Source organism: Micromys minutus (genome assembly GCF_963924665.1).
Source record: "Micromys minutus genome assembly, chromosome: 21".
Taxonomy (NCBI): Eukaryota; Metazoa; Chordata; class Mammalia; order Rodentia; family Muridae; genus Micromys; species Micromys minutus.
The window spans coordinates 5,278,837-5,409,808 of NC_137956.1; the positions used below are offsets into that span (position 1 = coordinate 5,278,837).

General features: G+C 44.5%; 2 protein-coding genes across 3 annotated transcripts; both read right to left on the reverse strand.

Annotated features, from left to right (window-relative positions):
* Positions 1-11,744: 11,744 nt before the first annotated feature.
* On the reverse strand, positions 11,745-19,079 carry POLR2M (RNA polymerase II subunit M). The gene is made up of 4 exons (XM_080934398.1): positions 18,809-19,079; positions 16,387-17,019; positions 14,599-14,803; positions 11,745-12,884 (listed from the first exon to the last, which is right to left on the reverse strand). Exons 1-4 carry the CDS (start codon positions 18,919-18,921, stop codon positions 12,741-12,743), a joined length of 1,095 nt encoding a protein of 364 aa, XP_080790524.1. The 5' UTR covers positions 18,922-19,079; the 3' UTR covers positions 11,745-12,740.
* Positions 19,080-36,109: 17,030 nt separating this feature from the next.
* On the reverse strand, positions 36,110-121,669 carry MYZAP (myocardial zonula adherens protein). Of its 2 annotated transcripts, XM_080934396.1 has the most exons (13): positions 121,553-121,669; positions 109,668-109,754; positions 94,438-94,593; positions 90,787-90,879; positions 89,408-89,521; positions 86,228-86,380; positions 84,135-84,260; positions 82,276-82,404; positions 80,237-80,316; positions 78,196-78,301; positions 58,887-58,970; positions 49,459-49,559; positions 36,110-37,007 (listed from the first exon to the last, which is right to left on the reverse strand). In XM_080934396.1, the coding sequence occupies exons 1-13, from the start codon at positions 121,625-121,627 to the stop codon at positions 36,911-36,913; spliced, it is 1,401 nt and encodes a 466-aa protein (XP_080790522.1). In that variant the 5' UTR covers positions 121,628-121,669; the 3' UTR covers positions 36,110-36,910. The 2 variants fall into 2 exon arrangements, with proteins under 2 accessions (XP_080790522.1, XP_080790523.1); XM_080934397.1 differs by lacking the exons at positions 36,110-37,007; positions 49,459-49,559; positions 58,887-58,970 and adding an exon at positions 71,366-71,766.
* Positions 121,670-130,972: the final 9,303 nt, after the last annotated feature.

A 130,972-nucleotide genomic window follows, 5' to 3' on the forward strand; every position in this document is an offset into this window, starting at 1 on the left:
TGGAAAGCATTAACAACTACACTTGAGACATTGCTATTAGCGGCTGTACCCGGGATATCATAATTTGGGTCTAGCCCTCTAGTGGTGAAAACTCACAGCCTGGTTCCCATGGTGAAAGAGTTCCCTACAGAATTTTCTGGATGGCCACTGCCCTTCCTGTTCATTGACCGATTGTCAATATAAATTTTACCCAAGAGTCGTGCTCAGGGACGACATACCTTTTATCATTCATAATCTGGCTAGTGCTTCTTTACGAAGATTCTTCTGAAATGAAATGTATAGGCCCAGTCTCAAAGAGACTTCCCTCTTGGTTCTAAATATGTGATGCCAAAAATTATTGTTAAAACAAATGCATTTAAGAACTTCTCAGCAAGCTGTATCTTAGCAGTGTTATTCCTGATAGAGTGAGCATTTTCTAAGGGCCAGAAAGTTATGTTCTTTCTTTCCTTCCTTCCTTCTCTTTTTCTCCCTTTCTTTTTTAAGAATCAGTAGAACACAATAAAAGCAGTGAGCCCAGGGACACACGAGAGCAGCCACCCACGAACTCAGCCCAGGTGTGTATCTTGGGATCCAGAGTAAGAAAGGATCCCAGGGAAGGAATGTGGCAGGGCCTCCTGATGAGAAATCCCATCTGAGACCTCAGAAATCTGGATCCAATTCCAGCCTCCATCTCTAGCTCACCACATAATTAAGGGGGCAACTCTGCTAATCTGTCCTTCACTCTGTCCTCTTTAAAACGATAGGATCTGGCTTCTCCCACCTCTCAGGAATGCTGTGTCAGCAGAGGCTGGAGACGAGAAGTGCCAGTGGCCAAGTATCTGCAGGCAGCTGGGAGCTGTGCCCAGATCCAGCTGCCCTCCCACCCCAGCCTGTCCCACAAATCACTGTGGTCATACAGGGTCTGCGGAGAGAGCTCGAATGAACCGCATTCGACTTCGGCCTTCCCTTCAGATAATGAGGCAAAATAACATTTCTTTGTTGAAGCACATATTTCAACTGTATGAAAATATATTTGTGAAATAAAGCTATGCATTAGGTACACATAGGGAGGGTCTGTTATAGAAACATCTGCCCAAAAAGTTGGGAGATGTGGATTCTGTCCTGGCTCTGGTGGGTAAGTGACCTGGGAAGGTCACTTTCCTTAATTAGCACCTGCTGTTTACTGGAGGCCTAGAGTATTCTGTGCCTCTTGCGATTGTGAATATGTTTACATGCTAGCATGCCTGGTACCTATACAGTAAGTTCTCATATGTGCTAGCTATGCATAATTGACTAATTGAATCGCCTGATGCCTCTGCAGAAGATCTTCTTCCCATTACGTAGATGGAGAAAACTGGGGGGCCAAGGAGTGGCTGTTCTACTGCCCTGCCCAGACCTCTTCCAGAATAAAGAGTTCATCCCCCCACAGCTGCCAGGAAGGCTGCCAGACCAAGACCCTGTCAGCCTTCTTCTGAGACTGCGTCAGTTGAAAAAGGTTGGCTCACTCGAGGTCATGCTTTCTGCCAGGATCATGCTTCCTACGTCGGTGATGGGTCAGGCATGGTAAAAGGGTCTGGCTTCCTGTATTAGTTTCCCAAAGCTGCCATAACAAATTACCACAAACTGGGTGGCTTAAAACAGCAGAAAGGTATTTCCTCAAAGCTATGTGGACCAAGGCCTTAAGTCCAGTTGTTGGCAGGCTGGCTCCTTCCGGAGGCTCTAAATGAATTAGTCCTTGCCTCTCCAAAATTCCTGGGGGTAGCAGGTCACCCTTGACACTCCAGCTGGTAGATGGTTTGTTCTGACTCCTTCTGGCCTTCTGTGTCTCCCTCCCTCCCTCTTTCTTTTTTTTTTTGGGGGGGGGTGTGTGTATGTATCTCCCTCCCTCTTATGTGTATGTGTTCATGTATGTACATGTGTGCACAAGTGTGCATGTGGAGGCCAGAGATCAAATTCAGTATCTTCCTCACTCACTCCCGGCTTTAGAGGCAGTCCCTCCCACTGAAGCTGGAACTCACTTAACAGCTAGATCGGCTGGCCAGTGAGCTCCTGGGACCAATCCTTCTGCCTTTGCCTTTCCAGCTCACGGATTCCAGGTGCACACTGCCACACTGCTTGTGGGTTCTAGGGGTCCAAACTCAAGCCCTCACATTTACACAGCAAGCATTTTATTCACGGGGACACCACCCCAGGTCCCCCGTTAAGACTTACTCTAATCACAGAGTGGTTATATTGAGGGACATTTCATTTAATAATGCTTGCAAAGATGCAGTGTCCTAATGCAGCATTCATAGGTACTGAGGGCTATCACTAGGGCTGATGTTCAGCCCGCTCCACTCCCTACACAGAACCTGAGCTGAGGCCTTTGCACAGACCTCATCACAGCCCTGCGATCTCCCTTCAAGCCTCCCTCCCTTGCATTGTCAGGTCCCCTCCCTAGGGAGCACAAGCATGATGTACACTACACCCACTTCAGGGACTGCAGCATGCATTCCAGTCCCCGGAGCATCAATGCTTGATTCAGATGGGGGCGGGGAGGGGAGAAGGAAGGAGAAGGAAAGAAGAAAGAGAAAGGAAAGAATAAAAGAGAGTGAGGAGAGAGAAACTTTTGGGGAGATGCAGAGAACTTGCCACATAAACATGAGGACCTGAGTTCAATCACCAGCATCCGAGGTCTAGGCATGTGCTTTGCGCCTAGACCCCTGTTCTGGCCAGGAGGACACAGGAGGAGCCTCGATGGATGGCCAGCCTGGCCAATCTGGGATTCACATTTAGCACAAAACCCAATCTTAGTTTTATTCTGTTGCAACAACAAGCAACTCGAGTGCAGGAGGGTTTGTTTTCGTACACAACCCTCCGTTCCAGTCCATCGCTGAGGAAAGCTGGTGATGAACTTAAGGAACACTCAGAGGCTTGCCGGTTCGTGTTGAGCTGGCTCTCTTACTCAGCCCAGGGATGATGCTCACAGTGGACCGAGCCCTTTGACAGCTCCATGCAGTGAAAATTCCTCACTTGAGACTTCTCCTCGGGCTGATAGGTAAAGCTGACCAGGACAATGCTGCCATTACCCTTCTCTGCCTTCCCGTCTCCATTTCTCCTCTTTTCTCCTGTCGCCCTTCCAAAAAACTCGCCAGCTTCTAGTCCCATTTAAGCCCCACTTCCCTCAGGAAGTCACCTGAGGACACCAACATGCACCCAGATGTAGTCAGGTGCCCAGTAGTGGTGGCTGACTGACATGCCACAGAGGGGTGGGTAAGGCACTAGACCAGGAGACACGATTCAAGCTGCTTCTATAGGAGGTGGTGTAAAGCTGGGATTCAAAACACCAAGTCAGGCAGCCAAAGGAATGGGAGCGTATTTATGAATTAAACTAATGTGAAACACATCCTCCAGACTGGAAACTTGTTTTATTAGTAACTGGACTTAGTGCTATGTAAAGAATGTAAACTTTTTGTTTTAATGTGTGGTTTTTAAATTCGAAGAGAGACTTCTGGCATGGTAACTTTTCTGTAATTGTAAAACAAGAAAAAAGTGTTAAATTTATTGTAAGATGGCTCACAATGAGCAAAGACACTGGGCAAAAAGAGTTGATTCTCTCAGACATAGCTGTGTAGCTTTACCAACGCTTCACGTTGCTCTGTATGTTTCCCCATTTTCAGTGTGGAACACACATATGACACACATGTGTTTCCTAATTTCCTAGCAACATCTTCAGACAAAACACACATGCACAAAGCCAGCATCCCCACAGCCCTTCAGGAACACACCTAAGTGCTCAAAATACTGTGTCTTAGTCTTTTGCCTTACTGTGAATTTTTTCCATATGAAGCAGGTGCCCTCCAAAACTCAGCGAACGCTCCCATCCGTTGGTCCAAACGGCTGCTATACACTGTTCTCAAATGGCTGTTTTCATCAGCACAAACGACCATACATAACAACTGGTTCCACTATGACATTTTCATACATGCATATATCGCTTGATCACGTCTGCCCCCATTACCCCTTCTTGCTCACCTCCTACTCCCACAGTGGCAGGCAAAAGGAGCAGGATGCTAAGATCCCATCTCAGGCACAAACAGGAAGCAGAGAGCACACTGGAAGTAGGGAGAGACTATAAACTCTGCAAGCCACCCCACCCAGGAACACACTTCCTCTGAGGTTCTACCACCTAAACTTCCCCGATAGACTCCCTGCCAGGTGTTCAAATACATATAGTCTATGGGGGACATTTGTCATTTAAGTCACCACAGCACCTTGTTGATGGTTACATACTTTAAAAACAGCAGTCTTTCCCTCCCCCAGCAACCATTGTCTATAGATGCTCAGGGAGGGAGGGGTGAGGCACCGTGAGACCTCCTCAATCGTCTTTAACACTAAATTTAAAGCTTTTTTTTTTCTTTTTAAATTGACCGTTTCTGTTTTAAATTTTTGCATTTATTATTCGTCTATTCCTTTGTGTGTCTCTGCGTTCAAGAGTGTGCATACCTGTGTGCACACACACACACGTGGTTCTAGGGCTGGGACTCCAGTCATCGGGCTTGGCAGCAGCTCTACCCACCCCCACCCTCTCCCATCTAGTTTCGTTCAGCGGTCATTTAAAGACATGTTGCTTCATGTGCTATAAGGTAGCTCCAACCTACTTCAGCCAAAATTGTTACCATCTTTACAATAAAGTTTCTCATCTACTTTTTTGCCTTCCAAGTGCTCCAGAAAGACCACACTTTGAAACTGTGTTCTCCCCAAACATGCCCCATATATTAAGATAAGGGGTGGCTGACTTCATCTTACAGACTTCACAATTTCGGGAGCCCACAACTTCTCATTAGATTAAAAGGAAATAGTGGTATTTAAGCCCTGAACCTAACCACCTGGTGCTATTCCAGTGCCTCACTCTCCTTTGCTTTTTTTTTTGTGAACGTTATCTAGGAAGTAATAGATCACAGTTAATTGTCCCGGCTTTTGTGCTGTGCTTTGAGAATGGGGTCTGATTTGCGGCCTGGCTGTAGTTCAGTGTTTCACCCGCCCAGAATCAAAGCTTCCTCACTTTAGTCAGAAACTAAAATAATAGCTCTAAGTTTCTCCTCGCTGTCAGGCCAATACTGAGACCTGTCGTGCTTTCAAAAGTGATTGTTCGTGCTCCCCATAAAAAGCTAGAAATATAACCCCTTTATTGAGCACAGGCACTCGACTTTCCTTGTACAAAGACAAATCTTTTTCTACCTCATTTCTTGTAACATCGCAAACTGTAGCACTAGCCCAAGGGAGGAAAGTGTCTGGTCTGCCTACTTGCCTGAGCAAAGTCCAGGAAGCCCATGGTGTTCCTCATTGCTCTTCTGAAACACTTTGTGTGGTGAATTATTGAGAGGGAAGAGAAAAATATCAGCAGTAGCTAAAACAATCAAAGAATGACTGAAAAGAAAAGATTCTAGAGGGCTGGGGAGACAGCTCCCCTGAGAAAGTGCATGGCAAGCAAGCATGAGACGCCTCCAGGTCCCCAACTTCTATGTAAAAGCCAGGCACAGCAGCACTGAATCAGAGAAAGGAGACCCATGGGCCAGACTGTCTAAAACAGGTGGGAAGTAATTGAGACACTGAACATCAACTAGCATCAACCAGCATGCATGTGTCACACACACACACACACACACACACACACACACACACACACCCCATTCTAAATAGAAAAATCCCCAGAACAAGAATTCTTTTGTAGTGTCACAGACAAGACAAATGAACTTAGGTTATCTGAAGACCTTGCCTTAAGATTCCCTTTGAAAAGTCTGCTGTAGCCTTGATCAGTGGTATTCACCTGCAAGGCTATGCAGCCCAGGCCCCCACATTCATGAGTGCTGGGTTTTCTCGGCAGCCTCTGAGTGGCCTGAACAAATCACCTCACACTCCTCACAGAAAGCAGAGCTAATGCACCAGCTATCACCTGCTTCACGGCTTTGAGTGATCATCCGGCTCCCCAGGGAATGCAGTGCTAATTACAGATGGGCCTGTAAAAATGAAAACTAGTTACCACGGCCTTGTCCGTGATGGCCCTGTCACGTCCCCAACCTTCAGACTTGTTACTTAATTGTAACCCAATTCCCTCAATGTGTACAGCCCTTAAGCCCACTGTAAGCACTTCCCTTACATTTCTAAAGCACCATTTTGATCTCACTTGGCATGTCCTGCCAGTCTTAACCCAAGACTCTCCAACTTGCCACTGCTACTGTTAAGAAATTGGGATCAAAAGAACCTGTGGTGTCTCCTACATAGGTGACAATTGGACTCTTACTAGTTCCAGCCTTCAAAGGAGGTAGACTTTTTCATTCTATAAATTTCTGGTGGTGGTGACACTCGTAAATGTATGTTTGTATGGTACTTATGAACTAAATAGTAGAATAGAGATCAAACTCCTTTACTACCGTGCCCTCAGATCTGTCAATGCATCTCCAACATTTGATATGCAATAGGACACTGTATGCAGAGTGCCAACATCAATGCCTTTTCTTGTCACAGATGTCTGTAGAGTTGGCAATTAATGGTGAGGTTTGTCAAATAGCTCGTCCAAACTTACACGTGTAAAATACACCCCAAATAAATGGATCTACCTAATTTCTATTGATTTTAATATGCAGTTTTGTCTTATTTGTTAATGTTTTCAGTATTTTTTCTTAAGCCACTACTCTGAAGAAATGACTTGTAATCTTGGATTTTGTTTTAATTTAAATGTGTTAATGGAACCCTGCTGTTTATCTTGTGTATAAAATGTTCTAGTACGGTAAAAAAAAAAAAAAAAAAATGAAAACTAGTTCTATTGACAACTATTATCTGAAGATCTGAAGAGGTGACTCTTGGCCCAAGCTTCAGTACTTCCTGCTCTTGACATAACCACTTAAAAATGGAGACTGCTGCAGACTATCTGACTTTTAAAAAGTTTCACCGTCACCTTTTCTTAACCAAAATTACACACCAGTAGATACTAACATGAATGCAGCACTCTGAAATTTCTATCAAGATGACTGAGAATAAAGGACACCCTCAGAAATAATGATGGTTTCAGGAGAGAACATGGTGCCGATCCCATCTACTGAGTCTCAGAACACGCTAGGGAAAAGAAGACAGAATAGGTGACAGGCCAGACACTTTTAAAAAATGAGTTTCTATTCCCAAGTCATTGTTTGTGGAACATGACAAGCTGGTTCCTAAAATTCTGTATTTTTATGAAAATGGGAAGTACATTTAAAAATAACAAATCAGGGGCTGGAGAGGTGGCTCCCTGGTTAAAAGCACTGGCTGCTCAATTCCCTGGTTCAATTCCTAGCACCCAAATGGTAGCTCACAGCCATTCTAACTCCAATTCCAAAGGACCTGATGTCTCTTCTGGCCTCAAGCACCAGGCACATACATGGTACATATATGCATATGCAGGCAGATGACTCAAGCATACAATAAAAACAAAGCTTTTTTTAAAAAAATAGCCAACCAACTTGAAGAACAAGACAGAGGCCTTGCTCCAGCAATTAAGACAATGTTACTAACACAAATAGATTAATGAGAATGAAGATAGACTGACTGCCCGAATGCCAGACATATGCAGCAGAAGCATGCAGGGGAACAGAGGGAGACTGCATTTGGATTACACAATGCGAGGGCAAGTGACTACCTAAGCTCCACTCTCTCCATTCACACAGTAATCACTATATTCCAGGTGAAAAAGACCTAATGTGAGAGGCAAATGTATAAAGCACTCCCTAAACATGACTTTTGAGGTGCTGGAGAGATGGCCTCCGTCGGTCCAGAGCATGCTGCACAAGTGTAGGACCAGAATTCATGCTGACAAGCTGGTTGTACTCCCGTGCATGCTTTTAATTCCAGCAATAAGGAAGTCAGAGACAGGAAGGGTCTACTCAATGCCAACCTAGCTGAAAAACACGAATTCAGGATTCAGGGAGAGACCCTGTACCAAAGGAGTAAGTTGTAGTAGGAGGATATGTGACCCTCACTTCTACACACACACACACACACACACACTCAGACTTATTTCCTCTGGAACTAGTTACAGATGGTTGTTGGTCATCACATGGCCCAACATGTGGAAATTTAAGCAGGTTTGAGTAAGCAGGGCCCTCATAAGCTCATAGACTTGAATGCTTGGTCTCCCGTTGGTGGCATTGTTCGGGGAGTCAGGCATGGCCTTGCTCAAGGAATTATGTTACTGGGACAGGCTTTGGGTGTTCCTAATCTCGTCCCATGTCCAGGTCCCTCTGCTGCATGCTTGCAGTTGATGACATGAGCTCTCAGCATCCTGCTCTGACCACCACACCTGCCCTTGCCGCAATGCTTCCCCACCACGAGGGACTCCTATCTCTGGAATCATAAGCCCCCAAATACATTCTTCTTTAGGCTGCCCTGGTGCTTTATCACAGAAAAGTAACTAGAGGAACCAATGCCTTCTGTGGACAATGTACACACGTGGTGCCAATACACATGCACATGCAGATAGAATGCATAAAACAAAAATAAATTGATAAAAAGACCACAAATTGATAAATTCAGAACAAGAAAAGATTCATTTTAAGAAACCATACATAGTAAAAATAAAAATGTTTAAACTTCCACTGAGTAAAAAAATTGGATTTGCCACCAAGTGTTTATTAGCAACACACCATAAAAAAGATAGAGTATCCCAAATGCAGAGGATATTTATAGCAGATGTTACTAGACAAATATTAAGCTCTTTGATTAAATACCAAAAATTAAAATCCATGCATCGGTGTATGTATGCATCGGTAAGGATACAAAGACATCTAATAAAACACAATTACAAAATGAACAGTATGCAAAATAGACACTTCTGAAAAGAGCTAAGTGTGTGCTGACATCTCAATGCCATTCCTAACTTAGAGGAATGCAAAAGAAAACAGGTGTTGAGATTTGAATCTGAGCTGCCCCTATAGGTCCATGTGTTTGGCACTTGGTCCCAGGCTGGGGCCACTGTCTGGGGAGGGTGTAGCACCTTTGGGGGGGTGAAGCCTTGCTGAAAGAAGTTGACCACTGGGGGGGCCCTGACTCCACTTCTTGCACATAATGACATGTGATTAATGAGCCTCACACTCTAGCTGCCAGGGCCCCTGTCCCCGTGATGGAATGCATCCACTGGAACTGTAAACCAAATAAACCCTTTCTTCCCAAAGCTGCATATCATCGGGGTTTTCTACAACAGCAGACAAGTAAACAGGTACAGCCACAAGGAATAAACAGCCAACAGTCTGGCAATGCCAAATGTAGGCAAATGGAATTCTCCCAAGAGGTTAATAGAGTATAAAATGTTACAGGTGGGTAGACAATGTAACCCAACAAGTCCACTCCTGAATTACATCCTATAAAAATGTGTTCCGAGCCAGGCATGGCGGCACACACCTCTATGGGAAGGCAAAGGCAGGCCTCTCTGAGTTCAAGCCAGGTCCATGTGAGACTGTCTGAAAACAGTGTTCAGACGGACAGAGAGACAGACTATCTGACTGCTCTCACCCCGAACTGAAGCGATGTCAAAAACAGTATAAGACATACTAACAGTGAAAAATGATCAACCACACCACAGGACATGAATTTCCTCAACAATGCTGAGTGAAAGGCACAGGGCACGAGAGAGAATGACTGAATCTTTGTAGGTGTCAACATGGACTTACACAGATGGGAAATAATGAGGAAGGTCTCGGGAGCCATTGCCAGTCAGGAGAGCAGTGACTCCGTTGGGGAGGAGGGTGCCAAGAAGGGAAACACACAAGGATCCGGGGGGGCTAGCAGCAGCTTCTCTGCATCTGCTTTGATCACACAGCTGTTGTGTTATCCATTAAACTGGTCATACTCTATTGCATATTGATAACAGTTAAAGCCATAATGATCAACAGTATGAAACTATGAATGATCCAGAAATAGGCCTAAGACATAAAAGGCACCTTTATAGGACTTTACTATCTCATTAACACAGGTTCACAAAACAAAAACATGGTGGCTTCTGATACTGAGCCAACTGGAAAATATTCAGCAAGAAGTAGCATGCAAGTCTTCCTTCCCTCACCCAGTGTCCCCAGAAGTCTGACATGAAGCACACTTCCCTGTCACCCCAGGGTCGTTCAGACTGAGTTGATGATGGAAACCAACAATTAAAAGTTCTGCATGAAAGGTTAACTATAAGAAAATAAGGGACTGGAGCGATGACTCGGCAGTTAAGATGCCACACCACTTTTGCAAATGACCCGGTTCTGTTCCCGGCATCCACCACTGCCTCTAACTCTAGCTCTAGGGAATCTGACACCCTCATCCGGCTTCCACTGGCACCTGAACTTACACGTACATACTCTAACACACACACACACACACACACACACACACACACACACAAAACTGAAAAAAAGTCTTTAAACACCAAAAAAATAGGGGCAGGGGAGACATTAGAAGATACAAATATCCATTTTGTGGTTAAGAAGTCTGTTCAAAAGGCAGGAAATATCTTTAATCCCAGAACCCAGGAGACAGGCAGATCTCTCTTAAGATTGAGGCCAGCCTGGTCTGTGTAATAAGTTGCAGCTACATGTGAGACCATGGAGGGGGTGAGTAGGGGAAGGGATGATGGTGGGGGAGCAACAACAAAAACCAAGTTTTTAAAAGTATACAAGCAGGCTCCTGGATAAAGGTAGGGACACCTCCTTCATCAGAACTGATAAAGGAAACGGCAAACTCTCCAAAAGATCTCAATGTGGAGACAATGCCAGAAAAAAAGCCCTTCAAAGAGTAGCATCACTAACCTATAAAGCCAATATAAAAATATAGTAAGCCAATATAAAAAAAAAAATCCAACCTTCATTAAGAAACATGTATTTTCAAGGCATTTAAATTTCAGTAATTTGCAAATGTCTTCTGTAACTTCAAATTATTTCTCTCTAGTAGAACTATAAATAGCCTCTGTAGTGAGAAACATACACAAAGCTGCTCAAACACTCTGACTTCTAAACTGCGTCTAACGGGTAAGGCCTATAACCCCTGAAGCAGAAAAGCAAATTCAAAGCTAACCTGGGCATCTCAGTAAGACCTTGTCTCAAAAACCAAGTCAGCTGAGGCTGGTGAAGTAGCTCAGTGGTAGAGCGCTTGCTCAGCCTGTGTTAGGCCCTAGGCTCCACCCGCAGCTCACAGAAAAAAGCACAGATGAAATCGGGCTGAAAACACATTTAAATCAGATGCACAAGCACTGGGAAGGGCTCGATTCCATAGTGGATGCTTCCCGTTGTAGGCACTTTCCATATCTCACCCACTAAGAAAAGGCTGCTGTAAGAACAGTATGGAACCTGTGGTTTTAAACTAACAGATGATTTCAAACAGATGGTTTGATATTCTTTATCTGGAGTGAACTAGTGTTTCTGGAAGGCTGGCAAAGAAGAGATCACACTCAAGCATGAAGTCGAACTGTCCCGTGAGCCAACCACTCAGTCTGTTAATAGTTGAGTGTTTGTACTTTGACTTTTTCTGTAGCCACTTTATATATATTCTGTTTGCTTTATGTTTTGCAAACATTTCCTGTATTAAATGTTTTAAATCTTAACCACAGTATGCTTTTTATGGCTGTTCCATACTTTGTAAACAATTGCATGTCTAGGTGGTGATTATGTAACCCGAGTGGTCATATGAGCAGCATCCTGATGTTCATCACATCTTGCTTATCCCCAGATCTGTTCTAGAAATGAACACTGCTTCTAAAGAAGTGAAACGGAGACAAGTGCCAAGAAGATATCACCATTAGCACGAGGAGCTGCTCTGATTGGTATTTTATTTCTCCTTTACAAGTTCCACATAATAGACAAAGGCTTTTTGAAAACATTGTTATCTTTGCTGAAAACAATCATATAATCATTTTAAACAACACAAATGTGTACAAACATGACTGAGGTTTCTGCAGCCTACAAACAACCTCTTTGGGTTTAAAAAGGAAAAAAGCAATATACTGACAATTCAACTGTAACTCTTAAGAAAAACATTGGTTTTCTTACCAAACATGAGTGTCCTGTACAGGGACCTATCAACCAAGACAGCAATGAGTTCGAGCCGAGGGGAGCCAGGAGCAGCTCCCCACACCAGCTCAGAAGACCCTCCCCGACCCAGCACCTCTTCAAAGTGCTCCTCATCCTCACCATAGGAAGACTGCAGCAGTGCTCCTCATCCTCACCATAGGAAGACTGCAGCCGCCCCAGAGAAGACAGGAGCAGCAGATACACTTGCACTGTCTGAATGTCTTCCGCAGTATTTCACACCCAGCATCTCAGGACCATGTCCACGCAGCATGCACACCATTCTTTACACTGCTCCCTTCAGGAAGGGACCAGGCCTTCCTAAGTCACTTTAGGTGCCTGGGATAACAAAGTGTTTCACCAGAAGGGGTGTAAGCAATGCTATCTGATAAGAGTACGAATAAGGAAAAAGCAGTTATCTTAAAGAAAACGTGTGCTCTACTCACACTAAAATATCAGACCAATGTACAATATACTGCAAAACTGTAACACAATACGGCCAAACACAATGTTCAAATATTAAACTGTTCAAGCATGTGAAGGTCATCTTCTGAAAGACAAACTGGGTTCTTATTTTGTAGCTACCTTTGTGTAACTTTAAAAATGCTGTCCCTCAACAAGGTCTGACACTGGTCTTGATACTTGTTAGGAAGTTGGATGAGAAGGTGAGAACTCAGCAGTAGCTCTTAGGATCTCCCAGCATCATCTTCAGCATTCATCCGAGGACTGGGCATCGTCTTCGTCCCTCACTTCTCGGTATCTCCCTGAAGACTCCCCTTCTGGATTGTAGCTCTGCATTTTAATATTCAGTCTCTCGGCTAGTTTTTGTGCTGCGAGCTTGGCCTGCATCTCCTTTAAAACAAAGAGCAAAGGTCAAGTTACACACCCACGGCTCCCCTTAGTTAGATATGACAGGTCCGAAAGGAACATTGAATCCCAGTCTTTCTAGCAACACAAGAAGTTGACAGCAGTGTCCTGTCAAGACATGGGGCAGTATCTTCAAGAGCTGTCAGACTGCTGCAGTTGCTAGTGGTTCCCATGAGCAAGGAATGCTGCAATCAAAACAGTTCACCTCCACACAAGAAACTGAGAAATCAGCTGGCACTACAGCAAACGTTAACAGACACACTAAGCATAGTGCACAGTGAACAGACGCCTGCCTGTTAGAAATCACCAGTGTGGTGCTGACAACTCCAACTGACAAGACCTTCTTCTCTAGACTAAATCATGTTTTCTAGGTTTGAAGGATATACCTCAATGGCACAAAAAGAGCCCAGACATTAATGCTGCATGCTGACTGCTCCTAGCTAAATAAAGTCTTACAGAAATGAATACTTGAAAAGGTCTAAGTAAAGTCAGATTTGCAGTGGACTTTTCCACATGCAAGACTTTAGACTCCCAACTGCTGGCAGGCTTCCCAGCTCATCTCTCAGTCTCCTTCTCCACCACCCACACTTCAGCAGGTCCTTCCTCTCTGCCCACGGTATTATGGGTAGGCATAGTTGGTATCTACTATTACTATTCTGCCAAGGCAACACATTTCAAACTGAGGGTTTAACCTAAAATTGTTTCAAAAGGTATTAAAACAAAACAAACAAAAAACCCAGAGACAACTCACAGGTCATTCCTCTAGCAGAGCAGTTAGATCTGATGCTAATTCTAATGCACTGGGAGGGAGAAACACATGCAGGCTGAATGCTTAGGAAAAGCAAAGGTAGAGTCTCGGTTAATTTGACTTTAGCAGATGCAGACACCTGACTAAAGTCCAGCTAAGCTGTCCAGGAGAGGGGATGCTGTTTTCCCAGAAACTCAAGTGTTACAATCCAAGCATAACTAATCCTTCAGATTCTCCCAAGGATCCCCACACTTCTCCCATCTTGCTAATCTGAGCACAAACTTCATCATTATTATACACTTTATTATAGACAGTGTCTTACTATCTAACCTTGGCTGGCCTAGAACTTGCTATGTAGACCAAGCTAGCCTCAAACTCAGAGGCTTTTGCCTCCCAACTGTTAGAATTAAAGTGCTAGGACTAAAGGTGTACATCACCACACCTGATCAATATACATTAAAAAAACACACACAGTGAACACAATGCTATATACAACTGATTAAGACCCAAAGTAGGAGGGGCCTTTACTCACAGGAACCATGAATTATGATCTCAAGCTCCTTACCAGCAGCTGGTAACCCACAATGACCTCTTGCCCTTCTGTGTTGGCCCCTGCTCTGTAGGAGATGGAACTGTCTCCTACATCTCAGAGTAGGTCCCTGAGTGAGGTCTCACCAAGGAGCTGCCACATGGGAGAGAAACATGCTGTCCCAAGCAGTAGCAGGCTGATCCCCATCACTCCAATGTCTCCCTGCTCTATTGGTAAATCACTGAGATTTCTCGTAGTTCTGGCAACTTTGTGGCCAAAAACTAGTAGCATTTGTCTAAGAGCTAATAGCCTTAGCCAACCACATCGCTAGAATCTGATCCCTCTATTCAGCCAAAATAAATTTTAACTCCTGAAGCAACAGCCAACACACAGACAAGACCAACCCAAGACTCTAGAATTACCTCATAATTCTGCTTCTGCTCTCTCTGCAGGGCCAGCGACTCTTCTATGGAGAGCAGCTGTGCAGGCAGGTGGTGGAGTGGAAGAAGGCGCGCTGCTGTGACATCATCAAGATGCTGCCTAGCCCTGCGTCGCTGCTCTTCTGAGGAAGCAGGAGACTGACCCCTCTGACAATGACTTGGTGAGTCATTTTGTTGTGTGGGTAACCTGAAAAAGGTAAAGCAGGTTTAATCAGTCCATGCACAAGCTTGAAGTTGGCCTTTAACCCAGGATCCTACTGCTTCTATAAGGTTAACATAAAGCAGGCCACCTGTATTTGCTGCTGACAGTAGATATATATACAGACACAAGCCTGCCTTTCCTTCCTCCTCACACCTTATATTTCATTCACTCAACCTTCCTAATTCTGTGATCCTTTAATACAGTTCCCTGTGTTATGGTAACCCCAACCATAAAATCACTTTCTTTGCTACTTCATAACTGTAACTGCAACAGTTACATGAATCATAATGTACCCAATATGCAAAATATCTGATGTACAACCCCTATAAAAGGGGTTGAGAATCTGTTAGCATACCCTTACCTCACTATGTGCTCAAACCTCCACTCACCCACAAGCCCAATGCACATGTCTCGTGCAGCCTCTCCAGGTCTCTTCTGTGCACAGGCTGCACTTCCTGTCAGACTTACTAATCCCGGTGGACCTCGCTGCTCATCCCTCACCTCCCGTTCCTGACCACATGGCTGTGATTAGGCCACCTTACTCTTTCTGACTGACACTCCTAGAAGTGAGACAGACACCAGAAGATGAGACCCCTTCATCTAGATGCATTCACCAAAGATTTCTTTTCTATTTAAAAGAATTAATGTGCTATGACCTCATTTTCTAAATAGAAGAAACCATTTAAAGTTAAAAACATTAATAATCAGAGGACTGGGTTTAAATCTCTGCAACAACAAACATGATGTGGGTCTTCTGAAGCTTTCCGCTTCCCTAAAAAGGAACACAATGTTCCCTCCTTTCGTCTAATATCACTATGTAAAGATGGGCAGCTACCGAGCACAACTTCCTGGCATAGTTAGCCTAATTGCTACAAATGCAATTCTTTTCTCCTCAAAGAGTTCTAGTTGTTCTGGTGATCTCAGAGACATAGAAAAGCACTCAAAAGCAAGATTCCACATCCCCTTCTCCCCAAATCTATGTTTAGTCATATTTTAAGAAAAGATTATTTAAGATTCCCTTCCCTGAAAACTGCTATAATTTAGTTTAATATTTCTTCCAAGTTTGGAAACCTTGAGTGCTCTAAATTCCAACCTCTTTAAGGAGCAGTCTCTTTACTTCTCTGTGTCCTCAAAGCTCTGTTGCCTACTTGTAATGAGCAGTTTTGTTTTATTTCATCCTACTGAATATAGCCCATTAGCTCCTGCAATTGCTTCTCTTGGCTTACACAGCAATTGAGGGGGAGCTGCACACCAGCAAATGGTACTGAAAAAAGTCATGATACATTTACCCTCCCACTCTGTTTATTATGAAATACAGGCTAAGTATCTTGAAGCACACAACTCCCCATCTGCTATTTAAAACCCTTCCAATGACTAGCCTTCAAAACTAACATATTTTTCCCCCAAAAGCAGTTCTCCATTCCAGCCACACTGATCTACTTTCACATTTTGGTCACTCCTACCTACAAGCTCCTCACATGACATTCCCTCAACTAGTATGATTCATTGAACTCTTTCTCTGAGCTCTACACATGTTCTTAAGACAAGCTTGTTCCTGTGACACTTACACATTGGTCTTAAACTTATGAGAAGGGGGCACTGGGTTCCTGGCTCGCATTTCTAGCACTTTCATGTAATGAGGCTTCTTGGGAGTCTCACTCTGCAGTCCTGCAGAGCTCTCAGTGCTGGTGTTTTCTTCTGAGGGTTCACTCTGGTCTGCAATTGTGATCCTTTGCAACTTATCGATAAACAGACTGTCGACGTTGCTGGAAACCTCTTCCACTTGACTTGAGTGCTGGGGGAGATACTCATTAACTTCAGATGAGGGTGCCTGGGCTCTCCTGTGGGCAGCTGGGCTGGTGTTCACTGTGCAGCCAGCCTCCAAAGTCTCTTCATTGCCTTTGTGAGTGAGATGTGTAGGTCTCTGTGTTTCTGAGGTTGATTTAGATGATTTACTATCTACTGAGGAACATTCAGGAACTAATGAAGAAGTATCAAGCATCAGGTCAGAATTCTGGGCCTTGTCTATGTCGGTATCAACTCTCGTGGTTGCTTTTTGCTTTAGCTTACAGTCTACACTAACAGGACGAAACAGTTCACTTCTCCCTCTAACCTCTTCACGTTCTGAAATGGCAGCTTTCAGTTTGGCAATGGAGTCTGAGATCTTTTTACCTTTGTCGGGCAATTTGCAAATGAATTTTCTATAGGGTGGAAAAAAGAAACCAACATGTACACATTACAGCCATGTTTTAAAACATGAAAACATAGTAATTAAAAGGCAAAATGTAACTAAAGAAAAGCTGGCTTTTAAGTTAAAAAAAAAAAAAACTGATTTCTTTAAACTAGCTTAAAACAAGAACCAAACAGATAAAATCATTCTAACCCTTCTCCCAAGTGAGTGCTTTAAATGGGTAATTATTTCACCAACTCAAACTTCAGAAATAAAAGTTGCTTCTTCCTCATCTGGAATTCTTTAAGCCTTGACGCATCCATGGAAAATTTCACACCTGACCATGAGTAGCAGTCAAATCTCAAGCTATGAAGAACATGGTATAAAATTACCTTCAAGCCATGTGTAAGAAACAAATGAAACTTATATTTAGATTTGGGTCTTAACTCTACACATACGCACATGCCAAGCCTCCTAGAAATATGAAATTCTGGTCTTGAGCATTTAGAAAAACAAATAGATACTTAGCCCATACAATAAGCATATGATAAAAACGAGTGGTTTTTAAACTGTGGTTACTGAACCCTAATGGAGCTGAGGAATGACTCTATTGGGTAAAAGGTTTGCCAGAGATCACATAATGGGTAACATCACTATCTCACAAAGGAAGGGGGACTTACTTATGTGGTTTTGTGTTTGAAAGAATTCTCAGTTGCTTCTGACAAACTGGTAATATTTCTAGACTCAGTATATATAAACAGGAGGACTTTGAGATGCCCAATAATTTTTAAAGAATAAAGGTTAATTCACTGCTAAAATTAACAGCCCATTCTGGAAAAATCAAAACCCTACCTGTATCAAGTAGGAACCCCTCCTTTCCCCCTTCAGTGACAAAAAAAAATCCCTTTCTGGTTCTTTTCCTTGGTTATGTAACAAATGGAGAAGGGGACTAAGCCTTAGGTCCTCTATTCTTCCTGATACATATATTCCCAGGTTTTCAACAGTGTTAATACCTCTCTGCAACTGAGTTCCTCTAGTTTTTCAGCCTTCTCTCTCGAGCTCAGTACCCATTCCTCTGGGTTTTAATTAACTGGCTTTTAATTAACTAAATGCCGACCATTATTCCCCTCAACTAAATAAATCTGAAATAAAAAATTAACCTAAAATCCATTCCTCTCTCCCAATTTTCCTAGTATCCTCTGTTGCTCCCCCAGAAATGTCAACCACCTGTTAACTTCATATATATTTGTCTCCAAATTATTACACCAGTACTTAAGTTCTCCCAATCCCTCGATTGCCTTCATAGTCCATTTTTTCATCCTTCTTGGGAAAAAAAAAAAATCAGTCAAAAAATATCCTTTTGTTGTCTTCTGCCTCATATCTCTTTCAATCCTGTTCCTAAACAAAGCTACCTTTAAGAAATTATCTATCATCTCCCCTGCTACAGACGAGCCAAACTTTCTAGGCCTAATTTATCACTCTTTACAGCTCGCTCTCCCCAATCTCCTATGGTTCGGTAAAGAGTGGGATTTTAGATACAGAAAAGGCAATCAACACATTCTGACCAAGAGGATTTGGTACACGAGTCCTTTAAAATCTACAGTGCGACATGGAATCGAGCAGGCGCAGCATGGAGTAGGGCAGCATGGAGCCATGCCCGCGCATAGGACAGGCCTGGCTGGGAGGCCTGGCCACGCAAGGTCACCTTCGCGCGATAGACCGCGGTGTGGGGCGGGAGACCAGTCCCCGCATCCCGATCCCCGTGAGCCTGTTTCCTGATCCCTATCCCGGGCTACCGCGACCCCCGGACCACCGCTTACTCGTTGCGCAAAAGTCTCTCCTGGCGCCTCAACCTCTCCCGCAGCTCCGCCGAACTCTGCCGCCCCAAGTCCTCGGGAGCTGGGGGCTCGAAGCCGCGGGGCAGCGAGTACATTGCGCACGGGCTGCGGCTGGCGCGGCGGGCAGGGTTCCCCAGCGGGGCCCACGGCAGGCCCAGGCTCCGCGGCCGGCGGCGACTCTGGAGCGCGAGCGGGAGTCGCCATTTTCCCGGAAGAGCACGGCTTCTCCGAGCCGAATGGAGCTTTATTGAGATGCCGGAAACGGACAGGACCAGGAATAGGGGGCGACCGAGGAAGCGCACAGGGGCGGAAGTTACATCAGCACAGAAGCGTCTGGATTTGGCGGGCTTTCTCGGGATCTGTCTTTCGCTTTCCCGGCTTTTTTTTTTTTTACCTGCGCTTTGAGAAAGTATAGGACACTCAAATCAAAGATTTACTGACTCGCTTCTAATAAGTAAAATATGACAAGTAATAGAGTGTCAAATCTAAGATTAAGCAATCAAATTTTTTGGACAAAAATTTTACAGAGATTTCCGAATGAACAATAATCACAGTAAAAATAAATAACAAGGGGTCGTAGAGGTGGTTCCATGGCTAAGAGTGCATACTCCTCTTGCAGAGGACTAGAGTTTGGGTACCAGCGCCCCTGTTGGGTATCTCACAAATGCCCTTAAGCTGCACCTCCAGGGGACCTCACAAACTCTGGCTTCTCCAGACACCTGTGCACAAGCACACACGTGCACATACACACAATTTAAATATAAATCTTCAAAAATTAGAAAATGACCAAAATAACTAACTATAAAGATGCATATTAGAAACACAATCTGTTCAGGTGTGGTGGTGCATGCCGTTAAGTCTGGAAGGCAAAGTCAGGCTGACTCTGAGTTCAAGGCCAGCCTGATCTACATAGCGAGTTCCAGGCCAGTCAAAGCTAGTAAGACTCTGCCTCAAAACAAACAAAACAAGATTTGAATATTTGGACAAATAAAATATCAGGGATTCTTACAGTTTCTTACAGACTGTTAATGAGGAGCAGAGGGTGCAAAATAGTACAACCTTTTTGGAAAATAGTTTGAAAGTTTCTGATTCTGGCTTTGTTAATGTTTAGTGTTACAATATGAGGATATCTGTGCCATTGCCCCTTTTCATTGCTAGGTAGTATTGCATTGTGAGTTGTGTGTTTATGCTGAAGGATATTTGAGTTGTTTTCAGTTATTAATGGTCACAAATCAAGTCACTGTCAACATTTTTAATAGTTTAACATAAACTTTCATTTCTCTTAAAGGCCGTACTACCAAAGGGAACAGAAAGGAAGAACAGCTCCAGTCTGTTGCCTTCTGAAACTTGAAAAGTTCCCCTAATCTCTCAGGGATTTCAACCCAGGTCAAACCAGGGTTTGTAGCTTTAATGCTAAAAATATTCAGGACTAGCAGAGTAGGAATCTAATAAAAAATATTTTCATTTAGGCCTAATTAGGAGTGTTAAGATACAGAGAGGTGCTCAGATGGAACATATGACAAACCCAGATGTGGACATGGGCTTCTCAAGGGGGAGTTACACTCATTGTTTTTATAACACTTATACTTGTGGATTTTGAGGCAATTATCTTTGAAGCATTGCTAAGAAATCTAAGAGGCTACAGCATATAGTTCTGGACTGTTGGATTCCACAAAGTCCATATCAGAAATGAACTCATTCTGGACTATAGAAGAATTTCTGGTGATTAAATAAAGCCAATATTCCTCAAGAACTTTCGAGGTGGGTTTATCATCGCCAGAAGTCTTCCTACAGCTACTCTTCCTACTTATAACCCCCGTGATTTCTCTGCTCCACCCTCCTCTCGTGCTCTCTCACTAGGACCTATGTCTTGCTATTTCTACTATTTTCTTCCCCTCTCCTGCATCCCTACCCCAACCATGTCCAGTCTGTCTTTTCTCTGTGCTCTGGACCCTTCCAGATGCCTCTGGATGGTTTTTCTCTCTTATTCACAACAAAAAACCCAAGCCTAATAACAGAACAGTCATATTGGCTGTTTCTTTACTGAGTTCCCTCACATACACTGACAAGATTATAGCTGATAAGGTAAAAATATAGATCAGAGGAAGGTAAAACACCTTCACTGAAAACAGAGTTAACAGCCTTGTTTGAGATTTTCAGAAAATATCTAGGGAAGGAACAAAGGCTCACTCAGGGTAGAAAGCACCCCGGCCTGTTTGCTGCTATTTTAACGGAAAGTCCACTGTATGAAAGGAATCACTGCCAGCAGCCTTTGAAGCAGATGTGCTAGAGTTCTTGCTTTTCAGCTGGCAAGAGACTTCAAGACTCTGGGGTAAGAGAATCCTTTCCCTTCCTGTGTCCCTATAGTTTCCCCCTCTTTCTAACCTGTCTCATTATAGGGCAAATAGATGTTTAACTTCTTAAGAAGCCATGGCATGAGTGAATGTCTAATTTCTAAGAAGCCACCAAACTGTTTACAAAGTGTCCCGATTGTTTCTCATTCCACAAGCCCCATCTGTGAGCTCCAGTTGTTCCAGCATTTCCTCAGTTTAATTTTTGTTTCATGCTTTAAAATTTTCAGCCACTAGCCCTTTTGCCCAAGTACCCTGGCTTGGACACACTTTAGAAATATTGCAGACTCCACATGAAACATTCTTATGGTATTGTGGTAATTAATATTGCCAACTTAACAGGCTCGACAGAAGCTTCTAAGCATGCTTGTGAGGGAGTTTTTAGATTGGATTAAATAAAATGGAAAGGCCCATTTTAACTGTGGGCAGCACCATTGCATAGGCTGGGGTCTATGGCTAAGAGATTGAGCTAAGCACCAACGGTCATCTCTGCTTCTTGATTGCAATACAATGTAAGTGACCTACCTCCTCATGCTCCTGCTACCATGACTTCACCATGATGTGCTGCATCCTCAAAGTGTGCACCTAAATAAACCTTCCCTTGAATTTGCTGTTGTCAGATACATATACATTTATATATACATATACTATTTTAATATATGGAGAATATTCACTCGAGGAATAGCTGACATGACTCATGAAGACTGGGAGCATGGACTCAGGACTCCCGAAGGTCATTAACAGGCCTGAAGCAAATTCAATTTCCTTTCGTGATTGACTTGACTTCTCCTACCAAAGTTCCCACTGGGAGTAGAACATACTGAATTGCCAAACAAACCAAAACAGCAGCTAGACCTGATGAAAAGCAGAGATGCCACAGTGACTATAGAACAATAAGGCCTGCTCTCCATACACCACTTCAACCAGCCTCCTTTGTAGGTCAGACCCTAAGTTGCCAAGACCTTTCCGACTCCTCTATCTACAGTCCACTCTCGCCCTCTTCCCTGGTGCAGAAAGTAAGGGGAGAGCAGAGTTAGAACTGAAGCATGAAGAAAATGGGGAAGGAAAGAATTGGGAAGGATAAAGGAGGAAACGCACTCAGACCACCCAGGGTCATCTCTAGTGAGAGAGCTAGGAGTGTGTTAAAAGATGACGGCCCAGGTTTCAGGACCAAAGTTAGAAAAGGATGAAGAGTGGGGAGGATATGGCTCATGGAGGTGCAGCGAGGCCTGGAGGCAAGGGGGATGCCTCTGGGGACCCATGTTGGAAATCCCTTTTCCCTGAGGGACCAACCACACTACGGTATAGTAGAGAATAGAGTTTATTCAGGTCATTGGGGAGTTGAGACAGATGTTGGAAATCCCTTTTCCCTGAGGGACCAACCACACTACGGTATAGTAGAGAATAGAGTTTATTCAGGTCATTGGGGAGTTGAGACAGTAGTAGCGGCAGAGAGAGAGAAGAAAAGACAATTAGAGGAGTAGAGGCAGGGCATGAGCACGTGGATCAAGAGTGGGGGAAGGGGGAAGGCAGGGGGGACAGCAAGAGAGAGAGGAGGGGTCAAGCAGCTCCTTTTATAGTGTCAGGTCACTGGGGAGGAGCATACCTGGCTACTGCTGGGTAATTGAGGGGTGGGGTATACCTGGCTGTTGCTAGGTAACTGAGGGGTGGGGTTTACAAAATCCCAACAGGGTGTGTTTGGAGAAATTTGCAGTCTTCAGTAGGAAATCTGCTGGGACAGATACAGACTAGAAACAGAAGGTGAAGTTGAGGAGTTTAGGGGAAATTTTGGGGGCATAGATTTGAAATTTCCTGGACTATGTCCTGATAGTTGGGGGAGGAGAGCTATCCCAGCCTCAGGAAGGTGGGAACCTTATGAGGAACTTATCTGGACCTGCAAGAGGTGGATCCAAATTGACTTCCTGAAGCTTACATATTTTTTTTTTCTTTTAGTTTATAAAAAGAGATGAAGGGGCTGGGGAGATGGCTCACATAGTGGCTCACAACTATCTGTAACGAGATATGATGCCCTCTTCTGGTGTGTCTGAAGACAGCTACAGTATACTTATATATAATAAATAAATCTTTTTTTAAAAAGACATGAAAGTTCTAGATCTTAGCATTTCCACTGTTTGTAATCTGTACTGAAATCCACATTGTAGGAAAGTCAGTAGACTCATGCCTTTGAGTCATAGTAATACCTTGGGGACCTAAAAATGATTCTGGGTTTAAAGTATTAACACTCTTTCCAGAGGGCTGGATATATAGGTTGGGCAGAGATTTAAACACACAATCGTGAAGCACCTTTAAGTATATAGTTAGACAACCAAAGGGATTTAGAATGTCGGGCTTGGGTTATCAGAAAATGTAATCGATGTTAAAACTCTGAACCTTTGAAGTCTTAGTGCAGCAATAGCCTAGAGAGGAATTTTTTTTCTGAAAGATTTAAAACCCATCTTGTGAGTGTTATCTCTTTCAGAGTGATGTTGGTAAGGAACTGTCTTTTTTAGCTGAAGACCTCCTAGCTCTACAAAGAAAGGCTTGATTTTACCTGCAGAATGAACTGAGAAGGAAGGCAGCTGCAGCCTTGGGGAAGGAGCCTGGTACTACTGTTGTTAATCTGACAAGGCTACAGATGGCCGAGCCTGCAATGCCATCATAGGCCTAAGAAGGATAAGTTACAAATCCGAATGGTTTATGTGTCAGCTAAAATGACAGACTTCTAAGTGTACGTGGGTGCTTGGCTACCCTAGGCTCTGGTGCTGTTGATGGCTTTACCGGGCTGCATTACATCTTTAAATGTTGCACAAAACAGCATCAGCCTTCAGCGGCCAGACCCAGAGAGTCTGAGAGATCTTCCTGTGGGGAAGGAATCTAGAAAAACTGACCTCACTTTGACAAGGCAGAATACAACAGTCACCCCATTAGTGTCCAAAGTGGTTAGCGTTACCACAACCCAGGTTAAATCTGTCAGACTACATGGCTGGCAAACTAAACCAGACCGTGAGAGGAGCCATCAACCAAGAAAGGTAGCCTGGACGGAGAGACCAACAGATCCGTGTAGCCAAAATGGCTGAGTCATACAGGGGTCAGGCTGGAGGAAGGGCAAGCAAAAAGCCAGCCCCTGGAAGGGAGGAGTTTAGGCTAGGGGGCAGGGTGCAAGTGTGAGACTTGCTCTGGGTTTGAAATCTAACAAGGGGGAGGGAGGTGGGTCTGGGTGGCCGTTGCTAGGGGTAACTAGGGAAATAAGATGAGTTGAAGAATGGCTGTCAGGTAATTGATAAAATCTCTCTGCCAGCCAGCCATTCCTAGGGATCCATAGAGTGGGGAGGGAAAAAAGAATCTAGAAAAACAAGTTCTTTTTATTCTAGGAATAAATTAGTTTTGGGGAGTTGTTATTGTCTAACTAGAGTGGAGGCGTTTTATAAGACACCATGTCTATAGCTAACAGAACAGGATACAGAAGGGGAGGGAGAGTCGCAGAGCACCGCAAGTCCTTAGGAATCAGTCTTTTCCAGTCCAGCTCTAAAATCTAAACTTCTACAAAATGTCACATTTTCTCCAGCTAATTTCTCGAAGATCTATCTAGGACACAGAGCAGCCATCCCAGGGTTTGAGTTGTAAAGGGCTCCTTACATTAGTTATCCAAACTGTTTGAGATGCAGGACTGAACGCTCAGCCTATCTCCCCTTTTATCAGCAAATAGTAATTTAAAGCCATTTGCTGGGTTATGGTTCCTGGGCGGCAGCCTGCAGTCTATTAAAATTAATCCTGACAGGAGTCCCTCGTAGCTTTCTCCAGGGCCATCCAGCCCCCAGTTTATGGACAAGATGAACAGCACACCTATCCCAGAGGGTCTGGGAGAGGAAGCGCGTAAAAATGGCTGCCTTCGTCTTTGTTTGCTCAGCTGCTTGAACAAACTAGAACTGGGAGGAAATGGGATTAATTAAGGGGCAGTTGCCCATGGGTGGAAAATATAAGGAAAATCTTCAACTAAGTAAGTTTTGATTGTAAAGTCGGAGGAAAGGGCCTTCAGAGTTGGTTAGTACAGACTTGCTCATTCTAGCCCACCAGTGACAGCCTAGGAAGAGACAGCTTGGGGTGAGGAAGAATTGCCAAATGTATGCTTCTTTAAATTTTCATTTAATTTTACTTTAAAATTTTTTTAAAAAATTTTACTTTTTAATGAGAAAGTCTAAAAATGATTCTTAGTTAAGAACATGGCCATTTGTGAATTCTAAATGTTGGTCAGAAGTTTTTTTTTTTTTCTCTGAATAAACTCAAAAGAGAAATGAAAATATCCTTGAACACACCCATGTCCTGATGATCTTTGGTACCGACCCGGTAGGCATTCTAGCTCTGCCCCCTACTTTTACTCCAGTCAGAAAGTCCTAAGAAAGACTTCAAAAGCCTTCTTCTTTTGTCTTACTTTACTTCCTTCCCTTTGACCCACAGGCTGAAATTCCACCAATAAAAAGGCAATTTGGTTAACAAAGGCCTTTAGAGCCTTCTCTTGAGGCTGTGGGTGTCACTCTTCTGCATAGGAGCCTGAATTATTTCCAAGTGGTCTGTTCATAAAAGCTCTGTTAAGGTAACAAGGTTGGGATTCTGTAAACCCCACCCCTCAGTTACCTAGCAACAGCCAGGTATACCCCACCCCTCAATTACCCAGCAGTGGCCAGGTATGCTCCGCCCCGGTGACCTGACACTATAAAAGGAGCTGTTTGACCCCCTCCTCTCTCTTGCTCTTGTGCTCTTGCAGCTTTGTTCTCTCACCTTTACCCCTCCTCTTCCCTTCCCTTCCCCCCTCTCCCTCCATGTACTCATGGCCGGCCTCTACTTGTCTACCCCCCCAACCTCTACCACCCTCTTAACTCTCCCATGACCTGAATAAACTCTATTCTGTACTATACTGTTGTGTGTCTAGTCCCTTAGGGGGAAGGGATTCCCAACATGGACCCCCAAGGCATCTCCCTTGCTCCCAGGCCTCACCGCACCTCCATGGGCCATATGTCCCCGACTCTCTTCATCCTTCCCCTAACAAACATCATACAGTTAAAGGGTGGAATTTAAGAAGAGAGAAAATGGAGAGGATTTTGAGCTCTCTGATGAGGACAAACCAGACACACACACACACACATGGCGGGGGTGGGACAGGTAATGCATCACATCACAACACAGTAGCAAGATGACCCCAGGAGTTCTCACCTTGAGGACTGAGGAGATAGTAGAGACCCAGCTTTGCCCTGGAGTCATTCAGGTGGCTTACTGGAATGCAGGAAGAGCCCTTCTAAGTAAAGGGCTTTACTGAGTGGTTTCTTATCATTGTTGCTGTTTTTCATAAAACATCTACCACATTTTGTATCAGAAGTCTGGCTTTAAAAGGCATTTTAGGGCTAGAGAGGTGGCTGAGAATTTAAAAACACCGCCTGTAACTCCAAAGGACCCAGCTTGCTTTTCAGTGTTCAGAGAACAACCAGCAACCATCTATAACTCCAGTTCCAGGGATCCCAGGCCACCAGGCAAGCATGCACATACATCCATGCATACATACATATATACATGGAGGCAAACCACTCATATACATATAATAAATAAATTCAAAAAGGGTTTAAGTAAAAAAAAAAAAGACTCAAATGAATAACATGGGAGTCAAGGTGCTAATTTGCCAAGTCTCTACGGCAAGAAGTGTCAGCCTTCCTCCTAGCTTCACAGAGAGACTGCTGTACTTATAATATTTGGGTGTGCATGTATGCAAATGCATGTGTCAGGGTGCCTGAGGAACCCAGGAGAGGGTGTTGCAGCCCCTGAAGCCAGAGTTACAAGTGTTGGTATGCCACTGGCCTGCAACGCAGTCAGCACACATTACCAACCACATCACCGCCTTCCCTGCTCATCTCTGTTACTCTGTGGTTGGAGATCAGAGGCTAGTGGAATAATGATCCTGCTGATCCACAACCATCCTCTCATCAGACCTGTCTGGTCACCCTCACATGGAAAGAAAAGCTCTGAACCGTGCCAACCCCAGGTTGAAAAAAACGAGGAGGAGCGTGGGATGCCTGTGAAGTGAGTTGTTCAGGAAAAGAAAGAAAAAGAAGAAGAAAAAAAAAAAAAAACAGAAAACAAACAACAATCCACCAAATGGAAGAGAAAAGGTAATCCAGATAGGAGACAGAAGGCAGTCCTGAGAAAGTTACTCAATGACAGGTTGAGTAAAATAAAGTCTATCTCAAGAATCTTTCATTTGTGCTGGAGAGATGGCTCAGCAGTTAAGAGCACTAACTGTTCTTCCAGAGGTCCTGAGTTCAATCCCAGAAACCACATGGTGGCTCACAACCATCTGTAATGAGATCTGATGCCCTCTTCTGGTGTGTCCGAAAACAGCTACAGTGTACTTATATATAATAAATAAATACATTTTTAAAGGCACTTGACTATAAGGCTGGTGGCCTGAGTTTAATCTCTGGGACCCACACATAGGTAGAATGAGAGAACCGATCCTACAGAGAGGAGAGACTATAACAGGGCAAAAACAACCTCCAACTAGGACTTCAGGGGAAAGGGTCTGCATTTTACTTGGTGTTGATTAAGTTCATGAATTACACTCAGTCTAAGTTTCTTCCCCTTTATAGGAGGGTGTGGAGCCATCTTCCAACAGGCTTCTCACTGCTCAGACATACACTTCCAAGATGGCTAACACTACAATACATTCTTTGGCAATCTGCATTTATTTAAGCCCATCAACGTTGAGAAGAAATACTTGGTGTTTTAAAACCAGGAAGCAGGTATCTCCTCTCCTCTAAATAAACACTCCCCCGGTGCTGATGAAGTTCCAGGTTTATCAGCTTTGTCATATGCCCATGGCCGTCCATGTCTTACGGGACTGGATAATGTTTTCCATCACCTAGAAGTCTTGAGTGTAACTTAATTTTCATATCTGGTGGATGACAGCTTTGAGTAGTTTAAGATTATTTATAGGGTTGAAAATTCTAAATTTGTCAAAATGTCAGACAACAAGCAAATTATAATAAATGCCGTGAGAGAGACGACACATTGAATGGCTGGAGAGAAAGGCCCGTTTGAAGGACTAAACAGTCTCTTGATGAGGAAGGAAACAGTTAACAGGAGCCAAGGGTTGCATACTGTGGTTCTCTGGACACATTAAGTCTCCAGATGAAAGCACGGTGCTGTATAGTTAAAAGCTGGAGGGATTGCTCAGTCCTTACTGACTGTGTTCTGCTGGAAAGGAAAAGTACCAGCTCAGGATCCACGGGACCAAGTTCTCAGCACAAAAGAGATTATTTACCCTAGAGGGGCAGAGGCCCGGGAATGGGAGACAAAGACAAGATATAGAGGATGAGGGAGAAGGGAACAGGGGAGAGAGAAAAGAGGTATTTGTCTCTGGAGGACAGAGTTCTGCCTCTGAGTACGTAGGAAAATGGCCGTTTATAAAGGTGCAATAGGAAACTGTGGGTTAGAATGAGGTATTTAATTTTTTTAAAGCATCTTATTGATTCTTTGTGAATTTTACATTCATGTATCCCAGTTCTGTTCACCTCCATGTCCTTTCATATCCACCCTCTGCCCTTGCAACCTCCTCCCAAAAATAAAACTTAAAAAAATAAAAATAAAAACAAAAATAAAACCAAGCCAAAACAACAACAAAACATCTCGTCGTGGGAGCTGTCATAGCACCCCAGTAGACCCTTTGTCCACACATCTTTACTTGCAAATGTTCATTGCAATGAATCATTGGTCTGGTTTGAGGCCTCTGACTTCTGCTACACTATCAATATTGGATTGTTACCAGGACTCCTCTTGGCTATCCTGTTGTCACTGAGATCCTACAGTTTTGGATCTGCAGGACCAACCACTTCACGTACTCCAGCAGTTCACAGAGGGTAGATGCTGGGGTGGGCCCATTCAAAGCTCTGGATCTGGGCCTGGGTGGTAGCTGAGTTGGTCAGCCTGCCAGCTCTCCAGTGCCCACACCACCAGGGTGAGTTTTCAGGCACTGCCCCAGCTAGTTCATTCAATGCTGCAGCTGGCAAGGAGGCAGAGCCAGCCCTTGCTCTCTTATGCCCTGGGAACTGGCTATCCCACAGCTGTGCCACTAGGGTCAGCTCTACTGTGCTGCCCAGGTGGGGTGCAGAGTTCACTTTCCCCTGTGCTGCAGCAGGTGAGGGGCAGGGCCAGCTCTCCTGCTCTCATAAGGAGGTGGGGGTGGGGTGGGCACAGCTTTCTTGCCTGCCACAGGTGGTGAGGAGCAAAGAGGGGCATCTCTTTCTCACCCTTAGCACCAGGAGGCAGACAAGGGGCGGGGCAAGCTGTCCTGCACTCATCCTTGGGCCCAGCTCACCTGTGAATCCTTGAATCCTATGGGCATCTACAGTGGGACATATATGAACTATTTCTGAGAGGTTGTAATATCACAGAAACTTCTAAATTTTCAACACAGATATCTCAGCTTTATAAAGGCTTTTGTGTTTTAAGAACTATATCCCTGGGCCAGTAAGAGATCAGCAGATAAAGAGACTTGCCAAACTGAATTCAATCCCAGGACCACACAACTTGGTAGTATAATGACATTCAGAATGTATTAACTTCCCCAGTAATAATGATAAAGTTTTAAGTTTTAAAAGAATCATTGCAATGCCCCATTCTGTGGTGTACATACAACATATGTAATCCCAGCACTCGGACAACAAGGTGGAAGGCAAAGATGGTAGAGGTTCCTGAGCCTTCAGGCTAGCTAGCCCAGACTGATTACCTTAGAGCAGAAACAAGAGAGACCCTGCTTCAACATGGTAGAAGGCAAAAGCTGAAAGCTGTCTTTGACATCCATACCTATGCCATGGCACATGTGATCTCCCACCCTCCCTCCTTCTCTCTCCTGGTTTAGCATATATAGTTTAAGACATAGAGTTTAACATAATACACACACATACATATTTATATATACAGTAAATAAAATGTACTTTATTTACCATATCATACTGAAATCATCACAGTGGTTTTCAATGTACAGGACCAGCCCTCCTCCAGATTATAAGCTTTGTCTCGATTATAATTTGTTTTTAGTAGCACGTGTAGAAACTGAATTTTAATTCCTTTTCTGCCTTACCAAGCCCACTCATAAATACAGTCTCAGGCTTGGGAGGGCAGCACCAGTTTACTTGTCTTATAGTTGGACAACTAAGCTCCTCGTCAAAAGTCCAGTCTCACCATTTCGAACAATTAGCATATTTACAACCAGCTCGATGACCTACTGATACCATTTGTAAAACTTGCTTCAACACTCTACTCAGTAACAAAAGCTATTTTTAAAATTCAAAGGAAGGTAGGAATCTTTATTTCTGTGGAAACAGCACCTTTTTTTTTAAATATAAAGATTTATTTACTTTATTTATATGAGTACACTGTAGCTGTGTTCAGACACACCCAAAGAGAGCACTGGATCCCATTACCGATGGTTGTGAGCAATTGAACTCAGGACCTCTGGAAGAGCGCTCAGTGCTCTTAACTGCTGAACCATCTCTCCAGCCCGGAAACAGTATCTTTATTACCAGTCCTAATACTTTAAATTTCATATAGTGTATTTGGTGAAAAGGAAAAACAGTAACAAGAACACCCCCCCCCCACAAGCTACCTTGAAATAACCCTAATTTTCTTTTTCTCCAGTACTCCAAAAGTTTTAAAAATAGATCTGTGAATACCATAAAGAGCTTTTATTTTAGGGTAGGGCTACAAAATGATCAGCTAAGTTGTTTTCAGTCTGAGTATGTTTCGTTTAGGAGGTGGCAAGTTAAGAGGAAAAGAGAGAATTAAAATATTTGCGAGATGTCATTAATCTCCAGAAAGAGCCCAGGACAGCCGCCCCCACGCCGCCCCCTCCTTAGCTCTCATTTCGGAACTAACCTAGTTTTCTGTTATTTGGCTCTGAAAAGTCTTAAATCTGTAACAAGAGACTGACTTCCTGTTCTCAAGAGTGTGCCTGCCAACAAAAACATTTACAAGAAAAGCCCCAGGGCCAAAAAATTGCCTACTAATTATTTCTCTGCACCCCCCACCCCTAATTCAGGAAGGTGAATGCTGTAAACGCTGTATCTTAAAACTCTGAAGTATGTGTTGAAAATTAAGAGAAAGCCCTCAAGAGCTGTTGGCTGCTTGCTTATATTTTATTGCATTCAAATTACATCAGTTTTATGGCCCTTGGGCACAAATTATGGATATTTTTTATAATATTTTATGCAGAATTCCACAAAGATTATACTTATATAGTTATCAAAATACCCAATAGAAGTTGCATTCCTACTAGTTTCCCAACTGAGGAAGCCAAAGCCTCGATGGCCTGAAGCTGCCCTGAACTCTTGCCAGATGATGGAGTGTGTCCTAGGCTGGACTGACAGGCCTGGGGCTGAGTGTTGTGGTGGTTTTCTAGTGTGAGCCCCAGGCATGTCGGTATCCTGGCAGGCCCCTTATAAGGATGCACAGAATGGGTAATCAGTGTGAGCATGCAGAAGACCTGGAATGGGGACAATTATGAGAAGGATCTGAGAGTAGACACTACCTGACCACGTAGCTTATGACAAAGCTACTGTCATCAGGTGCCAATCCAGGCCAGTGAGCCACAATAACAGGGCCGAGAGCACAGAAATAAGCGCAGGTCTCCAGCCAGCTGAGGTTCGAAGAAGTGTGCAAGAGAAAGGCAATGTCAAGTGAGTCCTGTTCTCAACAGCTGTGCCAGACAATCAGATACCTACATGCAAAAGGAGAGAGGTGGGGGAGGGGGAGGGAGAGAAGAACCAGGATGCAGGAATAAAAGATAAAACAAAACAAAAACAGGCCCTACTTTGAGAACTCTAACATATCACACCCGGTATTAGCTAATTAGATGTCTTGTTCTAATCCCTTCGTTTCTGAGTTTCTGACCTCTCCTTCTAGAAACACAGCAAGGTCTCCTCTTTTCTTCTCTAACAGAATCCACGGGATTAATTCTCCTCTTTGGGTCTGAGGAAAAGAAGGCTATTCACCTGCCTGCTTTTTTGACCACACCCCCTTTCACTAAGGGTTGGGTGTGGCCTGTTCCCTGAAAGTTCATTTGCTGGAATTTCTGGTGCCGAGCACAGTGATGTAGAGAGAGAGCTGGGATACTTGGGAGAGGAAAGCTGGATGGAAGGTGGTTACATCATTGAGAATCCCACCTGTAGAAGTGATTGACACATTCCTGTAGGACCCTTTAGTTCTCAAGAGAGCAGCCATTAATGAGTGGGACTAGTCCTAGAATCTTCCTGACTTCCTGATGTACCTTGTGGCATCTTCCTTTCCCACATGCCTGGCCATGTTGTCATACAGCCATGACAGATTCCAACAATGTGCTGCCTTGATGAGCAGCAAGTAGTGACCTCAGGGGATACTCACTCCTTCTGAGCCCCTGCTTTCCTATCTGCCCAGGAGGCCCTTCTGGGCCCAGGAGAAACACCTCCCACATGCATGTTCTTGAGATCAACCATCGAAGGGCAAAGTCCTGCAGAAGATTTTCTTGCTGTCTTTTAGAAAGACAAGTCTGCCAAAAGAAAGAAACAGTTCACATACTCCATTCCTCATTGCAAATGTCGACAGGGGGCTCAGCAGGTCACACTCATATGATATTGGTGGGTTTCAGTGAACACAAATTTCCACAGAACGAATTAGGCCTTGTACGCGGAAAGATTTAAAGCTTGCTGTCAGGACGGGCAATTCTTCTTTGAGGAATCTAACCTGAGAAAACAATTAGGGGGATGTTCACAGACGTGTGCAGAAGATGAATTGCTTAAGAAAGAGTAAAGACAACCTTTAAAATTCCAGTGTGACAGGAGAGGGTAATTGAATCATGCTGCTTGGAATGAAATAGAATCCAATTAATTATATATATATTTAAAAATGGTTGAGCTGGAGAGAGGGCTCAGCAGTTAAGAGCACTTGCTGCTCAATCATAAGTAGCTGAGTCCAGCACCCACATCAGTCAATTCACAACTAATTCCAGTTCCAAGAAACCAGATGCCCTCTTCTGGTCTGTGCAGGTGCCTGCACACATATATGTGCATATTCTAACATCACACACACACACACACACACACACACCTTTTTTCAAAGATACAATGATCCAAGGGTTAGGGATTCCGCTCAGTTGACAGACTGCTGTATAGCATCCACAATGCCCTGGACTCCATCCCCAGCGCTCCTTAACTGGGCACGGAGGCGCAAACCTGTAGTCCTAGCATGGAGAGGCAGAGGCAGGAGGATCAGAAGTTCAAGCTTATCTCTGGCTACATGAGAGTTTAAGGCCACTTTAGGGTACATGAGACTCGAAAAAGAAAGAAAAGAAATATGTGAAAGGTCTATATTTATGCAAATAAACTTTAACTACAAGAAGCCAAAATGCTTATGAAAAATATACCTGTGGCATCTATTAAATTCATACAGTGTACCAACTGCTATTCTAAGACATGTCCAAGGACTAGCTTAGTTCATCTTCACAATAACTCCACTGGGAAATAATTGCTTCTGCCGTTTTACAGGGGCTCTGGCTGGTCACATGACTTGCATAGGCACACACTTAGGGAGTACACTTACATAATTAGACCCCAGAGTCTATATTCCTAAAAAACCATGTGATTCTACTTAGAAAATGAAACAAGAGAATGTTATATGTGCTAGTGTGTTTTTGAGAAAGCGAGGGAGAACTGAAATGGGAAGTACCATAATAAAGTTCATTCGTTTTTTTGAAGCCCCCATATATACTGCTGTTTATCATTCTGGTGAAGTAAATTTGATACGTGTTGCTATTAGAATCCTGCACCCCGCTCCTACACAATACTCATGCCCTTGGTGGGAACTGTGGGCCCATGAGTGCCACAGTGTATGTGGAGGTCAGCAGAGAGAAGTTTTCTTTCCACTTGGTTTTTGAGGCAGGGTCTCTTCCTCTGCTTGCTGTCTGTCCTGCAAGCTTCCCGACAATTCTTCCGTCTGTCTGCCTCTCTTCTCTCCACACAATAGCTGGAATACAGATACTAGCCACCAGGGAACAGACTTAGGTCGTCAGACTTGCTTAATTACTTAGCAAGTGGCTTCACCAGCCGAACCACTTCACTGGCCCTCCCTAGATGTGATTTTAACCAAAGATCTAAAAGGGTTTTTCTCGGTGTTTTTCAGCTCTGTAACAGTCTTCCTAGGTAGTTTAGTCATCAGAATTTACTGCATGTTGATCTATGAAAAGCATAAAGGCCCTGACAGAATGACCCCTTAAACATGCCTAGGTGTCTGCCTGTCTCTCTGCCAGCTTGCCCACCTATCCTTCTTCTTCATGCTTGTTTGATAAGAGAAAGACACTGGGATATGAAGTTGCTCTCGGTTTCCACTGCCACCTTTGATCTCATTAAAACTTTCTTTAAATCGTTGCTTTTCACCTTTAATCCTCTTCCAGAGCAGTTTCTTCAGGGACACTGGCTTCTAAGGATGAGCTCTCCTCCCTGTGTGTACAGCTTTCCTATCTGCTGTCCTGATGATGTCCTACTCGGGAGAGATTACGTGAGTTCCGGAGAGCAGGGTTCCTACTAGCCCTGAGGCCCACACAGGGCCCAACAATGCTTTACAACAAGCCTTCAGGGTGACAGCAGTTACTGCCCAGGCCTGTGCCAGCCTCTAGCATGTACTGTGTTTCTACTCACATCAGCTTTGCAAGTTGCTGTGACTGTCCATGTTAGAGAAGGAGGCATCCTTCACAGGGCTGTTATGACCCCCAAAAGGTCCGTTAGCCAGAGTTTAAACACAACTTTGCCTACAAAAGTGCACATTTTGGGCAATAGCGAAGTTTTTGCTGTGCAGCTCTGAGGATCTCAGGTGGATCTCCCGGAATCCATGTTAAAACAAAGAAAGAAAGACAGGGGAGGAGAAGAAAGGGAAAGGACAAGAGAAGAAAAGAAAAGAAGGAAAGAAACAGGATGGAGTGGTATGCATTTGTAATCCTGGACTGAGTTGGGTGTGGTAGTGAAGAAAGGACCCCTGGGACTCTCTGGGAGCAAGTCTGGCCTACTAGGCCAGTGAGAGATTCTCCCTCACAAAACAATAAGGAGATGGTACCTGAAGAAGGATGCTTGATACTGTTCTCTGGTTTACGTGTGTACATGCATGCTTACATGCACACACATATGCACATACCAATACACATGTGTACATTACACATGGCACACACATGCACACATGAAACATCCACATACATATACTCACATACATATATGCACATATACACTCACAAACATCTATACATCCATATACATGCACACACACACACACACACACACACACACACACACACACACTTCTTTTTCTCACTTTATTCCTACCCAAGGTAATTTAGTCAATGGAATTACTTTGTTTGGCTGCTTTTTCCAAACTTGATGAAGTAAGGGATGCTTTGAAGGGGAATTTCAAATTATTTATTTTTTGTTCTTACATGTATATGTGTGCACATCAGATCTCCTAAAACTAGAGTTACAGGCAGTTGGAGCTGTCATGTGGATGCAGGGAACAGGATCCAGGTCCCCTTAAGAACAGCAATTGCTTTTAACTGCTGAATAATCGCCCCAGGCCTAGAAGGTTATTTTTGAAAGGAAGATCTAATTCTTTTGTAGTCATGAATATATCTTACTCTTTTCAGAAGGTATGTTAACAAAATGTATTTCAGGACTTGAAAACAAATACAAGCTTACACCTCACCATTCTTTTGAAATGAAAGACCACCAGCATATGACCTTGACACCCAGTCCAGAGCCTGGCCTGCGGAGTGTCTATCCCTTCTACACCGTCATGGGTGAGACAGAAAAGAGACTCTATTAGAACAAAATAGATAGAATTTATTAAATATGTGTTATGTGGGTTTTAATATCAAACACAGAAAAGAGGCTCTATTAGAACAAAATAGATAGAATTTATTAAATATGTGTTATGTGGGTTTTAATATCAAAGTAAGCGTGCGTGAATGGGTTCCTCATCCATTCAATAAAAGTATCAATCGTTACTGAACATGAAATGATTACATGCCACAACATATAAAATTCTTTAAGTGAGAAAGAAAAGAATCACAGCTTGAATAAATATAGTGTTCTCAGCTGGTCCAATCAGGGCATAAGGCACACATTAAAACGAGGGGTTAGTGAATCAGAACATAGCTTATACTGCCACATACACAAATCAATCTCTGAACGTGGCTCCCACAACCAGGCCCACGTTCTCCTCACCGGAGGGGAGAGCACTGCATGCTGGGAATCTTTCCCACCAGGCTCAAGTTTTTCCAGCTGCTCGGGTTACCTGTGCCCAGGCTTCTCCATGTGGGAGAAATCCTGCTGCTAATACTTTATTGGTAAACAAAACCTTTATGCTGTAACAAAAATGACACTTTTAACTAATGCCCTTTTCCCTCCATACCAAACCCGAGCAAAACAGGAAATAGGCGGTGAAACCTGGACTTCGGCATCCACAGAAAACAAACGATGGCTGTGAGTAGCAGGGTCAGGTAGGTATCTGAAATACGGCCTCAGGTGCCAGCGCTTGCTTGCTCTCTCTGCCTCCGCTTGCCTGAGATTCCCATTCTAGGTTACACCATGTCTTCGAGGAAGCAATCGTCACCCTCTCCTGGAAGTCACAGGCTTCCAGGGTCTTTTGGCATCTGCAAGAGGCGAATGTCTCTGAGGGCCTAAGTCAGCGTTTTCTTTGAGGTTAACTCCAGAACTCTTGTGTACGGGGTGTAACTCCTTGAAGGCATCGTGATTTCACGAGTCCTGCCTGTTGGGCTGAGATATGAGGAAAAAAAGGAAAATGAGATAAAAACCCTTCATATGTTTCATGTGGTAAGAACTCAGCACTGAAAACTAAGAACAGGATTATTAGTAATGACGTTGCATATTTCACAGAAACACTATATAAAAGGGATTTGCCATGGACTGAATATTTGTGTCCTTGCAAATTCAGAGCTGAACCCCCCCCACACCCCCCAGAGTGATTGTGTCAGGAAGTGATGAGACAGTGAAGATGGAGCCCTCATGAGTAGGATTGGTCCTTCCACGAAAGCTCAGAGAGCCTCAAGAGAGGAGGGCAGAGGAAGGCAGCTGTCTATGAGCAAGAAAGCAGGTTCTAACCAGATGCTGAATCTGTTGGTACATTGGTCTTGGACTTCTTGGCCTCCAGCATGAGAATAAATTTGTTTGATCTTTAGCTTCTAGTTCATTGTGTCCATATATAACTACATTTCCCAGCCTCCTTTGCAATTAGGTGGGCTAGTTACTGATGGGCAGAAATGACTCATACTGTCTGAAGTTTAAATGTTACAACCATATATATCATCTCATATGTTCACCTTCTCCTCTCTTTTATGTAAGGGCTGGGGTATGGAAGGTAGGTTCAAGAGGACTCCAGAGCCCAAGAAAGTCACTGGTGGCAGAATCCTAGAATCCTGTATGACTGTGTAGAGTAAGGACCAACCCTACCTGCCTTGAACTGTGATATGGACATATGGAGGTGAGCTACTGAGGCTTGAAGGTATTACAGTTACATTTCATCCAACAAAACAGTGATCGGATACACAGGAAACAGAATAGTTTACTTCCTTGCCTAAAACTTCCCATGTCCAGTTATTCACAAAGTGATGTGTGCTGTATCACACGGGCATGAGTGTCAGGAATCTTACACATTGCATGTCTCCCCTAGGAGACAGTTATATAGTAATTTACTTCAAGATTAAAACCTTCCATTTTGGAGGGAAGCTTATTAGACACAGGATGTGAGAAAGGAGGTAAAACCATGGAATGTTTGAAGGAGAGGTGAAACATTCCATCCTGCAAGGTAGCTCCTTAAGTTCAGGAAGTAAAAAACTCAAAGACTTCAGGAAGTCCCTAAAACTGACCAAATCCAATCATTTGTAAAGCATATATAAGCAATAAAGACAGCTGAGAGACACTCACAGATCAGCTAAATTTCCTTACAGAATCAGGAACCAAAGCCAGGAGTGTGTATGCTGCATACCTTTAATCTCAGCCCTCAGAGGTAGAGGCAGCCAGATCTCTCTGAAAGTTCAAGGCCAGCCTAGTCTACATAGCAAGTTCCAGGTCAGCCAGAGCTATACAGCAAGATTCTGTCTCAAGACAAAGTAAAGCAAAAACAAAAAGAAGGGGAGGAGGAGAAAACTAGGGTAATTGCAGGAAAAAGGCTCAGACCAACTGATCTACCTAGAAAGGACACTCTCCAACCCGATGAGCTAACTGTAGGCTGTGTAGTGTGGTCTGCCTTTCTAGCTTTCATGAGCTGTTACCTATGCTGGGGTGGGCTTTTGGCAAATCATTTCTGCTCCTGTAAATAATCTCATTAGAACTCATTGGTTCATTAAGTTGCACTTTGATGGTATCCTTACTTTGGTCTGTCACTGGTCCCCTATCTAGGTAGGTCAACATTTGCTCACACCTCTTCAGGTACAGTGCCCACGATAGAAGTTCAGTATGCCTTTTCCATATATTTCCATTCTCTAGCACACTGAGAACCACTGTTGTCCAGGCTCTGACACACCAGTGGCAGTGTCCCCTATCAGAGTAATTTGCATCTGTGTCCATTGCTAGGTTTGATTTCTCTGAGGGTGAAAGCCATGTCTCACTCATCTTTGTGACATTAGCAACTCACAAACGCTGAGCTTGTAACTTCTAGTCTTCACAATCACGAGGATGGAAGCCAGAGTGAGTTTGAGGAATGGGTGGTTCTCAGTGTCACTGAGCACAGACAGGAATCCCTGAGGTGTGGCACTTCAAAAAGTCCCTGGTGACCTGGATATGCAGGTTAGAGGACTAGCAGGGGCAGAAACCAGATGGCCTTCTGTGTCAGCTCCTATGAAAATTCCATGTAACAGAAATGGTCTCCTGTGACAATATGCTAAAAGCTCATAAAATGCAGAAATATTTATAAAGGTGAACCTTCTGGGTTTCAAAAGCAGGCATTCACATCCCAACCTTTCAGAACTGCAGGGGGTGGGACATTTTATTAAGCTGATCACTAAGATGCATCAGGACTTCAAGAATGTAAGTCATTCCGATCACAGAACTGCAATTGCCTGTTTGCTGAAGTATAACTGGGGTCCTGCTAGCCTTTTATGAATCCACAGAAGAATGGTTTCCCTGGAGGCTGAGAGCACTAACAGAACAAACACAAAGGAAAGAAAACACCAAAGCTTTGGCAAGGGTCGACTTTATATTTTGATCTCTCTACAACGGAAACATGAAAACACAAGCCTTTAAAGCACTTACTGTGCACAGGTACTAATGGTCATGGAGATATCTGCCACCAAATTGCACCTACTAAGATATAATTCAGAGGGTTGGAGAGACGGCTCAGCAGTTAAGAGCACTTGCTGCTCACGCAGAGGACTCAGGCTTAGTTCCCAGCACCTCTATGGTAACTTACAACCACTAACTACAGTTCCAGGGGATCTGGTGCCCTCTTCTGGTCTCCACAGGTACCAGGCATGCATGTGGTGCACACATATGCAGGCAAGACATAAATAAAATAAAATAAAATAAAATAAAAGCTATATCCAAAAAATTAAAGGAGGGTGGGTGGGTGCTGGAGAGATGGCTTCTGGGTTAAGAGCAACAAAAACTATTCCAGAGGTTCTGAGTTCAACTCCCAGCCACCACATGGTGGCTCACAACCATCTATACAGGAACCTGATGTCCTCTTCTGGTGTGTCTAAAGGCAGCTATGATGTACACACATAAAATAAATAAATAAATCTTAAAAAAATTTTTTAAAAAGTAAATCTAAATTTTTGAAAGCGAGATAACTGAGTTTACCGAAAACCAGGATGCTATTCATTAAGGGGCAGAAAAAAGAAGTCTCCTTTCTCTCTCATTTTTATTTTTTATTTATTTTTTCTGTGCTCAGAGGCCAGATGACCTTAAGTGATTCTCAATGACTAATTAATATGTATCATACTTCATATTCATATTCAAACTGATCTCATGTCTAAAATGCAAGCCCCGCCCCTTGCTGTAGGAACGCCAGGAAGCAGAGTGGCAGCTCAGGCGAGCAATCGAGCCCACGAGCAAAGCAATCGTGGCTGGGATATGACTGTCCTGGGTCACAGCAAAATGGAGGAAACACCCAGGTTCTGAGTGTGCAAGGGCATGGGCTGGGGCCCTGTGTTTGTTAGTTGTCTACATGAAATCAAACTTTGGAGGTGTTCTACAGGAATAGCCTCCCAGCCAAACAGCCGCTGCCTTCACAAGTTTAGCTGTGCCCCCTGGCATGGGTGACTACTGTCCTTCCTCATAGGAGGGGAGGGAAGGACCATAGGCTCCTTAACTGATAGTATCCTTGAGGTCTTGGGGTGGGGCTAGGCTTGGAAAAGCTAGGGGAGGGGAGCTCTATTTGTGTGGCTGTTGGGGAAACTATTGCAATTGCTGGGCGATGATTTTCTAGTGTTGTTGGTTGGGCTCACCCATGTTTCTATCAGTAAGCCCCCCATCATGCTCTGTAAGTAAAGCCCTACGGACTCACTGGTGGAGGGAAAAGAACTTTGAATTGTCGATAGAAATTTATGGGTCGGGACTTGTATATGTAACCTAGTACCCCCCAAAGCAGAGAAAATTCCCCAAGCAGATGGACTACCAAATCTTCCTTCCTTCCTTCCTTTATTTAATTTTGATTTTGGTTTTAAAAACAGGTCTCATTATGTTCCCTCACTTCAATCCTCCTGCCTCAGCCTCTCCAGTCAAATTTTCCTTTTCAAGGTGAGGAAATGAAGACTTAAGAATGCAGAATTTTCTCCAGACCACAAAGAAGGCAACTTTCAAGACACAGATCCAGGTCTAACACGCAAGCAGGAATCTTGGCCACTTCCAAGAACTGACACACTTAGCCTGGAAATGGTCTACAGAGGACCAGACAGACACCAGCTGGAGGACTCAGGAGGCCAGAGGCTGTAAGGAAAGGTTCCACCACAGGGAGGGAAGGCAATTACTAGGGACTGGTACAGTCTCTGCAGGTACTCTGAGGAGAATGAGTCACCCTGAGAGAAGATGGAGGGCAGGCTGGGAAGATGAGGGTGCTGGGGGGTACCATCCTATAAAGTGAAAGCAAGCATTGTTCCGCCTGGGAAGAGCACTGGGGAGATTGTACTGCACAAGGATGAATTGAGTGCTTGGTCACAGGCACCATTCTGACTGCTTGACAAATGTGAGCAACAAAGCACAAGCCAGTGTGGCTTCTTCTAAGTCCTCTGCTAGATGAGCAAACCCCAGTATAACACAGGTCAGCTTCCTAAATCCCCACATGCTATAGACCTCTTGTGTATTCATCCAAAGAATACTTACTGACCATCAACTGAATAGCAGATCCTACAGTCTGGATGCTCACTTCCCAAAGAGCTTCAGGAATCAAAGGACTGGGCCCTATTGGGGCACTGCTAAAAGGTGGTGGGAGGGACCCATAGGAGGCATGGCCTCACAGGAAATTCTTAGGTAACGATGAAGGTAGGAGTGGCCTTCAAGGGGGTGTGGAACCCTAGTCTAAGTTATTCTGTTTTTGCTCTTCCTGGATCATGGTGTAGACAGTTTTTGCTCCACCATGCAGTGCCCTCACAGAAAGATCGTGGAATAAACTGAGTCTACACAATACACATTTCTCTTTGTATTTCACCTGGGGTAGTACATTATAGTAGCTATCAGCATCAGACAACTAATATCCTAGACCAGGGAGAGCAACTCTGGATCCCCATGTTCCCGGGCATTCACGATGCTGCCAGGAAAGGGGACAATGTGAGTGGGTACCTTAGAAGACGGGGTTAATGCCATTATGACTAAAGAAGAGGTCGGTGCAATTTTGTGACTTGTGAGTTATACTCTAGGGGCAGCAGCAAGCACCTGACCCCTGCAGGTGTGGGAAGTGAGGGGGAGGCTGGTACACACAAGGGTCACTGTTGTGTTTCAACTCACAGAGCTCTGGTACTCCCTTGGCCCTCCACTTTACACAAGGTCTGAAGCCACTGAGGGTTTAATTGTGGAGGCCCCTGCACACTGAAGCACTGTATATTTGACCAGGCTAACCGCCATTGATAACTGCCTATAAAATTAAGTTGACAAAATCACCTAAGTAAACTCAGACTCATTTATATTGGATATAGACATGTAAAAATGAGTATTAGGGTTTAGTTAATTGTGATTATGGCTAGTTTTAGAAAGTATCTGTGTGTGCTTGTATCTGAGTTTGTACACATGAGTGCAGTACTTGCAGAGGCTGGATGAGGTTGGTGGAGTCCTTAGAGATGGAATCAGAGGTGGTTGTGAGCCACACCCAACATGGGTGCTAGGACCCAGCCCTTACAGGGGCAGTAAGAGCCCTACACTGCTGAGCCATCCCTCCAGCCCCTTTTTCTCGCTGTGTTTTATTAAGTTACCTGCTTGTCTACATTTTTTCATCTAATCCTCACAGCAACACACAGATTCACAACTATCATCCTCTTTCCCATTTTGAGGATGACTGTGTCCAAGTTTCAGAGAGTCATCAATCAACCTGCCCAAGGCTGAGGTCAGCTAGCCGCTGGCAGGACAGGGTACCCAGGTGCCCTAACTGTTCAACTGAGCTACCCTGCTGAGCTCTTTGTGGCCGGAGAAAGAACAGAGACCACTTCTGTGTCATCAAGGCTAAATTCAATACTTCCTGATCAAAAACACTGTAGAGGAGGCTGTATTAAAAAAAAAAAAAAAATTCTCAGCCAGGTATGGTAGCTCACACCCACAGGCCCAGCACTTGGAAGGCAGAGACAGCAGGATCAGGAATCCTCAGCTACACCGTGAGCTCAAGACCAGCATGGGATACATGATCCCCTGTCTTAATGAAACCAATATACAAGTAAAATAAGGAAATAAAGTAAGTAAAATAAAATAAGTAAAAAATTAAACTATAAAGATATTCTGGAAAACCTCAGAGAAGATTGTACTTTTTAGGTCTAAGTTTGAAGTCCACATAAGGATAAGGCTTTTACCAGGACGCACATAACACAGTTTGGTGGCCTTGTGCTTTTTTTCTTCCCTCCCTTGTATGTGTCTAATGTGTATGGGCATGTGGGTGCCAAGGTGCACACATGGAGGTCAGAGGCTCCTTCCACAACGTGGGTCTCAGGGATCAAACTCAGGTCCTTGGTTGTTGGCAAGCAGCTTTACCCACTGAGTCATCTCACCAGCCTAGCCAGCCTCAACTTACGGAGCCATTTCCAGGTACAAATGGCTGTACCCAGCCTCAGAAACATGGTGTCCCCCTGTGTGGAGAGACCACGATTAAACCGCCACTGTGCAGCATCCAGGAGAGACTTGCTGTTTTCTCTGGACCTCAGATTTGCTTCCTTTGAACCTCGGGGATTCATGCAGACGATGGGGTTCTGATCTCTTTGCCCGTAGGCTTCTATTTAAGCCAGACTTACTTAGAATCCAACATTCAAAATTAAGTGCTGGCTTAGTTTAGTTGGAGCTAAGAAGGCTGTGGGGAGTGAAGATGTTCCCCAGCAAGCCCCTCAATAATCCTCCTCCCCCAACATCCCCCACATATTCCCAGCAGCCCCCCACAACAGGGCAAAACCTTTGTAAAACACCAAGTGGAAACCCTGCCTCAGGATAGCTCAGAAGCTTTCCTCACCCCTATGACCTGGGGGTGCTTTTCACATAGTAGGCACTTCATAAATATTTGAGAGGAAACGGGTGAAATATTATTCTGCCCTTTCGGAAATGTGGTTATGTCGTTTTCATTTCCTTTGCTGACTGACCTAAGCAGTTAAACCGCCACAATGGATCCTGAGGGAAACCCAAATGCTACATTTATGGAAAAGCTGCCTTTCGATTCTGACATGCCTTCCAGGTTCACTGTGGCCATAAGTTAAGGGTCTGTCAGCACTTCCATTATGAAAACTGTTTTGTGGTTTCATAACGCAGCCATAAAAGTTTGCCTCCGGCTATCCTTGGGTGTACAAATTGAAAAGCTTGTTTTAAGCCAAAATGTGGGAATCAGAAAACAAACAATTTATTGGTTTCAGACATGGTTTTGTGCCCGTCTTGGCCAAACAAGATTTATGATGTGGGGAAACAGAATGAGCTGCGACACTTGGTTTCTGAAAAGCCTGAGAAAGAGGAAAATGGCCAAATTACTTACATTTCAAATGGGCCCCCAAACACAATCAGTCATTCTTCTGCTTATATTTTCATCAAGTAAATTGTATCCTATGCTTGTGAGATACTGAATCTGCTTTATGTATTCTTATTTTTTTAAGCATTTTCTGTTAATTCTGTTAGAATGGTATAACTGCCTGTTTACCTGGATACCAGAAAACTGGCCAAAAAAGCTCAACAACACTGTTAATGAGTTCTTCTTATGACAGCAAATGGCTAGATTTAATCAATAAGAACCCATCAGTCACAGATTTAAAAGTAGGAAAATGAGGCTTCACTGTACCACATTAGTGATGCTGGAGACTTGATAAAGCCACTGACTTAAGACTGGGAAGCCAAGGCCTCAGCATAGAAAGAACTCTTAGACTCCAGGCTACAGGTGGTTAATAGGACCAGACCCAGGCATTCCTCATCCCAGCTGGGCAATTGGTTGGTCACTTCTTCCCACCAGATGTTTCTATTAAAGGTCCCAGATTCTGACATATTTTCTGGATCACTCTTGCCTAACACAGTGCAACACATGCAAGTGCACATGTCTATAACAAGAGTCCTTTCTTGTTCTCATGATACCAAGGCTTGGCACTTCATGACTTTGATGACCTTAATCACAAACCACAGGCATTAATTATCATATTATTTCACATCCTCTGGGCTGAGCACAATTGAGCACCTAGCCATGGCAAGTTTGTTTCAGTTAGAATCAGGACACTGAATAACGGATTTAACTTTCACTAAGCAGGACACAGACCTCCGAGTGGGGAGAGAAGCTGAACAATGAACGGGTCAGCTTATTAATGAAGCTGGATGATCAATGGTAGGGTTACAGTCTGTCTTAGGGCTATCATTTGCAGTTGACCAAAGCAGGAAAGGGTTTATTTGGTTTACACTTCTATAATACTGTTGATCAACAGAGGAAGTCAGGACAAAAACTCAAACAGGTCAAGAATCTGGAGGAAGGAACTAATGCAGAGACTGTGGAGGAGTGCTGCTTACTGGCTTGCTCTCCATGGCTTGCTTAGCCTACTTTCTTATAGAACCCAGGGCCACAATGAACTGGGCTCCTCCTGTCCCCATCAATCACTAATTAAGAAAATGCCTTACCGGGTTGCATACTGCCAGATCTTCTGAAGGTATTTTCTCAACTGAGGCTCCAGATGATACTAGCTTGTGTCAAGTTGTGTAGGTTGGTGTCAAGGTGATACATGATTGGACTATAGACAGTGGAGCAGGGGCAAAGTTTTGGTAAGGTGGAAGATAAAAAGAAAGCAGGAGATTCAAGATGGAGACAGCAGAGGAAGATGGTTCAGATCAAAGTGAACTAGATCAATTTTATCTTGTCTAGGTGGGCGGTTTATATCTTTATTAATTGGCAGTGAATGTATTGTGGATTGAGAATTTAACATATAAATCTGATTGATAAATTGATTATTGAGTCTTGATTTTATCGGGCTGTGGAGGACAGTGTGTGAAAGCAATGGCTGAGAGGCAGCTGGAACATGCAGTTCCAGCTCTATTGCCAGTGTGATGTGATTGCATGGGACCTGTGGTAGAGAAAGAGACCAGGTGCCCAGCTCCACATTGGAGTGGCTCCCTTGGAGTGAGAGCTCCTGAGGAGTGAGACTCAGTGGGACTGATAGCAACAGAACCTATTTAATATTTACTGCAACAGGTGGCGCCCAACATGGGGCAAGAATCCACTAGAAAGTTAAGATTATTAGCCTGAGAGAGTGTTATTTTCTAAGTAAGAGGGAGCCGGCACCATGTTGAGTCATGTGATATCTCAAGCATAGGAACCTTAAACAAAAGAAACATAGAGGTGGCCTAGGCTTGCAGGCTGTAGGTCCCCTGCTGTGAAAAGTACTGGCAGCTCAGAGAGTTAGAGATTAGAAACTGCTTGATTCTTTAGCAAAAGTTGTTTAGAAAATGATTTAACTTAGGTTTGGTTTATTTGTTTTAAAGATATTATTAACATCTTTTTTTGTTTTTATTGTTAGAAGAAGAGAGTACAAAGCTCACCAGAATCACATGGGGATTTTCACCTGCACTTTGGAACTGAGAAAGAGATAATTAGTCACTTACTCCAAGTAGAGGGTGGAAATATTTGCAAGTTAATAAGGTTACTAAAAATAGAAGTCTGTACACCAGGCAGAGTGAATACAGACATATATTATGGAAGTTGTTAATAAATAAAGATCTGACACTTCAGATTGAGAGCTGGACAGATTGATATATTTTGAATTAAAGTCCTGGTTTGGCAAGTTGCTTACTTGATATTGATACTGAAACTGATAGAAGGTGTTAGTTTGTTTTATGAATTACCCTGCTAAGGCCATGTGGCTTGTCAGATGCTAGCTAGCAAGGGTGTGTGGTTATTTTAAATTTACCACAACAGGAGGTTCATATTCTCTTAATGTGGGCTCCATGGGATCTGAGTTGATTTCTTGACATGACAGATTATTAGAGACCTAAGAATAAGACTATACAGTGTTTTAATTTATTAATTTGTTTTATATTGTTTTAAATTTCAAAATGAGTGTGGTGTTGAGTTTTGTGGTTCTATTATTTCTCTGGGAGAGAATACAGGATACAAGCTTTTCTGGTTGCCGATTAAATGACACACTATTTTGGGAGAAAGGTTTTGTCTTTGTGTTTTAAAAAAGGGTGCTTATGTTCTGGATGCCATCCAAAGTTCTATGGGTCAGACTGGATGGAGGGAGACTGCCTGAAAAACTAGATTCAAGAGGATCACACAAAAATTTATTTTGATACTAAAATGATTCTTTTGAGATTTATATATTGCAGAATGTGTAGCTATGGTGAAGCTTGTCATCAGAATGCTGAACTGGCCTGCTTGGATTCCTGATCTCAGGGACTTTCATCCAGATCCAATCAAGACAGACATCATAGACTACAGTAATAGTCAGTGTGGCCTTCCTTCTTGAGACCTGGCTGGCTTCCTCATCCCTCTTCTAGATAGCTCAATGCCCATATGCAGTTTGAAGAAGCCTATGAAGAGTTGTCAGCTGATTCCCTGGACTTTGGGTGTTGAAAGTGGTTATTCTAAGATTGTCTTTATGAGGAATTTAGAAATGGTCATAATTTAACAGGGAGGAATTAGCCAGACTGATTTGTACAGCCATAATCTCATTTGGTAACTAAGCTAAAGTCATATCTTTATATTGGTATAGAACCTATTAAATTTTAAAGTACAAGGTTTGAAACCAGTGCTTCTATTGATGCTTTTGTAAACTTCTGAGTTGATTAAATATAGGAATTAGGGGTCATATAACAAATTCATGGCTCCTAGTTCACCATTAAGGCATTTAAAAAATATTCTCATCAGAAATAGCTGAGAATAGTTAATAGACAACAGTCCAGATTACCTTATATAGTTAGATGGTTTTCAAAAACAACAGAAATCCACAAATCATGACATTTATTGTTATTTATGTTTTGTTGAGACATATTTGCTTCCAACAGTTCCCCTTTGGTAGATTTAATGAAGATATTGATCATCTCTATCTCCAGGTGAGTTTATACCTTGTGGTTAGACAGCTACTAGGCAGAAACTGCCTATTTCACCTACAGACTAATACTGTCCAGAAAGGGACACGTTATGCAGAATAGTTGACTGATAATTTTTACTGAGCCAGAATTATCAGCCCTTCAAAATTTCTGCATTTCAAAGGTTTGTCAGTGATCTTGGGCCAGAAGGCTGAAGACTTGCTCTATCATGTTGCTAACAGGAGATTGTGCTAGTGGAGATTTGTCTCTACAACCTGTCTCAATTCTGGAAGCCATGTTAGGCTTCCTATGATTATAGATATTTGGCCATTCTCAGATTTCTGATAAAGTTGAAGACTAATTTAGTTCTATAGCCTACCCAAGTTAATTAACTTTGAGAAAACATAGTCATTTAGATGATTTTTCAAATGGTAATAGTTGTACACAACTTACATTTGAGAAAAACTTTTTTTTAAAAGAAAACAGAAAAATAATGTGTAGGTTGGTGTCAAGGCGATACATGATTGGACTATAGAGAGTGGGACAGGGGCAAATTTTGGTAAGGTGGAAGATAAAAAGAAAGCAGGAGATTCAAGATGGAGACGGCAGAGGAGGATAGTTCAGATCACGGTGAACTAGATCAATTTCATCTTGTCTAGGTGGGCGGTTTATATCTTTATTAATTGGCAGTGAATGTATTGTGGATTGAGAATTTAAAATATAAACCTGTTTGATAAGTTATTGATTGTTGAGTCATGATTTTACCAGGCTGTGGAGGACAGTGTGTAAAAGCAATGGCTGAGAGGCAGCTGGAGTGTGCAGTTCCAGCTCTGTTGCCCATGTGATGTGAGAATGCACGGGGCCTATGGAATGAGATGTGTGTGTGTGCTGGGCATGGTAACTAACCGTGTGGTAGAGAAAGAGACCAGGCGCCCAGCTCCACACTGGAATGTAAGAGCTCCCACGGAGTGAGATCCCACGAAACCGGTAGCAATAGAACCTTAGTTAATATTTGCTGCAACAAAGTTGACATAAAACTAGACAACACACAGTCTAAGATCATTATGATGAACCAGATTCAAACCAGACATTTGAACTTACACAGTTATAGTACTAAGGAATGGATGAATTTTGTTCCTCATTTGAATGTTCTGTTTTAAGGTATCCGGCACACCCTCTAGTGTCATTATTAATGTCTTCCTATATCCTATCCCTCCTCCATTCTCTACGGTCAGGTAGGAATACATCTTGTTTCTCTCTGTACCCTGTCTGGCACAGTGTGCTGAATGAATGGATGAATGAATGAATGAATGAATGAATGAGCAAAGACATGCAGCAACTAATATCCATGGCTTGCTCAGTTTCTCCTTCAGTGTCTCTTCCACCCCACACAATTCTTCTGGCCTACTCAGAAGTCACCACTTAGCTTTAGAGCTGCATTTTTCATTGGAAGAATTCAATTCTGTTCATCACAGCCCAGGACAAATATTTTTCTTAAGTCAAAGAAGAATTTATGTCAGACAAACAGGAAATTCCTAAATACCTGGGTAGAAGATCACAGCCCACTCCAATTTCTCTTGTTTCCACTTCAGTCTTGGGCTGGGTTTCTGTCAAATAGTCCAACCTGCTCTGTAGTTCATTATTCTAGAATTGAGAAGGAAGTATATTCAGTAAACCAAGCCTGTAGCACTGACCTCCATCAAAAACTGTTCCTTACAGTGTTGATGTTGAAGAAATACCTCAATTCCATCATTATGCAAAGCTCTCTGTGTGTGCACACACATCCATATCAAGTTGTGCATAAATGAAAATAACATGCTGGTTATGCTATAGCATTATCTGCCTTTTAAATCAACAATTTGTTGTAGGGACAAATGGCTCAGTGTGTAAAGGTGACTGTGGCCAAGGCTACTGACCTGAGTTTGAACGGAGGACTCACATGGTAGAAGGAGAGAACTGACTCCTATAAGTTGTTTTCTGACCTGCATATAAGCTCTGTTGCATGTTTGTGAACATCACACACACACACACAAACACACACCAGTGTGTTATAGATGCCTACCCAAATTGACTAGTTTTCTTTTTGTGTCATCAAACTCTGTTAACTGAATCACAGTATCCAACATATGGATGTATAGTATTTATTTAACCAGTCTTATACGTGGGCAGTTAGATATTTATCACATTTTTGGCATTATAAATAAGGTGCAAGTCAACTTTTAACACTCCCTTACTAAGCTATAAAATGAGTAAGTCTATTAATTTAATTTAGTGGGAAATGCCTCTGTAACTGAATAATTAGTATTTCATAGGTGTGGAAAAATTCAGAATCTCAAACACATAAACTAGAATGAGCTCCTGGGGATTAAAATTAGCATTCTGTATACTTCTCATGATTTTTCTTTAAAAACTGGAGCCAAACATTGCATAAACTAATGATTAGATGCCCAGGAATTGGAAATGTGCCCCATGGGGAAAATTAAGGACAAAGGGGCAAGAAAGCTGAGGATGAGGCTGCTGACTCAACTTATTTCTAGATCCAGGGGTCCAGCACCCTCTTCTGGCCTCCACAGGGTGTTTGATCTCCTGGAGCTGAAGTTATGAACAGCTGTGAACCGTCTGATGTGGGTGCTGGGAACCAACCTGAGTCCACTGCAAGAGTAGCAAGGGTTCTTAACAGCTGAACTGTCTCCCCAGCTCCTTAATCGATTTTCTTTTTAGCAAGTTCTTTTACATATTTTTTTGGTAATGATCGACTCAACTTTAAAACCATAAAGGTCCTATCGATTACCTTGTATGGATTCTCGAAACTTGATGAGTAACACATGTAAGATAAAATTTACTGAATAAATGTATCAATAAATATGAGCTTTAAAAATAAACAGAAAAGAAATCGCAGTATTTGTCTTTTTTTTTTTTTTTCTCCTTTTTTTAGTTTGAGCTGAGCTGAATCATGGGTCCCAACTGAAAGTTTAAAAGTCCTACAGAAGGAGCTGGGAAGTTGGATCACCAGTTAAGAGTATCGTCTGCTCTTATAGAGGACCCAAGTATGTTGGGCAGCTAACTACTGTCTGTAACTCCAAGTCTATGAGATCCAATGCCTTCTGCTGACCTTCAGGGCACTACACCCACATGGTGTCTAGACAGGAATACAGGCAAATTGTTCATACACATAAAAATAAGCAAATCTTAAAACAAAAAGGAAGGGTTAAAACAAGTCCCAGGGAAACTGGGCTATTTGGTTTGAAGGGATGTAGGTTGCCACTCAGTAGCCCCTTCTGAAAGAGCAATGCTAAGGAGCTGTTGTGTAAAACCTCGCTCTGCCTGAGGTTCTGAGACACAGAAATGGTGTAAAGAATGACCATGTGCTCACCGTGCCCTAGCAACCGATGAGCTATGAATGACAGACTGACGGTCCTACTCTGTCACCAATGTCTAGAAAGAAAGAGATGCTGGCTTACTGAGTCAGGGCACACTCTTCTGGACTCTACTAATTATAAGGAAAGAGAAAGGCGAAAGAGGTCTTTCTTGCTAGCAATTCCAGCCCTATGGCCTGTTTCTCCCTAGTGCAAAGACTCTAATCCTGAAGGTCTCATGGACTAACCAGGGTGAAGAAAAATCATTAGGGGGCATAAGAGGTGGAAGTTTGCCTGGATTCACATACAGGGAGGGTGAACAAGTGGCCACAAAATGTTTTGTTTAATTTCACGGGTATTCTGTGTATAATCTCAAATACCCACAGAAGTACAGGAGTTAAAAATTAATATTCATGAAAACTGAATGAGATCAAGTTTAAATAGTATCTTCTGTGTATCAGACAGTGTAGGGGAAGGCAGTGCCAGAGAAAGGACTATGGAATGATGTGCATCCCTGCTGACCTCGGTCTTGCAGATAACTGAGCAGAACCAACAACAATGAGATAACATTACGAAAATATCCATAAAGTATCAGCGTGAACCCAGAAGGGGAAATACCACAGTCAGGAGAGGGAGTGCAGAGGAGAAGACTAGCCATGTTGGACAGCTGCACAACCACTGGCTGGCAATTTCAGCTCCAGGAGAACCGACACCCTCTTTGGGTCAAGAGAGGGAGCCTTAAACCACCAAGACTATGAAATGGAAAGATGAGATCCAGAGTAGGGGTTCCCCAGATTGTGTTTTGGATTCAGTGGAGGTCTTTAGTGGGCCTATGAAGCATGCCCATGAGGGGCGAACTAAAAAAGCGTGAATCTGAGTGGTAAGGAAGGGAACGGAGACAAAGTCATTCGCTGTTAAGGAGAAGGTTCTCCAATGGTTTTTAGATCAATGAGACTGAATCAAAGTCAGTGGTTCTCAACCTTCCTAATGCTGTGACCCTTTATTTAAAGTTCTTCATGTAGTGTTAACTCCCAACCATACAACTATTTTCATTCTTTTTTTATTATTTATTTATGTAAGTACACTGTAGCTGTCTCCAGACACACCAGAAGAGGGCACCAGATCTCAATACAGATGATTGTGAACCACCATGTGGTTGCTAGGATTTAAACTCAGGACCTCTGGAAGAGCAGTCAGTACTTTTAACCACTGAGCCATCTCTCCAGCTCCTGTTGATACTTCATTAACTGTAATTTTACTACTGCTATGAATTGTAATGTAAATATCTGTGTTTTCTGATGGTCTTAGGTAAACCTTGTGGAAAGATCCTGAGGTCGAGACCCACCGGTTGAGAACCTCTGATCTATAGTCTCCACATTAAAGGGTTCACAATGCCTAGTTTAGAATCCAAAGTCACATCGAATGGGAAAAGTCAGCAAGATGTGACCTGTTCTTAGGGGAACTGTGATGGACAGACAACAGTTCCAATGCCACCCAGATGCTAGACTTTGCAGGTGAGAATTTGAATGTTTTTATCATAATTATGATCAAGAGATAATGGAAAAATATGCATACAGGTAATGAACTAGTAAAGAAATAATAAAGAAGAACCATGAAAGATTCAACTGGAAATTTTAGAATAGAGAAACATAACATTTATTATTATTGCTGTTAGTGAAATTAATTATAATATTTATAATATGTATATTGTATGTTACATTACATATTATATTTATATACTATAAAATAACATAATATTGACAATAATTTTAGTGATAATTATTAATAATAATCTTAGGTAGACTTAGGGAAAGCGTAGAGATGGTAAAGGAAGGAATCAATACATCTAAAGGTACATTAATAGAATTATCCAATTAAGAGAAGCTAGGGCTGGGGAGTTGGCTCAGCGGGTGAAGTATTTGCATTACAAGCAAGAAGGCCTGACAATGGTCCCAGAACCCACATGTTAACGGCCAATGCTAGGAGACAGATATGGGAGAAGCTTGGAGCCCCCCAGCCAGCTAATGTTGCTGAATCAGTGAGATCTAGGGTCTCCTGGGTCACTGAAAATCCATGTCTTAAACAAAAGACAACGGGTGAACTGGAGGAAGATGCCTAACACAGGTACATGCATGTACCTGTATGTGAGTGTACATGTGTGTGTGTATGTGTGCGTGCATGTGTGCCAGATGTTAAAGGCCTAACACTACTACCCAAACCACAGAAAAGAAGGTGAGGAAAACAAAGGCAGCAATATCAAAACCCAGCAAGAAGGCTCAAACCTCCAATCCCAGTACCCTGGGGGGCAGAGACAGGGAATCAGTTCAAGACCATCCTCAGCTACACGGAGTTTGAGGCCCTGCCTCAAAAAGAAAAGAGCAGGAAATAACACAATGGCATCCTGTGAAATTAAAGCAGGGTGACTGTAAGATATGTAAACATTTTGTTGATTTTTAAGCTAGGAAGCATTTCTAAGGCACGCAGCTTACCGTGTATTCTCTGTACGCCCGTTTGTAACATCGCTGTACTAAGTTGTAAAGACTAATACATATAAATAAAGTGACCGACCAGCTCCGTCTGTCACCAGGACTCTACTCTGTAGAGGCGTCTGGAACAGGGGTGATGTCTGCTTCTCCTGCTTTTAAACACTACCACCTTGTGTTTGTATGTGTAATGATACCACTGTGTAGACAGAGAGGCTTGTAAGCCTTCTAGGAAGGACGAACTTGGCATGGGCATGAGGGGGAAAGCAACACACACACACACGCATGTGTGCACACACACATACACACACATGGACACGAGCCGCAGTGACCTTCTCTCCCAGCTCCCCTCTGGCTCAGGGAAGTCAGTGGCCAGGAGCTGAATTGGACAGCACATAAGCACACGTCCAGTAAAATGCATGTGGGGAGCATGCTGCAGCCTCAAAGGCAGCCAGGAAACTTCATGAGCGTCCTAGGAGCACCCCACAGACACACAGAGAGGCATGTGCCCTGCACTGTGTATGTTAAGGGCAGGATGGATACAAACCAGACTTTGGATTTGTTTCTTGTCACTCTTAAATATTCCCAGAAGTTCACGACTGTCAGCAAGGAAACAAACAGAATCCAGCCCCAAAGGCTTGGCCATTCACTGAAGACCAGGCTTCTAATTTTACTTTAGGACTTTTAAAAAAAGGTTTCTTTATTTTATGCATGTGAATACACTGCCGCTGTCTTCAGACACACCAGAAGAGGGCACTGGATCTCATTACAGATGGCTGTGAGCACCATGGGATTTGAACTCAGAACCTCAGGAGGAGCAGTCAGTGATCTCTGTGGAGCCATCTCTCCAGCCCATAGGATATTCTTCTAAAGACTTATCCACTTTTGTTTTATGTGTCTGAGTGTTTGCCTGCCTATCTGTGTATTCACTGAGTGTGTGCCTGGTGCCCAAGGAGGCCAGAAGAGGGTGCCAGATGCCCTGGAATTGGAATTATATACTGTTGTATCCACCAGGTAGGCATGGGGAATTGAACCTGTGTCCTCTGCAAGAGCATCTATTACTACAGCCTCATTATTTTGAGAATATTTTCAAAAGTGTTTTTTTTAATTACTTTTCTTTTTGTTTGCGCATGTGTGTGTCCATGTGGTGTGTGTGTGTGTGTGTGTGTGTGTGTGTGTGTGTGCGCTCATGAGCATATATGTATACCTGTGGAATCAGAGGCTATGTTACAGGGTCAGTTTTCTCCTACAGATCAGTGGGCCCCAGAGAAGAACTTTCACCCATTGAGCACTCTTGCTGATGCAGAACATTGAAAACTTTAGATTTTTATTTATGAGCATTGACTATGTCTATATGCATACGTGCACCACCTGGGCATGGGGATGCCTGAGAAGCCAGAAGAGGGCATCAGGTCCCCTGAAGTTGGGGTTACTGGTGGCTGTGAGTCACCTGATATGAGTACTGGAAACTGAACTCCAGTCTTCTGCAAGCACAGCAAGTTCTCTTAACCTCTGAGCCATCTCTTCAGCCCCAGAACACTTTATGTAAGTGTCAGAGACGGGGGATGGAATATCTTCTTCAGAAGATTTGTAAACAAAAAATTGAGAAAAAAGAAAAAGAAAAGAATGAGACAGAGCCAGGCAAAGGGGGGATTTTTGGAAATCCGGTGTGTGTTTTTGAGGTATGTGTGCAAATAAAACATAATAATTTTAAACATCAGTTGAAAGTGAATGATTAGACCAAGAATTAATCGATATTCTCTACTTGAGAGGGAAGGAAGCCCCAGGTCCCCATCCGTGAGCCCAGGACCAGGTACTGAGTAATTTCTGTTCTGAACTGCTTGTCTAATGTCTTCATGTAGTTTATGGGTGGGGGGTGGAACAGCAGGCTTTCAAACATTAAAAATAAAAGCAATCTCAGAGGTTATATGCATCCTCTCCTTCCTCCTGCCTCTTTAAAAGATGGAGTCATTGAGTCTAAGCTGGGAGCAGAATCATCTGCTCAGCATGTACAGATGTATACAGATGTTAACTCTGGTGAGTCAGCTCTGCCATATCACCTCACAGACCCAAGGACACCACTGAACCAAGTAGTGCAGTTAGTTACCTGTAGGAGAGAGAGGTAGAGACAGATCTTCATGAGTTCAAAGCCAGCCTGGTCTACAGAGCTGGTTCCAGGGCAGCCAGGGCCACACAAAGAAACCCTGTCCTGAAAAACAAACAAACAAACAAAAAAAAAAAAAAACCCCCAAAGAAACAAAAACACCACTATCAACAAAAGCCAAACAAAAGAACCAAAGAATAAACAAAAATAAAAATAAAAAAATAAAGAAACAAAACCGAAAAAGGCATTTTGCTATAGCAACAGAAGATTGTTTAAAAGGAGAGGATGAAATAATTAAATGCCTTGTGTTCATGTCATTCGAAGGCAAAATGAATGTACAGTATATAAGGAGCATTGTTAGATGCTGCTATTATATTGGCATCCAAGCTAATTTTATAATAGAAAAGTGGGGCGACTGTAAGATATGTTGTAAGAAATGTAATAGATTTTAATCTAGAATGTTTTTCTAACGGTGTAGCTTATTATGTGTTAATTATATGCCTGTCTAAAATACTTCTGAGAGTCAGCTCACCCAGGACCCCATATCCCCACAGAAGGACAGCTCAGATCATCAGTCACACATCAGTTGGAAAGTGGCGTCAGTTGTCACAAGCACACGGTTAGGAACAGGCCAGAAGTAGTAAAACGTTAGGCATCATGGGGCATGCCATAATCCCAACTCTGGAGATGTAGAGACAGGTGGACCCCTGGAGCTAGCTGGCCAGCCGGTCTAACTTACTGCATTTCATGCTAGTGGGAAATCCTGCCTCAAAAAAAGGCAGGTAGTCCTTCTGAGGAATGACTGTCAAGGTTGCTGTCCTATACTCCCCTTCCCCCTTCACAACCATTGAACTAAACAAAACAGCAGTCTTGGGAAGGTAAAAATAAAAAAAGGCTGTAATGAATTAAATTGTGATATTTGGTATTTTAGAATACTTAAGTATAGCTGCATTAATGTTTCATGTGACTTACATGTTTGTTTGCTATTTAAAGTCAACATAGGACGTGGTCAAGAGCAACTGGCGATATTTGCCCTGAAAAGCTAATCAGACTTATAATCAGTGTTTAAATGCTTAAGAAAGACTAGATTCCTAGGCTTGTTCTGAGGCGAACATGGCTATTACCATAGGACCTTCCTGCACCCTCTGATGCTCAGAGCCTCCTGACATGAATCATCTCCTCAGCCTTGACCAGAAGCTTCCTGTGAGCATCACAGGAAAAGTGATTCTGCCTAGGTGGCTAAATGGATGGAACCCCGGGAACAGACGCAGCCACTTTCTGGTAGGGCTAGAGACTGCTCAGTCTTCTGGAGATAATGTAAGCTAGTTCCATACCATATCTCAGAGACCCCAAGTGCCTCCACCCCTAGTACACACAGGGTTGTGATTTCAGAAGGAAACCTTAAAAACAAATGCTGGAAACCAGGGAGGCAGCATATTCCTGAAACCCTGTAATTAGGCGGTGAAGACAGGTATTCGAGGTCACCCTTGGCTACATAGTGAGTTTGAGGATAACCTGGGTTACTTGAGATACTGTCAAAAAAAAAAAAAAAAAAAAAAAGCTGGTGCTGGGCCCAGTGACCAAGGAGGGGGGAATGAGAGATACTCCAGGACACCAAGACTCATGGGCCTTGAATCTGACACCAGGTCCCTAGAGATCACGAAGGTTCCTGGTTATGGCAGCCCCAGGCAGTCCATTCATCCAGTAAATGATGACCTGGCTTGTCATGCCTGCATGCGTGCAGCAAGGGGGTAGGCTCTGCACTTAGACACCGTCTCTGCCATAGCCTGGGCAAGAAATAATGCTCTTGAAACTCAGGCCCATCTTTAAACAGGGGGTGATGTCATTCATTCTGAAGGGAGCCCTTTCACTAAGCTAAGAGCAGAGCGCTCACTCAGTATACCCTGCATCTCCTTATACTTTCGGTTGTAAGCCTAGCCTTTAATGGCTGATCCATCTCTCCAGCCTGTGCCAGACACTTCCTGTGCACTCTCATGGAGCTACGATTCCTTTATAAAGATAAGGAAGCACTGATCAGCCTGCCGATCAGCCAGTCTAACTGCTGTACCAGGCTGGACTCCATCCCGCTCTGTGCCTGTTATACACAGCACGTGGAAAGGAACGGCCGATGCTCTGCACACAGTAGGTGCTCCGAAGATGACATCCTGCTTTTCCCCTTTTGCCACCATCATGTCCCCGGTGTCTCGTGGGGGAAGGGCTACTCGGAGGGACACTGACAAGGACAGGTGCTTGGCAACCAGCTCTTTATGGAGTCAAAGAAGGCAAAGGCTCAATGCCAAGTTCTTAATAAAGAGCCTACAGGGAAAATGGATTTCAGCTCCTTCTATTAACACCCAACCCCCTCAGATCCTTCTAACTCATGGAACTGCTACAAAACCCCCCAAATGCCTTTCAAAGTGCCAGTGGCAAGATTATAAAGCAACTTCAAGATGCTGGTGAATCCAAGTCACCTCTAAAACAGGAAAAACAAAAAACAAAAAAAATAAAACCAAACCAAACCAACCAAACAAACAAAAAACCCAAAAAAACAAACCTAGGCAGAACAGAGCCCAGTGTTGGATTTGGGGAGTCATATCTCCAAGTGGACTTGGGGTTTTCATGAGCTTGGGTGCCCCTCCCTCTTCTGCCTCTGGTTCTCCATTTTCCTGAGATCACAATCCTTCTGAAGTTCTTAAAGGTGCTGAGTGAACCATGCGAGGGACACTGTGTAGATCATCCATAAAGGCCTGTACACTCGAGAACTTGTGGGTGGCGACAGTGTATTGTGCTTGCTGGGAGAATCCCTAAAGATGCACCAGACCCTTGAAAGCCCCGCTGCCGGCAGCAGACTGGGGCACAGAGGAGAACAACGAGCCGGGGCTCCTTTGCAGAGCTGGCGGCTAACCTTCAATCAATTTTATAAGGCCAGGAAATAGCCATATTTTTAATTAAGTGTCCACAGCAGGGTCAGCAACATAAAATTTAATGGCAGGGAAGACACCAACTTGAAAGAGCCACAGCCTCTTACCTCTCCTTCCAGGAAAGAGATTTTTTCTAAAAGCTGTAGGATCAGGAGCTGCTTCTGCTGGACTTTCTTCTTTAGCGATTCGATCTAGAAAGAGACAGGAGGAAAAGCATCATACAGAACTGTAGTTGTAGGATTGTAAGGTAATTAGAGGGCAGAAATACCTTTGCTGGTTTGCACAGAACCTGTGTGCAGATTTCATTTTTTTAAAGATTTATTTATTTATTTCATGCATATATAATTACACTGTAGCTGCCTTCAGACACACCAGATGAGGGTATTGGATCCTGAGTTGCTGGGATTTGAACTCAGGACCTTGGGAAGAACAGTCAGTGCTCTTAACAGCTGAGCCATCTCTCCAGCCCCAGATTTCTTTTTAATTTAGCATTTTTCTTTTTGAGGTAGAATGGGTCTCCAATTGCTATACTGCTGGACATGACCTTGAACCCCTAGTCTTCTTGCCTCTACCTCCTGGGTGTACCACCACATCTGTTTTATGGGATGCTGGGGACTGAACTCCAGCTTTGCGCATGTCAACTCCACTGATCTACACATATTCTCTGTGTATTGTTTCCTGGATCACCAGCTGGCCTGGGAACCTTTGAGAGCAGCAGATTCTGAGACCCAGAGATGCCCTCTTAGGTTTGTTTAGCCAACCTCTCCCCATGGACTGTGTTGTTTGGACCTTGATAAGAAGGTTATCAAGTTATCAGTTCAGGGAGTATACTTCAAGACAGACTCAAACAAGTCCACAGAGATAAATTATCTATCATGGACTGATGAACCATGGGCACTTCACACATTTAGTTAACCTCTCTTAATATATTTGCATCTGACCAACCAGGTGTCAAAAGTTTGTTCTGGGGGAGGGGAGGAGGATCACTAAGAGTATTCATGGAATTCAGAGGGCTAAGGACTCATGAGGACCACCGTAACCAGGATTGGCTCTATGGCAGATATGGTTTGCACTGCCCACTTTGTAACATCATGTTACACACCCTGGGCTCCTCCTGGCATTTCACTCAGAAACCATGTGTCCTGGGACAGAACAGAGATCATCTATAAGGCAGAACCAGGGTGCTTTGTCCCAGGCCGTGTCTTGAACAAGAGCGAGATCACTATGCAGGTTCAATCAATGGAATGCTACCTTTCCAACATTGTGTATCTGAGCATTCAGACATCCATTTGTAAAAATCTGTCATTGCAAAGTGACAGAATTCCCACGGAAGGGACCGAGTGACACCTGGAAAAGCATGTGCATGTTAATCATTCAATCCAGAAATACTATTTCTAGGCATAGATCCCAAAGATACATTGGACAAAATATAAACTAACTTGGACATATGATTTTTTATTTCTAGAAAACACAAAACCAACTCCACTAAATAAGTGACTAGTTGAACAACCTACACCAGTTAAGGTCTAGGTACCCTTCAAAAATAAAGTTCTCTCACACACTGATATGAGAAACTTTTAAAATTCATTAATTTTATGTTACATGGGTGTTTTGCCTGAAAGACATGTATGTGCACCACACATGTGACCTTTCCAAGGAGGCCAGAAGAGGGCGTCAGATCCCCTGGGACTGAAGTTACAAAAAGGTCAGCTGCAATGTGGACGATCAGAATTGAGCCTGGGTCCTCTGCAAGAGCAGCCAGTACTTTTAACTGCTGAGTCCTCCAGTCCCAACTATAGAAATATAAGAATGTAGCCAGGTAGTAGTGATGCATGCCTTTAATCCCAGTGCTCTGGAGGCAGAGGTAGGTGGGTTTCTGTGAGTTTGAGGTCAGCCTGGTCTAAAAAGCAAGTTCAAGGACATCCAGGGTTCTTAAACAGAGAAATCCTGTCTCAAAAAAACAAAAACAGAAGAAGGAGGAGGAAGATGAGGAGGAGGAGAAAAAGGAGAAGGAGGAGGAGGAAGGAAGAAGAGGAGGAGGAGGAGAAAGAGGAGGAGGAGGAGAAAAAGGAGGAGGAGAAAGAGGAGGAGGAGAAAGAGGAGGAGGATGAGGAGAAAAAAGAGGAGGAGAAGGAGAAAAAGGAGGAGGAGGAGAAAGAGGAGGAGGAGAAAGAGGAGGAGAATGAGGAGGAGGAGGAGGAAGAAGAAGTAGGAGGTGGTGAAGAAATGTAAGAATGCGTGTGGTGGGTAGAACAATGCAGCAGAAACAATGACACTTTGGGAACCTGTATTACACCCTGGTATTTACTGCTACTAAGGAATTGTCATTTTGTTGTCGTGATGACAGCATTATGGTTATCTTAGAACAAGTGCTCGTTTTAGACAGGCGCTGTTGACTGTACAGGAAACTTAAAAACTGGAGCCAGGATATGCGTAAAATGGAGCACAGGATAGGAGAAAAGAGGAGTAAAGAAAACCACTGTTGCCACATGGGCTGTTTGCTGAACCTGGAAAGAGCCTAGTGGGCTTCCCTGGTTATTGTCTTTGTGCTGGGTGGACTGGGCACTTACTCACTTTGAGACTGAGCCTCTACCCCTGGGCTGGCCTCAAACTCTCCATACAGTTTATAACCTAAGCCCCTGACCCTCTTCCTAGGATTACAGGCTGCACCATCACACTCGGTTTTATGCTGTGCTGGTGATCAAACCCAGGGCGTCCTGCAGACCCAGTGATCATTCCGTCAACTGACCTGCCTCCCAGGTCTGCACTTGGCATTTTTATTACGGCATATTTTAAATTTCAAATGAGATCACAATATATCACCCTTTGGGAAGACAACCTAGCCATATAAAATAGAACCAAGTAAATGTACTTAAGCTGAAATGCCTAGTGTTTTTAAATAACTACAGAAATGAAAGAGAGTAACAAGTTACCTAAATGCCTCTGAAATCTGCCCCCAAAGTAGTATCTGAGGAGGCCAGTGGTGGCAAGCCTGGGAGGGCCACCGCGCATGTGTTGCAGGTGGCACTGTAAATTAGAATGACCCTGCTGGCCATTTGGCAATACATATTAAGAGCCATAAAGCTGTTTGGACCCTTTGACCCACTAATCCCACTCCTGGGAATCTGTCCTAAGGACATAACTCAAACACAGGAAAAAAGCTGCATGTAGAGAGATGTTCCTGCTTTCATTATTTATAATAGAGAGAAAATGGAAATAACGTTAATGCCTTTCACTAACGAAACTGGCCATAAATCCTGAGATGCCAGCATGACAGAGTGTCTCATGCGGATGCTAGGAACAAACACATTGCAAAGTTGGGGAGGGGTGTTTATAAAAAGCCTTGAGGGACAGAAAAAACAAAAGCCTACCAATGTGAAAAGAAAGCCATTGAAGGGATTAGGGAAAGAGAAATAGTTCTGAGGTTGGTGTAGGATTGGCCCCTCCAACCCCAATGGTGTCATTTTTCTCCATTTTGTATAGTAATGGCTTACAAAAAAAGCATTGCACAATGTTCCTTTGCCTTTCCTTCTTATGGTCTTAAGACTGTGTGTGTCAAGATACAAATCGTTGTGTGTGTGCACACACATATGGGGCCTAAGGTTGACCCTCAGTATCTTCCTCTGCTATTTCGACCCCATCTCTGTCCCATCTCACCATCGTGGGGACAACAGGTGCAGTCTACTATGACCAGCCTTTTCAAGAGTGGTAGGAATTCAAACCCAAGTTCACATGTCTTCAGGTGAAGTACTTTACCAGTAGGCTCATCGCCCCAGCCCTTAAGAGTTTTGAAAGTAACTTTTGGTGTTTTTTTGTTTTTTGGTTTTTTTTTTGCTTTGTTTTTACCTTTTGGTGGTACTGGGTATTGAACCCAGGTTCTTGTACATGCTAGCCAAGCATACTACCTTTGCCCTAAAGTGGCTTGTCCTCAGGTAGCAGCCAGAAATGAGACCTGAAATTCACTGAAGGGCCTAAATTGGTAAGGAGAAAAATTCCATCAACTAACATAAAAAGTGACAGCAAATACCCAGCCTTCCTGCCTCTGAAGGACTCTCGAATAGCTTGGAGGTCAAGGAAACTAGAGATGTGGTTTCCTTTGAACACTAAATTGAGACCACAGAGAGCAGGATCTTGGGGCATGAGGAGCGCATGGGAAGACGCAGACCATGCAGTTGGCCCTTAGGCTTCAGTTTCCCATATCTGTGGGCCCCACCATCTCAGATCCAAACTATAGGCCGGAAATGGTCTATTCAGTATCTGCACTGAATGTTGACAGATTGATTTCTTGCTACTATTCCTTATGTAAAATAGTATAAAAACTATTCACGTAGTTTTCCAGAGACGCCGGAGATGCTTAAAGGCAGTGGAAAGGGATGTGTAGAGACTGTGCACATTACTGCACCACTTATTAAAAGAACTCGAAGTCCTCAGAGATCTGGTCTACAGAGGATCCTAGAGCCAGACATGCTCACAGGTACTGAGCGATAGCTATCAATCAGTCTATGGTGAAGGCATCATTGCCATACTTGACAGGGAACGTTCTGGGAGCTTTTATGAGGTCTGGAGAGCTGATGTCACCGTGAGGAGGCATTCGGTTTGGGGGAGGAAGAGAGGATGGTGGGAAGGATTCGGAGCATGCAAGGACCTCTGACGTAAGGTTTTCAAACATGTTCCCTGAAGCAATGGTGAAACTGTGCTGAATGAACATTCTTCATATGCAGCCAAACCAGGTTTACACAGTGCTGGGAATCAATCCCAGCCTATCTGCTTGTTAGGTAAGCATGCTATCAACTGGGCTATCCTTCAACCCCTCTTTCTGTCACAATTTGTTTTGAAACAGGATCTCATAGCCCAGGCTAGTCAGGTACTATGATGCCAAAGATCCTGAACTTCTCCCGATCCCCGTCTCTACCCCGAGTTGCTGAGATTGCGGACCTGTTCTACAATACTCTGAGACCGCCTGAGGCAGTAATGTGGCCTTCAGGAGGTTCATTTATGCTCCAGAAAATCTGAATTTGGGTCTAGCTGTCACCAGATGGTGGTAAATGACCCAAAACGCTGAGCTTGATCAAGCTGGGGTGTTAAGTGAAAAGTCAGGTGACTACTTTCCAGACTTTCATAGGTGACCTCAACAAGACCTCACCTTACTCTACTAGCTGGGTTTAAATGTCACACTGAAGTCCAGCGCTAGGCAGCACATAATCTCACCTGCTCTCTTTAAACTGAGATTAACATGCTTAAACGTCTGTCTCTGTCAGCATGGCTCTGTACCACGCTGGACAGATAATTTATATTCTCAAGATCTTGCAAGAGGCCAAGTTTTTAAGCCTCCAGGCTGATTTGGTATTTAAAGGAAAGGGAAAGAGTGAAGAGATAACCTTGTGGTTAAGAGCACTTACTGCTCCGGCAGAGGACCAGGATTCAGTTTTCAGCACCCACACTGGGCGGCATACAACCGTTTGGAATTCCAGCTTCAGGGGATCTGATGCCCTCTTCTGGCCTCTGTGGGTACTGCACACACTGGTGCAACAGTGTTGCACACGCAGGGAAGCAGGTCCAGATATACATAATTTTTAAGTTCAATTTTTTTTAAGGAGAAGGGAAATGATAGTTGTAGCTTGTTATAACTGATCATTGCTTTTCTCCTCTTTACCAACAGTTGCATCTGAAGTTTGAGCTAAGCAATCATTCTTAAGCATGGCCACACACTGGCATTGTCTGGGGGAAGCAGGGAGCTCACAAACTGCACGGTTTCATTAGCTGCTTTGGAAACAGATTACTGTAGTGAAAGGATTCCTCTTAATTTGCCTCAAAAATAGTTATCAACCTGACCAAGAAGAAGGCATACAAAAATGTTGGAACATTGGAAAGATGCTTAGTAAGTCAAGTAATTAATTACAAGGCAGAGTTGGATCCTCAGAGCATGCATTCAGAAAGTCAGGCATAGTACTGATCTTGTAAGCCCAGTGCTGGGAAGCAGGAAATAGGAGTTTTCTGGGGCTTAGAGACCAGTAAATCGAGACTATTGAGTGACCCTGTCTCAATATACATACATATATACATACATACATACATACATATATACATACATATATACATATATACATACATATATACATACATACATATATACATACATAGACAGATGATAGATAGACAGACAGACAGACAGACAGATAGATAGATAGATGATAGATAAAACGTATGAAAGTTAATGGCTCTTGAGGAATGATGCTCACATTAGAAGTTTTATTCTGGGGCTGGAGAGATGGCTCAGCAGTTAGGAGCACTGACTGCTCTTCCAAAGGTCCCGAGTTCAAATCCCAGCAACCACATGGTGGCTCACAACCATCTGTAATGGAATCTGATGCCCTCTTCTGGTGTGTCTGAAGACAGCTACATGCGTACTTATATATAATAAATAAATAAATAAATAAATAAATAAATAAATAAATAAATAAATAAATCTTTAAAAAGAGACTTAGTTAAAGTTTTATTCTGGCCTCCATAAGCATGCACACACAGATATGCACCCACATACCACCCACTCACATTGCCTATACCTATACACACACACACAGAGACACACACCACACACATACCACACACCCCATACACATAACACACACACACATACATCAACACACAGCTTTCTGGGCTTTTATTTCTAACAGTAACACATAGAATACAGGTCATTTTATGTCCCTTGATAGAAAAGGACACCGACTATAGCTGGATTTATGTGACCAATGCCCAGGTGGGCAAGGCTCAGGAAGCGTAATAATTCACTATGGAACTTGGGAACTGTGAAGAGAAATTAGTGAAGAAATACAGCCACAAATAAGCATTTGTTATTAGACACAATCGGCACAGGTTGTTAAGGAAAACTATTCTCTAGGTATTTTCTTATCCTACTGGGAAATGATGACAGATGTGGAGAAGGCCTCGTGAAAGAGGAAGCAGACTGCATGCAAGACTCCGTCCAGCTGGATGACATGTCCCAGAGCCATGCGTACAGTTTTCTTTCCTCCCTCCCCGAATCTGTACTGAACGTCAGGGACTGGGGGTGTGGCTTATTGGTAGAGTGCTTGCCTAGCACGCATGAAGCCCTGGGTTTGATCACCAGCACCTCATAAAACTGGGACAGAGGTGCACACCTGTAATGTTCATACTCTGGGGGTACCAGCAGGAGGATCTGAAATGTAAGGTCACCTTCAACTATATAGTAAGTCTGAGGCTGCTCTGCCTCAAACCACCACCACCACCAAGGGTAGGTACAGTGGTTCACACTCGTGATCTCAGGAGACCAAAGCATGAGGATTGTCACATGTGCCAGGCCAGCAGAGGCAACACAGTGAATCCCAGACCAGCCTAGGCTACAGTGTAAGATCCCATTATTAGACAAGGAAATGAACACCCTGCCGGTCACAGTTAAAAAACCTCTACTGAGACAAACCAGCCGTGGTGGTGATGGTTGGGGTGAAATTCTCATAGCTGAGAGGGTGTAAACTGGAAAAGTGCTAGAATGATTAGGACTCAATGCCTGGGGTTCTGACCCAAGCAATCAGAACCTTTCAGGGGAGTTACTGGTCAAAAACTGGCTTAAGAAAATGAAATCTAAATTTAGTTGGAAGCCAACTACTTGCTTTTAATTAGAAGTGTCAGCAATCAGAAGCAAACACTGAAGCAGAACCCATCCATAAACCTACAGCTAGGGGCTTCAGAGAGCAGAAACTGCCAACTAACTTCTAACTAGGCACTTTCTAATTTACCCACCTCTCTTTTGCTTCTCTTGTCCTGGGAGAGCCTTGTTTTCAACACAAACTCTTGCTCCATGATCTGGCAGAGCTTTTTTCTATACCCTTGGCAAGTCGGAAACCATGTTTGCTCCCTAAAGCCACGGGATGAAAACACGTTTGCTACCAACTCCCAGGACTCTGGTCCAGAAGCTTTGTCATGTTGTCAGCTTATTGTCACACTTTGGAACTTTCTTTGGCTTGTGAGGATGGAACCCAGGCCCTCGGGAGCAGTCATTCTGCCACTGAGCTACGTCTCAATCCCTTTACATCATAAGTTTAAGTTTCATTATCCTTGGTAGAGGAAAAGGCACCATAAAAATGCAAAAATAAAAATAATAAAGCTTAGCTTCATTTTGAAAATAGTAATGCACAGGGCAATCTGACAAGCTCAGACTGTGTGTGCACTAACACAGCCTGCAGGAATGGCTCCAGGAGGATGAAGAAGAGGACACATTACCTCATGGGAGGGGATGAATCAAGGCCCCGACCAAATGAAACTGAAAAATTGCTAAATGAAGTCTGAGTGGAGAAAATGAAAAATCAATGAAGGCCCAGAGGAGAAAGGCACATTCTTCATCTTCATGGGCTTGAGTAGGCAGTGGAAATCCACTTTCAATTAATGTGTCTTGTGGCATTCAGCCAGGCTGGATACGAACCGGGTGCATATTTTAATCAATTTTTTCTATTAAGTTTGAAGTAATATATAATAATAGAACTATGCTAGTCAAAAGGATCCGCTGAAATGGGCTTCTGAGCTAAGATAATCTTATTTGGTTTGATTTCTATCCTAGATTGATGGGAACTCAACTTCTCAGAGTAGAACAGAATGTAGATCCTCCTGGGTCCCTAAGAATGACTTAGCTATCGAGATGTCAGGAGAGAATGAATGCAGTGGCTTCCCAGAGCCTGTGCATTCACTGGGAAGGAGGACATGTTCTGGGTATCGGGCCTTGGATGGCTTAGTTTGTGATACTCACAAACAACCCTAAGTAGTGATGGCCCCAACAAGAAACCAAGGCTCAAGACCCTGGCAAGAGCTGAGACCTCAGCTACAGCTGCCCTAATGCTGTGACCCAGGCTCTTCTTATCCATATCTTGCTGTTAGAGGATTCATCTGCTACCGTCCTCCCGAGGACCACACCTTAGCACCGTGGCAATGGCCTGGGGGAAAAGGTAGATTGGAAACAAATGATGGTGTGGGCTGTCATGTGTGCTTGTGTGTGTCCACACATGTGTGTTGGTGCACATGTATGTGTACATGCAGAAGTTGATGGCAGATGTCTTCTTCAACTGAACCTGGATCTCACCAACTAGGCTAGACTGGCTGGCCAGCAAGCTCAAGGGACCTTTGTGTCTGCCTGGTGCTGCAGCACGCAGCTTTCTGTCACTGCCGGGGATCTGAACTTTGGTCCTCATTCTTTCATGCCAAGCACTTTGCCAACTGAGCCATCTCCCCAGTAATCTCCATCCATTTTATTTTCTGAGCAATGCAATGAGCATCTGCTCATAGCCAGCATCAAACGATCCTTTCAAAAATATCCCTAAAGTTTCAGTGTTGGGAATATAAACCCTGCCATGCTAGCCCCACTTCTTCTCTGCCATCAGCCCAGGACTCAGGACCCCACTCTGAGGCTCAGACTCACTTGAGCAGCAGGAACAGGCTGGGGAATCATGAGTGGTAATAACTTTTTTCTTGGCTCAGTACCCACCACCCACCCCAATGGGTCTCAACTCACACTTCCTGGCCTCACCATTTACCACTCCCTTGTCTGATCCAGTCAAACGAGATCCATGCAGGTACACCGTCTGGTCTTCATGGTTTTGGTTTTATTTACTCCGTATCTTATCTGGCACGACCTCTTCCATCCATTCAATTTCTGCCTAGAAAAATCTAACCCATTCTGCAAGATGCATTCAGACAGTGCCTCCTCCCCAAAGACTCTCCACCCACAGGAGAAATAGCTGACCATTGGAGGCACTGTGGGAAAACCACTTGGCACACACGCTGCCAGTCAGTCTGTACCGGGACCTCGGGAGCAGGTACTGTTAGGACTGGCCTCCTTTTATTGAAAAAGCAGGTTGTTTGAAAAGATAAGGGATTTGAATTTGTCCACAACACAAAGCCTAGTCAGAAGCAAAGGCAGGGGCAAGGCCAGATTTCATTTCCTCAAAGTTTAGGATAGACTGTCCATCTTTTGAGTGTGTTCCCAGGGCACTTGACTTAGCACCGGATATGTCACTTAGCATATTCCTCCACCCTCTGATGAGTTTAGATACCATCCAGAAAATCCCTGTCCATGTTTACATCCCCTTCACAGAAGGCACATCTTAAAGGGTCACTGATCTTGCTACTGATAGGCTGGACTGAGCCTTCCTCCTCACATCCAACTCCTAAGTCTAAAGACTGGGCTTTCCTATAGACTCTGACAGAGAGGTAAGGGAAGAATATTTAAAGACAATGACATAGGGGAAAGAGCTGCAGCTTTACAACGGTGACATGAAAAACAACAGTGGAAAATGACACTGAAAACCAAGCTTCTCGTGAGCTAGGAAGGGACAGAGAGCAAGCCCTGGTCACACCAGAGATACAAAAATAAATTCCAGATGGCTTAGTCTTTATTTGTCCAAAAATAGTATTTATTGAGCACCTACTGGATACCAGTGACCATTCTAGACATGAGGAATACAGTCATGAATGAAACAGATCAAAGACCCTGCCCTCACAGAGCTTCCATTCTATAAGAGGGGGAAAGACAGGAACAAACAGGAAAAATGACCACAAAGGGACAAAGGCAAAACACACCACATCCGGTATAATAAATGCCATAGAACAAAACAGAGGACAGGAAGGGGAGGGGACAGACACGTGGGTTCCGATTCAAGACAAAGGTGACAACACAACTTTAATACTGTCACAGAAACAACAAACAAGACATACAGCATTGTGGGAAACTGATAACTGTGACCATAGGAAAACCTCAGGATTTATGTAAGAGATGCCACAAACAAATCCCACTGACTGGCAGATAATAACATCACTCGAGTATTTTTCAACAAATGATTCATGCCAACAAATACAGAGAGTTTGTACAAATTATCAGGAGGGAAGCTAAAGAGATTGATTTTAAAACTCAGTGACAGGATGAACTCACAGAAGCCTGACCAGCCCTGTCTCCCAAGCCACGGTGAACATTCACCAGGCTGACAAAGATCACACACTAAACACACTCATTATGTATGGCCTGTCTGCTCTTGTGGTTTTGTTTTTGTTTTTTGGGTTTTTTTGTTGTTTTTTTTGTTTTTGTTTTTTTTGTTTTTTGTTTTTTTCTAGAAAACACAGAGAAGAAAGGCTGACCCAACTGTGTTCTTTGTGGAACTTTCTAAAACTTCACGTTTTACATAAAGCTCTAAGATTTTAAAGTAATGGAGTGACTGCACTATGTGAGCCACTGGATTTTGAAACAATAATATGGTCACTGACTGTGAATAAATCCTGCTTCAAGTTTTGAGCAGTGCTTCCTTTAGATGAGGTAGAGAGTGGCTAGGAGACAAGAAAGCCTTAGAAGTCCAGACAAAGGGTCCAAATAAGAGCCAGGGGAGGGAAAGGGGGGATAGGGTGAGAAAAAATTTGAACACAAGTCCAGTTCGGTAGCAAGTTCAGCCAAGTTGATATGTTAACATAGGTCAAAAGACAGAGATCTAAGATGCAGGGCTGTATGTTGAGGTAAGAGACCCAGATCTAAGATCACCACTTAGCCTACAACCAGGGTCAGGACAAGAGGAGAGAGCAGCATTCAGGAAACATGTAGAAAGCCATGTATACACTCTGGGCAAGCCCCCATCCGATCCACAGAACAAGACATCCCTAGCTTCCAGAGACTGACCACAGCCCAAGAGAGGAGAAACTTCAGATAGACACTGAGTACACCACAGCAGGAGAGAGCTTCACCCACGATCCACCTTCTCTAGAATTCAGTGCTACTCCCACAGCTTCTGTATTTCACCTTCTGCAACTGGGTAATGACTTGGCCAGAGGAGATGCCAGAGACTGAATCTCTAGAAATAGCACAAATAAGTCACCACCTAGAACCACGAGGGAATGTGTGATTTTTCTACTCTGACCCTGGCACTCCACAAACCTTTACAGAGTACATGGGGGTCCAGCTTTAAGTGGGCCACAGCCAAGTTCTTGTCACCAAGATCCCTCTACAGGTATGGAACTGTCTCCTCTGCTTCCTTCCTGCCCTTGCCCGGCCATGCCACTCCCCCACACAGGTCACTGTCCTATGGAGACTGAAACCACCCTTAACTAACACTACCATACCAGCCACTAGCTCCCAGCAACCCTTGCTACATTTTGCTGAAATGACAGCATGCTAGTGATTAACAAGGGCTTCTATGAAGATAAATCATGCACAAAGCATGTCTTGCTTATCTCAGTCCCATCTCAGTTTTATCTATGTGTATTTCTCTTTTCACTGGGCACATTCCCACTTCTTCTCAAGTTGTCTGAATGTGTCTATACAGGCAAAATGCCCAGAGGGTTAGAAGCAAACCAAACTTTCCTTAAACAAGAAGAGAAAGACATTAATGGACAATGACTGTAGAGTCACTCAGAAAGGACACCCGAGGGCCATCTTCAACTGTAAGGGTCACCATATACAAATATAACCAAACTACAAGGACATTTGGCTGCATCTGCATTTTGGGGAGTGTGGTCCAGCTCGGGGCACCTCCTTTCCGGAGCGCTGACACCGTTCGCCTCTCTTTCCTTCTTCTCAGTGAGCATCTTCTGGGGCTGTTCCACCTGGCAGTCTCTCCATTATTTTCAATAGTCTTTTTTCAGTGCAGTTCTTGCTTTGATGTCTAGGAACCCACGTTTAAAAACCGAAATATCCTGTGGATCTCGGAGTTCTTTGATCTGCACTTTATGTTGTATGTGTAGAGGCTACTGTCTAAGAGTGTTTTCACAAATGAGCACACCACTGGGGTCCAGGGGTCCTTTGAATAACGCATCTTCCCTGTTTGTTCCAGGGCTCAGCACAGACACACACCAACTCTTCCCCGCAGAGTACACAAGTGTTCTTCTAATCACACCCAGCAAGATGCATCCACCTCTGCCTCTACCATGTTATCATCTTCCAAAGAGCCGGAGACTAAATGTAGAGAAGAGCTCGTGCGACATGATCTGGGGACAGTTCAATTGAGTGTGTTAGGGTTGAAGCTTCAGGGCCATGGCTCTTCCCTGACCCCCATGGACCACTCACCAGCTATGGGAAGTACTGGGGATACAGGGCATTTGCCCGAAGCACCCTTTTGTGTTGCACATCTCAACACACCAAACATTTTGAAATGAATTGTGAGCCAGCAAATAGATGAACCACTTAAAATAAAAGGTTCTTTTTTTAAATAGCAAGTGTTCTTTTTAAAAATTTTATTTATTATATATACACGGTAGCTGTCTTCAGACACACCAGAAGAGGGCATCAGATCCCATTACAGATGGTTGTGAGTCACCATGTGGTTGCTGGGAATTGAACTCAGGACCTCTGGAAGAGCAGTCAGTGCTCTTAACCACTGAGCCATCTCTCCAGCACAAAATGGAAGAGTCTTGAGATAGACTTTATTTTACTCACGAGCCTGATGAAGGCTGTAGCTTAGTTGGCAGAGTGCTAACCTACCATGCGTGAGACCCTGGGTTCAATCCCCAGCACGATTTATACTGGACAAAGTGACACACACATGTCATCCCAGAACTTGTGAGGTGAAGGCAGGAGGATCAGACATTCAAGACCATCCTTGGCTACATAGCGAGCTTGAGACTAGCCAGGACATGAGACCCTACTCCCACTCAGAAACAAACAGACAAAAACGATCAAGAAGTATTTTGACGGCTAAGCTGGAGAGTAGCACACAGCATAGAAAAGGAGAGGGATCAGTTTGGCTCCCAAGATTCCCACAGAGAAGTCGACCAACCTGAGTATCGGAGAAGCTATCAACCAGATACTCTGACCAGATACTTACCTCCACAGTGTATCTCAGGAAACCGCGGATTGAGAGCAGTGATAGTAGTAGCTAGTATCCATTAGGTATTTTCCATGAACATAGTGAAATATAGATCGATAGATGAAATCTCATACATATACACATACACATACACACATACACTTACACATATACACATACACTACACACACATACACATACACTTACATACACGTACACACACACTCATTTAATTCTAGCCCATAAAACACTCTCTGGCAGATACCCTTACTAATTCTATTTTTCAGAAAGAGAAATAAATAAATTTTCAAAGTCCCACAACTGGTAACCACAGGTCTGCTTGGTTCTAAAGTTCAAATGTATGGCCACTCCTCACATGTGAGCATAAGGATCTCTGGCTGCAGGAGGTGTGTGTGGACTTGGGGCCTGTGAGGGGCCGGTTCAGAAGCTTCTTTTTACAGACAGAAGGGAAATTGCTCTACCAACCAGTCAAAGCGCCAGAAACTTAACACTTCATCCTCAGACAAGTTATTCCAAGAGGACTCAGCTCCCCAAGGCCATGGTACTGTTCCTCTGCAAAATGTCAGAGATGATGAGCTATTTCATTGGCAATTGCAGACATATCTTGCTTTGATTTTCATGTGAGAGGCAGGTCCTACTAATAAAACCATCACATTCTGTTGTTCACTGATACGGGGAAGTGTAGCCATGTGTAAGGCAGAAAGGGACCCTTCAAACCAGTGGTTCTCAAACTGTAGGCTGTAACCCCTTTGGGGATCACATGATCCTTTCATAGGGGCTACATATCAGATATTTACATTAAAATTCACAAAAGTAGCCAAAACTTACAGTTGTGAAGTTGCAACAAAATCATTTTATGGTTGGGGCTACCACAACATGAGGAACTGTATTAGAGGGCCACAGCACCAGGAAGGTTGAGGGCCACTGCTTTAAACCAAGGCAAGAACAAGTCCATGCAAACAAAGGGAAAGTTCATGCAAGCTCACAGAGAAAGCCCCTGTGTACACACTTCTGTTTTCTGCTTAACGATTGACCTCACTCTCTACCGGCAAAGCCTTTCAGGAAGGTCTGCCCACAGCCCTCAGGCCTCAGCCCCCCCTCCCCTCCCCTCCCCTCCCTCCCTCCCTCCCTCCCTCCCTCTCTCTCTCTCTCTCCCTCTCTCTCTCTCTCCCTGTCTCTCTCTCTTTCTCATTCTTCCTGGTTCTTGAACATGGCTTTGTTGATAATGCTGTCCTGCAATGTCAGAATGTTAGACACTTCTTAACTCAAGTGGGAATTCAGCATTCCTTGATGACTAATTCAGTATGCACTTTTCAAAATGAGGCCCAAGTGACCCGGGGTGATTGACTTGTGACTTTGTTGGTTTTGTTACAATGAAGTAAAGTTCTCAGAAAAAAAAAAAAAAAAAAGCCAAACCTGTGTTAAAGAGTCTACAAGGCTGGGAGGCTGATGAGAACTTGATGATTGTGAGAGTAGGAATGTTGTCGATCCAGAGGCAAATTATCTTGGGCTGTTATTAATTGCCCAGCTGTGTCTGACCTAATATCTTTGTGACTGCCATGTGAAACCTTCTGGGGTATATTAATTTAATGGACCATTAGTGGTCAACCACCCAAAGCTAAGAGCATCATCGGACAGTACCTAAGACATATTACAGAGACTTCCCTGTCTGCTGATACTCCTAACAATACATTTGAAAGGTGCCTTGATGTATGGTTTCCTTTTGTTCTGTAACTATAGATACTTTACAACACTGTCACTGGAACAGGCATTAGGGGGACCCTGATCCTAAATGCATGTTTCCAGGTCATGGCCATTCAAATCCGGCTCCAGAATGAACTGTCTCTTATTCCCTTTGAGGTGTGGACCCTCTTTATGTAAAATAATGACAAAGCTGAGATCACAGCAACAGACACGGCCTAAAAAGAAGTCGGTTCTTTATCTAGGAGCACAGTGGAGCTGGTGAGGTGGCTCTGTGGATAAAGGCACTTGATATGGAAGATAGGCCACCTGGGTTTGATCCCTAGAACCTGCGTGAAGGTAGAAGGAGGGAACAGACTCCACATAGATATCCTCTGACCGCTACACGTGTCTGTGGCAAGGGTGTATGCCTCGTCACACCACATACAAACAAAGAACATTGCCAAACTCAGCAGATTTCCACCAAATATCCCTGCAAGTCACACGGAATCCTGGAGAAACACTAGCAAACTCCGAGATCACCTCCTCGCTTTGTAAGGGATGCACCTGCAATCTGGGGCTAAACACTCAGAGCAGCCAATACCAGAAATGCTGTCTGTCTATTGAATGAGACCTAATGTTTTCCTCATTGAGAGTGCCACCTGGTGGCTATAGCCTGGCCCTGCACCAGAACAACATTCTCTGGTTCCACAGGACCCTTTCCAAGACCAGAGTCAGCTCCAGCACCTCTCCTTGGCCATATCCTCTCCAGTCTCCCCAACTCCTCTGAATTACTACAACTCGCGGCTCTTTTCCAGCCACATTTTTAACTTTAAACAAGGCATCTTTATAAACACCCACAATGATTTTTTTCTTAAGTATTCTTTTTTCCCTGTAGGCATGACCACAATGTGCTGGACAAGTTTGATTATTTCTACTTTCTGATTTAAAGATCTTAAATTCAGAAAAGAGACTTTTAACTGTCCTCTCGCTGTTAAAACCCAGGAAGCCAGTAGGTGGCGCTAGAGCCTCTCACAGTGCTCTCTGACAGTGTGGCCTTGTCACTCCACTGACTTCCACACCCAGTGTGAGACGCTTGTGTGGGAAATGTGAACTAAAAGGCATGGAAGTCAGTCTTCACACACTTCCCTGTTTAAATACACACCACATACACGCAGGCTCAGCGCTCTGTGATCCAACCACTTTGGATTCAACCACCTGCAGATTAAAAATTACTTGAAAAATAAAATTATATCTGTGCTGAGCATGTACAGAATTCCCCCTAATCTTTTTTCTCTAAACAATATCAAAACAAAACAAATAAAAAAAAAACCCACAACAATTTACTGTCTTTGGTATTGTAAGTAATCTATAAATTATTTAAAATACACAGAAGGGAGACTGGAGAGGTAGGTGGTTCAGCAGTTAAGAGCACTTGCTGCTTTTCCAGAGGACCACACCGGTGACTCACAACCACATGTAACTTCAGCTTCAGAGGATCTAACGCCCTTTGCTGGCTGACAAAAGTAGTGAACTCATATAGGGCGCTCTCACATGCGCTCTCTCGCTCTCTCTCTCTCTCTCTCTCTCTCTCTCACACACACACACACACACACTCCAAGTAAATCTAAACAATAACAAAACAAAAACAAATACATGGAAGGATTAGACCTGGAATATACAAAGACTATGCCATTTTATATATGAGACTTGATCATCCAAAAATGTTGGAATCCTTAGAAGGTTCTAGAACCTCAGATGCTAAGAGCCAAATGCATCTTTCACTCTTTTTAATTAGGAACACTTATTTTACTCCAGAAAGAGGATGTAAAACAGTATTCTGAACTTGTCTGAATGTGCCTCAAAAAAAAAAAAAAAAAAAAAAGAAAGAAAAAGAAAAGTCTGGGATGTGGGATCAGTCTTCTTACAGACAAGGGTTTAACTGATCCAAAAGCCAATCAATCCGAGGCTTACTCAGAGCTTCTCTAACACTAGGTATGAGCAGACACCCCTGCTGTGAGGAACGAGGGTTACACAAATTAAGGCATCTCCACATGGAGATGTGGGAAACTCAGAGGCTGAGAAGTATGCCAAAGTTCATTGAGATGAGATGATGCCTTCCCTTGGCAAATACACTTCTGCACGTGGGTGGCACTACAGAATCTCACTGATCACAGTTGCTGATGGTGCTCCCATGAATGCAGCCTGGCTCCTCCCCAGCTTCTGCGGACCCACGCCCTCAAATGCTTGCGTGCAAGCCATACAAGACTCAATACAGCGATGCCCGACTTCTTATTTGGAGACGAGATTTTATCTACTGTCAACATTTATTCTAGACCTGATAAAACAAAGTGCCTTCATCCCCTCATAGTTCCCGGCCTTACCCCTACTCCAGGAACACCCCAGCATTTCCTAGACTGACAAAGCAAAGCAAAGCAAAACAAAACAAAACAAAACAAAAAACCCACAACAATTTACTGTCTTTGGTATTGTAAGTAATCTATAAATTATTTAAAATACACAAAAGGGAGACTGGAGGGGTAGGTGGTTCAGCAGTTAAGAGCACTTGCTGCTTTTCCAGAGGACCACACCAGTGGCTCACAGCCACATGTAACTTCAGCTTCAGAGGATCTAACGCCCTCTGCTGGCTGAAAAAAGTAGATATGCTTTTAATTTTATCTGTCATGTGTATAACTTATTGGAAGTAGATATACATTAAACATTAATGATTCCTTTAATAATAGTCAGAGCTAGGGAGACTCTCACTTGGTAATGTGCTCTTCTTACAAGTATGAGAATCAGAATTTGATCCCAGAACCTATGGAAAGGCTAGGTATAGATAGTGATAGACATTTGTAATCTATTCCCAGGAAGTGTAGAAATAAGAACCCCTGGGGCTTACCAGCCAGCCAGTCTGGCCTAACTGTTAAGCTTCAGGCCAGTAAAAGACCCTGTTTCCAAATACACAATGTATGGTACCTGAGGTAAAGAGGCTAAGGTTGTCTCCTGGCCTCCACACACATGCCTCCACACACATGCCTCCACACACATGAAACATGCATGCACATAAGCACACACATACACAGGCATACACAAAATTAATATACTTTAAAGTAGTGATTAAATAAAGGAAAATAGTTTTTTCCCTGTCAACCAAATTTCTAATTCATTTGACTTTATTTTTCAAGCTAGAGAATTAGATCCTAGATATTTATGACCCTTTTACTTCTGTTATTTTTCTCTCAGATTTTTCTATTTGATTTTCACCTACCAATTTTTTAAATTAGGGAACTAAGAAACATCTACGATGACATGTGGCCCACTGTGGATTTTTCATACACATGGGTTTTCTCCTGAGCATCGCCAGATAGGGAGACGGAACACACTGAGCCAAGGAAAATCTTTTTCTTCGTAGAGAAACAGATGTCCAGCCCACCCACTTTTCTTCTCATTAAGAAAAATAATAGAATGATAAACTTCCCAGCAGATTAAATATATACCTTTTCATTTTACGCATACAGTTAAGGAGAGGAAGGATGTAAAGGAGAGAAAAGGTAGAAGAGAAACAAGAGATAAGAAGGGAAGAGGATACAGGGAGCAGAGCATCATGGGAAAGGAATGAAAGGAGCAAAAGAGAGAGGTGCAGCTGGAGGCAGAGAAGGGCACAAGGGCTGGTGCAGATGAAGGCAGGTTTGGGAGGTGCACAGAAGCCTGAGCCAAGGTCACCCTCTGTCACCTTTTGTCCCCCAAGGCCATCATGCTTGGAGAGTGTGTGTACTATGAATTGCACTTGACCTACACTTTGATTTAGAGAAAACCCTCGAGGGGAACAATTCTTGTCCACACAGCACACAAGAAATGGTGCCAGTCGTGTAAGCTGTCCTAGGCCCCAGGCTTCTTCAGAGCTTACCTCCTCAACCATCTGCTTGACTTTCTTCTGCTGACAGTGTACCATGTCATCCAAGTGCCGGATCCGCTCTCGGAGGCTGGCTGACGCCTCCTCCAGCTGCTGGTACCTACGAAAGAAACGAGAGCTCTGAGCCCCGACTCAGAACAGCCGCTACTGCAGCTGAGAATACCATAGCAGTTCATAGCAGCGTTTCAAAACCAAAAACTCAAACTCGGGCCACGAGCTTCTCTCCTGTGGATTTTAGGGACCAACTCAGGGACAATGTCACCCGAGCAAGAGCACCTTCCTCTGTTTGATGATGGGTCCGTACTTTCCAGGGGCAGACTGAGAAGGTGTTTCTCCATGGAGAAGTCTGAGAGGCTTTCTGCTTGGGGATTCACACAGAATGGAACATGCAAAACGTGACCTTAACTGGGGGGAGAAGGAGAGTCTAAGAACGCAGAAGCCCCTGAAATCAAGGGTGGCATCCAGAAAAGCCTGTACACATCACTGCTGCGTTCATCATTGACAGAACAATCCAGGCATACACAGAGCAAAGAGACCTCACTGACCGACACCCTGCACCCCAGAACATTTCTGAGCTTTTTAAAGAGACATTATTCTGTCTTTTCTAGGTTCAAACTAACCAAAGGATGTGGCAGATGGCTGTGTCCTGTGTTGCATAAGAGCAGAGCACTGGGACAAATGTTCAGTGTCTGCGTCCCGTCTCCCAGCAAGGACAGGTCCCTCACTAGCACCAGAGTAGAAACTAGTGAGGACCCCAGCAACTTTGGAAGCTTTCAGGTGACAGGAGAAGGGCCAGCAAGAGGGCTCAGCAGGTAAGGGTGCTTGCTGCCAAGCCTGGTGATCTGAGTTTGATTCCCCACACAGCCCATATGCTGAAAGGAAAGAATTTATTCGTCAGCATTGTCTTCTGACCTCCACACTCATGCCATGGAACACCTGTAACACACATACATACCTGCACAATCAATCAATCAATCAATATTTAAAATCAAGGAAAACAGATTTTTTCCCCCAGGAGTAGGTCAAAGTTTCCTCACAATGTGAATCAAAGGGATGGGTGTGTGGTTAACTTAACTATTCCTCGTTTAGAACACATTTCCATCTCACAGCAAAGGGCCTTGGGGTGAGGTGACCGCCCAAGGGCTCCAGTCAGCCCAGTCTTGCATTCCTTCCTCTCTGCCTTTTGCTTTTTGGAAAATCGTGTTGGTTTTAGAAAACCATTTTAGAAAATCATGGCTTCTAGAAAACCATGTATGACTCCTGTAATTTCCATCCAGGCTTCACAAGCTCATGAGCAAAGGGAAATGTGAGCCTTGGAGACAGGAAACATCTTAAAATTTCCAGGACAAATGGTGTCGGGCACAGCTGATGACTTGTCTCATTAACAAGGTGCGTCCTGCACACTCAGGGTTGTTATGAGCACATGCAGATAGGACTTCTGTGCTTGTGGCTGTCTTTTGATGTGTCCCGCTGAGCTAACAGCAGCAGCAAGGTGTGTCTGCAAGCTCCCTAGGGAACTGGATCCACACTGGATGCTCCCAGCCAGTGCCACACTTACAGAGAGAGAGAGGTTTGTCCTAAGTGAGGACCACATGAATGAAAACACAGGAGCCAAATGAGCAATCAGAAACAGTGCACACTGGGTTGGGGAGACAACTCAGTGGGTAAGAAGACTTATTAGGCAAGCATGAAGACCCGAGTTCAAATCCCCAACACCCTTGTAAAAACGTGGGCACAGCTGTGGTTGTTGGGGAGGGCTTTGCTTACTTCCAGCCTAGTTCCAGGTTCAGCAAGAAACCCTGGATCAAGAGAATGAGGGAGAAAGTGATAAGAGAAGGACACCAGACATCTTCCTCCGGCCTCTGTGTGCAAGAACACACACACACATGTGCATACACACACATGCACACACATGTGCACACACATGTACACACACATACACACACACGGGCACACACACACACACACACACACACAAACCCAATGTGCATATCCATCTTTGAGTTGCTCTAAGTCCAAGGCCAGCTTGCCTCACCTGTTTTTGTCAGAAACTGCCATCTCCCCTGACATTTCTGTCTCATGCTCAAGGAGCTGGAGCTGGAGCTGATGCCGTTCCTAAAACAGACATAATCAATGGATCCAGATGGAACAAGACAGAAGATGAACATCAGGCACACACAGCTGTCCAAGTCTGTACACCACTCCCTGGGGCTCACACATCTGCTAGGCCAGCTTAAAATTCAAAGGGGCCCAATGCATAGGCATACTTAAGAATTTGAGAAAAACACTCTAATCAAACCACATGAGTGCCAGTCCAGGATCATTATAGTTCTAAATAATGGTAATCTATGTCATAAATCAGTGGCCCATGACATTATAAATCCTGATTGTTTTCAAAACCATCTAGCAAAGAGGCTCTGAAATTCTGGTAATGGCTTAGGGACCAACCCAGGTGTTCACACAGGAGTGATGACTTACAAAACATATGCTGGCCATGATGACCAGCATAATGGTTTGCCCAACACAAAGAAGTCCAGGTCCTAGTCCAGCATAAACACACCATCTCACACAGAAAGGGGAACTTTGAGAGCATGGTTAATGATCTGTAGAGTCTCACGGATCAAGCTAGAGGAAGCAGTAAATTTAAAGTTGGGGAGCTAAGACGGTATTACATGGCTCACTCTGACACCAGGGTACGGGCCACAAGCCAAGAAGTATGGGTATCTCCCAGGAGTGAGAAAAGGCAAGGAAATGGACTTTCTCTTCAAACTTCCAGAAACCTGCCAACGTCTTGTCTCTGGGACTTCTCACCTCCAGAGCTGAAAACAATAAATTCATATTACCGAAAGCTACTTTTCGGCAATTCGTTTCAGTAGCAATAAGAAACATATGTGTGTTAAGCTGTATGTTTTATACACTTTGCTAAATATATAAATGTGTGTTTGTGTAAATTTAAGTTTAATCTAACATGTATTTAACTTACTGACATTTAAGGGAAATGTTAATAAAAGTACAGTGCCAGTCATCACTGGAATCTCACTAGACACACATTACAGACATTAATATAGCAAAATCCCTTAAAACAGTTTGCTGAGCCCTGCTGACCAAGGTGGGAGGATATTGCTTTAAGAGTTCCTCTAAGAATAGCTGTGCCTCGTGCCTACTCTCAGCAACTCTACCCCAAAGTCTTGTACAAGTTACACAGGCTCCACACCTAAATGGTGAGGCTCAGCTTTGCAGGGGAGAGAGATGAGATCCTCTCTAGAGGCATGAAGGCCTCGGTGTGAGCAGATGGGAAGCCATCAGAGCCCATCCCCAGATCCATCTGATGTCCAGAAGGGACCTCGCTCCATCATTAATTAGGTTGGAGGTTTCCGGGATGCAGAGCCTGGCACTGGGCACTCACGACATCATGTCGGCGGTGGGTCCATGCTATCTGCAACCACAGTGTAGCTAGAGAGCTGGTCCCAGCTTCGGTCCTACCTAGAAGTCAGCTGTCAGCTGCTCAATGTCACCATGATCTCTCTTTTTTTCCTTCTTACCTTTTCTCTTCCACTTCCCGCTTCCTTTCTGCTCCTGCCTCTAGACTGGCTTGTCAACTCTGTAAGCCCCACCCCACTGTCAGCCTGTTTACCACACACGGAAGAGTTTGCCTCCGCACCTCATTTAGGTACCAGATGTGTCACCAAAAGTCCACCTGACCAGACACCTGCCCTAGAAACAAGAGGGGCGGGGTGTGGATGGAGCTTCCCAATACATTGCCTCATCAGGCTCAATAAAGGGCACATCTGGGGCGCCCACAAAGCTAGCTGCTGCAATATTAATTTACAGAAAGAATTTTACATGTGACATTTTAAAAATGTATCAGAATAATTGTGATGGGCTTGGCCTGATAGGCTTGTAGCTAATGGCTTGCCTAACACGCCCAAGGCCATTGGTCCAATGGCCAGCACTGCTTCTGTGTCACCTTACAGGACGTGCTTCACTGCAAACAAGAGTCAGCACCGAGGCTTCCAGTGAACTGTGGGGCCAGGGGACCAGGCAGGTGGGCAGCAGGCCCAGGCTGCAGCTTACCTTCTCCATGCGTTCAATCCGCCTGTCCAACTCCCCGATCCTCTGGTCTTTCTCCTCCAGGCTGAGCTCAGCTGCCTCCATCTTTTTATTGGCCTCATCGATCGCCTTCAGAAAGCTATTGGTTTCTTCCTGCAACAAGCACACACTCTCCTCAGCACGACCTGGACGCCCACGTGACTCACCTAAGTCCAGGCAGTGCCTCGCTGGGAAAGCGTGACCCTGAGACCTGTGTGTCTCACACAGAGTGAACTCAACTGTCATGAGTCTGGCTGCACCTCTGAACAAGGCATGCCATGTGTCTATTTTTCTTTAACTTTGTTTACAAGTTTACATTTGTTTTGTGTGTTGAGGGGATACGGGTGTCATGGGTACACGCATGTGTGGTCAGGAGTGTGGAGATGGGGGAACAGCTTAAGCATCTGCTCTCCTTCCTCCATGTGGGCTTCAGGATCAAGCTCAGCTTATCTTGGCAGGAAGCATCTTTATCTGCTAAGGGTTCTCAACCTTCCTAATGCTGTGATGCTTTAATACAGTTCCCCAACTATAAAACTATTTTCATTATTTATAACTGTAGTTTTGCTACTGTTATGACTCATAACGTAGATATCCAATATGCAGGATATTTGATATGTGACCTCCATAAAAGGGATGTTCAACCCCCAAGAAGGTTAAGACCCACATGTTGAGATCCATATGCTATGCAAGACCCACATCTCACTGGCCCCTTGTATGGCTTTTCACTGGGTCTAGTAACTGTCCCTCCTGAAAGTTCATGTTCCAAAGGTGTAAACAAACAAACAAAACCAAATAGCCTGTGAAGGGTTAAAAAACACTGCCCAAATGCTCTGAGTGTCACTGTACGGACCAACATACAACCGGAGCAGAATGAATTCCCAGATCTTCCTCCCACAATGCAATGTGCCAACTTACTCTTCCAGAGAAAACCTAAAGATCTGTGCATTGATCAAGCCTCCAATGACACAGGGTGGGTGTGGGGGAACAGGGACAGGGACTCCGTCAGAGAATGTGTGCTGTCCGAGAGGCCACAATGTAAGCCCACCTCTAGACAAAGGCACAGTGCAATCCTGCAGCCAGGAGGAAGGGGGAATGACCTTCTAGATGTGGGATGGCAGAGCTCAGCATGAGGAGGGTGGAGCTTTCAAGACCGTGGGGGAGGGGTGGTATTATCCAGGATGGGGAAGTGGGAGGTCTCAGGAGGACAAATGGAGTAAACAGACAAAGGATCCAGCTGGATGCTGGTGGATGGTCCTACTAGCTGGAGAAATGTGTATTCTGAGACAGAGACACTGGGTTATTTCAGAAAGCGTAAAAATGGGAGTAAATGAACAATCAAATAAATTGCCTGGGTCAGAAAGATAGTTCAGCGGGTGAAGAGCTTTCTGTGCAAGCATGAGGACCTGGGTTCAGATCCCCAACTTGCAAGTAGAAGCTAGGCATGGCAGTAGATGCCTGTGACCACTGTGGAAGCGAACACATGGCCAAAGGACTGGGGAATCCTGGGAAATTGCTGACCAGCAGCCTAGTTAAATAGCAAACTCCAGGTTCAGTGAAAGACTCTGCTTCAAAATAAATAAATAACTAATAAATAAATAATAAAGAAGGTGGAGAATGGCAGAGGCACAATACCAGCACCAACTTCTCACCTCCATAAGGGCACACATGAGCAAGGGTACCTGTGTGCTCAGTGCACACATGCACATAGCACACATAAATATGAATGAATGAATCCCCTGGTTCCTCTTTCCATACAATCTCATAACTCCCTTCAAGGACAAAGCCTTCCAACCAAACCTGTTAGCTACGTCTTGTGCATTCTGTTTTAGATAGCGCACACGCACCAGGAGCACCTCCTTCTCCGCACTGTGCCTGCGCTGTGCTTCCTGAAGTTTCTCTTCGTACTGACTGTACAGCTTTCTCGTCATCTCCCGCATCACCTCAGCGTTGGCTTTTTGTGACGACTCCACCTGCAAAGAACTTGGTTGCAGAACCGCTGCCGGTATTTTGCCCCTCTAACTTCTCCACACACAGAGGTCAGAGCATGACCTCCAGAGGTCTGCAGTAGAGGCAGCAGGCAGGAGGGCACAGAGAGAGGAAGAGAGGGAGAAAGAGAGGGAGGGGAGGAGGGGAGTGTGATGGGGGAGGGAGGAACACATACCAGTGAAAGATAGCAATGTATTCTAAGTTATTTAGGATAATTGAGACAAGGTGTTTCAGAGGATTTCAGAAGGCCATTTCTTAGTGCTGGGCAGATGGTATCAGTTGGTAGTTTTTTCTAGAACCCATGAAAGAAAGAAAGAAAGAAAGAAAGAAAGAAAGAAAGAAAGAAAGAAAGGAAGGAAGGAAGGAAGGAAGGAAGGAAGGAAGGAAGGAAGGAAAGAAAGAAAAAACTCTAGTGGTTGGGACCAAACTCTGCATCAATTTCTACAGGTCACTATAGGCTGGACATGAGTGTCTGGACTTTCAGGCTACCTTGTCATGCCTGATGACACACTACCGCAGAGAAAAAAAGAACACATGGGACCGACCCAAACAGTAGGTGCTCAGTAAGGGCTTATGGCATAAATAGATACACAATTAATTCAGGGACTTCTGACTTCTTCCACAACAATCTCTTTTTTTAATTTAAATTTTGAAATAGTGAGAAATAGAATGTATAAAATTGTAAAAAGGCTGAGCTAATATGGAAGAGATGGCTCAGTGGTTAGGAGGACTTGTTGATCTTCCGGAGAACCTGAGTTCAGTTCTCAGTTCCATTCAGGGATCTCACAATCATCCATAACTCCAGCTCTGAGAAAGCTGATGCCCTCCTTCTGGCCTCTGTGGGTCCTACACTCAGGTGTGCAAACCTACACTCAAACACGCATATACACATATAATTAACAAAATCAGAAAGAGTTGTCTTATTTGGAGAGAAAGCAAAAAGGGGCTGGTATATTACCCAAGTCCGACCCCAGGGTGGCTGTAACAGCAAGACCCCAGAGGGAAACAACAGAGAGTCTATGGTACAGCATGGCAGCCACAGGGAGCGATACACTGCCAATGGGTTTCCTCTGGGTTATTCACTGGCACACTCTGGTCTACGTGATAAGTTATACGTGACCTACAGCATAGCTCAAGGCTGTGCAGAACAGCGTCTTGGAGAAAGGGCCTATGAAGCCAAGCCCTTTCTTGTAGGCAGTTCATGGTAGCTGGGAGAGAGAGAGAGAGGTTTTCTTCAGTGGTGTAGCTGCTGGTTGTTCATGCTCCCAGAAGTAATCTCTTACCCATGCTCCTGTAATTAAACCTAATTACACTCTCATACACAAAAAGACAGCAAACAAAAGGAAGGCTAGCTGGGACAAGGAAGGTGGTCCTGAGAGCTGGGGGCAGGGATGAGAAAGAGTAATGAGGGCACAGATATGATCATTTCATAAATATGGAAATGACATATGGAAACCATTATGTAATAAATAGGTGCTTAAAAAAAAACCCACAGAGTAAAAACTTGGGGAGGGCCCACTGGACTCCAAAGTTTTAGAACTCTAGCTTAGGAATGCATGCAGCCCAGTGGTCAAGAAGGACAGATCTTTGTGGGGTGTGTACATATGTAGAGTGGGGACAGACCTTGGGACTTTAAAGACCATACACACAGTGAAGGGGGAGCCCTTCAAAGCTCTTGAATATATTCCAGCGGCCTTCCCAATAACATAACCATGACGTCATGGTGGTTCTAGGAGCACCTTGAGGCCACTGTAGTTAGCCATGCAGTTAGAAAGGCCTTCTCCTAAGGAATGTTTGTGCAGTACCTCAACTCTAGGTGGGGAGCTGTGGACAGACACCTCCTCAGCACCTTTAGACCACCCCTGTAAGAAACTCTGACGAGAAAGAGAATGGGGAAAGGTCAATGAGGAACCGATGAGGAGAGGTCAGTGTGGTAAGTCCCCTGCCTTACCCTCATCTTCAGCAGCTGGTTCTTCATTTGGGCAGCCTCTAACTGCTTCTGCTTCTCCCGCAGCTTGTCCATGGACGCTTCATAGCTCTGCTGTAGACGTCTGATTTGATCCTTGATGTTGCTGTTTTCCAAAGTCACATCCACAAGGGTTTTCTATGTGGGTGGAAATTAAAATCAAAGACCTAGGGGTTTGAGAACACACAGCAGCAGCCCATTTTGTCTCATGTCCAGGGATCCCCACAGTGGCTGGGGCCTGTCCCATCGTGGTTAAGTAGACCATAGCTTTCCCTATGCCCAACAGCTGTGGACTACCAGAGCACCTGCTGCTTAGGTTGGGAAGATGAACTACATGGAATCTTTCCCAGGGGAAATGCTCATAATGATACCATGTCACTTTGGGGAACGGGAGAAGCTGTAAAGTAGTAAACACAGGCCAATCCCATTCAAACCCATAATAACCTTTACTACATAACAGAACTGAGGTTTATTTTATTGCTTCCCCAACTTTCCAGTATAAAACAAAGTATTTTACAGAATAAAGATAAAGCTCAACCATGTTGCCTGACAAGTGTCAGAAGCCTATTAAGGGTCTGGGGATGGGGCTCAGATGGCAGAGTGCTTAGCTATTGCGCTGGTTAGTCAATTTGACACAAGCCAGGGTCCTCTGGAAAAGGAGAACCTCAGTTGAGAAAGTGTCTCCATCAGATTGATGGTTGGGCAAACCCATGGTGAATTTTTCTTATCTGATAATTGGTGTGAGGGCACCTAGCTCACTGTGGGCTGTGCTGCCCTTGGGCAGGTGGTCCTGACTTCTATGAGCAAGCAGGCTGAGCAAACAAGTAAGCAGCACCCTCCATGGCCTCTGCATCAGCTCCTGCCTCCAGGTTCCTACGCTGTTTAAGTTCCTGCCCTGACTTCTTTTGATGATGAACTGTGATGTGGAAACATAAACCCATTCCCTTTCCTCCCCCAAGCTGCTTTTGCTTGGGATGTATTATAACAGCAATAGAAAGCAAATGAGAGAACCCAGCAAACACACAGCCCAGGGGTCCATCCACAGCACTACATGCATGACTTGTGGTGGATTACTTAAGTTGTCAGGAAGATCAAATTCAAGGTCATCCTGGACTACATAGTGAGTTTGAAGCTAGCCTCAGCTCCATGAGACCCTGTCTAAGGGGAAAAGGAAGTTGCTATTGACTGTCTGCTGCTCCTGGACACCCGGGTGGGCAGAGATAATTAAATTAATAATGTTGCTGTTTATTGCTTCTATCTCTACTTAATTAATTAGAGAGGAAGATTCCCACAATCCCCAGACTCTTACCACTGGATACTGGGGTGTGGGTATTATCTACCACATCAGATTGCAAGACTCAGAACCTGGTGCCAGATAGAGTGTATGTCTCCTCTGTCCTCTCTGATGGATGGATGCCCTCTGAAGATTCCCCATCCCTCACTGGACAATATACCTCTCGATCCTAAATCTACTTGAATCACTTTAGAAACCGTGGAGGGGTGAAGGTATCAAAGGAAACACTGAAACCATCAGGAACTTCAAGTAACTTCAGAAGACATCTAGCCTAATGCCCAGATATTTCTGGGAGAAAATAGATATGCAAACACTTAGCCCTGATCAGGAGATGAGACTGTCTAATCCTGCCTCTGCCGCTAGCCAGACACTTAATGTCAGGTCACTGATCTCTGCTGGTCTCAGTTTACCTACAGTCTGTCTATAGCTCTGCTTTTCCAAGAGTTTGGTCTCTATCACTAATAACAAATGAGTAGAAGGAATGGGTGGCAGAGGCTGGGATCTTGCACAACTAAGAAGCCTTTAGATATGACCAACGGTGTAATCTTCTAGTTGAATGGCCCTGGTTTTTGTAGCCTAGAGACTACAAAAACTAAGAGACTAAGGATTCTTGGGTTAGGGTTAACACTGCTCTAATAAGAAACCTGTGGGGGATTTAAATTGCCAGCTAAATGGAAAATGAGAAGAATTACCCTAAAAAATAGTGTTTTTCAGGGAAGAGAATCCAGAGACACAGTGCAAATACCAGCAGGTCTAAACTGAGGTAGGCAGAGCCCTCTCTGAAGGCTGGAGAGTGAAATGGTTTCTACAAGGGAGAGGAAGAGCGACTTGGCAAGTCCCCTTCATGATAGGAAGAAGGCAACAAAGGGCTCCTGAATAAACCAGGGACTTGGCCCAAGGCCAGGGGAAAGCTGGCATACACAAAAGGGAGCCAGGAAAAGCATGGGACTGTGGCCCAACCAGAAATGGGCATCCCAGACAAACGCAAACATAGCCCTGCCCCACCCATTGCTGGAAGCAGACCAAGCTTTGTTGCCTCCTGGACTCCATCAGCTGTGGCTGATGAGTTCTAAGTTCTATGAGAAGCAGAGGAGCCCAGTATGGCGGTCTGTTGGCTTACCCACAAAACTACTCACATAGGACCAGAAAGAATTAAAAATGATTGGGCTGAATTTTTAAGAGGATATAGAAAGATAAGCCAAATAAACTTGGAGGATGGCAGAAACGGTTGTTTGTGTATTTGAAAACTGAGACCAGAGGCTTGCTTTGAACATCTTCAAATGAACTAGTATGGTCAAGGGACCATGTCACTGGAAGTGTAAAGATTGGAAGACCTTTCATGGTTAGCTCAGAGCCAATCTCTGGACGTATGTGTGTCTAGTAAAAATGTCTTCATTCTCTGGAACACATGACTCCAGTGTAAAACCATTTCTAAATCAAGAAAATGTGCTTGCTGTGAGAGCTCCTTCCTCTGAAAGGTCACATCCTCTCTTTGGATAAATACGTCTTTTCTGTATCTAACTGGGACCTCCTGAAGCTCCAGAACTATAAGGAGAAGGTAGTTGATGTATTGTGTAGACGACACACTGAGGATCTAGGGAGCAGGAGACATCTCCATCCTGGAGCTGAGCCTACAACCTCATTGACATGGGCACCCGACAGAAGCTCATGAGCACCTGAAAAAGGCTCAGCTGAAAATATTTCCTTCAACCTCCTACCCACCTTCCAGAAACTCTTTACTGGGGCTGTGCTTAAAGAACCATGACTGACCACAGAACATTCTATGATTTTTCTGCAAATGGGTCCCACTCCTGGTTAAGCTCTGCTGCCCTGTAAGAGAAGATTCCCAGCTAAGGAAAAACAGGGGGTACCTGTAAGCCAACAGAGTCTGATGCCAACGCTGAGTTCATGGCATCGAAGCTATCAAGGGCTGATGCCTGGGCTTGGATGTGACTGTCCAGATAGTCCTGTTGAGCATGGGAAACCTGGAGAGAGAAAAACAGTCACTCCAAACCAATCCACACCCCCACAGGCTGCAAGGGGGAAAATCTTCTGACAGCAGCCACATCTACTTAAGTAATATTTACAGTAAGATTACAGAGTGCAAACCAACATCTGGGGTCAGGGAGTTAGTATAGTCAATGAATACTGTCAGGAGAGAAAAAACATACTTTTTTTCTTGGTGTATATTTCAATTTCCATCTTTTAAGAACTATTACCAATAATCTTTTTTAAAAGCCCATTAGTTCATCCATGAGTCATTTTGCATGTGCAGGAACTTGTAGAATAAATTCTTAAGAACAGAATTTGAGGGCACTTGGTAGTGCATACACAAGACCCTGGTTTTGACCCACAGCACTGCAGAAACCAGGCATAATGGTGCACACCTGTAATCCCTTCACTAGGGAGGTGAAAACAGGAGAATGAGGTGTCCATGGTCATGTGACTTTGAGGCCACCCTGGACTATATGCAAGACTTCATATATATATATATATATATGAATAAAACAGATTTTTAGAGTATGCCATTAACTGGAATGTTAGGGTAGGGGCTGGAGAGATAGCTCAGTAGTTAAGAGTGTTTACTGCCCTTATAATACAACTGTAAGAAAGACTATTGGACATTTTCCTCTGAATAAATAAAGTTCAATCTGTTACTCAAAAGATGTCCTCTCAGTTCCTTTAAAGTATGACTCCATTGAGCTATTCAAACATTTCCAGGCCATTGAGCACAGGTCCCAAGCTCTGCCATTCTCTCATGGCCTCAGAGTTGGAGTGAACTTCCTTACACTATTAAATTGTGTGTCTGCATTTTCAGTTGTTAATTCTGTAGAGGCAGAGATCTAAATGCTGGCAGGATTTTGGCACTGTCATTTGTGCTGCCTCTCACCAGTATGTAACAGCCCTCAACGCCTTAGGCAACCTATGAGATGTTCAGGAATTGTCTTTGCTTAGTTGTAATAAAGAGCTGATGGGCCAATAGCTGGTACAGGAAGTACAAGGGTGGAACTTCCAGGCAGAAAGGAACTCTGGGAGATTGGAAGAGGTCTGGAGGGAACAGACAGATCAGAGGCGTAAAGAGTTAGCCATGTGGCAGGTCATAGTGCTAGAATAGTCAGGTTAAGTTTAGACAGTAACTGGGGGACTGCCCCAGCTAAAGGCCTAAGCTTTAAACTATATTAGAAAATTTCATTCATTATTGGGTCTGCAAGAAGTCCTGCAATGCCGTAGTGCTGACATATGAACTCACAGACAGGTCTTGGGTGAGCTGTCGGATCTTCTGTCTAATCCCATCATAGTCTCCGTACATCTGCTTCCTCACTTTCTCCAAGGTGGCCCTCACCTGCAACCACAAAGATGCTAGTTAGAAATCAAGTTAGAATATGTTTGTGAAAGATACTGCAAACTTATTAATAAGAGAAAGACTCACAAAATAAAAAACCCTTAAGAATAAGACATGTAACAAACTAAGTGACAAGATTTCTCTTAACATCTAGTTAGAAAAATAAAACTATTAAAACAATAATGTATATCATATATGAAGATAACAATTAAATATTATGTTATCCAAACAATAAGCTGAAGGACAACCACTTGACTTTGTTAAGACTCACCCATCTCCTTCAAACCCTGTTTGAACAAAGTTTACCCCTTCCATCACATGTCTTTACAAGCAGGAAGTCTTTAACTAGTTGACTGTAAACACATGGCTATGAGGAAGAAAACACTCCAAAGAAAGCAGCAACCTCTAATTTTCTCTCTTCTCTCTCTGCTCCAAGTGCCAAAAAGCAATTAAATGTCTAGAATGTGAGGTGAAAAAATGTGAGGCCTGAAGGGGCCATAAATTCAGATGTCAGTTCCTCAGTAATTACCACCAGAACACACACCGGGCATAACCAAGAGGAATGTGGTCCTCAAACCCTCACGCAAACACTGTGCAAGCCTGGACTATGGGCGTCCATCAAAAGAGCTAATATACAACCCTGTTTCCCCATCTTCTGGTGTACTTTGGTAAAGTTCTTGGGAGCCTTCCGACAGATCAAGAAATCCTGAGGGAGCTTCCTCTGAGCAAACTCCAAGATGTCCGGCTTCCAAATGGCGAAAGGGAAGCAGTTTGGTTTGAGTGTAAATGTTTAGGAACCGTTCTGGAAGACTTGATACTAAAGGTATATTTGTGTAAGAAACACCATGTTTTGCTTTCAAGGTTTTGTTTTCTTTTTCTTGTCCTAGGGATTTGAACTCAAGGTCTCACATATGCCAGGCAAGGACTCTGATACTGAGCTACATTTTATTTTAGAATGAATGCTGGCAGAGATTGGGAGAAGAGAGGAGTCCCCCACTGAGGATTTTTTTTTTGTTTGTGTTTGTTTTTAAAGATTTATTTTGTGTGTGTGTGTGTGTGTGTGTGTGTGTGTGTGTGTGTGTAAGTACAAGTACCAGTAGAATCCAGAAGTCAGAAGAAGGGGTAGGGTCTCCTAGAACTGGAGTTACAGATATTTGTGAGATTCCTGGCATAGGTAGGTGCTGGAATTGAGGCTGGGTCCTCTACAGCAGGAACCCTTAACCTCTAAGGCAGATGAATGAGTTCTAATAGTCTGCATTGGCCATGAACAATTGGGAAAATGAGGATCAAAGTATGATGCTTTATTGTAGGGGATAAATGACTCTTTACTACCCTAGCTGGCTCACGTACTATCTGTTACCAGAGGTGAATGGGCGGAACGTTGAGCTGGTGTTGCTGCCAACGAACAGTATAAGAGAAAAACAAGGCTGGGGTGTCTCCCATCAGGGAACAAGGGCAACAAACTGGTAAACACACTGAGGAATGAGCAGGCTGGGCCGTATCTGAAACCAGCCATTAAAGGTGGGACCCAGGAATTACCTTTGTATTGCAGATCATAGTGGAGGTTGGGAATTTGGGGTCAGAACCAGTTCTGTGATGTCAGTGCATATCATTTATAGCTGAGGATTAGACTGGACATGCTGTATTGGTCTTGGGCAATTTGGGAGTCTGGGTTTACTTCTAAATTAATCCCAAGTTATATGGAGCATGTAAATGAAGGTATAAATATTTCCTTGAGCAAGGCCTGCACTGTTTGGCAATCTGGGATGCAACAGTTTGCATGATTAAAAACAATCTTTAGGAGATCATATAACTGGGTGTTCAAGACTAGTGGTTATAATACATAATGAGTGTGTATGTGTGTGTGTGTGTGTGTACTTATGTGCACATGTGCATGTAAGTATGTGTATGTAATATATGGACCTGTTCTTGTGGGTGGCGTATGTATGTATATATATATATATATATATATGTATGTATGTACATATGTATGTACATATGGGTGTGCACGCATATGTGTACACGTGTGTGAAAGTCAGAAGTTATTAGGTATCACCTTTGATCATTCTCTGCCTTATGATTTGAGGTAGGGACTCTCGCTGAACTTGAAGTTCATCTAGTCAGCTATGATGGCTGACCAGTGAGCTCCAGGGTCATCCCGTGTCTGCCCCACCAGTGCTAGAGTTATAGATGCAGCAACCACAGTTTTCACGTGAATACTGGGGATCTCAACCCTCAGATCCTCATGCTTATGCAATAGGCACTTTATGATCTGCTCCCAGTCTATGCATCTGTTATTAAAAACAAACAAACGAAAACAAACCTCATACAGTAGTAGCTAAGAAAAGGTGGCTTTGCACATCATCTGCCCCAAATCAATGAGGCTCACAAAGCTGGAGGCTTTGACCTCTGGGATAAGAGCCCACCTATCAGTGGATAAAGTGAGGCCTGCAGAGGACAAAGGAACCTGGATCTGATGTGAAGGCAGAAGCAGTGTGTCACAGGCCTGGGGACGTCTCCAGCCCAGTATGACACTTGCTTCCCCAGCACTGAGCCATGGTCAGTGTTTGGGGCCCGTGGGCATCAGAGCCGTTCATTTCTCCCCCATCCAACTGGTCTAGTTTGAGCTCAGCAGCATCAGTCAGGTTAATGGATGAAGGGGACACTGGGTAGTACAAAAAGAAACAGCCAGATAGCTGTCAAAGCAATTGAAGAAAATGGTCCAGAATGTTAGCCACAGAACAGGGTGAATGGTGAAAGGGTAGCTACTTGTTTCTCTTCTTCACACACTTCCAAACCCTCTCAAGGTAAAAGGCAAGTGGAAATACACTAAATACAAAGAATTTGCATTGATTGGCTTAGACTGAACCTTGTCTTCCATGGCTGACTTCCCAACATTCATTTCGACCCAAATCATTGGTGTGAACCTGCCAGGTTCTCTTATGTTCCCTGTCAGTGATGGGTGTGGGATGGGGTGTGACCATCCCTGGCCAGGATGGCAATGTAAGGGGCAACTTCAAAAACTGTCCAGGAGTGGGTGTCCTATTTTCTTTCGACAAGCATTGTCACATGCGTAGGAGATACCCAGTCTTGAGGCTGAAGAAAGAAAAAGCCCAAAGAAATACAGAAAAGCAGACTCAGAGCCCAGCTGTGCCCTGCCTGGAACGCCCCTACCTCCAGGTTCTTCTCCAAGGAAGACATCTCTTTCTGAGTTGGCGGTTCTCTTACAAGTAGCCAGTAACACCTACGTTTATACGGTTGCCCAAACGTATACATTACGTGTATCTAGTATCTTACGCAAAACCACCCCAAGAGTCTCCACACCACACCCAGCAAGAGCCCTGGATCTCATGCTCCCTCTGCCTATAACAACCACCCAAGAGAAGCTTGTTGAAAATTTAGACCTGTACCTTTAGCATCACTACAAAGAAATGGAAAAACATTTCCATCACAAACAAGACTTTCAAAATGCCTACTTAACATTCCCTTCCCTGCTTCTGACTCCACCCTTCTATCTGCTTCAAAGAACAGAAAACAAAATATCTTGGAGTAGCTCACTTCTCTGATGTAATTCATCTCTTCTTTCAGCTGATTGGTGGACCAGCCATACACGACCATTTCCTTCTGCTGATTGGGATCTGATCTTCGCACCACACCATACACAACACCCTGAGGGAGCTTCTTGGTAGATTCTCCATTGCTTAGTTCTGGGGGCTGGGAGAAAGGCAAGGAATGAGAAAAAGAATAAAAGACCCGTTAACACAGCAATAATAATGGCCACCGATGTATGATTAAGCATGGCTGGCCCTGGGTACCCCAGGAGCAGCCTGGGTATTACTGAAGCAGAAGCAAGGGGGCAGAATCCCAGCCTGGGATCAGCTTGTCATACCTGGAATGAGATGGGGTTGGCTACACCCTAGAGAAAGCAACTATTGCTTACCTCTAACAAGTCTTGATCCACCATCCCCATTGGTGAGAACCTTTATACCTCATTTTCCCAAGGGTATAGCCATTTATAATTCTTGCAAAGATGCCAGAGGAATTATGTCGTGAGACCTTGTACTGAGGTGACACTGTTTTCTGCCTTCTACCAGTTCTTCTGATGACTTTAGCTGCCTCACTAACCATGGCCCAAATTGCAGGAAGTTGAAGTTGACTGTCATCGAGTAGGGAAACAGTCCTAGGAGGGCAGGGCTAACCCTGCAGCTAAGATCTGAGGGAAAGGGGTGGGAGCACCACATGACCTGCTGTGTCCATTTGCGAAATATTTTTGAAAAGCCAAGCAAAGGTGATGTGACTCCAGCCCCAAAGAATCTTCCCACTCCACTTAGCTGGCTTTTTAATTTCAGCAGTTAAAGCTTGAATCACCAGTAAACTGCAATTCTAAAGTAAGATGTACAACTTTTAACACAGCTTTGTAGGATGAAGGCTTCAGGAAGCAGGAAAAGAGAAAAGTATTCTTTGACCACCAAGAAAATTCCTTCAGATGTCTGAAGTTTATAGCCACTTAGCAACACAGAGTTTCCCTGTCCACTTCATAGCTGAGGACATGGAAGTTCAAAGGGCCTAAGTAGCTTGTTTGTGACCCACACGTGCACATTTAGGCCAGTCTTATCTGGTGGTAAACACCTCCTCATACCGTAGGTTGTTAGATGTGGGGAGATAGAGTAGGGACCTCCTCAAACATGAAGGGGACAATGACAAAGAAAATGGAAAATAGAAGAGAGGAGGGAGAGAATAAAATGGCTCAGCCAGGAAAAGTGCCACCAAGCCCAGTGACCTGAGTTTGATCCTTGACATCCACATAGTCAAGGGAGAGAACTGACTCCCATAACTTGTCTTCTGACCTCTCTCTTCATGGGCACTGCGGTTCACCCAGGAGTGTGCATGTACAAGAACACAAAGAATGAAAAGAAATATCTTTTAAAACAAAAAAAAGGCAGAAAGAAAGAAAACAAGACAGCCTGAGACTTCACAGAGAAGCAGCTTCTTCACCACCCAGTACCCCGTTCAAACCACAGACCTCTGTCCTCAGGTCCCTCCCCTTGGCCACCAGCTTAGCTTTTCTTTTCTCTGCCTTTTTTCTGTTTTTTGTTTTGAGACAGGGTCTCACTACATAGCCTTGGCTGAACTGGAACTCACTATGTAGACCAGGCTGGCCTTGAACTCACAGAGAGCCACCTGATTCTGCCTCCTAAGTCCTGGGATTAAAGGTGTGCACCACCACATCAGACTCAGCACCAACATTTTCAATTACCTTTTTGTAGATTTTTCCCAGGTTTTCAGAAAACTTTTTTGAAATACAAAACCGTGATTTGCATTTTAAGCTATTTGTTGCCACCAAATAATGAGTGCTGAATTCATTCAAAGTTTGCAAAGTAGCAAATAAAAACCAGAAAGATTCGTGACAATTATTAATAGTGATCACCTCTGAGAACAGAGAAATAGGTAGATGCCAGAGAACAAAGGGGCGGTTTGTCTCCATTTTCTGTATTATTTATTTGAGATTCATTTTTACCACAAGGTCTTGTAAAGAAAAGGAGGGAACACACACCATGCCTTTCCCTGTGCGGTACAAACCTGGGACGCGATGGGATATGCAGGTCTGATGGGTGCACGTGGTGTTTGGTTTCTGGTAAAAGTTTGTACATGTTTCCCAGGAGCCTGGATCCCATGTCCTCTGCTGCTGCCCTTGAAATTTGTTCGTTGGTTTCAAGGTCTGGGCTGCTAAATGGCTCGTGGTGGAGTAACACCCTGGCATTCAGATATCCCTCAATTTGCTAAACACATTAATTAGGAAAAGGAAAATCTCCAATGAAACTCCCCACAGACCGGGAAACAGAAGCTGTTCTTCTAGCCCTGGGCCCTGCCCAGTTCCTGAAAAACAAGCTGCTGAGGACATAAGGCACTGATGAGACACAGCACAGATGAGATGGGGTGGCCTGACACAGAGTGTCCCACCACCTGGGAGATAGGGCCAAAACTCTGCAATGCCAACACCCAGGAGTCTGAGGCAGGGGGATTGCCATGAGTTTGAGACTAATAGGTACTGCATAGTAAATTCAAAGCCTGGTTAGGCTACAGAGTGAGCCACCAAGTCAACAAAGAAAAGGATTTATGTAGGTTGAATGATACCTAAGATACACAGAGTGAAAAAGGGTACATTTTACATTCCTGTTTTTAAGAATGTATGCAGAAGTTTTCTAAGAAGATACAATCCAAACCTTTGGTGACAATCTCTGCAGTGGCAACAGGATGCCATCTTTTCCTTTGTGTTCTTTTGTACACTGGCCTGTTGCTGTTGTTGTTGCTAAAACATTTTTATGTAAACGTTTTCTTTTAAAGATTTATTTTGGGAGTGGACATGAAGTCCTACCGCAGGCTGGAGCTATTAGCATGTGATAACTGCTGAGAGCCAGTTTTCTTTAAGGGTGTGATAGGTCCACCACACTCTTGGGGGTGGCCCCACACCCAAGAATATTTGGACGGCACAAACCGGACTGGATTGTTTTTCTATAAAGGAGAACAGCATGTAGTTGGGTGGAGAGTGCAGTGGGGGAGGGGAGGAGAGCAGCTGCAGGAGGGGTGAACATGATACATTGTAAGAGAGTCTCCAAAAGTCTTAAAGATTTATTTGTAATTATCTGTGTATGTATGTATCTCTGTAGGGTACCTGTACATGTGAGCACGGTATCCACAGACCCTAAAAGAGGGTATCAGATCCCCTGGAGCTACAATCGCAGGCAGCCCTGAGCCGCCCTGTGTAGATGCTGGGTTCTGAGCTCAGGTTCCCTTGCAAGAGTGGAACACGTTCCTAACCATTAGGCCATCTTTCCAGGCCCCTTTTATTTCAAATTTCAAATGGACGCTAAAGGTAAATATTATTAAAAATCATCTAAATAAAGGAGCTCCAGACAAAGGGCCTGGTCTCAACAGCATGGTGCCCCAGGATAGCAGCAGGAGGAAGACTCTGGCCCATGCAGGGAAAGGCTAGAAGGGTGTGTGTGAAGAAAGAGAAGGAGGAAAACATGTGCCACCCAGTGATTTTTATTACACAATACTTCCTTTAGTCCCCACATCTCTAGTGTGTAAATGCTGGATCACCCAGGGTGAGCATTCAGATTCCTGCCTCTGTCTTTCCAGATGTGACCTTCCCCAGCCACACACAGTGAGGAGTCAGCATCAGCAGGGAATTAGACTTCAGATGGCTATGTGGCATCCCAGAGTTTCTAGGGGGGTAGGGAAGTCACTTGCCAGAACCATTGGGAAGAGTCAGGCCAGAGACAGGGCTCCTGTCCACTTCCCCCCCCCGACCTCCACATCCTCATGGCCTCTCCTCTGTTCTACCACTCCTTCTTGCCTCATGCCAACCACAAGACTCTCCCCTCCGCTGTACCACTAGACTGAGATCTCTCTTCCTCCAGAGTGACTTCCTTGACCCTTCAGAACCGTTAGGCCTTCTCATGCCCATTCTCCCCATGACGACGGCCATTATGAGTGACTATGGGTGTCCTTAGGATAAGAGGCCTGTCCCCCTGGCAGCCACCAGTCCCATGATGTCCACACCCCATCTGCCTTCTTTCTCACTCCTGACTCCAGCAGCCAGCAGTGACAGATTGTGACTCTCAGCAAATATTTACTGAATGGGGCTTTAGAAGCTAGAAGAGGCTCTAGAGAAGCACCTCAAACAAATATAGTCTAGCTGAAGGAAGCACCGTTTGTTCCTCTTAGAGCAAGAGATAGTAGAGCCCAGAGCCTCAACTACAATATGAAATACAAAAAAAAGCCCCAGAACGGTAGATGGAGCCATTATGTTTAGAAAATAAAACATGTTCAAGGTCAAAAAACAAGAGAACATTGGGGGGGGGGGGATAAAGAGCTAATAGGTTCACAAATGCTCATAGTTCATTTTTTCCCTCCTCTTAAAATAAAGCTAAAATGAGTATTACTTTTTGGAATGATAAAAGCATTGTAGAAATATCAAAAGGCAGTGTTTATCTTTGAGATAAGCATATTGAAGTATTTATGACATATTTATTTCCTTTTGCAGGTGAAGAAGTGGACAGGATATAGACTTTAGATGAGACAGCATTGACCAGGAGTGGAGGGGAGCCCTGGCCATGGGTGAGGGGAGTCCTGACCATGGGTGGAGGGGAGTCCTGGCCATGGGTGAGGGGATCCCTGGCCATGGGTGAGGGGAGCCCTGGCCATGGGTGGAGGGGAGCCCTGGCCATGGGTGAGGAGAGTCCTGACCATGGGTGGGGGGGAGTCCTGACCATGGGTGGAGGGGAGTCCTGCCATGGGTGAAAAGCTGCTGAGGCTGAGACAAAGGCTAGAAGCACATATTCCTTTGGTATGAGTGTCAAACTCTCCACAGCTAAAAGATTTTTTTTTTTTTTGAAGCTTTAGAACATGGCTTTGTATCTTTTAAAAATCAAGTTTTAAATGATATATGGAGGCTGGCAAGATGACTCACCTGGGAAAGGTACTTGCTAGTTAACCTGAAATCCTGAGTTTTCCTGGAATCCACAAGGCAGAAGGAAATAATTGATTCCCACAACTTGTCCTCTGACTTCTACACTGTGTTATCACACACACACACACACACACACACACACACACACACAGAGAGAGAGAGAGAGAGAGAGAGAGAGAGAGAGATGCAAAGAGAATGTGTGTGTAAAACAGATGTAGAAAACAAAACATCTAAGCTATGTTTGCGGCTGAAGAGATGGTTGGGTGGTTAAGCGCATGCACTATTCTGTTAGAGGACCTAAGTTAAGTTCTCAGTACCCACCTATATTGGGTAGCTCACTACCACCTGTATCTTCAGCTCTAGGGAATTGGATGCTGTCTTCTGATACTAAGAGCACCTGTATTCATGTGAACACACACACACACACATATATACACACATACACATACACACCTTAAAAATAATAAGTCAAATCTTATTTTTTATATATTTGTATATGCCAGAATATGTATATGCCAGACCTACTATTAATATTACAAATCCATTATCAATATGACCTATTGTGAATGTTGTTATGAAAATATTATGAATATGAACAATGCCAGGCAAAGATCCCTGAAAACTAAAGCCCTATAAGTGTTGAGATGAAGAGACAGTTCCTTCCACAGAAGGGAACAAGACAACTCACAAAATTCTATAAACCCCACATAAAACAGATCAGAATCAAGGTCAGGTGCAAACAGCAACACACAGGAAGAGGCTGTGATCCCTGACTTCCCATGAGCGCTCACAGCTCAGGACTTACCTCAGGCTCTGGCTACCATGGTTTCCCCTGGGCTGGAAAAGGATGAGAAGCCACAAAACGTGACCCAGTCCAAAATTTCAAAATGGCCTAAGGAATTCACTGGCCACTGGATTAGTTAGGCGAGTGATGAGAACTAGATTTTTCACCTCTTAAACTAGAGTGTGTGATCTGACAACATAACACATTCCACAAAGGCAGGGAGTTGACCTAATGTTCTCACAGCTCCTTCTCAATACCCAGCATAAATAGGCACTCAAGTTTGGGGAGGATGGCGTGTGTGTTCATATGCTGGCAAGTACACGTGGGTGAAGTCAGTATGTGTGTGTGTGTGTGTGTTTGTGTGTGTGTGTGTGTGTGTGAGAACATGTACAGGCCAGACAGGACAACCTCAGGTGTCAACCTCAAGAATAATATTCCCTCCTTTGAGACACTGCTGACATTATTTTACACTAGCATCAGTGTGAATGAAGAGTCCCACAGCTGGGGAGGGGTGAATACTCTTACGTTCTAGAAGAGGAACCTGGGTCCCTTCAAGAGGGCTCCAGATAGGAGTCCCGCAGAGCTCAGTGAAGGATCCAGGACCAGAACCTCAGGCCTGTTCATTGAGAGGCAGACACAGCCCCTGCACACTGGCACGGGCAGCCCCGCCCCAGCTGCAGTCGTGAATCACGGCGGTACACCCACTCACCTGGCAACAGCCAGGATGTTGTATAAACAGGCTCTCCGAGGGCAAGAACCAGCAGGCTTGCTCATCCAGGCTTTTAAAGGAAAGGGGCTATAAAATCTGCTGGCAAGGGTTTCCTCCTCTGACACCACTGGCTCCAGGAGTCCTGGACTCTGCACCCACACGCACACTGCAACTCTCCCTCACTTAGCTCCTGAAGTCTATTAATGTGCACGCAATTTTGCTCATAATGAAAATCACAGAACCAGCTCCAACCAGATCCAAGACTACGCAGCTACATTCTGGTTCAACATGATAGATCTGTCATAGCCAGTACTGATTTTCTTTCTCTCCTTTTCTCTCTCTCCCTCCCTCCCATTCCATCTCTCCTCCTTCCCCCCTCCCCCCTCTCCCCTCCCTTCCCTTCCTCTCACCCCCTCTTTCCTCCTTCCTACCCTCTCTCCCTCCCTCCTATCCCCCCCCTGTCTCCCTCCCTCCTACCCCCCCCCCCCACCGTGTGTGTATGTGTTCACTCACAGTTACAGATTTGGATAGAAATATGGACCCAGACCTTCAGAGAGTTACAGAGATCTATGAAAATGACAGATGACAGTATTTACTTTCAAAATGATCCCCTACCAACTTTATTCCGAAAGTTTAGCCATATTTGAAAACATTTCACATCGCTCAATTCCTCCAAGTGAAATCTGTGTTTGAAAGAAACCGTCATTTCTTCTTCCACATTATTAAGTTCAGTATACAAATAAAAAGGTGGAGGCTGTGGCACACACCTGTAATCCCAGCCCTGGGGAGGGAGAGAGAAGAGAACCAGAAGTTCAAAGCCAACCTCAGCTATGTGAAACAAAAAGACAAGGGAACAAAGAGTAAAAAGAAGACAAAAAGTTAGTCTGAGTTGCTGGTACAATTTAAAAACCTTGCCATGGATTTTATTGGGAAGTGCTGTGTCACTTCCCAATAAAAATATGTTGGGGGTCTTAACTACTAGGAACGCAAAATCCGACCTTACTTAGAGATGGGATCAACTTAAAATGCAGTTGTTAATGTGGGGTCCACTCAGTTATCGCCAGGGCTTTTACAAAAAGGGGGGAATGTGGAAAGACATGGATGTGCACACAGGAAGAGCTCCGTCTGAGAAGACAGCCGTCACACAGCCACCAGACAAGGACGGATCAGAGGCACCAGATTTCGGATGAGTTTGAAGAAGAGCTCTGCCTCAGAGCCTCCACAGGGATGTGAGCCCGCCCTCATCCCAGCCTTCTAGTCCTCAGAACTAGGCAACAACAGTAAAATTCTGTTGTTCAGTCCATCTACAGTGTTGTTATGGAAACTTCTGAAACTGATCATCACTACACACCTACTGTGTGTCAAGAGCAAGGCTCCTTTGGGACAGAAGAGTCAATGCCTTCTTGCTCTGTGTGTTTCTTCTACGCTAACTCGATGCCACTTTCACACCCAAATATCTACAGGAGCAGGCATCCAGCCCTTTGGCATTTCTTTGCTAAGAATGCTACAGGCAAAGCAAGAAGGGGAGGCGGGAACCTGAAGCTCGAGGGATGCATGTTCACGGAAGCACAGGACAGACAGGGAAGGTCTCAATGGAGAGAGAAGTGAACCATTTGTTGAGCCTGGAGGGACAGGATGTCTGGGTAAATAAAGACAGACAGCTAAGAAGAAGCTGCAGGCTTGAGAGAGAACCTTAGCATGGGTTCTGACGAGGGAGGATATGCCAGCCAGGTACACAGAGATGAAGAGAGCTTCTGGGCTGGGTTTAGGTGGGTGAAGCCCATGAGAGTGAGTTGGCGGGGCCCCAGCAGCGATGTCACATGGAAGCAGAATCACAATACCAGCACACGGACTGGGGGGAGATGGTATCGCCACCTTTTTCACCTTCTATCCGCACAGGTCAGGTCTCTTTAGAACATCTCACAGGCCAGATACTGAGGACACTAATGACAACTCTTTTACTATACTTACTTATTTACTTAGAGCTTTTGGAGACAGGGTTTCTCTGCGTAACCCTGACTGTCCTCGAACTCACTCTGTAGACAAGGTAGACACGGACCTCACAGAGATCCACCTGCCTCTGCCTCCTGAGTGCTGGGATTAAAGGCATATGCAACCACCATCTGGCTTACTTTAGTTTTAAAAACGTTCCTGTTCATACCCTGGGGATGCACACACATATGTGTGCAGAAGCCAGAGAATGACCTTATGTGTCGCCCTCAAGAACAATGTCTACCGCCTTTGAGAAAAGCTTTCTTCTTGACCTGGAGTTCACCGGTTAGTTTGGCCTGGCTGGCCAGCAAACTCCAGGGACCCAGCTGTCTCTGCCTCCCCAGCACTGTGATGACTAGTCTATATCTCCACGCACAGCACTTTTGCTTGAATACTAAGGTTGCATCTGCTCTAGGGTTAGGAAGCCCCTCCAATACACCACATTGTCCCACAACTCCAGGAAAGTACTGACTGTTAAACTTCCCTTGAGCATCTTCCCAACACACTCCCCACACTACAAGGCAAAATGTGCCCTCTTCAACACTCCTAAGTTGTGAGGGAGTCCTCTCTATGATGAACAGAAAACAGACAGACGAAGAGCCAGCAGGCAGTGACTATGTACAGCCAGCTGCCCACTGGCATCTGCTGTGCCAATGTCAGTGACTAAGACCCTGCTGCCCTCAGGCAGCTGCAGCTCTAATGGCCAGGAAATCTTCTGGGAAGTTTCACATCATTAGAAGTCAGTGAGGCCACTGGATATCTTGAGACTTCCGTGTCTTATCCAGCCCCAATCCCTGGCTTGGCAAACCATGGATTCCCCTTCAAAGGAACCAAGGCCATTGGTCTGTGAAGATCATCCAGAATGTTGGGCACCTTGCAATTTTGTGGCTGCCAGGGAGGGGCAGAAACATTACAACCACATCAGAAGAAGCTCCTCCGGGGAACCCTTGTTGGTATGTGAACCCTGCTCCCGGTGACTCAAGTCCAGGAATCCAGCCAGGACATGGTGTCAGAATCGCTATCTTCCCATCTGCCACTAGAACCTTTGAGTGCTGCCACCACCCAGGAGCTTCAGTCCTGGGGAAGCAGCCAGCCTCACCCTCCTCTCTACCCCAGTTCTTCTGCACTGAGTCAACAGATTGTTATAGATGAACACTTAAGACCTCCTCACACCTGAACCCAGTGTGGGAAACACCAAAGTGCACAGCTCCTGAGCACAGTTGTTTCTAAATACGTCTCTCTCTCTATCTCTCTCTCTCTCTCTCTCTCTCTCTCTCTCTGTGTGTGTGTGTGTGTGTGTGTGTGTGTGTGTGTGTGTGTGTGTTGATTCTGATATTCTTGGAAAGACTAAGGTTGAGTTAAAAAAAACTTTATTCTTAACATCCCCCTTTTGTCGACAGTAACATTTGTGAACGCTGGGGCTCTTCTAACCATTTCAGTGATGTCTCAGAAGAGTAGCCACTTTGCCCAGGGAAATGTGAGGAAGTATCTCTTAGGGAAAAAAGTAAATAAATCCAAAAGCCTACACTTGGACTTAGAGTGGGTAATAAAACTTAGCCTAGAAAGGGTTAGACTTATACTGTCTTTCTGATTACTATGGTGGTTGGAAATCACACCACTGAGAGATACACCCTTTCCTAGACCAACAGCTTACAGCACTCTTATGTGACTTAATTCTGAAGCAGGGTTATTCCCTTGTATGCCTTCCTCCTTTATTGGATATAATCTCCCAGCAAGAATCCTTTCTGTTTAGAGCGATTCTGTGGCTTCTCAAAGGTATATGATCTCGTTTCTTTCATTTATCATTTTCTTTACATGTTTAAATATTTAATGCATGTGTGTGTTTATGTGTGGAAGTGTGCACATGCTAGGATATACATGTGGAAGAAGAAAAGGACACTTTGAGGGATCAGATCACCTTCTATCACATATGTCCTTGGGGTCAAACTCAGGTTGTCAAGGCATTGTGGAAGCCTTTACTGTCCCACCCTCTCCACCCTCTACCCCATGGACTTATAAAAGAGAGCTGTCTGCTAACCATTCAGAGTGCAAATGTTATTTTTATCTGATTGTAATCAATACAGAGTTGGGATTATTGTGGTGACACAATACAACAGGTATATTCTGTCATGAACTTTTTCTCCCCACATGGATTGTTTCCCGTTGGATATCATAAAAATCTTCAGGCTGTATAGCACCCTCTCAGAGTGTGGTACTCCCGGACCTTAAATCATTAATAATCCAAGAGCTAAGAATATAGCCTTGTGGCAATTTTTGGTATTCAAAAATCACTATGTTTAATCTATATACACCAAGAAAACTCTGACTATTTCCATGTTACATTCTGTCCTACATGTACTTTATGCTTATGGTAACTAGTAGATTTCAATACTATCAAACTTCTAAAAGAATTAAGTATTGACAATAATATATTCATATAGTGTTATGCCAAAATGCCTTTAAAAATTTGTACATCTCTCTTCTTTTTTAAAAAATAAGGTTGAAAGAGAAAAAAAAGTTGTAAGATAAAATAAAGCTTTTCCTCCCCCCCAAAAAATCTTCAGGCTTCTAGTGCAAGTTATAGCAATATGCACATGACCTCCAATAAAATGATACTGCCAATGTGTCCTTAGCAATTTGCATAAAACTATTTGTAATTTTTACTTTCACTTTCGACACTTTCCTTCTGTAAATAAAAGTAATTCCTGATGCTTAGTTACAGTAAAAGAAAAGAAAGAAAAAGAAAAGAAAAGAAAGGAAAAGAAAAGTGATTGCCTTAACCAATTTAGAAATCATTCTTCAAGACAAAAGATGGGCACCTTACTGTATGTAAATGAATGCCACAGCTAAGCACTCCAGCTCCTTCCCTGGGAAGGTTTGGTTTTTCTGTGAGAACACATTGCTCCATTGTGCCTTCCCCCACTGTAAGTCTCAGAAACACCTCATTCCCCATTGCTCTACCACGCACCTGGACACAGCCACCATGACCCTGGTCCTGTCACTCAGTCTGGACTTTGCTTCTTCCTCGAACTTTTCCAGATGCCATCAGCTCTAACAGGAACAGTGACAGTAAAGACACAAAAGGGAGATGGCATTCCCTCAACACCAGGATGCCATTCAATCCTGGTCATCACAAGAGTCCAGCAGCTGAAGCCTCACTGCCCCTTACTCTTGTTGCTGTCATGAGCTTTGGCACTGCAATGGTTAATACTGACAGTCAATTTGACAGGAGCTAGGAACACCTAGGCACATCTGTGAGGGAGCTTCTAGGTTGGGTAAACCGAGGTAAAACTCCCCACCCTGACTGTGTATGGCACCATCCCATGGGCTGAATAGAGAGGAGAAAGTAGGCTGAGCTCCGGCATCCATCTCTCTTTTCCTGCATGCGGATGCACCCTGGCCTCTGGTTCCTGCCACCATGGCGTCTGCCCCACCATGGTCCGTACTCTCAAGCCACTGGCCCAAAGAAAACACTTCCCTCCTCAAGGTGTTTTTTGTCAGTTTGCCATAGTAATGAAAAAGTTATGAATGTAGCTACCAAGCATTTATGTTCATAGCTATGGGGAAGCTGAAAGAAATCTTCATATTTCACAGACCTAAAAATGAAATCCAGTCAGTAGCTAATATATGGCTCATGTTCCAAATTTAGTAAGTATATCAACATGTCTGTTACAAATTTTGGGGGCCAAGATCTAATCAAAGCTCGCTCATAACACTTCATGTTCTGTGTCTTAATCTGTCTTTCCAACAGAAACTCATCTTGTTTTTAATATCATCAAATTCATGGGAGGGCTTCAGGCCAATTGTTCTGTAGAATGTTGTGCATCTTGGACATTTATGGGTCCTTGTTATTAAATCAGTTACACAATTCAGCCTGGAGAATCACACAGGAATCGTGTGTGCTTCTTAATCACGTCAGAATCTTAATCCCTTCACTTCAGAAGTCCCCTAATAGGGTCGTCATCTGCTGGGAATGCTGGGTTGGGTCACGTGACTGAAATTTTACTCTGATTGAAGGTCTTCTGTTCCTTTCAAGGATATACTTTTAAGACCATGTGAATAATTCAGTGATAATGTTTAACTAACTAGTGTCTTAACCATCGACAAGCCTATCTGGAAGCTCCAAACATTTCCAGGTTAATTAGCGGTTAATAAACTCCATAACAAGTCTTCCCTCTATGCCTCTGGTTATCGCTAGTGCTGTGAATTTTTATTATTATTCAATATATAATAATCCTTGTAGGTTGAGTGTCCTTTTTCTCAAATGCTTGGGACCAGAAGAGCTTCAGATGTTGGAGTTGTTTACATTTGGCTGAGAATATTTGTATAGACTTTACCAGTTAGGCATATATATCTGCCAAAATCCAAAATTCCCAAATGTCCCCAAACCCAACTCAGTAAGAGTCTCATAAGATTGTAACTATTTAGCTAGGCAGTAATAGTAGTGCACATCTTTAATCTCAACACTCAGAGAAAAATGGATCTCTGTGAGTTTGAGGTTAGCCTGATCTACAAAGTGAATTCCAAGATAGCCAGGGCTATACAGAGAAACAATGCCTTAAAAAAAAAAAAAAAAAAAAAGACTGGGGCTCCTTAACTTGTACAGATCTTAGACTTTCTGATGATCAAGCTATGTCCATTTTAACTTGAAAGAGCTATTAGGACTGGAGAGATGGCTCAGTGATTAAGAGCATTATCTGATCTTCCAGAGGACGCAGATTAGATTCCCAACACACCTCACAACCATTTGTAACTCCATTTCCAGGGATCTGATACCTCCTTCTGGCCTACAGGGACCATACATGTGGTAAACAGACATACATACAGGCAAAACACACATACACATAAAATTAAAAAAAAACAAACATTTAATATAAAAGAAAATCAGTTCCTACAGCCTTGGTTAGGCCCTTACTGGTGCTACCTGGATTTCCAGAACCAGGTGTCAAAGGTCTAGCTTGTCCTCCCAACCTCCTGGAACTTTCTTCCAGGTGCTCTTGGTGAGACACTTCCTCTCCTTTGGAGCAAGTCAGAGTTTCCATTCTCTCATTGCTCTCCGGCTATAACTCCATCTTCCTTCCTCCCCACTTCCTCTGCCTGTCACCTGCCATTTGCATCAGCCCTGGTAACTTGTTGCCTTTGGTAGAAAGTGAAGAAGAGGGAGCTGGGGAGATGGCTCTGTTGGTAAAGGACTTGTTGCACTATCATGAGGATCTGAGTTTGGGTCAGCAACCACGTTAAACAAACAAACAAACAAAACAGGGGGAAGAGGGAGGAGAGAGAGAAATCCCAGGAGGTCCATGGCAAATCGGTAAGCTTTGGGTTCAGTGAGAGACCCCATAACAAGAAATGAGGCCAGGTATAACAGTGCACACCTTTAATCCCCCGCACAGGAGCCAGAAGCAGGCAAGATCTTTGTGAGCTTGAGGCCAGACTATTCTACATAGTGAGTTCCAGGACAGTCATGGACCCTATCTGAAAAAGAAGGCTAGAGAGATAGCTCAGAGGTTTAAGAGCACTTGTTGCTCTTGCAGAGGACCGCAGTGCAGTTCCCAGCACCTGCAATGGTGACTCACAACCATATACAACTTCAGTTCCAACATCCTCTCTGACTTCTGAGGGCACCAAGTACACATGTGTTGCCCATACAAACACACAGGCAAACCACTCTTATGTGTAAAATAAAACTTTTGAAGAAAAACGAGAAAGAGGGAGATTAAGTAGGGTGGAAAACAACTGAGAAAGACGCCCAATGTCTACGTCTGGCCACCGCAAGCACACACGGACACATGGATGCACACACACAAAACAAGTAAGAAGTGTCACAGGGAAAAAAAACCACAGACAGACAATAAACCCTGGAACATTATCAGTCTCCTACTAGCCTTCAGGAGGCTTCCTTGTTTATGGTTCATTGCTGATTAAGTCAAAAGTGAAGGTTGCACTTCAAGAAGTCATAGTCTCATAATTCCACCCATGAAATTTATAACCTATTATTCATTTTATGTTCATATAAACTGTCCACCAGAAGGCCTGCCCAGCCTCCGGCATGCCCATCACTTTCACCCACACTGTCCCTCCAGAATATTTTGTTTTCTTTCATTCTCAACCCACTGGAATATAAGCTGCGTGGGTGACAGCCATTGCTTTGTTTACTGTTGTGCTCACCACTGGAGTCCTAGTGGATGAAATTTCACAGGTGCCGGTCATTGGTCAGGAATGAGAAAAATGGTCTCCACTGGCCCACGGGTGAGCAGGTCCTCCCATTTACTTGTTAAGACAATTTACTTGTCTGCCACCTGCCGGAGTCACTTAGCGCCATCTCTATGTTCCCAGACGGGACATGACATCCCCATGGTCCCAGCTGCAACCCTCTAAAGCAAAGGTAAGGTGGTGCTTCTCCGTACAGTGCCAGCACTCAGGTCGAAGACGACACAAAATGCTTGTAGAAGTCTCTGCTATCCAGCCAAAAGCACGTTCAGCTGCCCACTGGGCTCTTCCCGACAGTGAGAGCCAGGCCTCCAACCTGTTGCTCCAGTTCTAACGATTCACAAAAGGCCCTTTGACTCCACTGCATGGGCCATTCCAGGAAAAACCGCTTTCCCAGCCACAGCACCTGTCCAGTGTCCCCATAGCCAGGAGGCTACACAGAGCCACAGTGTTCCCCAGGAAACAAGGGCGGAGGCCCAAGCTGCACAGGCAGCTGAGAGCAGGGTGGAAGGCTGAGGGCCTTTTCATCAGCATCGGCCAACGCATAACTTGGTGAGGGATGGAGAACACATTAATGTACAAGAGCAGCCACGGGCCCTGGCTCAGAGATGACTCACCTGATCTTTCCTCTCAATCTTCTTTTCTGTTTGCTGTGGCACTGGATTCTCAGGAGGCACGGTCAGCCGCAGTCTGCAGACATTTGCCTAAAAGAGGTGGAGAGGAAAGTCCAATTAGGATAAGTGTTAGGGGCAGAAAGAGGCGGGGGGACCCCGGGCTCTCCCTCTGCCTGTTCCATAGTAACAGGCAATACGCACTGTACCATCCTGATCACACTGGGAGGAGACCAACATGCCGAGACCATCATGGCCTGGCACAAGGGCCCACCAGCAGCCAGCAGCAGCCTGTTGCTCAAATAAGGCGCTATTAGATAACCCCCGAGATTTCAAACATTTTTAAATGGCTCAATTTTCAAAACCGAAGGCCTAAAATGATCTCATTTCACACATAAAAGTCAAAATTCCACAGAAGATACAAAAGCCAAAATCCATAATGCAGTTACCTATTGTCTGAATTCCAAATTGTCTAGATTTCTTCTCGTCTAGATTTCCAGTGCTGGTGTAAGAGGTAGTTTCTACTTTTCTAGCCTATGTATTTAACTTTCCTACAACAGACTGGGAAATGTTAATCACAAGGTTTTTGTTTCAGATACTGAGTGTGCACTGGTGTGCATGCCATGGCATGCAGGTGGCTGGGCAGAGGACAGCTCTGTGGAATTCAGTTTTCTCTTTTCACCTCTGTGTGGGTCCGGGAGATCAAACTCAGGTCACCAGGCCTGTGTGGCATGTGCCTTTAGCCGATGAGTTATCTCACCAGTCCAATCACAGCATTCATAAAGTTTCTCTAGTCATAGTCATGATTCTCAATAAGTAGAAGTGATTTAAATGTCTGTTGCCAGATGGAGGAGCCAAGTACATACAACAGAGCATTACTAGACCCTTGGAAGGGAAGGCAATTCTGATACATTGTATCATGGATGAACTTTGAAGACATACTGCTCGAAATAAAGCAAACACACAAGAGCAAAGCAATGTTTCCATAGGATGTATCTAGACCAGTCACACTCACCAAGGCAGGGAGGAGAAGATGCTGCCAGGAGCTAAGGAGACAGAGACCCGGGATGGGCCTAGACCTTGAGTTTTGGAAATGGGAGAATTACTGGGCATAGACCTTGAGTTTGGGAAATGGGAGAATTGGCAGCGGTGATGGAGCCACATTCTGCTGATACACTGAAAGTCACCAACCTGTACACTTAAAAACAGCTAGAGCAACAAACACAGTGCTCTAAATAGTTTAGAAGGCCAACCTGGTCTACATAGTGTGTTCCAGGACAGCCAGGGCTACAAAGTGAGACCCTGTCTCAAAATCAAAATATATATGGATACATACATGTATATACATATATAAATATGCATTCATACATATACGTACACACATATATACATACATGCATACATATATGTATACATACATGAATAAAGGTTCCCAAGCAGTTTTCAAAAGGCTGGTACTGGGAGTATGTTTTAATGGTAAATTTCTGGTCTAGCACACATGAGGCCCTGGGTTCAAGCTCAGGACTAAAAAGTCAAGTCAAGCCAATGAAAGAAAGACAAAATTGTGCTATTCCTCTGAAAATTAAACACAAAAGAAGCATTAAAGCATCCACTGAAGAAAGCTACAGCTAGTGGGATTTGTTGAGGGTCTGGAGACCGTAGGGGATCCAGGACACCACCATGCTTGGCTTATGCAGTGCTGGGGATGAAACCCAGGGCCTTTCTATGCTTGAGACAAGCTCTGTCAAGTTGGGGGTCTTTACAGAGGCAATCAAGTAAAAATGAGCTCACAGAGGTAATCCTTATCCAAAATGGTTGGTAAATGTATAAAAGTGAGACATTCTGAGACAGGTGTGTAAGGAGAATACTGCCTGGCCATTAAATTGCTCCTGTAATCCAGGGGGCGCTGGTCCACAGCCTCAGCTTCCTGAGAGGAGGGCAAGAGTACAGCAAGCAGAAGAACTGGAAGGCCACAGAGTGTGTGCAAAGGCAGCTTGAACAATTTAGTGAGACCCCGCCTCCAAGAACTGCCAGGCTGGGTATGGGAGCATATGCCTTTAATCCCAGCACCCAGAGGAGAGAGGCAGGGGAATCTTTATGAGTTCAAAATCAACGTTGTCTACATAGCAAATTGCAGGCCAGCCAGGATTACAAACTGAGACCCTATCTTAAAAACAAACAAACAGAAAGTAATCGCCTAACACACACAACACCCTGGGTTCTGTTTAAGGTTGCCTCCATCTGGTTCCTTAAATGTATGATGAGGTGTCAGGTGCCTTTCCATCCTTACATTCTCCTGGACCTCATTTCCCAGTGACCTCAGGATGGAGCTGGCTGGACACCCAGGGCTAACTCTGTTCTGGCCAACTTTACAAGAAGCATTCAATGCTCATACTCAGACATATTGGCCAAGAGGAGAGAGAGCTAGCCATTCTACCAGATGGGCAGCAGCTCTAGTGGAAAACTGGCCATCACCTGTGGAGAAAGGCAACCTTCTGACTGTGGGCCACTCCACCCAGCTAAAACCAGCCTGGCACTTAAAAACCTTAAAGAGTAAACCACACAAGGTGGACCATACAAATCTGTGACTCTCAGCAATCATTTCTGTCGGGCTGAATCTGATCCATGGCATATCTGTTGGCAGAAGAATGAAGTGTGTTTCTAATGCACTACATCCCACACATAGATGAGATGCTCACACGTCTATATGAACTCACATGCACAAATACACACATACACACAGACTCTAACACCCACTGGCTATGTGGCTATTGGAAATTTATTCTTTGAATTTCAAGTGTAAAGTGAGGTTAAAAGGAAGGCATGCCTTTATAAATGTTAAAGTTAATCGTGTGTGTATGTGTGTGTCTACATACATGCACACATTTATGTATAATAAACTATGAACACACAGATGCCATACATATGTGGAACCCAGAGAATGGCCTCAGATGACAGCCTTGCTGTGTCAGACCAAGCATCAGGCTTTCAGAAGAACAGCTACTTGCAAAGAAGCAAGCCACTAAGCTTCTTCGAAGATGATATATCCATGCAAAAGAAAAACGAGGTCATGCAGATCAGCCATAGGGCCATTGTGCTGGCACAGGACGATGGCATGCTGGCACAGAGCATCTTCGCTGTTTGCTGCTGCACATGCCAGACTCACAGGGATTCCCCACCTCCCATCTCTTTGTAGGAGCACTGAGATTTCAGTCCGTGGTGGGTCCTATGGATTCAAACTCAGATCCTCACACCTTCTCAGCAAGTGCTTTGCTGGCTGAGTGGCCTCCCCTGCCCTGTTAATGTATTTTATTAGTATCTAGATATTATCACTGTGTCCTCAACCGAAGCTCCAAAACAAAACAAGTCCACTTGGCTTCCTGACCTTCCTTTGGTCAATGGAATTTGGGACATTAGAAGATAAACAATGCCTTTTCCCTGGCTGGTGGATTCTAAAGGTGCATTCACCAATGGCCACAATTTTCAGAAGAAAGGCTTTATGCCCAAAAGTGAGATGTCCCTTCACCACAGTTGCACCCACTCTCCACTGACCCTCCCAGAACTCTGACATTCTTACACGCACTTCCCATAGTTGGCAGCTACACCATGTCCATTGGGCTAGGCTGTTTGAGCCATGCCTACCATGACATGCACAAAGCCAACAGTAAACGTAATACATAAAAAAATTTAAAGAGCCTGCAAGATAAAAGATTTGGCTTTAAAGCCATTTGGCTGTTGCAGTAGATGCCTGGGGCCAAGGCATCTCTCTAGTCAATAAAGGGCTTTGATGGAAATATTAAAGAGCATAGCTATTCCTAATAGATGCTGACCCACTGTTGATGTAAATAAGCAACTTAATCCCAACTTGGAGCAGGATCACACATCTCCCTAGCAAACATATAGTTGCAGTGATAAAGGTTGTTTACTAGGCAGTAGTGGTGGTACACAGCTTTAATCACAGCACTTGGGAGGCAGAGGCAGGTGGATCTCTGTGAGTTGTAGACCAGCCTGGTCTACAAAGTGACTTCAGGACAGCCAAGGCTACACAGAGAGACCTGTCTTGGAAAAAGTGTTTGTGGGTGAGGTGTGAATTTGTGTTGCCTGCAACTGTTTCAAGCAGTTTTTCATAGTAATGGGACTGGTGTGGTAGCTCATTGATTAAAAGCATTTTTCCTCAATCAAGAAGATCAAAGCTCAGGCACAGCCATGAAACAAGCTAGGCATTCCATCCATACTTGTAATCCCAGTTCTGAGGGGGATGGAGACAATTTGCTGTTGCTGAAGCTATCCAATTTAGGAAGACTTATCACCCTCTCGACATATATTCTCTTTTAACTTTTATTATTGTTATTACTATAATTGTGTGTGTGTGTGTGTGTGTGTGTGTACTCTTGTGCATAAATGAGAAGGTCAGAAGAGGTTGTGGATCTGGTGCTTACAGCATAGCTGAAAACAAAACAAAACAAAACATGAACCCCAGATTTAAGGAGAGATTCTGCCTCAAACAAATAGGTGGAGGGTGATAGAGGAGGATGTCAGATGCACACTCTTTATGTTCCAGAGTGCACATAGACACATACACACTATAGTAATAACAATAAGGGAAATTAAAAGAGAATACGTGAGGAGGGGTTGCTAATTCTTCCAAAATTAAACTTCAGCAACAGCAAACCAAGTATGCTAGAAGCCTAAGAGGTATTCTGAATTCCTGATAAAAGCTTGAGTAAGGAACAGGACCCCTGAACCCTGCACACTAGGATGACTAGGCAGAGTACACTTCCCTCTACCCATCTTCCCAGTGTGGATAATCCCCTGAGTAACATCCCTCCAACATGGCTTATCTCAGCATTTTATGATGCTAATCACTACAGCTTCCTGAAACTCACTTACAACTCCCAGGGTTTTTCCAGGATAAACAGTGTACAAAGGTAGTTAGTACAGTTTATATATACCCTCTCAGCAGCAGGCTCAGCCCTTGAGCTTAAAATGATGTGAAGAACTGCAGCTCACACATCATTGCTGTCTCACTGTCTCACAGTGTGGTCCATTATTCAATCACTGAGTTTCTATGACTTGTAAAGTACTTTTTTTAAGGGATAGAAAGGGACCGTGATGACAAAGAAGCTGCTGTATTCCCAGGAGCTAGTAAACTATTAATATATTTAAACATGGCTACTGAAAAAACTATGGTAGGCAGAGCCAATGCATGGTACTGAAAGGCAGGGTAGCTTGGAGGTCAAAGCATGGAGTCTGCATTTCTTGGGTTATAATACTGGTTTTGACACTAGCTTTGAAACTTCAATTACCTTAGTTGTAAAACAAATTTCAAGTGTGAAGGCTAGTTTAGCCTATGCATTAAGAGCTTTGAGCAGTCTCTGGCATATATTAAGAGTTCTTATTATGGGGAAAAAGGAAGCAGAACCTTAATCTTAATGGGAAGTAGACTCTATGAGAGAGGCACCAACTAGTGATGACATGTGAGCTGGGTATAAAAGAACGGGGCGGCTCTTTTGAGTGAGGTCTGTGGGTCTAGGAAATCTATCATCACCTATCACTGAACAACAGGCATCTCTCAGGTGAGATATTCCAAAGCTCAGGAACAGTTTAGTGTTGACATGTCCAGAGAGTGACATGATACATGCAAGCTGATCTATCTGGTCAGCAAGTGAGATGAACACAGAGAGCTAAGGGCCAAACTCTTCCAGTCGACAGGGAATGGATAAAGAGACTAACACTGAAATATGAGTTCAACAACTCATCGGAATAATGACGTTTCTCCTAATATTCCCTGCACTACAAAATGGTGGAAGGGAAAACATAGGTTGAGATCAGGCAAGCATTTTACAGGATAGCTTTTATAGATTTTCTAGGACCTAGCAGTGTATCAATGTAGTTGGATTGGATTTGCTTGAGAGAGAGAGAAAACTCAAACAAAGAAGACCATACCTGAAACTCCCTAGGGATTCTCCCATGGTCTTCAAAGCCACCCTCTTGGGAGGGAAAGCAAGAGAGAAACAGCTAGCATTCAGGTCTCCTTCACACACACAAAAAAAGGTACAATTGAGCTTCTGTTTATAGCTTAGGGCTGAGGAACTCTGGGGCTCTTTGTGACCCCTTTGGTGGAGACAGAGGTCTTCATCTAAAGACATGATGGGGTTTCAACCACCTCTCTGTTCTCAGCTTCTGAAACTGGGGTTCACCCAAGGGGGAAGGAAAACCTATCTCAGGGGGTGGAAGAGATGACCCAAGGTGGTAACAGGAGTTTGCTAATCAGTTTGCAAACTGAATTTCCCTAAGGAAATAAACCAAATGCATTTATGTTTCCCTCAGGTCAGGTCCACTCCTACTGTGGCGTCCAGCCAAGCTGCCCTTCACAACACTAGGTGTGGCCTTTGTGGGTGTGGCTGGAGGACAGACCTCCCCTCCCTACTAAACACAGAAGTATCCAACCTCTGGAACCTACAAGCCAGGCCCAGTGAGAATGGAACATACACCATCTAGATAAGGATTATTATGACCCTGAACTTGTAGCTTCATTATCTATGTCAAGATGGGGTCAACATTTTTATACAAAGGACTAAATAAGAATGATTCAGACTTTGTAGGCCATGGTGAAATCCACTCTTAGCTCAGAGACATTCAAAACAGAGCAGGCCAGATCTGCTTGAGGAGCAACATCCATCTTTCACTCTCACCATGGGAAGGGACCCTTCTTTCCCATGTCAGGGCTGCAACCCTACAAAATCCACCAAGAGGGTTGCAGTGACCTCCCTTGCTCTCTCAACTCCCTCTGGGTCACTTCTGTACTAGCTACAGAATGTGCCTAAATGCTGTGATCTAAGAAAAAAGCATAAGTCCACAAATGCACACAAAGATTTTGACCCCTGCCCAACCCATCACCTTGATAGCCATCTACAAGGCCCAAGGGATCTTGATGGCCGCCTTAGAATATCTACAAGAAATCTGCAATGCTTAGAGAAATACTCTCGTCCTCAACTGTACTCACAATCACATGGGGTACTCCCTGATAAACACTGATACCAGTCCATGTTTTCATCATATGTCCCTTATGGCTCAAAGCCCAAGTTGGCTTTAAGCTGCCTGGTAACTCTATATAGAACCAAGGTTGAGAATCACTGACTTAGCCCAATAAATGAAATTCCAACTGTGGCAGAGGAAGAGGCAAGGTGAGTACTTGGAGACCTTCTCAGAACCATCAAACTTGTCACCTGGGCCAGCATTCCCACACACTTGTCACCTGCTTCCTTCCTAGGTAGGACAGAGCATCAGGCTGGCTGGATTCTAGGCCTTCTCTTAAGTTCTCATTTCCCAAATGGATGTGAACTGACGTTTCTTTGGGACCCTGGCTGCCATTATACCTTGTGCCACCAACCTTGAGTTTACTGGAACATGGACCTGTTTGTCCCTGTATCCCCATTGCTGAGATTATGAACACACACACACACACACACACACACACACACACACACACTGCCACCATGCCTGGCAGATAGATGATAGGGATAGATAGATAGATAGATAGATAGATAGATAGATAGATAGATAGATAGATTCTAGGGCTTGAACTCAGGACCCTGTGTTTGTATGGGAAGGACTGCATCAACAGAGTATACCCCCAAGGTCTCTAAAGCTTCTCAAGTAGTCACTCATAGCTTCGAACAACCGTGGGTTGGACAAGCCGAGGGAGTGAGGGTTCAAGGCCATTCAGATTCTCATTAAGGGAGAATTGTGAAGCAAAGAGGGGAGAAAAACAAGCAGCTTTGGAAGAACCAGAGAGGGAGGTATTTGAAATACCTGGACCGAGTAGAGAGAGAGACAAGAGTCAGGCTGGGGGCCTGAATATTTCGAGTGGGGTTTGGCTTTGCAGGTGCTCCCAAAGCAGAAGAGCCAAGGGGCTGGATTTTGCAGGTTGGAAAAGATCATTATATGGCTGACATTTAGGAGACACGGCTCACTGGAAGAGGAAAGAGGCAAGCACCACTGCTGTGCTCCTACTTGCTGGAAAAGTACTGGAGCCATTTTAAAGCAGAAAGCAGGTAACAGATGAAGTACTTCAGGTTGAAGTACCTCAGGTTTAGCTCCAGTGAGCCCAGCTCTTAAACTCAGAGACAACTGAGGCTCACTGACTTGGAAGGGTGTGCCAGCCACCAAGAAGCTTGGTAGGGACACAAAGGTCCAAATCAGTTCCTAGTGTGTATGCACAGCATCCGAGAAATATCCAGAGACCACAGTTAGAACTCTGTGGTGGCTTAGGAACAAGGCTGGATTCCATTCCACACACAGCAGAAAGAAATGTGGAAGGCTCCATAAACCCAATGCTCTTCAAGTATCCTTCAGAACCCCAAGTCTGACCACCCTACACTGAACAAGGGTAGATGGAGAGACAAAAGAAAAGGAGACAGTTGGTGTTTTTCTGAGCCTCTGTCATAATTTGTGGCAGAAGCTTTTGGCTTAAGTCCTGATGATACTACAATTCTAAAACTCTATCACCTAGCCTGTCAGGAATTGGCTCAGCAGGATCCCAAGCAAGAGCCAGGAAGTTTTTGAGATGCAATGAAAATCTTCCCCACCCCCACCCCCAGTGGATACTTCAACCAGCTTCCTTCCACCAGAGGCTGAATTTCCCCCAAATCCCGAGTCCCTTCCTCAGATCCTACAGAATGGTGGAGTTATGTACACACTGTCCTTGGATTCCACAGGGTACAGGAAACAGAGCTATACAGACTGTTTCCTCCCCTAAAAAGAGGAAGTTGGAACACCTGCCAGTCTCTTTCACATGCCAGTCAAGGGAATTCCTTATTTGGAACTGACAAGGTAGGAACAAGACTCTGGTGAGTACAGCTTCAGCCAGGGACTGACGATGGGCAGGCCTGTTCTGGGTTTTAAGAGAGAAAGCCACCGCCAAAGGAAGGGCTGGCTAGGAGACAAGCTTATCCCATGGCCCTGTTTGTATTTTTTTTTTTTTTTAATGCCACTGAGGGGTCACAATGCCAGCGACAAGCAGCCAACAATCTCCTCTTATCAAGAGAACGTGGTGTGGAGCGAATCCGTGACAGGCCTCACATCTGCTCTAGTCCAGGGTGTGAGCTCAAAGTACCTGGCTACAGGAGACAACACGTGCCTTCCACTCCAAGCACACAACCTAGCCACACAACTGACTTCATTTCAAAGGCCTGGGCTGTGAGATTAACTCTCTGCTACAAAATTCCTCTCAAAATCCTGAAGTCATTCATGTTACTATTTTTTTTAAATCCCACCCCCACCTTTCCCAAGGTCATCATTCTGGCTGTACCTATCTGTTCTCCAAACACTTTATCTTCCCACCGTTGCCATAGAGAAAACTATTTTTAGTGCACAACTGGTTTGAAGGCAGATCCCTTTTTTTTTTAATTCCCACTGGTTGCTGTGTGTGAACGAAGGCCTCTCGGTTTTGTTTATCGGTTAACAGAAACCATTCTCCGCAATGGACTCCCTCCTCCCCTTTGAGATAGTTTCAGACAAGAGGGAAGTAAGTACATCTGCAGGTGGCAGCCTCTGAACAAAGGGTGACCTGTGACAGTCCCATTGCACACTGCCCTTGCAGCTGACTCCAGGCAACTCCTGCCCAATGTCCAACTGTCACTAACACTCCTGGTTGGCTTGAACTCTGTGACAGCACAGCCTGGTTTTCACCATAGCCACTGCTTTGATAAGCCCTCTGGATAAAACTGAGCTATTTTAATAGCTCGCAGACCTTTTGGCTTTGAGACATGGCATTGTCCTTTACACAGTTCATACTCAAGACCCACACCACTGAATTATAACACAAACAAAAGCATCTCATAGGGTCTTAAGAGCATTTATGATTCTAAACTATATCCATAGCTACCCTTGGCTGGAGGCTCAGGAGCCACAGGTGGAAAACACCCAAAACACCGGCTTGAGACCACCACCCCTCCAACATCAGAGAAGGGGCAAGAGAGGGCTGGATTTCTTGAAAACGTTTCAATTTCAGAGACATTTTTCATGGTTATTTATTTAGAGTATAACTTTATTTTCTTGTACTTCTAGAAGGGTTTTTTTTTTTTTTTTTAATTATCTAAAAGACAGTGTTTTGTTCCAAAGCAGGCCTCACACACATCATATAGACCACATCAAGTATCCACTGAAATAAATGATAGTTCTCTTTTTACAACCAGTCTTGTCAATTGCCTTCCAAACGCCTGCTCCTGCTGGGAGACTGAGTAGCAGCTCACCTGCAGGGAGAGGCTTGCCCTATACACCTCAGAAAGTCTTTCTTTTATCATCAATGAACCCTGGAAACATTCCGTTCACTACACAAACACATTTGTGATAATGTCTGCCTCCTGGAGCAGCGTGGAGCTGAGTGCCCAGCCCTGTAGCACACAGAAATAGATCTATAAATATTCAGTGAGTCAGTCAGTCAATCAACACACACAAACACACACATACATGCACACATGCCCCGGAGCCTTAAGATTTTGTCCAAAATAGGTGATAGGCTGTTCCAATCCGTCCTATATAGTCTGAATTCAGAAGCCTGAGTTCTTCAGCCCAAAGTTTCAATGCAGCCTTAGCCGAAAGACAAAGTATTCCAGTATGTCCAGACATCATTCAAGGGAAAAATCTCAAAGATGCTACTGAGTGCACTGGTTACACCTGTGTCCACCCACAGGATCCCGGCATCTACCTAAATCAGAGTCTCCCTGTAGGTAGGGGCTGCTGCACACAGCTCACGGCTATCTTTTTAATGATTTCATTCTTTGTCAACCAAAATTTTGTTCTGATTAACAAAGCCTTCCGGGGGAAAAAGGGTCAAAGACCCATCTTGCTGTAGGGTAAGCCTACGGTTGGAAACCCACCAACTAAATGTGAAGCTTACTTTATTAAGTTAATAATCAAACAACCAGAGTTCTATGAGTCTTAGGTGTCTAACATACACACACAAACATAAATACACACAGACACACACCATCACTTGGCCCTCTCACAAAGCAACACATGCCTTTGGTATATAGGTGGAGAAGGATAGCTTAGAATGTAAACACTAAAGGTCAAATCAAACTGATTTGACTACAGAAGGGGCTTTTGGAAGGGGATTTAACCTGTTAGAATGAACGGTGGGGAAACGAGATCAGAGAAGAGGTACATATTTATAGCATGACACCAGAAGAACCCAAAAGCTACGAACAAGCTCTGTCAGTCTTCTCTGAGGCCCTGATCTTTGAAGGGCTCTTGTGAACCCGACAAGTCTGGCCATTCTTTCCAGGAGCATCTGGGAGATAAGAACAGATTGACCAAAAGACTGTAGCTTAACAGATTTCCTCAGGGAAACCTCCCTGGAGGTGATGCTGAGGACTTTAGGACCTGCTCTTTTGCTACAAAAAAGTGCCTGTGTAAACTAGAGTCCTGCAGAGCTGAAGTCCGGGGTACTCAGCTGCTCAGCTCTGGCCTGCAAGCTGGCTTCTGGGTCAGAGGCTGTCACTGGTGGATGGACATACGGATGATGCTCCCAACCAAGACATGTAGGAAAGTTTGCGTTTCAAACATATTCAGTACTTGTGCGTCTCAGGGTACCTCAGAAACCTCTCCCTTGCCTTTTAAAAACTGGTGCCACATTTAAGCTTGGCTTGACAGTGGAGAAATAAGTTCTGGGTTTTCCAGAAACTCCCCTTCCAGCCTCCGGGTCATCCAGAGCGACGGTCATTGTGCGGTCCGGACTGACCGGGAAACTTGAGCCAAGATGAGGTATCGGCGGCCAGCAGCTGGTCGCCAAGCATCCTTCTCCCCACATCCCTACAGAGGGGGCAACAGGGATGGGTGCAAGAGACACCCCTCCCCGGCAGCTCCTTCTCCAGCTAGCTACTCACCCTTCTACTGGGCGTCCCAGGCGACTTGGCACCGCCACCTGAGAGCAGGGTGACAGTGGACGTGGAGCGCAGCATCTCGCAGCGGCTGTGGAGCTCGGGCTGGGTGCCTGCGCTGCTCCGGGGCAGGATAAGCGTGCGGGGCGCACCCTACGCGGGGGAGGCTCAGACACTAGAAGCCACAGCTTCCGCAGGGCTAGCGCTCAGGGGGTGGGGCCTGGGAGGGACCTGGGAGGGGCGGGGCTAGAGTTCGGGTGTTCGGCAGACTAGTCAGGCAGCATTCTCTCTCCAAAGTTGAGCGTCGTCCCCTCTGTATCTCCCTGTCCAGTCTTCCTGCACACACTGTGGGTCCGGGCTCTATATCACCTGTCCATTCGGCCTCACGACCCCGGAGCTAACCCAAAGGACCACTGGGACCCTTGGTCTGTGTCATTTTTTCCCCAGTATCTACTGAGTGCCCACTGTTTGTGCCTCCTAGTGAACATTCCTGTCCTCACAGATTTGCACCCTGATGGTGACCCTGAAAGAAGACGGCTGTCGTTGCTGTGGTAGAAAACAGGTATGTTTGCCGGGAGTGTGCAACCGTCCGCAGGTCCTCGGGAGCCAGAGAGAGACTCCCAAAGGAAGTGACTAAGCTGAAGACCAGAAATGCGAGTCCGGAGGAAGCCAAACACAGGCTGTCCACATTTATTCAGTGATTGCTGTGTCCACCTGGCAGGACTGACCACCCTTTACGTCAGTCAACCTTCACAACCACGCTTTGGGGTAGGTGTCATTATCCCGCACCCCATTTTGCAGATGAAGACATTGACTCATCAAGGGTTGAGTAAGGCAGTAGGAGCCCCACCAGGTGCTAAGTGGCCAAGCCAAGAGTTGACCTACCCTGTAAGCCCCTAGGGCCTTGCTGTCCCCTAGCAAAGATGAGCAAGGCAAGGTCTGGGACCCTTCTGAACCCTGACACAGTGCAAGGAGATGATGGGGGAGAGAAGCTAAGAGAGCTGAGGCCAGGTCATTAAGAACCTGGTGTGAGTGCCTTTAACATCAGGACAAAGTGCTTTTGGGAAAAGGGAGGGAGGACACAGTATCTCCATTCACGCATCAAAGCCCAGCCTTCTTACCAACCTGTAACCTGAGCACTGACACCCTTGAACCTAGAAGCTTTGTTTCTCTAGCTTCTTTCCCTCCCCCCCCCTCTCTCCTCTGTGTGTGTGTGTGTGTGTGTGTGTGTGTGTGTGTGTAGCGATCAGGGTAGCACCACCAGGGAAGATGTCAAAGAATGTTACCAATTAGAATTCCTCATGATACCATGAAACCTGCCCCTTTAGTGACAATAGCCATGTTTTCTGCACGTCTGCATGAAAGTGACTCCCCAAAGTCATAGGGACTATTCTCTGCCAGCCCTTCCTGATGCCTTCTACCAACTTCACCACCACTATGTGTGTCCTTTTCTTTTTTTAAATTTACTTTTATTTTTAATTGTGTGTTTGCCCAGGTGAGCACAGTTATCCTCAGAGGTCAGAGGCATCCAATCCCTTAAAGCTGAAGTTAGCTCAGTTGTGAGCCTCCCACCATGGGTGCTGGGGGCTGAACTCTGGTCGTCCGCAAGCGCAGTAAGTTTTCTTAATATTGCGCCGTCACCCAGCCTTGAGCTGTGTTCTCTCAGCGCTGTATCTCTCCTTGGGACCCACAACCGCACCAGGTGATTCTGTTAGCAGCCTTGATTTGCAGAGGAGAACACTATCACCAGAGTTAACTGACCAACAGCTATACCTTGCTTCCACTGTATTCCTCTCATGTACTCGGGCCTCTTTCAAAACCAGAAATCCACGAGAGGTTTCCTTCTATTCACCTCCACACAGCCTCCATTTCTAGTACCGACATCTGTAAGTCTCAACTCTCAGTCTACCCTCCAATAAGTACTGACCAAAGGGTGGTTCTCGGGCTGGAGAATTGGCTCAGTGGTTAAGAATTGCAGGCTTGACTCCCAGCATCCACCTGGTGGCTAACAATAGTCTGCAACTTCAGTTCCAGGTGATCCGATACACTCTTTCGGCCTTCACCAGCACCAGGTGCACATGTGGTACACACACCTACCTACAGGCAGATAATGCATGCACCCATACACATAAAAGAATAAATAAACAAACCTTCTAAAGGTAGTCATTGGAAGCCACTAGGAGTTAGAGACAGCTCTACATGGTTGCCTCAGTGGAAAGAAACTAATGGTTAACGACACTTTGCTATTTTGCCCCTAGGAGGTAGGAAATGGGCTGTTTCTGCAGACACAGTCAAAACAACCTGACATCAGTAACGTTTGTTTATATCATGGCAATCACCCAAGAGACCATCAAAGATTGATAGGCTCAGCACAGAAAGAAAGGAAATTTGCATATCTGCATATCTGACGGGCTCAGTAAGGGGAGAAAGGGAACTTACATATCTGCATTTTGGACTTGGTCAGTTGTCAACTTGACATAGGCTAGAATCATCTGGTAAAAGGAAGCCTCGACTGAGAAAATGCTTCCATCATACTGGTCTGCATGCAAGTTTATGGGGCACTTTGTTATTGTGATATGGGAGAGCCAGGCTCACTGTGAGTGGAGCAGCCCTGGGCAGGTGGTCCTGAATTATGTAAGAAAGCAGGCTGAGCAGGCCATATAGAACAAGCCATTAAATAGTATTCTTCCCTGGTGTCTACTTCAGTTCCTGCCTCAGTGCCCTGCCCTAATTTTCTTCAATGATGCTCTCTAAGCTGCAAACCCTTTGCTTCCCAGGTTGCTTTTGGTTATAGTATTTTATAACAAGTGACAGAAACCCTAAGTCATCCATCCACCCGAGGTTTTTCTTTTCACTTTAATATAATGGTATTAGTTATTAGCAAAGCAGTAAACTCCTCACCAACTTGTGACTCTGGTTAAGAACCGGATCCTGTTTACAGCCCTGCCCCACATCTAAAATAACGTCATTGGAATGTGCTAAGTGCTCAGTAATTTTGAATGGGTGGAAAAGCATTGCAGAGCAATATTGCAGTTCATTCATGACCAATCCAAACAAATAAGATCCTTGCCAGCCCAACTTGTAAGGCAGCCCAGGGTCTCCCAGCGATTTGTTAGTGTGAGGAGTCAAAGCCCCAGGATTGTCCCAGCCAGGGGGATCCCCAACATTGGCTGTCACAGGTATTGTGGGTGGTGACCAGCCAGGTGCTGCCTCTGGCCCAGTTGACGACCATGAGAAAGATGAGACCACAGGAATTAAAAGAGCAAAGAGGTGGTCACATCCCAGAAAGGGGGAGAGGAGTAGGAAGGAAAGGTGGGAGGGAAGCTGGACTTGAACTTATATTTCAAATGTTATCTCCTTTTCCTGTTTCCCCTCCAGAAACCCTCTTACCCCTCTCCCTCTGCTTCTATGAGGGTGCTCCCCATACACCTCCTCCCACCTCCCCACCCTGACATTCCCCTACACAGGGGCATTGAGCCTTGGCAGGATGAAGGGCTTCTCCTCCCACTGGTGCCCAACAAGGCCATCCTCTGCCACATGTGCAGCTGGAGCCATGGGTCCGTCCATGTGTACTCTTTGGATAGTGGTTTAGTCCCTGGGAGCTCTGGTTGGTTGGTATTGTTGTTCTTATGGGGTTGCAAACCCTTCAGCTCCTCAGTTGTTTCTCTAACTTCTCCATTGGGGACCCTGTTCTCAGTTCAATGGTTGGCTGGGAGCATCTGCCTCTGTATTTCTCAGGCTCTGGCAGAGCCTCTCAGGAGACAGCTATACCAGGCTCCTTTCAGCATGCACTTTTTGGCATCATCAACATTGTCTGGGTTTGATGACTGTATGTGGGATGGATCCCCAGGTGGGGCAGTCTCTGGATGGCCTTTCCTCAGTCTCTGCTCCAAACTTTGTATCTGTATTTCCTCCTGTGAATATTTTTGTTTCTCCTTCTAAGAAGGATCAAAGCATCCACACTTTGGTCTTCTTTCTTCTTGTGTTTCATGTGGTCTGTGAATTGTATCTTGGGTAATCCAAGCTTTTGGGCTAATATCCACTTTTCAGTGAGTGCATACCATGTGTGGGGTTTTGGGGTTTTTTTTGTTTGTTTGTTTGTTTGTTTTGTTTTTTGTTTTGTTTTTGTGATTGGGTTACCTCACTCAGGATGATATTTTCTAGTTTCATCCATTTTGGGGCTAGAGAGACAGCCAGCCCAGCAGTTAAGAGCATAGACTGTTCTTGCAGAGAACCCAAGTTTAGGTCTGAGCACCCAAATGGCATAGCTCATAACCACCTGTAACTTCAGCTTTGGGGGTTTAATGCCCTCTTCTGCAATCCATGGGCACTTGCTACTGTGCTCACACACACACACACACACACACACACATTCACACCACACTAAAAATTTATACACACACACAGACACACACAGTGCAGAAGGCAATCACCCAGCATGCCCTCCCTGGGTAATTCCTGGGCTCTCCCTAAACATTGATGGTGGATGGATGCCATTTGCCATTGTCTATACTGGAAGGACCAGGAGTCTGACAGCACTGTCTTGGCTGCCATTGTTTTCTACCCATGATAATAACTTTGCAGGAGTAAGTTCTGTCCTAACAGCCTCTGCTGAAGCACAGGTGTGCAGAAAATTCTAGATGCCTGTTCTTTTCTTGGAATCAGTTTTTAATCGAACCTCATTCTCTCCTATCCCAAGCCTCTGCTTCCTGTTGTCTTTGTTGCTCTCTGATGATATCTACCTAAACTTAGTGCATCCTTAGCTAAGGGCCTTGTGGTGGATCCATTTCCCTCGAAAAGTCCTGAGAAGCAAAGATTGTTTTTATTTCTGGGGAAAAAGGATCAAGAATTGAATCACTCACCAGACACCAGTGCACAAAATGGGTGAGTCCAGGGCACACTAGTCTTCTATTGTGCCCTCTTCACAGTTGAGTCCCTGAAGAAATCCCTTTCTTCTGTTTTCATTGGGCTGTGACAACATCCCAGAGTCCAGGTATATCCTCTTCTGAGTGCCACAGAGACCAAATGTTCACAGTGGGGGGGAAAAGGACACATTTGCAACCCTGGGCAAGGGTGTTGAGTTACAGAGTCCCTTGGCATAGTGGAATGAGAATAATAGCCATAGTGACAGGCCACCTGTCACTATGTGTGTGTGAGGCAGGGAGCAGGGACCAGTGATAAGGAAGGCAGACTGAGAGGAACCCAATCCTCAGACAACTGGCTCCCTTGGAGTCTCAGCATTTCTAAGCCAGTCTAGCCACGGGCTGGATCTGCTGCTGACCTACTCTAGGGATACAAACCCATTGAAGCAGGTCTGCAGCCTCAGAGCTAGTCCAGTGAACAAAAGGCATATTCATCACGCTGATCTGTATTGTTTGGGTCTAAGTCAGCAATGTTCCCCACAGTCTGCGATGTCTAGGTAGTAGGTAGTGGCTGTTTTTCCAAGACTATGGAACCTTTAGGAAATGAGGACCAGCTAGATGACCACAGGCAGGCTTTTGAGCAGTAGAGTCTGGCCAGACTCCTGGTCCCATTCTTTGGCTTCCTGTTTGGCCAAGATGTGAATAGCTGCTCTGCCACATGCTCCTCCAACATGGACTAAGCAGCCCCTGCCACCAGGCTTCTGTACCTTGATGGACACAAATCCTGTGAAATGGTAAACCGAAATAAGTCCCTCCTCCCTTAAGTTGCTTCAGTCACAGTAATGAGAAGATACCAATACAAATTGTGTTTGCTGGACACTGGGGATACTGAGACAGGGAGAACAGCCCCCACTTGCTGGGATTTGGTTATAAAATTGGGGCAAGAACAACTTGGGTAATAAATGATGGTTAGGACTCACATAGGCAGGGGGAGGAAAGTGTTGGTGCATTGGAAACTTTTGGATATATAAAAGTAAGGAAGGTGCCTAATGTGTCCCCTGATCTGCAGATGAGGAAGCAGAATGACAGGTAGGTGGAGTGCCTTGCCCGTGGCACCAATACTAGGAAGTGGTTGGAGTCAGCTTCAACTGAGGCAAGATGATGCCAGAGTCCTGAGACATGGCCTTGTGCTCTGGGATAGAAGCCAGATTGGAGGCATGCATAGGTCCACAGAGGTAGGGAACAGATGCCCTGGAATGATGGCCCATGGCCCTAAAAAATGAAGAGGAAGAGAGAAGAGTTCCTTGGAGAAGGGGCGCTGGAGGGAGAGGCAGGCTCTGTGGGGCTGGGAAGTGCATGGGTGTAGGAGCAGAGGAAGCTCCCAAGGGTCAAGGTCTGAGTGGATGTGTGTTTCTAACATAGTATGGTCACATCAAGGACCTCAGAGCCTCAGACTTGGAGGGATGGCAAAGCCTCCCTCGGGGACAGTATGGGTGTCAGCAGTGTGTGCAAAGAATGTCTGCCATAGCTTTCTCCTCCCTGGATGTTTACAGCCCAAGACTGTTCCCTTACAGAGCCCTACCAAGATTAGCTAGGCCTGATTCTTTGATCCAGCTGAGCTGTATACCAGAAACCCTGTCCCCTTGTTTATCTGTATGCAGTAGCCCTGCCTCTCCATTCAACTCTATACAATGTATGGCCTTTCCAGGGTGCTGTGGCTTCTCCAACAGAGGACACACACCATTTGAGCCTAGCTCTCTGTGAGCATGTGTGTCATTTCTTACTGCCCTATTCAGGTCAAGTTCCTGAGACTGTGCATGGATATGGTCAATTTAACTAGAACTGTCTGGCAGAGGGGCTGTCCAGAGAGGAGTATAAATGCCCTCAGATCTGGTTGAGAGTTGTTTGTCTCACGTGAGTGAGTCTTGAGCTTCTGAGCAGAGCAGTGATAGGATTTCATTTTCCTTAAGAAAGATGTTAGCAATGAAGATGCTGATGGGTGGAAGGGAAAGGCTGAGGAGGCAGAGTGTATGGTGCAAAGACCTTTGAGCTGGGAGACCAGCTGCAGTCGAAACTCAAAAAGTCCACAGAATTTAGAAGCCAAAAGGTGGGATTTTGTAAATCATAGGTCACCCTAGTGAACTGCAACCAATAATTATATACAACACGGGGTTGCAAGGGGGTGGTGGGGTGGGGTGGCGGGAAGAAGCCAGTTGAGAAAATGAAATAAAAGAGGGCTGGGGTTGTGGTTCAGTTGGTCAAACACTTGCCTAGCATATAGGAAGTCCAGATTTGATTCACAGCAGGGAATAAGCCAGGTGTGGTGACACATACCTGTGATCTTAGCACTTTGAAGGTAGAGGCGGGAACATCACAACCATCCTAGCTGCATAGTGAGTTAGACGTTGACCTGGGCTACATGAGACCCCGTCACAAAGTAAAATAACAAATAAAGCTGTAGAGTCTAGAAAAAGGCGTCGGTCTGACTTTTTTCAGTAGCTACCACTCTGGGCTTGTGGTAGAAACAAACCCTTTAGATGCAGAGGTAGAAAGCTCCTGTATCTATTTTTCAGAAGGACATTCTGGTGACTGTCTCTAAGAAGAAACAGGCCCCACCCAGCATCACAGATGAAAACAGAAGCAGGAGGCAGACAGGTGAGAAGGGTTGATGGGGTTAGAGCTTTCTTGAGCCCTGTGATACAAGGCTATTGGGGAGATTTGCCTTGAAGGCTACCCAGCTGGTGACTGTCCTATTTGAAATAAAATGTCATCAGGCCTGTAATTCCACCCCTACCAAAACGGACATAGCTCATCTACTGAGAGGGAAGTTTGCTCTCCACGTTGTCTTCCTGTTACTCTCCACCTCGCTTTGTGAAAGTCTTCCTGGAGCTTGCTGAGTTGGCTAGGCTATGACCACTCCAGAGATCCTCCTCTTCCCACCTCCGCAACACTGGGAGTACAGGTATAACATATTATTTTATGTGAGTTCTGGGACAAACTAGGGCCTTGGTGACTATGCCAGAAACTCTACAGGCCAAGCCACTTCCCCAGCTCAGGAAATCTTATTTATTTTTTTCTCATTTTAGTGTTTCTACAAATATTTTCATGAAGGGCTTCTGCTGTGTCTGGGGATAGTGTGTACAGCTATCATTTTAGGCCTAATTCTTCAGGAATAGAGGTGGTCATTAAGAAGCCGATGACAGGAAGGGGTGGGGGCCGGGACCTAAGGGGAAGTGGCGGCTGCAGACCGGGGAAGATGGGAGTTGAAGGTGCTCTCCTGGGTGACAGTCTGGATTCAGCCTGACCCCATGGGCAGCTCTGGAATAAATGGCACCTCAGAGTTAGTTCTTCCTCAATACTGGGAATTTCTACACTAGTCCACCGTTGACTTGGGCTTCTAGAGACTGGGGTGCATATGAAGGAGATGCGTGAACTCTGAGAGGAGTCATCTGAAGGTCACAAGTACAGAGTTACCATCAAAGGGCACAAAACACCAAGAATCAGTTAAAAATGAATGAGATTTGAGTGGGATTGTGTCTACTACATCTCTATTTAGCTCTATCTATAAACCCAGTGGATAGTCTGAAAGAGTTGAGGGAGAGAACGTTTTAATCCAGGAAAAAAAAAGCAAGATACAGAATCCGATAAGGTGAAGTCTGGCCCTAAGCTTAGGGCCACAGTCAACAGCACAGGTGGGACCTAAGAGGTCCGGCTGCACAGCATCGTGGGTTACCAAGACAACCATGAGGCTGGGCATGATGGAAAACACCTGCAATCTCAGCACCTTGGAGGTGGAGGCAGGTGGATCGTGGTTTAAGGTCATCGTCCACTATACCCAAAGTCAGATAGAGGCTTGTCTCAGAACAAAACCAAACAGGCACCTGTGACGCTCAGTTTGCACAGCTGCCTCTGAGAAGCCCATCCCTCTGAGGGCCAGAAATTCTGATAAACTAGAAAAGCAAGAATCCCTGATGCATGGCGGTGACTTACCCACGCCTGGGACATGGCCTTCGGGTTGGGATACAGTGTTTCAAAGTTACATGGAACCCTGGGGTGATTTCAGAAGAACATGGGCCACAAGACAGCAATGGGATGTGTGAGTCAAGAAACTGGGGAAGAAGAAGAAGAAAGCTAAACACCCTCCACAGTCAGGCAGAGAGCAGAGAAAAGAGGCTGGGAAGGTGGCGGGTAGGCAGAGCTTGGATGCGTAGGTAGGGCTTTCTCCAGGACTGGACTGGAGTGACTGGACAGCAGAGCCATCTGAGGTCTTGCCAGTAGCATATTTCTGCACACTAGTCTACAAACCACATGACTCAGTGTTTCAGCATACAGAAATCAGTGCCCCCAAATCTCTCCCTGGGTTGGTTGGTTGTTTGGGGTTGTTTTTGTTTTGTTATTGGTGGTTTGTGTGTTTTTGTTTGTTATGCTCCATCCTTTATAGTATGGCCACCGTCTAGACTGTGAAGACATTGCATCAAAAACTAGCAATGGACAATGAGACAGGGCAGATTCAGTCACTCCTCTTCAATTCTAGACACCCATGGCCCTAAGTCTCAGGTTAGAG

Bases quoted from the DNA above. Each gene is read 5' to 3' on its own strand.
- MYZAP (XM_080934396.1), bottom strand. From the start codon at position 121,627: ATGCTGCGCTCCACGTCCACTGTCACCCTGCTCTCAGGTGGCGGTGCC. The intron at 78,302-80,236 runs GTGAGGCAAGCT...TTTCTTTCGTAG, and splicing joins GCAGTTTCTGACAAAAACAG to GTACCAGCAGCTGGAGGAGG. The intron at 37,008-49,458 runs GTATTTAGGAAT...CTCATATCTCAG, and splicing joins GGCTGTGATCTTCTACCCAG to CCCAACAGGCAGGACTCGTG.
- POLR2M (XM_080934398.1), bottom strand. From the start codon at position 18,921: ATGTACTCGCTGCCCCGCGGCTTCGAGCCCCCAGCTCCCGAGGACTTG. The intron at 17,020-18,808 runs GTAAGCGGTGGT...TCCACCCTATAG, and splicing joins GAGAGACTTTTGCGCAACGA to AAAATTCATTTGCAAATTGC. The intron at 12,885-14,598 runs GTAATTCTAGAG...TTTGTTTTAAAG, and splicing joins AGCAGAAGCAGAATTATGAG to GAGATGCAGGCCAAGCTCGC.